At 38.4% G+C, this 144179-nt stretch overlaps 2 protein-coding genes across 7 annotated transcripts; one reads left to right on the forward strand and one right to left on the reverse strand.

Moving 5' to 3' along the window:
• Positions 1-29333: 29333 nt before the first annotated feature.
• Positions 29334-108190, reverse strand: PHTF2 (putative homeodomain transcription factor 2; the record flags this gene model as incomplete). 6 transcript variants are annotated; one of them, XM_084229585.1, is made up of 18 exons in its annotated part: positions 29334-29354; positions 29858-29983; positions 32064-32159; positions 32740-32895; positions 35628-35714; positions 36632-36763; positions 37256-37528; positions 38926-39054; positions 47383-47601; positions 52679-52834; positions 54271-54457; positions 64136-64300; positions 65193-65358; positions 72237-72395; positions 72958-73027; positions 78078-78089; positions 78378-78434; positions 108146-108190. In XM_084229585.1, the coding sequence occupies 18 exons, from the start codon at positions 108188-108190 to the stop codon at positions 29334-29336; spliced, it is 2256 nt and encodes a 751-aa protein (XP_084085711.1). The 6 variants fall into 6 exon arrangements, with proteins under 6 accessions (XP_084085711.1, XP_084085712.1, XP_084085713.1 ...); XM_084229586.1 differs by lacking the exon at positions 78078-78089; XM_084229587.1 differs by lacking the exon at positions 38926-39054.
• Positions 108191-132475: 24285 nt separating this feature from the next.
• TMEM60 (transmembrane protein 60) lies at positions 132476-132877 on the forward strand (the record flags this gene model as incomplete). The annotated part of the gene is made up of 1 exon (XM_084230063.1): positions 132476-132877. The coding sequence occupies one exon, from the start codon at positions 132476-132478 to the stop codon at positions 132875-132877; it is 402 nt and encodes a 133-aa protein (XP_084086189.1).
• Positions 132878-144179: the final 11302 nt, after the last annotated feature.

The following is a 144179-nucleotide window of genomic DNA, read 5'->3' on the forward strand; positions in this document are numbered from 1 at the left end:
GCAGCTAAGAAAAAGGGTCTCACACCGTGGGGCTGAAGATCTGACATCCCTTTGCTTTTTGTTCATGGACATAGAAAAAAAATTATCACAAAATATATTAGCCAATAAATTATATGTATCAGCATACTGTAAGTAAATAGCATGAAAAATTGTTTGTTTAAAAATTAGTTGTTGGGCTGTTTGGCTCACTTGACAATGGGAGACAAGTTATTGAACATGCCTGACAAGCATTACAATACAATAATCATAGTAGGTCCTTCTATTTTGTTTTCTCTTGAAGTTTCTTGGGAAAGTTTTTAATATGAAGCTATTTGAGTTAAGGAATTTCTAGGTAAAAAAAGTTCTGATAACTAAGCAACAGCTGGTCTCCGGCTAAAGGTCATGTAAATAAAATAATCCTTTAATGCTTAGGCTTTAGCTGATAGGAATGCACTAATGGTTATTCACTGTTTTAAATAATTGTCTAAATAAAAAAATAAGTAGCTTTAATGTTAGGTCTGGTTTATTATCTATTAACCTTAAAAGCTGCCGTCTAGCTGAGACCTGTAGGGGCCAGTAGTCTATGGAAAACATAATATACTAATTGTTTTTGCTTTACACATAATAATGTATTTCCTTATTATTATTACTAATAATAAATAAAAAAAAACCTGCTGAGTCTCTCGGCAAAAAATACTAGCACCTCACCAAGTGTCAGTGTCTCCTCATTCTACCTCATCCCCTTCCCCTCAGCCCTTAAGTTTCAGCCCTTTCGTTTTCGCCTAGGCCGTCTCATCCTTTCAGGAACCCCTGGCAAGACGTTTTGCCGGAGGCTGGTCCCCGACAGCCCTGTTTTATGTGAGTCCATCCCTGGGTTAGATGGCCCCAGTTTCTTTGTTTCTGTTGGGCATTGAAATCAATCAAATATGATGCCTTAATTAAAAACCAGGAACCGGGGATCTCCCTGATGGCACAAGGGGGTAAGCACCACACTATGAAGCAATTTGCAGCCTCTGCAGCACGAGTTCTATCCCCGGCCAGCCAGGGAGCAACCCACATGGCACAGCAGACCTCTCCTATCTCGTCCGCTGCTTCCCTTGGCAGTGTATTTCAGTAGATCTGCCTGTTCTGATCCCTGCACTGTCTCTGGTGAATCCTCTCATCTTCCCTGCATCTCTGGCCTCTACCCCAGCTCTTGTATGCAATAAGTAAATATTTTTAAATAAATAAAAATAAAAACCAGGAACCTCAGCTACCGGAACTATCAGAAACAAAATTACTGCATTGAAATGTTTAAAGGAAAGGATAGAATCAGAAAGAGATCAGGAATAGAAGCAGGAAGATTTGCAGATAACTCATGAAAATTTTACAAAGGAAAATTATTAAACCTGAGGTGAAGGATTGGGTTAAACGGATTAGATATACTGGAAAGAAAAAAAAAAAGCTAACTGTTTTAGGAAATCGGAAATAAGGAAATAAGGAGAGGAACAATCGAATGAACAGGTGTAGCCCATATCCAATTAAAAAGGAAATAGAGAAAATGTAAAAACACAGCAGCTGAGAGTTAAAAAAAAATTCGAGACAGACAAGGACATAAATAATAAAAAGAAATCCCCATCTAGACACACTTAAGTAATACTGCAAAGCAAGGAAGACAGAGCAGATCCCAAAAGAAGGCAGAGGAGGAAGACATCTTGGTTAAACAGTGACAATTAGACCCATAGCTGACTTGCCCACAGCTACTCTAGACGCCACAGAGTATCTGCTAAGAGGGAATGACCGTCAAGATGAATTAAGTCCCCAGCAAACTGTTTCAAGAAGACAGGTGAAACGTCCAAACAGAATTTCCACCCACCAGACCCCTGCTCCAAAGGAAGGAGATCCTTCAAAAGAAAGGACAGGTTCGAGAAAGAAACTGAGAGTAAAGAAGTTGGTAGATACATACCCTCACCCTAAAATAATAACAATTTTTTTTTTAATTTTTAGCGTTAAAAAGACATTAAAACACTCAGCAGTAACTTGAAAATAAAGATGGGGCTGAGTTACAGCGAAATAAGCCAGAAAGAAAAAGAAAAATACCGGATGGTCTCACTCATAGCAGGAATCTAGAAAACTTAAATAAGGGACCAGGAAAATGAATATAAGAAAGTGAAAATCAAAATCAACAAAAAACTATGAACCAGAGACACTTTTAGGGGGGCGGGGGCGGGAGGGGAGGGATTGGGGTCAGAATGGGGGGGCTGCAATTGTATGGGGAATATAGCAATAAAATTTATTTTTTAAAAAAAAAGATGGGGCTGAGTTAAAGCGGTGTGGAGGGTCAATGAAGTTGGTCAGGCTTTGACGTCATTGGCCTCCGTGGCTATCACCTGCCGCCTTGAGCTTGTTCACGCGGAGGGTGCGCGGGCGTGCCTGACCATGCACACCTGGAGCGTGGGTGTGTGCGCATGTGCAAGTGTGCACACCTGCGCTTGGAGGCGAGGGCTATAGGGGCGGCGTCACTCGGGGACTGCTCTGGGGCGCGTGCGCGGCCAGCACAGGACGAGGCCACGAGAAAACGCCAGAGAAACTCAGAAAAGAGCGCAGAGACTCTAGACACTCGCAGGAGGCTCAAGCTGCCGTCCCCCTGCTGGCTTGTTCCCTGCTTACCACTCAAACCTGTGAAAATGATGCCAAGGGCCCAAAATTCTCCTTCCAGTCGCTAGAACCCATGGAGAACGTACCCAGCCTGGAAGGGTTGTGCAACAAGGTGAAATGCTCTTACAACAGGACGGGAGGTAAGATTTCGATTAAATTGCACTGTGATGTATGTATGCACACTGAAGCTCCAAGGACGCGGGGATACATGCGTGCGTATGGACGGAGCATGGTGAAACAGAAATGAAGGGTAGAATAAGCGCCCAAGCAAGCAGAGAGTCAGTTCAGAATGTAAGAGACGATATACTGGAGCTGGGGGCCGACGCGGACGCCGCTACAGGTTTATTATTTTTTTTTTAATAATAAATTTTATTTTTATATTCCCCCATACAATTGCAAACGCCCCATTCTGACCCCAATCCTTCCCCTCCCGCCCCCCACCCCCCAAAAAGTGTCTCTGGTTCATAGTTTTTTGTTGATTTTGATTTTCACTTTCTTACAGTTATTCATTTTCCTGGTCCCTTATTTAAGTTTTCTAGATTCCTGCTATGAGTGAGACCATCCGGTATTTTTCTTTTTCTTTTTGGCTTATTTCGCTGAGCATGATCCCTTCCAGCGCCATCCATGTTGCTGCAAATTGCATGTGTTTAAATGGTGAAATGCGGGCTAGTTAGCGGGATACAGACTGGACTGGGACTGTCCGTTTTGGCGAATCCCAAAGAGGAACATTCCTTTCTTCCTCAACTCTTAGGCAGCTCCCTGCCCCTTTAAGCCAGAGTGTTCCCAAGGCCAGCGGCCTCCTGGCAGGCGGGTGGGCAGGTGGGCTGACAGGTGGGAGCAAAGGGTAGGCAGGCGCTGGGCCAAACCCACCCCCCTTCTTGGAGGAGAGCAGGCCCTCTTCCTTCCTTTCCAAATCCTTTGCCTGTAGGATCTGCTGAGCAATTTTGGCTCCAAGTCTCCCTCTGCCATCGCCTCCCCAAAGGCTTTGTTCAGTTGTGGAGCAAGTGAAAGCTGTTTACAGAGCAGGGCCCCGCAGTTCATGAAGTGTCACCCAGACAGCCGAGTGGCCACGTGTCATCCCTGCCCTACCCCATGGCTGTGTGAGCTCAGGACACGGGAGTCATTCTCTGCATTTGTTTTCCTCATCTGGGCAAATGAGGAGGTTGAACCAGCCAATCGGCCAGGTCCTTTATAACCCTCATATCCCTTGATTATGCTCTTCATTAAATATGCATCAGATACATTCAGTTATGAGCTTTATTTTCTGATATTAAACTCTGGTTTTTGTGCATAGCCCTTATAACTGGCTGCTTATATAACAGGCTCATTTGCTCAAAAAACACACTAGCAATGTTCCCTCTCATAGCCTTGTTTTCAATTATTATGTTTCCTAATATCATTTCTAAGATCTCAAGTGAGGAAATCTTTGAAAAATAACGTGAAGAACTCTCGGTACCGCGGCTGCATTTGGACATAACTCCCTTTGCCTTTCCTCCGTGGCCAGGTGTGTGGGTCCTTTCAAGTTAGCGCAGATCTTAAGTCCTCCACTCCAGGGACCTAACGGACCTTTAGCTGCCTGGATTTAGAAGTCAAGTCCTCCTGACAGTGCACTATTAAGAGTTCCAAATGACCTTTAAGTAGCTAAATTAAATGCTCGTTGTCCACCATGATCCTACTTGATTTAAGTGATGCTTTTGATGTGATTAATCACAGGGTATTGCCTCACTGAATGTCCTCATTAATCTTTTAAGATTCTGGGCTCCAGTCTCTGGTGTGTTTATTCCTGTCCACACCTTTTCTCAGACAGGTTTAGTGTCCATAATTCTCATGCAGAGGGCGCCCCAAAGTCTAATGCTCCCCGTTATTCTCCTTATTACCTCTCAGGCTCAAGCCCATGCCCCTGTTTCATTAGGATAACACCTGAGCAGTCACCCCATGACAGACGGCCCGCCCCACTCAGCACCTCACTCAGGCTCAGAGACCAAAACTCCTTCACCTTGGGTTTCTGCTCCAAATCTGTGAGAGCATCTTTCCTTGACGGTCTTGGGGTGTTCATGGGCACCTGACCTCAGTGTGACCCTGGCATCCCGTGTGAGCTCTGTCATGCCCCATATGCTCTCTGCAGCTAGGACTATCAGAAGAACCTGTTCCCCTGGCACTATGGGGCCAAGCGCACTTAATTCTTATACCCCTAGTGGGTTGATATTCAGCTGGTTATCACCTGTAACTCCTGAGGGGTTTCCAATCTCTAGCCCTTCTTGTGACTCCATGCCTGCATCTCACCAGTGGCAAATATAGTAACTATGACCTGGAAGTAGGTGCCATTCGGTTTATAAGTGAGGCCACAGGCCCTGGGCTTCCTGGGAGAGGGGTGGACACCGGGCATCCTGCTGCTACTACCAACCTTGGCAGAGGTGGGCTAGGTGGGGCCCAGAGGGTGCAGCTTCGCTGTCACAGTTGGTACAGCAGCTCTTTGGTGGCCCTGTGTAAGGTCAGGACTGGATACAGTGCAGGTTTTCTGATCCCATGCAGACCGGGTAAAGGAGGAGTCAGAGTCCTTAGTGGGTTTTTGCAGGTCTTTTATTGGGGTTCACCAGGCATATGGCAGGGAGGGGTGCTGGCTGGGAGGCTGGCAGGCCTCCCAGCCCCCAGCAAATCTTCACTCTATCTGGGCTCTCTGGCGTTCTGCTTCTGCTTCGGCTTCTCTTTCAGGTTCTGCTGCTGGTGCTGCTACTGCTGCTACTGGCGTCCCCCCGTGACGCCGCCCTTAAAAGCACAGTCTCAGCTCAGCTGAATCCCATCTACCTATGCCCACACCCTATTCCAGGTGCCCGCCATCAGGCATGCATTCAGGACAAGGATCCATCATCTCTCCTGATGGCTGAAGGGCAGAAAAGCCTGACATTCTCTTTACCCTACACCCTGTCCTGTAATGTGGTCTGAGGGATGCTTCTGGAAGACTGATACTCCATTTCTTCAAATCCTCCTAATTCTGTCAAATACGGCATGTATAAATTTGGTTTGCACATACACAGAGTAGTGATCGAGGATAGAAGGTACGTTAAAAAAATTTACAGCTTTCCATCCTGATTGGAGGGGATAATGGATAACTTTTTCTTGTTTATATAATTAGCTCAGGAAAAAATTAAATTCAAGAACTTGTGAATTTTCATAACATACAATAGAAATAGGACAAATGTCAGCTTTTCCCCTCACCTGCTGCCCTGCCTAGGTGCTTCTTTGCTAAAAAGTGGTAGGAAAGGGCCTCCCTGGTGGCGCAAGGATTAAGACACCGTCTATGAAGCTATCCGCAGCCACTGCAGCACGAGTTCAATCTCTGGCCAGGGAGCTACCCACATTGCGCAGCAGACCTCTCCTGACTCAGCCACTGCTCCCCTCAGCAATGTACTTCAATCAGTCTGCCTGTTCTGTTTCCCACTCTGTCTCTGGTGAATCCTTTCACCTCCCCCACCTACCCCCCCCCCACTCCGCACACACACCCCTCTGGCCTTTACCCCAGTTCTTATATGCATGCATAAATAAATCTTTAAAAAAAAAAAAGTGGTAGGAAAGACAACCTCCCAAGGTATAGCCACTCAGCAGACCTGTTTCAGGGAAGTTTCGCCCCCCACAACACAGAGTGCAAAGGGTACTTATTGCCCATAACTTTTTTCAATTTTATTTATATTTTACATCATTCTTGTACAATGTATGCTTTGTCCTCTCAGGTGTAGTCCCTGTGGAATTCCCACCACCAGTTCACGTGTGTCCCATCACTATAGTCCCTTGGGCTCTTCCCTCCCCTGTTTTGGTCCTTCTCCCTCCTTCCCTGCAGAATGTCTCTGGTTTATAGTTGCCTGTTGATTTTGATTTTTAATTTATAGTATTTCTCCCAATCCTTTATTTGTTTCTGCTATACTCCTCCTATAAGTGAAACCATCTGATATTTTTCTTTCCTTTCTGGCTTATTTCACTGAGTATAATCCTTCCAGCTTCATCCATGTTGTTGCAAATGGCATGAGTTTTATCTTTTTTGATTGCTGAGTAATATTCCATGGTGTATATTTACCACATCTTCTTGATCCAGTCATCTATTTGGGGGCATTTGGTTGTTTCCATAGCTTAATTGTTGTAAAAAGTGCTGCAATAAACATAGGGGTGCAGGTGTCCTTTTGAATTAATGTTTTTGTGTCCTTTGGATAGATACCTAGAAATAGAATTGCTGGATCATATGGCAGCTCCATTTTTAGCAGTTTGAGGAAGCTCCACATAGCTTTCCATAGTGGTTGGACCAGTTTGCATTCCCACCAGCAGTGTAATAGAGTTCCTTTTCTCCACATCCTTGCCAACATTCGTTGTTGCCAGTTTTTTTTTTTAAGATTTATTTATGCATACAAGAATTGGGGTACAGGCCAGAGGTGTGGGGGGTGAGAGGATTCACCAGAAACAGAGTGGGGAGCAGAATAGGCAGATTGACTGAAATACACTGCTGAGGGGAGTAGCGAGTGAGTCAGGAGAGGTCTGCTGCGCCATGTGGGTAGCTCCCTGGCTGGGGATCGAATTCGTGCTGCAGTGGCTGCTTATAGCTTTATAGGTTGCGTCTTAACCCCTTGCACCACCAGGGAGGCCCTGTTGCCAGTTTTTTAAATATGTGCCATTCTCACTGGTGTAAGGTGGTTTCTCATTGTGGTTTTGATTTGCATTTCCCTGATTACAGAAGATGTTGAACATTTTTTCATATGCCTGTTGGCCATTTGCATTTCCTCTTTGGAGGTATCTTTTTAGCTCTTCTACCCATTTTTTTTTTTACTCGATTGCTTACTTTTTGTTGAGTCGTCAGCTTTGCAGATCCTTATGATCAGTCCCTTATCAGTAGTATTGTGTGCAAAAATTTTCTCCCAATCAGTGGGGTGTCTCTTTGTTTTGGCTAGTGTCTCTTTTGTTGTACAGAAGCTCTTAATTTGATGTAGTCCCAGCTCTTCATCTTTTCCTTCACTATCTTTGCTTTAGGTGATGTGTATATCTTGTAGTGTTTTGCGTATACTTTCTTCTATATATTTTATGGTTTCAGGTCTTATGTCTAATTCTTTCATCCATTTTGAGTTGGTTTTGTACATGGTGTGAGGTAGTAGTCTAGCTTCATTGTTTTGCATGTAGCTGTCCAGTTTTCCCAGCACCGTTTATTGAACAAACTGTCCTTGTATTTCCCATACCTTTTCAGGGGAGAGAAAGAGTTAGGAGCAAACACAGAGTTCTTGACCAGACTCTGCCCTTTACCTGGAGGGGCCTGGAGTACATATGTAACCTTCCTTCCTGCAGTTTCCTTGTGTAAATGCACTGATTTTATAAGGGTATTTTGATGACAAAATGAGCCAATGCCTGCCAATGGGTTAGCATGGTGCCCATGGTGTAAGTTGGCTGGTGTCGCTGCTATTAGTGTTAATCTGCATGAGCTTGACAGCTTTCAAAGGGCAGCAAAAACCTCTGAATGTTAGAATACCTGTACCCAGAGAGAAAGTGCCAGAATTTAGAATTTTAACAATACCCTGCCTCTGACCTTACCCGATCTGCTAAAGACTAGCTGAGCCTTTCAAATGTCACTCCCTGGCTGTGTCTCCCTGACGTCCACATGCCTTTAATCATCTGCGGTAATTGGAGCCATGGTGATCAAAGGCCTGAGTGAAGCGTGAGAGCTAAAGCTGCTGGAGAATTACAGCCTCCAGGATCATTTGGGACTTTAAGCCATGCTATTTAAAAATTGCGCAAACTTTTAAAATTCAATCCAAAGAAACAACAACTGTGACTTTTAATACAGCAAGAGAGCTCAGAAAACCACAGCCTGTTGAGCTGTACACAGGTGCATGCCAAGTGAGATGGGGCTTCCCTCCAAAATGACAAACATAGGGTAGAAAAAGCTCGACAAGAAGGCATCTTGGGGATGAGCAAGTCCGACTCCCTCATTATAGGGAATTGGTGGCCTTGTCAGCAGCTGGGCCCACTTCTGCCTTTCTCCGGTGGGGAGCAGCTCTGGGGATGTGGTGTGGGCAGCTCTCCATGCTGGAAACCACCCTTCCTCCCCTTAGGGACTCCCTGGCTCCTGGGGCGGACCACAGCCTAAAGGTGGAGAGCTCCAGAATCAATCATCTGTAGTAGGAAGGGGTGAGGGGGAATTTAAAAAGAAGCCCTTCAGTTTCCATTAGCCACGCCCATCAACTGGAAAGCAGAAGAGCAATTCCTCCAGGGAGGTTCAAGGACAGATGAGGACTACCCAAAGCGTTCCCCAAATAAAATTGGCTCTAGTTGTGGGCCCCCACTGCGCAGCTCCAAACCACTCTTCTCCTCTCACTCCAAGGGATCCTCTGCCTGAGTGAAAATTACTGGAATCTCCCAGATATTTGTCTTTGCTCCCATCATCCACATTTTCTCCCTCCTGCCACCCAGGCACCTTTGCCCTCCTCACGTCCACCTTCAGAACCCTTCTCATCCTTGAAAACTCAGTTCAAATCACCACAGGCCAGCAATTCACCTGATCACCTCAACAGGAAGCAGTGGTTTGCCCTTAAAGTTGAAACAGACAAGCTGACTACACATTGTGATCATCAAATGAGGAATCCATATGACAAAAGGCTCCATGTTTTAAGTACCAAAGGTGATTCTGTGATTGTGGAACTGCCTCCCCCTTCAATGCAAAGCACAGAGCAGGGCTACATAATGAACAAATGAATGAATGAACAAAAGGAAAAAAAATCAGGCCTTGTTTAATCTCCTTTGCGCATGAGACCATCAACCCCTTAAAAAGTGGTAACTCTCCTGGGGGACCATTTAATGGAGGTGCAGCTCACACAATACACTGATGAGCCAGAGAGATTGTCCCAAATTTGAAGCACATTTGTCATCAGCACTAAGTACACATGACTTTATTCCCTGTTTTTCCCTATTCTTCAATTGTGAAATAAATCTCAGTAAATGGCAAATCCCTATTTTAAAAGTGTACTTGAATTTTACTAATTCACTTTGCTTATACATAATTCAAAAGGGGATTTATTTCAGTGCCTTTTTTGTACCTACTAGTTCTTATTCCTTCTGGAAACAGCCCTTCACAGATATCAGGTCTAAAATACTACTAAAGGTTTTTGCAATCTGTTTTTTTTTTTTTACTTTATTTTCTTAAGCCTACAAAATGGAAGAAAAAGGCTGGGTGATAGTATTCAGTTCCTAGGACAACGTGACCCTTAGTGGGGGGAGAGGACGAGGGGTGAAATGTTGAAATCCAGAACCTAGGCTTATGGTTTCTCAGAAAAGATGTTGTTTGAGCCAAAAATCTCTAATTGCAGAGGAAATGGCCTTATTCAGAGTGTAACAGGCACCTTCTTCTGATGCCAGCAAATATATACCTCCAGGGCCTGAATAAGGACAATTTTTTTAAAAAAGAATGAGAAAGATTCATCTTCCCCAGCACTGTCATGTCGGGCACTCTGTTCGGGGCAGGAGGAGGAACTGCAGTGACTTGAAGGATAAGTTGAAATTGGGGTGGGGGTGGCAGGGGGCAGGCATGAGGGGCTCTGCCCCCACCCATCTGAACTCCCCAGACTGCCTCCTATCAAGTTGGGTGTAATTATTGGGCTGTCAGTTTCCTGCACATCTGGCCACAGAGAGAACGCATAAGAAGCTTAGATAAAACTTGATTTTAAAAAATAGTATTTACTTGTCCAAGGCTGGGGAAGGGTTCATGGGGGGGGGCACGGGGGGGGAAGAGGCAGGTAGTCAGACTTCTGGAGCAGGAACTATCTGCCCGTAACTCGCTGCTCGTGCGGAACCTTGTAAGCCTCAGAGACCTGAGGGCGCCACTCTAGGGATGCCCCATCCCCATCCCCCCACCCACCGCACCTTCCCGAGACCTCTTGGCACTTCTCTCTGGCTCTCAGTACTGACCTGTCCTGACAGATGAGGGTCAGACTTCTCAGTGGCAAACAGTGGGAATTCGCAGAGACAGAAGAGTTTTAATGAGAACCTATGGGAAGACCCGGCAGGCACGACTCTGCTCCCAGAACCATCTGGCCCGCTGCGGCGTCTGCCGAGGAGGATGGCTTGCTCCAGGCTCTCCTCTTCTGCTGAAGTCTTGGAAGGCTGTTCTCTCCATGTCTTCATGTCTGTGCCTCTGCTTAGCCAAGCACGGGCATACGGCGTAGGCCCATTTCCTGGCTGCCCAGGAGCCTTTGAGACAAGTGGCTGGCCCTGGTGTATACCTAATTTGGGGTTGTTTCCTCACAAGAAGGGTGTTTGGACTCTGGGCAACCTAAACAACAATCCAGGAATGAATATGCAAGGTCCAGGAACCTACAACCTGCGGCCTCACGTGCCAACCTGAAGGCAGAAGTGCTTGGCACACGGCACATGTACCAGTCCTAACCTTCAAGAAAACGCTAACCTGGCCCTTGTCTCAGGGCTCAAGCATGACTTCTGGCCAGTCCAACAGCCTACAGGAGGAAACTGAGGCCTCTGGAGGGCAAGTCTCTAAGGCCCACCTTAAAAATCCTGAAGGCAAGAGTCTGAACTCACTGCATCTCAGAGGCACTGTGAGTTCTCTGGATTTTACTGGCCTGGCCACTGGCTGTGCATCAGCCTGAACTTGAATGCATTAAAATGTAATGGTTTTACTATCCTCAAAATAGAAAGCCAATTTCTCTCCTGACATTTTCCATCTACCATTCTCTTTGCTGAGTTTTTTCTTAGCCCTCTGCTAGGAAAGTCTCTTGCAAAACACTTCTGCCTGTTAGATTCCTGAAGAGTGTGCCATGACTGCCAACCAGTGAATTGGTTGCCATTAACCTAAATCCTGAGCGCTCCTCTGACTGCTTGAGAGACCCAAAAATATGGTTATCTCAAGGCTTTGTTGGGAACCAGAGCTCAGGAAGGCAAAACAACATTTTCATTTAAAAATCCTTTGGAGTTGTAAGACCTGACTGACCCTCTGGGTGACGTCTGTCTGGATGTGCTAATGACTGAGCCCTTAGTTTATGTTTCTTGAATTGATTAAATAAAATATCTTCGTTTCACTAGTGCTTAAAATGCCATTACGATTAGGGCATTCAGCGATGAATGGCTGTGTTTTGTTGTGTAAAAGGAAGCATCCATTTTATTGGTGATAAATGCTCTCGAACTAGTTGACTAATGTCTTTAAGTATTAATGGCAGTGGGGAGATACGAAAGATGTTCAAGTGAGCTCATCCAACATAGAAGGATAGACCATCTTTGATTGATTTCAAGACTTTTTCACATTTAACATGTCTCCATCAACTGTGCTTTTTCTTTCTTAGTAATATATGCAGATCATGATGTATTTTACTAGAGAGGGCATCTGAGATTCAATAAAACATTGCACAGCAAGCTCTTTGTTCATATCAAGTTCCTGGGTGATTTACAGTGGGGGCGCAGGGAGGTAGGTAGGCTGTAGCCATTTCCTTTTCTATCATTGGCGTGTACAAAATAATATCACCCATGGTGTCTGTGATGTACTGAACACTCCCAGGGTTATGCTTTCCTTTGCTTCAGGCCACGGCGGCCTACTTTACTTTTAGTTTCTGGTTAAGACTAGATGCAGGAAGGTTTCCATTATGTCTAACAGGTTTTACTCAATAGAGAAACAGGCTGATTCAGTGACCATGACTGTCAAAGATGATCTCACTAACCAGAGAAGATTAAAACATTTTTTTAAAGATTTATTTATTTATGCATACAAGAGCTGGGGTGTAGGCCAGAGGTCCAGGGGGTGAGAAGATTTGCCAGAGACAGAGTAGGTAGCAGAACAGGCAGGTTGACTGAAATACACTGCTGAGGGAAGCAGTGGGCAAGACAGGAGAGGTCTGCTGAGCCATGTGGGTCACCTCCCTGGCCGGGGATCGAACTCGTGCTGCAGTGGCTGCAGATTGCTTCGTAGTGCTGAGACATAACCCCTTGTGCCATCAGGGAGGCCCCCGAGCAAAATATTAAAGTTAACCTAGTTATATAGTAGAATATATGAAAAAATGAGAATGTATAGACTCACTAAATGACTCTGTAAAGTTGTTTCTTTTCCTTTCATTGTCCTTTTATTAAAAAAATTATATAATTGCAATAATTAAATTTAATTGCAATAGTGATGGTCATCTGCTCTGTCATGAGTACTACCTAGCTGTGGGGAGAAGATCAGGGTGAGGCCAGAGGCACAGGGGTGAAAGAATTCACCAGAGACAGAACAGAATAGGTGGACTTGTTGAAATACACTGCTGAGGGAAGCACCGGGTCAGGCAGAAGTCTGTACACTAAGGAGGATTTGAGGCTCTTTTATACTGTTTTCACAGGCTTTCTAAGTTGGGGCGCTGGTTTGTACCAGTTATCTACTGGGATGTCTGCTTTCTGGTACTGGCCTTTGGCACAGAAACATGTTCTGTCCTCTGCTTCTGCATTTCTGGAGCTTGGTTGATTCTTCTGGTTGTGGGTGGCTGGTTCTATGGCCTTGTCCCCGAGGCAGCCTTATCCATTCCCTTATCTAGTCCAGCCTCTCCAACCTGCCTGCTGGTCAGGAGTGGGGGCTTAGTTTTTAACCTTATTCAATTGTACCCTGACTCTAGTGAGTATAAGTCTCTCTAAGGGGCCTCTCTGGTGGCGCAGGAGTTAGAGTCTCAGCACTGTCAAGCTATCGCCAGCCACTGCAGCATGAGTTGTCAGTCCCTGGCCAGGGAGCTACCCACATGGCACAGCAGACCTCTCCTGTCTCCACCACTGCTCCCCTCAGCAGTGTATTTCAGTAGATCCACCTGTTGTGCTTCCCACCCTGCCTCTGGTGATTCCGCTTATCACCCCTAGTACCTCTGGCCCATACCCCAGTTCTTGCATGCAAAAATATATAAAAATAAATCTTTAAGTCTAAGTGATAAGAGTCACCCCTTGAATCCGGAAGATGGGTGCCAACTGGTTTTCAGCTTGTGTGCTGTAACTGAAGCATGAAGGCAATTTACAGCAGGTTCAGAAATAAGGAAAACATGCTGTTACTGGTTTTACTAACAGGTTTTGTTGGATGGGAAACTTAGCATGTTTTTTGAAGTGGCTGGAAAGAGATGGAATTTACTTTGTATAATATGGTTTAGCATTCAATTATAATAATAGTTGACATTGATTGAGCAACCTTATTACCAACATGTCTAATAAATTACCCGTTTCTCTACCAGGGGAAAATAAAGTCTCAGGGTGGAGAGTGGCATCCCCCAAGGTCACACCTCTGCTGGCTGAGAGTCAGAACTCACCTAGCTCTCCTGCCAAGGCCCACTCTTTTTATTTTTTAAAGATTCATTTATTTGTGCATACAAGAACTGGGGTGTAAGCCAGAGGTGTGGGGGGTTAGAAGATTCACCAGAGACAGGGTGGGGAGCAGAACAGGCAGATCTACTGAAACACACTTCTGAAGGGAGCAGCAGATGAGTCGGCGAGGTCTGCTGAGCCATGTGGGTAGCTCCCTGGCCTGGATGGAGCTCATGCTGCAGTGGCTGGCAATAGCTTAATAATGCTGAGACTTTAACCCTGCAGGAGGCCTGTGCGAGGCCTCCCACTCACACTCTTACTGGGGCCTGATATTACTGGTCAGAGGCAACAGTTCTTTGTAGGCTTCTAATCGGGATCCCAGGATTCCTCTTGAAATAGTGGACCATAAATCAGGCAGCGTCCCCACGGGCCAGGGCAGAGATGTGCCCTGTTTTCACGAGCCCTCTTTATCTACCGAGTGCTACGTGCTGGTGAAGTGGATGCAGACCTGGCGCCTGCGTTAGGAGGCGCTGAAAGAGATGGTCCTGCTGGTGATGTCGTTTGGAGTCGTTGGGCTGGGAGAGCCGGGTCCTTGGGTTCCCTCTGGGAAAGGTTTCAGAGCTCCCCTTCCACCAGCACCGGTGAGTCTCCCAAGCAAGTTTCTCCACGACGCAGAGACGTTAGTTATAGCCAAAAGGGCAGCTTTATTATAAAAGGGAGAGAAGAATAAAGGACACTTGCATAGACACAAACAGGCAGAGGGGGCTGCCCCAAAAGGGACAGGTTTGCTGAGAGAGGCCTGCATGGCCGCAGGCAGGAGGCCTTGAGGAGAGCAGCCTCCGCGGAGGGAGGTCAGTGAGGAGAAGCGCCGGCGTGGGCAGGTCACGGGCGGGCAGGAGGCTGCTGCCCTGCACAGGGACAAAGAGTTGGTGCAAAGCACCTGCCTAGTCACAGGCGGGCAGAGAGACCGCTGCCCCTGTCAGCGCAGAGACCGCAGCGGTGCAGTCTTCTGCTCTTGGGGAGGGGCTCTCTCCTTGGTGGAGTGGTTTGTTTGCTGTTGATTTGGGGTAACTATGTTGAATTTGTAAGGATCCTGACATTCTGCAGTGGCCCTTAAGCTCCGTATCTTTACCTCTGTTCTGCACCCTGTGACACTAACAGCATCTGGCATTTTGCTGGGGTCTGTGCCTTGGTGCCTAAGGGTTCTTAGCTCCTACTGCTGGCTTAACGACTATGTTAATCACTTCTACCCCCATCTCCAGCTCTTGGCGTTGTGTGAGCCAGGTTTCTGGTCTTGTAGCGCCTTCTTTCCAGCTTTTCTATGCTTATCCTCTGTCATTCCCTCCCAATATATCCGCCTCCCAAAATCTTTCGGGTTGTTGAAGGGAGGCGATCCATTTCCTGCAGCTGCTTCCTGCTGGAGCAGGAGGGAGCGCGGGCCCTACCTAACAGGCCTGGGATATGGTTTCCCTAATGCTAGTCCCTGAGTTAACTAATATGGCAGGTGCTGCAAGGAGGCATACAGAGCCCAAGGGGCAGGGCTGTCTGGACAAGCTGTTGTTCTTGCATGGGCCAGCTGTTTTTTCCTGGAGGAGAAGTTGGAACTTGAAGGGCTCCCCCTAGGTTAGAAGAAGCTTATTTGATTGTGGGATTGCATATGTGAGGTTTAACAAGGAGAATGAGAGGCAGAGCAGTGGCTAAGGGCCCTCGTTAACCTGCACAGTCGCTTGGAGTCAGCCATTGAATGCCAGGTTTACTAACAAGATGAATAGTAAACCACTTGGAAAGCTCTAGGGTTGTGACATGGGAACGAATTTTACCAGGGGAACAAACCATTTCCGGAGTGTTGTTGGACTAAAAAGAATGTTGATGGGATATTTGCTCCTAGAGGAGGAGCTGTTTTAAATCCCATGAGTCCCTTGGAAGGGCAACACCCGCCAAGGGAGCCCTGCAGTGCTGGAGTAAGGCCTAGAGCCGCGGACTCGGCGGGAGGTTTGGCTTGTTGTGTGTCGAGAGCCCAGCAAAAACCACTGGTTTTCAGCTTTGTTAGGGACATAGTGTCGTGAGCCTGATCACTGCTCAGACAGTCAGGATCCCTGCTGGGAAAGTTGGGTAGGCTTTAAAGTTCAGCTAGAATGAGGGACTGCAGTCCACTCTCTGAAGTGTTAAGGTTTTCCCAGACTATGATGAATTCAGGGCTTTATATCGTCCAGTTCTGAGGCAGAGTGGGTATTAAAAAAGACTGTATAGGACCCTTCTTGGGCTCCAGGATGATGAAGACAATTCCAAGTTTTCAGAAGCACCAGTCATACAAAAGAAGCCTGGGAGACTGTAGTCTGTTAGAAGCAAACTTATCTTAAAGCTAGATATAAAAAGTGTAGGTTGAAAGGACCAGAAATTAAGTTACTGAAACGATTTTTCTCCATGCTCACTTTAGCTTTACCAAATGGTTGTGGGAAAAAAAATTCAATCGACAGGTTAAGTATAGTTGTAGTAAACACGGCCAGTTGTTTTGCATAAATACAAGAGCAAAATTCTAATGATGCCTTTAAGATCGGTTTATTGGCACCTCCACAGCAGTGTCAGACTAGGCCTCTTGCCGGTCTCCTGAGCAGAGGAGCCTGCCACGGCCCCAGTAGATGTGCCTGTAAATAGCTGCGTCTTGGACAGGTTTCCTCTCCTCTAGGTCCGAAAATGTCTGGGGTCTCCCAAGGGAGTGACTTTCACTTCCTCTTCCTTTTAGATTGAGAGCCCTCAAAGCAGGGCATCAGGCTGTTTCTTTAAAGACTTTGAAATCTGAGGACTCCTTGAAAGCACTCTGGTTCCCAAAGCCTCAGTCACTGTACTATAGAGAAATGGGTCTTAATGGATTTATGCAAACTATGCCAGGAAGTGCCAATACTTCCAGATTTACATAATGAAGTGAGAGAGAAAAGTATATGTACCCGTTCATTCATTAAAAAAATATGTGATTTGCCATTACTGTAGATAACCTCTGAGAGTATCAGAAAAAAACAAAGTATTTTTTTTTTAAAGATTTATTTATTTAGTTTTTATACAAGCACTGGGTACAGTCAGAAGTGCGGGAGGGTGAGAGAATTCACCAGAGCCAGAGCAGATTGCAGAACAGACAGACCGACAGTACACTGCTGAGGGGAGCAGCGGGTGGCAGGAGAGGTCTGCGTGCCATGTGGGACACTCGCCCAGCAGCCGGGGATCAAACTGGCATTACAGAGGCTACGGGCAGCTTCGCAACCCAGCGCTCAACCGCTGCACCACGGGGGAGGCCCTAAAGTATTTTTTTTTAAATATGTATTCATGCATACAAGAACTGGGGTACAAGACAGAGGTGTGGAGGGTGAGAGGATTCACCAGAGTCGGAGTGGGGAACAGAACAGGCAGACCGACTGAAAATACACTGCTGAGGGGAGCAGCGGGCAAGACAGGAGAGGTCTGCTTGCCATGTGGGTACCTCCCTGGCCGGGGATTGAACTCGTGCTGCAGTGGCTGCAGACAGCTTCATGGGTTGCATCTTAACCCCTTGTGCCACCAGGGAGGCCCCAGAAAAACTTAAAGTATTTTAAACTCTGAGTATCATAGTAGGCAAGCATGTTTAATACTATGACATACATATTTTAGCATAGTCAGATTTGCTCAATAATACCAGAATATATTAGGCATTAGGAAGTGTCGTGCCCTGGAACATTCCTATCTGTTTACACTTATGTTGATGACAATGTCACGTATAAGGTATCAATATACTCAAATTGACCAAGTGGAAAACAACACTGATTGACTATCTTAGGAGTCCTTTTAAGACAAAGACATTAATATTTTAGAAGTTAAATCAGGGAAATTGTCATAGAATTAGCAAGGTTACAGATTTTTATAAATGAATTACCCAGCATGACAAAGATTTAAGAGTACATCTTTTTTTTTTTTTTAATAAGATTTATTTATTTATTTATACAAGCACTGGGTACAGTTAGAAGTGCGGGAGGGTGAGAGAATTCACCAGAGCCAGAGCAGGGAACAGAACAGGCAGACTGACAAGATACACTGCTGAGGGGAGCAGCGGGCGCTGCTCCCCTCGCCCACCATGTGGGACCCTCGCTGGTGGCTGGGGATCGAGCTGGCGCTGCAGAGGCTGCGGGCAGCTTCGCAGCCCAGCGCTCAACCACTGCGTCACCAGGGGAGGCTCAGAGTACATTTATTTTTTGACAAGACTTAACAGTGTTGACAGGATAAGATTTCTCAGTTAACTAAGCCTGAGAGTACAAGAGCAATAAGATTCTGAGATTACCCAAACAGTCTTTGTTATTAAAGTTAGTAAAGGCAGTTTTAGAATGCTGGGGAGTTTTTTTGCAGATGAAAACAAAATTAATGTTTGGCTTTTTACATGAGTATACTATGGATATTAAAGTAGGAACTCATTTTAGCACATGAAATTTCTTTTTCTAAGGTACCCTTTTCAGACCTTTAACACTTACTTTTGCCTTTCTATTTTTATAAAACTTTAGTTTCCTTACAGTAAGGAGCAAAAAGTTAGCTTGAACATTTAGTTTCCTTTCAAAAAGGTGCTAGCAGTTAACCTGGAATGTAAGTTTCCTTACAACAAGGAGTAAAAGTTAACCTGGGGTGGGAATTGTACAGGGTATATAACCAAAATGAAAATGCATACATTGTGCAAATATGAAAAATGATGTAAGAATTATAAAAAATATATATATAAAAAAGTTAACCTGAAAGTTCAGTAATTTTAGATAAAATGATTTTGGATATTTAACAAGTTATCATCATTAAACTTAGTAAATCTTAATTTCTTACAAGAGATTTTAGCAAATAATGATGGAAAAAAAAAAAGAACAGATTCAAGATTGAGTTACCAATTGTAATTTTAATTTTTCTTGGGACTGGAATTCCAAATTGCAGGGTTGTTCATGGAACAATTCCACACACCAAGGTTTTTCCAGGCAGGCAAATAATCGAACAAACATTAGACAGATTGGTAAGAGCAAGAAAAATCAGAGACTTAATGCCACATACATTTCCTGTATACCTGTGACTCAGTTTGACTGAGTAGCTTGTCCACCTGTCTTGAGATACCATCTTGATTTTTGCTAGGACCCGGGGGAAGAAAGTTAAAACATTTACAAAGAAAAACAGAAGCTCCTTTTAAAGAGATAAGCAGATTAGTGTTCCTGGAAAAGAATTTAAGAGAAGTCTGTGTATATACATTGAAAAGTAGAAAATTACTCTTGCTATGGGGACCAGATTTCCTCTCCCTGGTTTATACATGGGCCCAAGCCTTTAATTCGAAGTTTAAATCTAAACATTCTTGTTATGTTTGCCTTGATGTTAAGACCCACGAGAGACTAAGACAACTGGTCAGGTATCTTAGATCCTGAAGTGTCAGAGCTAGGCCTCTGATCCTGTGCTGTAGCTCATCTTCTTAAACGCCATAGGGCTTCCATGCTGACTGTAGCAAGATGAGCCCGTGTGGGCTGGATGTCAGCTAGCTTTCCTCAGGGAAATGCTACACTTTCTAAGGCTCCAACCAGGCCTATCTGCTCCCTCCAGCTCTCGTGCTGCCTCTGAGCTCTGTCACCCTTACAGTTCTCCTCAGGGCGGAATGGGGTGCCCCGAGAAGCTATGTGTACAAAGATGCTCTATCTTAATTTTGGTAGGAAACCAAAATTATAGGACTTTTTCCTGCTGCAGAAGCAGGTCCCAGGTTAACCACAACTCAGCAGCTGAAAGACTAGGTCAAGTTCTAGTCTCCAATCCTCCAATCCACATAGACACAAGCCACTTAAAAGATCCTAGAGTTTGAGACAGCTTTCCTTTCCACCCAGAAAAGAGACGACGGCAGGAGCAGATAGTAAGTTGAGGCCTGGGGATGCCCACTAATATAGGACCACTCCCCTTGGGAAGTATGTCCCTGGCTGCTCCCCACTCTCTGGGGGTACGCCCGTGGCTGTCCCACTTTAATCTGTCCTGGACAGATTCAGCCTCTCTTTCAGGCACTCATCCATGATGGGGTCTGCTCACGACATTCCCTCGGACTTTCCTCTCTGAGTGATCTCTTACAAAATTGAAAAACGAGGTCTCACCAATTTGGGAAAAGACCTCAATTCACTGTTATAATTCAGCTTGACAGCCTTACATCTGACCCCAACAGGCATAACCACCCTCAGCTATAATAGCATTCTCTAACCAAACCTCCTTTGCACTGACTGAGGCAAAAAGTAAGAATGCTGGAAAATAAAGTGGGGAACACCACCCTGGCTGGCACGTGGGGGACTCCCCATTGTTCTCAGTAAGCAGCTGCCTGGACCTTTGCTCCAATGCTGAGATCATTGGTATGTCTGCCACCACCCAGCTGTGGGGACTGGGTTTCTCCTTCTGTCCATCTTGATATACTCTTCTGGTCTATTCCATAGGTAGGAATTTCCATGTTTGCCGTGCCTTCCTAGTCTGAAAAGGCCATGTTTAAGGTCTGCTTGAGATAAAAACTATCCAATTACTTTGGTCTTACTTGTAGGCTATATAGGGTGCTTTATTGGTTGGTTTAAAAGGAAAACTTCCAACTTGTTGGGCTTTTAAGAAAATTTTAGCCACTTATTAAAATGAAATTGAGGGCCTCACTGGTGGTGCAACTGTTATAGGGCAGCCCTGATACAAAACGGGGTGCCTGACTGTGGGTCCTCACCCGTGCGCTTAAAAGGACGTATCAGTACTCTACTGCAGGCACACGCGAAAGGTTAATAAAAGGTTTATTTACAAGGGAAGGGCAAATGAGGAAATGTACAGCTCAGGGAGAAAAGTGGGAGACAAAGTTTTAAATGCGTCCTACCCGATCCGCCGATCAGGAATCCCAAATGGCACTCTGAGAGCTGGCCGCCAGCCAGGAGCCGTGAAGCCAGGAGGCAAGTGACAGAGCGAGCCCCCCAAGGCCCACGTGTCTGGTTTTTATATCCAACCTGGCTGCCCAACTCCACCCTCAGGTCCCAGCCACCTTCCCTTTGGTGGTGACGGGATTTGTCTTTCCCAATGTCCTGATGGCTTTGGTCTGGAGTGGGGGTGGGGTCCACAAAGCCTGCATGGGATGAGCGCAGGACATCCTTTCCCCCTAACACTCTGTCATTGTTGCGTTCGGAGAGCGGGGTCCTTGGGTTCACTCTGGGAAAGGTTTCGCCAGAGCTCCCCTTTCACCAGCGCCGGCGAGTTCCCAGGCGAGTTTCTCCACGACACAGAGACCAGAGACGGTAGTTACATTTAAAAGAGCAGGTTTATTAGAAAAAGGGACAGCAAAGTAAAGGACACTGGCACAGACACAAGCGGGCAGGAAGAGCTGCCAGAAAGGGGCAGGTGTGCTGAGAGAGGCCTCGAGGGAGCGGCTCTGCTGAGGAGACGCCCCACCATGGACAGGCCGCAGGCGGGCAGGAAGCTGCTGCCCTGCAGGCGAACAGAGTTGGTGAAAAGGAGCTCCTGCATGGGCACAGGTGGGCAGAGGGACTGCCGCCCCCTGCCAGAGCAGAGACTGCACTGATAAGACTCCTCTTCTCTGTGGGAGGGGCTCACGCCTTTGTGGAGGGGCCTGTTTGCTGCTGATTTTGGACAACTCTGCAGCATCCGAAAGGGACCGGAGAGTCCTCAGTTGGCTCAATCTCCATCTTTACCCTCAGGTCTGTGCCCCGACCCTCCCCACACAGTCTGATACCTGCTTGGGCCTTATGCCTTGTAATAAGGAGCTGGCACCTAGGGATTTTGATTTCTATAGCTGGGTTAATGGTCATGTTAATCCCCTCTACCCACCTCCTGGTGTGAGTCAGGATTTAGTCTTGTGATGCCTCCTTCAGGTTTTCTATTCTTTCCTCCTCATCCCTTGCAGGAAATTTGAACAGTAGAAAACAGCAGAGCAAAGAACATTAAGAGCAGGCATAGCTCTTTGGCTAGCTTTCTGGAGTGTTGCTGTTACGGGCAGGGAGAGGGGCACCCCAGAACCCCCAAACTTGCCCATTCTAAAGAGGTTCTGCCATACCCCTCAAGAGAAAACATATAAAGCCTTTAATGGAAAGGAATTTTAATACTATTTGTGTGCAATACAGAAAAGAATATAGTTTCTAAATCAAGCGCGCAGTTTCCCATCCCCTCGTGGGTAAATGTCCAGCCAGACAGGGTTGGCCCAAAGAAAGCTGCCTCACGTCTAAAGCACCTTCCAGTGAGGAGCCATAGAAAAGGGTCAGAAAAAGCTAGACAAGCCCCACGGGGCTCTCACCCACATCTCTCTCAACCAGTCTGGGACCAAGAAGCAAGTGCAGCGTCTTCACGTCTCTCTGCTCCATGTGCCTCCTCCAGGTCTCCTCTGTCTCTCCATCCTGCGTCCTTTCTTCCCAGTCTCTTCTCCAGCTGCTTCTCCTCCCTGCTCAGCTCCACCCCATTTGGGTAGAAGGGCATGGAACAAACAAACGCCAATTTCTTGGTCTTGTCTTTCAGTTGTGAGCCTTAGATGGATCTGTAGAAGGTCAAGGTCCTTACATTTAATTCCAAATGCAAATGTCTTTGCTTGAATATTTAGAATACCCTCCCAGCATATTGCTTTTTTTGTTTTGATAGTGCTAAATCCGGTTGTTGTTTTTTTTTGGTAAAGATTTATTTATTTATGCATACAAGAACCGGGGTACAGGCCAGAGGTGCGGGGTGGGGGACCGGGGGCAGTGAGAGGCTTCTCCAGAGACAGAGCGGGGAACAGAACAGCAGATCTACTGAAACACACTGCTGAGGGGAGCAGCGGGTGAGGCAGGAGAGGTCTGCTGTGCCATGTGGTAGCTCCTGGCCAGCTGGGGATCGAACTCATGCTGCGGAGGCTACCGATAGCTTCACAGTGCTGTGCTTAACCCCTTGCGCCACCAGGGAGGCCCCTGCAGTCGTTTTTCTGGAGATGTTGGGTTCAGAGTAGGGTCCTTTGGTTCCCCTTTCAGCGGCACGCAGTGAGTTTCCGAGGCATTTCTCCACGACACAGACATGAGTTATATTTAAAAGAGCAGGTTTATTAGAAAAAAGGCCCAGGAAAGTGAAGGACACTGGCACAGACACAGGCAGGCAGGAAGAGCTGCCCCGAAAGAAACAGGTTTGCTGAGAGAGCCCTGCCTGGTCACAGGTGGGCGGCCTTGAGGAGAGCGGCCTCTGCTGAGGGAGGTCAGTGAGGAGAAGCACCGCCATGGGCAGGTCACGGGCGGACAGGAGGCTGCTGCCCTGCAGAGGAGAGAGTTGGTGAAAAGAAGCACCTGCAGAGGCACAGGTAGGCAGGACTGCTGCCCCCTGCCAGTGCAGAGACTGCACTGATAGTCGTCTTCTCTTTGGGAGGGGCTCACTCCTTTGTGGAAGCCTGTTTGCTGTGGATTTGGGGTAACTATGTTGAGTTTGAAAGGGACCTGAGTATCTACAGTGGCCCTCAATCTCCGTCTCTTTACCTCTGGTCTGAGCCCTGTGACACTAACAGCATGTGATACTTTGCTAGGGTCTGTGCCTTGGTGCCTAAGGATTCTTAGCTCCTACAGCTGGTTAATCACCTTTACCCTCACCTCCAGCTCTTGGTATTGTGTGAGCCAGGTTTCTGGTCTTGTGGTACCTCCTTTCCAACTCTTCTATCCTTAGCCTCCATCAGGACCAATCTAAATTTAACATATAGGGGGGGGAGCAGCATTTTGAAACTATAATTAACACGATGCTGTAGATCTTATTTTTCTAAATAAGCACAGATTCAGACTATATTTTTGTCCAGTCCTTCTAGACAAAAGGGAAAAAACACAGAAAATAAGATTTAAAAGTGATTTAGTGATCATTTTACTAGAAGCTGCTGCTTCAGGGAAAGCAAAATATGTCTTGCACAATGAGCATTTCTGGGGCAGTGCATTAATCCTTCACCTGTGTGTTCACTACTTGTACTCCCAATAAGGCTGGACATGACTACATAGCAGCTAAAAATTAAATCTGATGAGGATTCTGTATCAAGAGATCGTCCTCTTTGCGCGTTATTTATGCATTCAAGAACTGGGGAGCAGACCCGAGATGCAGGGGGGTTGAGAGGATTCACCAGAGAGTGGAGAACAGAAAGGCAGATTGACCGAAATACACTGCTGAGGGGAGCATCAGTGCAAGACAGGCGAGGTCTGCCGTGCCAGGTGGGTAGCTCCCTGGCCGGGGAAGGAATAGGAGGGAAAAGAAAATAAAGTGAAGCCAAGATGACAGTTGGAACATCTGAATTCAATGACTTTGGAGCCACTACCAGCTCAGCTTGACTTCCGGTTAGTTGAGGAAGTAGTCTCTTGTGCTCAATTTGATATAGATTTCTGTCACTTGCAGACAAATACCTGGAAAGTCTTCTGACTCCCATTTTGTAAGGATGGAGAAACTAAGTCCCAAAGCAGTGAGGCCAAGATTTGACAGTGAGGTGAAGGAAGATCCAAACAATGTGCTAATGGACTAAGCAGCACATTGAAATTAATGATAGAACTAGAGATTCCTTTTCCACATCCCAGGCATGTGATCTGCTAGCTTCTGCTTGAGCAGTATGCCTATGCGATAGCTTTGTGATTTCTGGACTCCAGAAAGACAGACCCTGGACTCCAAAAATAGCTTCAAATCTATCACGGTGTCTTTTTCACTCTTCTTTCTATTTTCACTTTAAGAAAAAAAAAAGATGCAACTTTTCTTAGTGTTTTTGATACCGTAAATTCAGGTTTTCAGGCCTAGTCTCCTAGCCAGGAATGGATCCCAGGCTGCAGTGGCAGTGCTGAGTCCCAGCCACTAGCCCACCATGGGTTGGTGTCTCACGAAGCCACAGCAGGAACTGCGCTGATGCTCAGGCAAGCAAGCGAAGAGACAAAGTTGTTTAAAGAAAAATGTATAAGAAAAAGTTTAAGGAGAAAAGGAACAAACAAATTAGGACTTCCAGGCTGGTGGAAGCAGGCTAGGGAGGGGCAAGGAAGCCAAAGTGGAGTCATGCCTCAGGGAATAGATCTCTTCTTTCCCTTATTCTATTTGTTTATGCATACAAGAGCTGGGGTACAGACCAGAGGTGTGGGGGGTGCAGAACAGGCAGGCTGACTGAACTACACTGCTGAGGGGAGCAGTGGGTGAGGCAGGAGAGATCTGCTGCTCCATGTGGGCCGGCCGGGGATCGAACACTCGTGCTGCAGTGGCTGTGATTGCTTCATAGAGCGGTGCTTAACCCCTTGCGCCACCAGGGAGGCCCTCCCTAACTATTCTAAAGCCCCTTCAGTCTCTTTGTGATTGGTTAGTTCTTGGTGGTCTCACTCACTACCATAATGACTGTGGCAGAATTAAGTCTTGTGTCCCAGCCCTTAGCCTTTTTCTTGATTATCCTCTGGAATCTGTTGTCCCTAGTCCTGCGGTGTTTGATTTGTCCCCTGTGGAATCTGTTGCCCTTATCTTGGGAGTCTTTCTAATTCTTCCGAGGCTTTTCCTGTTCTATGCTGAGCGTAGGAGCTCTCTGCTTGCCCTAGGACTCATTATCTCAAAGATCCTAGAGCTGGAGTGACAACTGAGCCTCACAAATGTCTAGAAAGCATCTGGAAAATGAGTACTGTTAGCCTCTGTGTATTTGGGAGGGTAAGGAGGCATGTGATTAACTTTTGCTTTTATCTATTCTTTCAGCTTATGAATTTTCTCATTTTTGGTACCCATGTCCTCCTCAGCACCAGGATTACCCAATTTCTAGATTCAAGAGTTAACAGTAATCACTTCAGTTCATTTAGATCTATTGTTTTCAGAATTTCTGGTCTCAGAAACCCTTTTGCACTCTTAACATCTATTGAGGCACCTAAAGACCATTTGTTTACGTGTGCTATCTATTGAGTCACCATATTTAAAATTAAACTAGAAAAGTTGAATACTTCTTAAAGATAGTGATAAGCTAATTACATATTAAGTATTTTTAAGAAAGCTATTTTCCAAAACAAATTGCTAACACAGTAGAATTGTTTTAAATCTTTGCAAATCTCTTTAATAGTCAGGTTGGTAGAAGAAGACTGGGATTTCTGCATCCAAATAGGAGGGAAGAACAAGACCCCCCAGCTTGAAACCACTAAGAAAAATAACAATATATAAACATTTTATTATAAGACATTAGGTAAAAAGGTCAATATCTGAGAACTTATGAGATGAAAGCTATTTTGTAATCTCAGTTTTTTAATCTGGTAAAATGAGAATTTTAGACTAGCTTGTGGTTACGACCTGTTCAGTTACATTCATTCATTCAGTAAATGGAGCGAGATTCTTCTTTGTATCGGGCATTGTTTCATGTGCTGGGAATATAATGGTGAATGCAGTTAATTTGCATTCTGTAAAATTCCTTATCATAAATTCAGCAATTCTCAAGGTGGGGAGGAGGGCTGGGGGGATAAATTTCCAAATCCCTTTGAGGAATACTTTTGAAAATATACAGGTCCTGCCTCCTATGTTAAGATGTTAAACTCCCAACAGTTAGTACAGTCTGCTCCCCAGGAAGTAAGCATTGTGGTATCTGTCATATAGACTGGGCAGAAAACAGGTTGAGAATGAGGGTTCAAAGTGATAGAGCATTATGACTGGCACCTCTTTAATTGGCTCTATTTTGAATTCTGGAGAGTCGTCATAACTGTCCTTTCTATGTAAAATGTATTAATTTTCTGAATTACCTTTTAAAGTGATTGTGATTATATTGGGCTAAAACATTAAAATTTTTAAATAGTAAGCTTTCAATAAATTTGAAAATACATGGGAATTAACAGCCTCTGATTTATGTGACAAAAATATTTGATTAAAACACCACTCTCCTTCTGACAGTAAGTTTCAATAACCCAGGTCACAGTTGGTTTTCTGTACTTTAATATAAAAAATGATGTCACAGCACCTTGGTGAAAGGACTGTATATCTTTCATGTTCTGAGAATCTCAAATGTCATTTAAAATAATTATTTCCACTCCCCTCAAACCTAACAGTTATAACTAAAGCTCATGTACAGTAAACACAAAATTACCTTAGAAATGTGTATGTCTTGAAAATTAAAGGGAAAAAAAAAAACCCTCCAATTTAGCACTGCCAGTCATAGAATATTTTATTTTAAACTTGCTGTTCAAACTTTCAAAATACAATACATGTGGCAAAGGAACAACAGTTAACAGACAACTGCCACAATTCTTTGAGCTGCCTCTTCTGTATTATGAGACATGGTACAGTTGCTCTCAATCTCTTACACTCACGGTATTCTTAAAGGCAGCAATGTCATTTGTTCTGCTTTATAAGGTTCCATTAATGTTCTGAAATTGCTTAAAATGACAACTATTTAGTATTCTACTGCTCTCCACACTAGTGACATAATCCAACATTAAGTTGAGAGGTATACAGTCCTTAACAAATCAACTCCCAACTCACATTAAAATGAACTTCAATTCAAAACAAGTATTTTTCTAAATCAGTATATTTAGCTACTTTTCTCAAAAATATTTCCATTCTGAAAAATTTTTTTTTTTTGGTGCAATACAATAATTTCATCTTTTATTCCTAACAGAACTCATGCTGTACTTTTTTTTCCCCTCAAAATATATTTGATATATTCTGTGCAAAATGATAAGTTCTGTATAGGTATGTACCTTATTTTGAAAAAGTTTATAAAATATAGTTCCTAAAAACAACCTCAATAGAAGAAGAAACACATCAGACATAGCCTAATTTTTCACATGAGAAAATAAGTGTGTTCTTAAAGCTCCAGTAATACATTCCTTGAAAAAACTCAGAATGCACTTTGGTCATTATTAAACATTACGAACACAGGCAAATAAAATACTTGTTTTTGTTTTCTACAGAAAGAAAATGCACTACACAATGAGGCTGAATTGAGGCTGATCAAAAGGAATGGTAAGAGCAAAGTGATAGTATGACATGGCTCTATTCTCTATACATTCCTGATCTTAAGATTATAATTTGGGGATCAGAACTGCACCAATCAAATAAATCATTTACAATTATTTTTAAATTCCTTAAAACATGGTAAAAAATGTGAGGATATTCAACATGATGCACCTTACACCAAGAAAATTCTAGATTGTTTCAAATAAATTCTTTTAGAAACTAGAGGCCCAGTTTAAAAAAAAAAATTGCAAAACACTTCATGTTTCATCTAATTCCTAGAATATTCTTGATTGTACAAATATAACAACTTAAAATCAAGGCCCAATATTAAGGTACCATCATATTCGCCCTACTTGCTAACATGCCAACATGACAGGTTCTCGTTTGGACACCTGGCAAATTATTTGTGGGGCAAAAGGTTAACTTTTTCTGTTAAAAGCATCTAAAATAGCCCTTATATAATGGGAGTGAGGGAGGGAGCATCTATCAGTTTAGAGGGTAAAATTTGCAAGCTAAAGCCGTTTCTGAAAATTTGTCGAGTTCATAACTAGCAATCAGCGGAGTATTTTATTGGTTCTTAAACTTATTCTGAAGTTGTTCATTTGAGTGTAGTATGAATAGCATACACTATAGTGTACCATGGGGAGAAAATTATTTTACTTGAGTAAACAAAATGTATTTTAGTAATATCAATAGGCACTTCACTTGTGAGATGAGTATAGACCCCACTCAAAAGGATACCATATCATGCCCTAGTACACTATAACATATCCCATATAAAGATACGCATTAAAAGTAACAATTTTAAAAAGTGCACATTTTGAGCATGCACAGTTGGAGCTGTGCAAACAGCCCAGTGTTTTCAAATAAATACAATTATTACTAGTTAATTTTTATCAAAATATCTTACAGTATGGTAACCATTTACAATTATTGCTCTATTAAGAATTTTATCATCAAAGAGCACTTGTTGACCTGTTATATAATACCATATATATTAATACTGAAGGGTGCTTAAACTGCAGCTTAATCAGTTTAGATCCTGGCATTGTTTCAAAATAATTCAAGAGAAACCCTGACTGGATCTTGATTTACCGAAGAAAATGTTTTATGCGTTTAGCTGAGTTCAATACATTATTCAAAGTTAAAGAAGTTTTCTTCAAGTAAGGCAAGTTCACGGCATTGATGGAGAAACAGTGCTTAGCAATGGCTTCTATTCTCACAATTTGTTTTGTCAATTATTTATGAACAATTACCAGGATCTCAAGTATTTGGGTATCAGTTTTATCACCCTTTCAACACCTAAGAACATCAATGCTTAAAAATAAAATATAAAGACTAAAGTAAATGTAAAAAACAGTGAACAAGTGAAATAAATATAAGAATTGCACAAGACAGTCTGATGTAAATACTTCAATTTCCCAGCTGAGACTCCTGAAGCAAAGAGTCAGTGACTGCTTTCAGGCAGCTTAGTTGGTACTCTTTTTCTGGAAAAGAGGCTACATCTTCTTTTCTTTCAACTGTCATGATTTAATCTTCCACAACTAGTGAAAAAAAAAACAAACAATTGTGACCATTAGAGCTACTTTTAATATTGCAACTTATTAAATTATATCATACAGTACTACTATTATCTATATTTCATTCATAAACAAATGTAGGTTCTATTTGACTCCATTATCCATTCATTTGTAATAAGTATTAATCTTACAAAAATTAAAGTGAAAATAAGATTTCTCTAGTTTTAGTAGGAAGTGGCAACGTACTTGTACTGGTAGTTTAATAATCTGCATCTTATTCACTAACAGCTGTGTAAATGTTGAAGGAAGTATGCATTGCTATATATACACATAACTTTTGGCCTTAAATTTCCAAATTAGAAGTTCCAATAGTATATGATCAGAAATATATCATTCCTTGCAATTCAATGTGAGGTTATTTTCACTGAAAGTATTCCATTTACTGCTCAAGTAAGTTTGTAAAAAGGCTAGGGTAGAAAGTCACAAAAGTGTAATAGAGCCCTAAGAAAGTATCTGCAGGTTCTTACCTTTAAATTAAAACCAAGCAAGTCACTGATCACACCAGAAACAGCTGATAGGATGACTACCTGGGTGATATTATACAGCAGTGGATTCATTGTAAGCCCATATAATCTAAAGGGACTGTCCAATTCCTAGCAGAAGAGAAAAATAAACAGGAACCCAGATTCATTAAAAATTAGTAGTTAACTTATTTAAAGTTTAACCTAGGTTATTTTTAGGAGAGGCTTTTTTTGGAAGCACCTCTAACTCCCAACTTCTGTCCTGAATGAATGACTAGTATTGTTCTGGTAGCTGCAAGGTGGGTTTTAGAACATTTTTTATTATAAAGACAGAAACCAAAAGGGAATAGAATCTTTTCACAGAATTGGAATTTTTTTTTTTTAGAATTAGAAATTTAATTAACAAAACTTTTTAACAATATTTAATACATATGTAAAATTTCCTTCTGAGTCTGCTTTCAAATGCATGGATTAATTAATTGAATGCAGCAAACATTTAAAGTTCCATTATATGCTAGGCCCTGGGAAAGTTGAGTCAGTCCTTGAGCTGCAGGACCTTATAGTATAACAGACATAGAAATACTTCAAATATGAGAGTCTGATAAATGAGGTATGTATAGAAGCCAGTATGTTCCCCAGAGTAAGGTCGCTGAGACTCAGCGGGTGGGGAAGAGGAGGTGTTCCTTCAGACACACCAGGACATAGGCCATTGGGTTGCTACAAGGTTGTTCAGCAACGTTAGAGTCCAAGTGCAAGGGAATTTTTAAAGCTGGCTACCTGGTAAGGGTCATTCATTGAGAAGACCATGCCAACAGATGGGTACTAAAGGGACTTTAGTGTGCATGCAAAAAGATCACCAGGTCCATTATGTAGAAGATGGTCTAGAGAACAGTGAGACCAGAAGTAGGGCTATCTTGAGTTCAGCATACAAAAGCTAAAGTGAAAAGGTCTGACTCCAAGACACATAGCTAAGCAAAAGGGATGAATTGGAAGATAAATGAGAGGTTGAATCAGTGAGCTTTAGAATTTCTTGGATGTGAAAAGTGAGAGAGAAAGAGCAATCTATATTAAGTGCCAGTGGTCTAACTAGAAGGCTGTGATCTAAAAGATCACACTATTGTGCTTTGTATTTTAGTTTTATATTTTTCCTCTACATAGTGTCTACATTCTGAAGATAATATATATGTCAAACATATGTATTAACAAACTCACCCACATCCTCTAGACCCTTTGAATGCCTAGTGTACTCTGAAGCACAGTCTACTTAATTCTGTTTACTGAAGAATTAACCATAACATTGAGACACTAATTTCATAGCATTCTCTGAATACTTATAAATTCTAAGAATTATATTTTACTTGTTATAGAAATTGCGATTAAAGATATTTTACTCTTAAGAAAAACTATGTACAGATGTCAAATTATAGTTTTATACCTGAAACTTACACAACGTTAAAAACCAATGTTACCTCCATTAAAAAAACAAGCATTCCTAATGCTTGAGAGCAGTGATACAAATATTTTGTAAGAGTTACTATGAGATCATATATATTGAAATTGCATTCTTTCTTTCAAAAAATGATTATTATGATTATGCATTATTACTTTTAAAGCTAGCTTAAATCAGGGCCTCCCCTGGTGGTGCAGCTGTTGAGCGCTGGGCTGCGAAGCTGCCCGCAGCCTCTGCAGCACCGGTTCGATCCCCGGCTGCCGGCGAGGGTCCCACATCGTGCGCAGAGCAGACCTCTCCTGCCGCACCCGCTGCTCCCCTCAGCAGTGTACTTCGTCAGTCTGCCTGTTCTGCTCCCCGCTATGGCTCTGGTGAATTCTCTCACCCTCCCGTGCTTCTGACTGTACCCAGTGCTTGTATGTATAAATAAATCTTAAAAAAAAAAAAAAGCTAGCTTAAATCAGACTACTATGAGAAATATAAGTTTTAAAATTCCCAAATTATTACCAATTCTTTGCTTTGAAATCTGTTTTAAGTTCTAGGATATGTTAATTTTCAGAGAGCATACTATAATACTTTAAAGTTTATGAAGTGATTTAGGCGACTATTTTGTAATGAGAAGGAACATATAAATTGCATCAATGTGCTAAAACATAATTTGAACAATTTGGAAAATAATGAAAGCCAAATACAAGGTAGGTGCTATAAATAAGACTAAGATATAATGTTAGAACAGCACATTCCATCCATTTTTTTTTTTACCTTTAGCAGTTTAGTAGCCAGTTTTAAAACATTATTCACTAGTGTCAATTCTTCTTTTTTGTTAGGTTTCTTCTCCATTTTCAAGTAGAGGTTTATCTTTCAATAAAAAGAATAAACAATTAAAAACTGAAAAAACGAATTGGAAGATTCAATAAAATACTAACTGTTCTGGGCAATGATACTTATATTTTATTATACTTTCCAAATGTAATTAAAGATGAAATGAAAAGGGAAAATGGATGCTATTTAAAAGGTGAGAACCTTTTAGTCTAAGAACCAAATCAACTTGAATAAGAAAAAAATCAACTGACCTTATTTGCAAGGCTACTGTTTTTAAAATCAAACTACCCCTGACTAAAACAGTCAACAAATTCACTGACAGTAAGTCTCCTTGTTAAATTCTTAAGTGGTTAAGAAAATATTAAAGTCAATCATCAAAACTATATCCCACTAATAGTTTAAAACCCTTCATTTCTATAAATGGTATTGCCTTCTTATCAAATGTGAATGGGGCATAAGAAAAGTAGAGTTGAAATCTAAATCAAGGCAGGAACACTGAAAAAAGGTTTGCATTATATCAAATGGCCTTAATCTAATAATGTAAAATTAGAAAATATTTTAGATTAATTGAAGATTATAGACATTAATTTGTAACATAATAAACATGCACCCTCACCTGTTCGGTAAGTAAGATTGAGGTATTGCTATATTTTTTACTTGTTTCTGATCCAAGGGTAACAAATCTTAGGAGAAAAAGTGTTAACGAGATGCACCAGATTACCAGTTCCCAGTTGTAGTGACAATCAAGGAAGATCTCATGCACATGAAGCAACTAAGTGTATGAAAGAGGCAACAGGAAGCAGTGTGATCAGACAAGTTCTTTACATTTCAAAAACATCCCACATATATTATGAAATATTTCAGGCACATAAAATGAGTATAATGCAATCAAACCCATGGGAACTCTGTACAGTTTTGTCAAATCTTAGGTTTTTGCAACATTTCTTTCAGATGTTTGAAAAATATTCGGTTAAAGCCCCTTTAAACTTTTCCTTGATTATTACTCCCATGCTTCCCCACTTACCTGTGAGGGTAATGAATGAATTTTGTGTTAATTTTTTTCAATGAGGGTTTATAGTTATATAAATGTTATCAATGTCCACATCATTTTAAAGTTTGCTTTATTCCACTAAACTTTGTTTTCAAAATTTGTCCAAGTTAATACATTCAGCTCTAAATTCATTTTATTGTAATGTCTATTACAAGTAAAATAATCTAACATAAGGTATTGGCCCATTCTATCAACACTAATTTTGTCAGTTTTCCTGATTATAAATAATGCTGCAAAAACCCACCATATATGTTTTTCTTGTGCACATACAAGATTTTCTCAATGTCTAGGATTAAAATCGCAGGGCCTGTGATTGCAAATTTATGTCAAACAGTTATGGAACTTTTGTTCTCAGTAATCAGATTTCCCTTTGACCTTGTCTCTGTCCACATTTGCTATTATCAACTTCTTATCAATCTGACAGGTATAAACTTATTACTGTTTTACCTTTCCTGCTACTTAGGATGTTTCATACAGCTATCAGCATTGGGTTTCCTCTTCTGAAAGTTACATTTTAATTTATATCCACTTTTTCTTATTGATAACTAGAAGCTATTTGTTTTCCAAATAACTGCTATTTAAGTCATATTTTGCCAATATCTTTTCCCAGACAGTTTTGCCATTTATGGTGTCTTTTGCAGTACTTACAAATTTAAGGTAGGGAGAAGAATATATGAGAGAATGCATGTACCATGCAAAAGTTAAAATATTTACTACCTGGCTCTGTACAGAGGAAGTTTGATGATTTCTGGATTATAGGAACAAAAATTAATTTTAGTTCATCCTACTTTTCTAAAAGTGTATTTTAAACAATATAAAGTCACTTGGATGTTTTATATAGACAATTATATGGTCTATGACTGTTTTTCTTTCCAACCTTTATACCCATTTCTTTTTCCTGTCTTCACTTGTACCCTCAATCAAAATGCTGACTAGAAGTGATAAAGAAGGTAACTGTCTTATACCTAATATAAAGCATATACCTCTCATGTATAATGTTTGTTCCAAATTTTGAAAGATATACTTTATTAATGACCGTTCATTAATACAGTCCATAGTATTATGAATCTCCACTAAAATCCCCCAATTTGTTTCAATTATCTATTGTAATAAGGGCAGGCCTATATGCTTAGAAAAGACTCCCTCCTACCCCACCCCCGCCACTGCAAGAATCCAAACAGATAAGTTTTCTTATTGTCTTCTTGTATTGGTGGGAAAGCTGTTTTTCTTATTTCACCTGTTCACAGAAACTTTTAAGGGTTCTAGTTTCAAGCACATGTAAGGAGGTATGCAAATTGAGGCCTCATCTATTGTGTTCATGTGGGCATTAAAGCATATTAACTTAATTGATTGGTTTCTCAGTTTTATTTTCATTTTTTGCCTGTCATGGTCTTATATAATGAGATATAAGTAATATATATAAAGCTCACTTTATGTATTAAAAAGTTGAGGTCTCCCCTATCCTGAGCATGATTTGATATTTTAAAGTAGAAGAATTGTAGTCTAGTATGTTACCTTAATTGAATTGGAAGCTTAACCTTTGTACCATAAACTATTTTCTGACATACTCTTGTGCTTCCTGATTAAAAATTTTGCAGTGACCAGAAGATTTATTTATTTATGCATACAAGAACTGGGGGGTAGGCAAGAGGTGTGGGGTATGTGTGAGAGGATTCACCATAGGCAAAGTGGGGATCAGAACAGGCAGATGTACTGAAATACACTGCTGAGGGGAGCACCAGGCGAGACAAGAGAGGTCTGCTGTGCCATGTGGGTTAACTCTCTGGCCAGGGATTGAACTTGTGCTACAGAGGCCGCCAATACCTTGATAGCTCGAGACTTTAATGCCCTGTGCCACCAGAGAGGCCTGAAAATTATTTTTTTGAGAGCATATGGCTGTCAAGTCACAATGACAATTCATGTAAAAATAAAAGATTAAGGACCTCCCACATGGTACAACAGACCTCTCCTGTCTTGCCCACTGCTCCCCTCAGCAGTGTATTTCAGTACATCCGCCAGTTCTGCGCCGCACTGTCTCTAGTGAATCTTCTCACCCTCCCCTCATACCTCTGGCCTACACCCCAATTCTGGTATGCATAAATAAATTAGACTTTTTAAAAAAATGAAGATTAAAGCAATAAAGAATAGCCTGAAACAATTTTATAACTCCAGTCACTCATGTTTGTCTTGGGAAATAAAGATAACCAAAGGGATTATAAACAAAAACTAATTATATGTTCAACCAACAGACATCAGAGAATGAGAATATGCTAGCCTCAGTTATAACAGATAAGTAAGATTTATTCTATGGAAAAAAAAAACTTCAAAAAGTCAATTTCAAAACTTGTGCAAGAAGGCTTACTTGTATTGTTGCTTTATTATTACAAAGCCTTCTAACGCTGAATTGTTTATAGATCTGATTATTTAATTTCATACAGAATAAGTTAACTCACCTGGGCACAACAGATAAATACCACTGAGATAGTCAATAAGAAAGCAGATGAGACGATTACATCAACTGATCGCTGAGGACCTCGACGCTGGGGAGGGGGAAAAGGGAAACACTTTCAATATTACTAATTAACAGCCAATTTCATTTCTGTTTACTGAATAAAAAATGAATGTACAACAGAATGTGATACATACTTGGGGTTTCATGAGGGGTAATTTAGATGGATCTTCACTAAGCTAAACAATAGTTCTTAGTCTTCCTCCAGACACAGACTTGTCACAGTGGGGAAAAAAAATCTAATTCTCAGTGGAGACTAAGCTGAATTTACAAGTTAAATAATGAATTTTTTTAAATTTAACGACTGACAAATAGTGCAAACGTTTTCACTTGTTACTTCAAAATAAAAAGCACTAAAGATCTACATATATCAGAGGATAGTTGGGTTTTGAGTCAAATTTATTATGATTACTCTCCATACATTATAAAATTCATCGCTACTAACTGTAAAAATAAATACTTAGAAGTGTTTTCCTAAAACTAATTCAGATGTTTCCTATTTCCCTCTTCTACATTAGGAAATTTGAAAAAACAGAAAAAAAAACAGCATGAAAAGAATGATTTAGCATTGTAAGCTCATATCTTTTAATTAGAAGAAGTCACTCCAGAGAAGTGACTCATTGATTAGATTTTTTTTAATTCTTTGCCAAGCAGTGGGCTCCCTCTGCTGGCTTGTGATAACCATTCTATAGTAGGTAGAATAAAATCGTCAGTCTAGATTTTGAATGAGAAGTTGGTGGAATTTATAAAGGTAATTTTACAACATTTGATTTTGAATCTTCTACCTAAAATGCATATAAGCCTTTTGGATTTTCATTCACAGATCAAAAACAACACTAAGAGTCCATATAGTATATATATGCAATTATATATGTCATCAACTAATAAGAAATTAGAATTATCATAGAGATTCAAAATTTTAAGAGTATTTAATCACTACCATCCTACCTTAAGATAGGAACGGAGAGATAGCCACATTTTTATATTCTGTACTTTCTTCAACCGGAAATGAGGAACCTCGGATTTCCGTGCTCTCCTCGCTGATGTTAAATGTCCAAAGAGTTTTGCAAAAAGTAATCGCTAAAAATCATTGAAATAAGGCTTACTTGATTATCACAGGAAAACAAAAAAATCAACATAATATGGATTTTTTTATCCTATTTGGTTAAATACTACAGAAAACAAGAAAACAATTAGAAGATCAAATGATTTAAGGAGATACTAAGATACTTCAGGAATATTTTGAATATTATGACAAGGATAAAGTAGTATCTGTACAGGGGCCTCCCTGGTGGCACAAGGGTGTAAGTGTCAGCACTGTTAAGCTATTGGCAGCCACTGCAGCACAAGTTTGATCCCTGGCCAGGGAGCTGACCCACATGGCGCAGCAGACCTCTCCTGTCTCACCTGCTGCTCCCCTCAGCAGTGTATTTCAGTCAATCTGCCTGTTCTGCTCCCCACTCTGTCTCTGCTGAATCCTCTCACCCCCTGCACCTCTGCCATGTACCCCAGTTCTTGTATGCATAAATAAGTCTTAAAAAAAGTCTGTCCAAAATACTATATTATACCCACCTGTTTATAAGTTCTTTCTGCTACACAGAGCAAAAAAAAGAAAATCCACACAAGAGACACACGAACCACAAAACTTATTAAAACCATAGAAAGAACTGTAACATCTTCATTAGAACCAAATGCAATCACATAAAGCTCTGAAGCAGAATGTGCTGTGAGTTGTTCTAGGTCTGTAGCTTGGGAGAGTCGGAAAACAAATGGTGTTAAACCCAGGATTAGAGAAATTGCATTTCCAAAAATCTGGTATCCTATTCCTGGTATGTGGCTGTTTACCTTTATAGAGAGAATGGAAAAAAGAAAAAAAAAGTACAAAAACTTTATCAATAGTGAAATGGTTCCTCGTAAATATATTATTGATAGCAATATACCGGTTAAAATGTATTAGCTTTGATACATTAAAATTAAATGTGCACAAAGCTTGAGGGTCTACTATATGTAAAATAACCTTTTTTTTTTTTCAGTTTTTACCACAGTTCATTATATTACATCTTTAATTCACCAAGTTGATGCAAAAGGATTATCTTGATTTACCCAGATCTTGAAAAAAAATTTCTACATATTGCATTATTTCAAAAGTTACAAATATTCAAAAAGATTGCAGTATTTTAAAAAATCAGATCTCATATCCACTGTTCACTGAAGGAAAAAATCTAGAATTATACTTATTGGATAACTTTTTAATTCATGTTTTTCTTTAAAGAGCTCAAATGGATATCTCCTTAAACTCAAAATATTTTAGAAAAGAGGGTAAAATTAAATAAAAGGCAATAAAAGGCTGGGAGCCATTATTAAAAAGGGAACTGGGAATTAAATAATAGGAAAACTGTAAGATTGGTAGAACCAGGAGGGATCTTAAATACTCAGCTAACTTTAATCATCATATTGTAAATTACATACATGATCTACCAGTTCGCAGTTAAGGAGCACCAACTAGACCTACATCTCCAGAGATTCCTCAATAGCTCTGTGTGACTCACATGAGATATGTAATGTTGAACACATCACTTTCAAGGCACAGCTATTTTAAGTCCTCTCCTACAAAAAGTGTGCATAGCAGTTCTAGCATAAAAACACATAAGAAATTTAGAATTGCCAGTTAAATCATGTGTAATCATCCAGATAAATAAGGTAAAATTTAAGTCAGCAATGATTTGATAAAAGAAACAATTTAATAAAACCTAAAGTTAAAATCCACAGTATTTGTATTTTACTTCAAAACTTCTCACAAATTTCACCACTAGTTGTGACTTTTATACAAATTTAAGTAGGCAATCAAGTCTGAATATAAATTTTCTAGTTTGAATTTTTAAAAATGTTTTTGATACTAATAAATACATGAAACAGGAGGGGTGATACAGAAAAATAAATCTTCCTCAACATTTGCAATATCTAGCAGCTCCACTGTTTGAGCCATTGAAAATGAAAAAAGAATAACAAAGGAGGAAAATTTCTAGTTTACATTATCTATTCGGTCAGAAGAAGAATAAATTTTAAGATGAAAACACTTTGGTGGCAAATCACTGTTTCAATCACAAAATGAGTCAAATACACACAAATCATCTTTTTTCCAGGTTAAAGAAATGAGATTAGGTTATAAATATAATATTATAATAATTATTTTACGTTAACTGTCTTATCCTTGAACCAAAGAATAAAATTTAAAAACTCACTCTGTTCATTATCATTCCACTGATTTCAAGTACAGACATGTCTGCTTTCTTACAGTCATTGCCTTCCCATACTATAGCACTTATTTTTTCTAATCCTGGGTGGGAACTGTGGAGCCAAGGTAAATGACTCTATTGAAAAAACAAAAACAACCAGAAACTGGTGAATACATTTATCACATTTCATAAAACAACTGTGTGCATATAAAAGTCTGTATATATCTCTATACACACAATTTTAAGTAAACAGAAATTGGTGAATGCACTATAAATAGAACATACAGTTGCGCTTATATAAGGTACTATTTACATAGAACTATACATTCTATTTATAAAATACAGTTATATCTATATTCACTTCAATGACACTAAAATTCTGTCTTAATATTATAACTATGTACATTGAAGAGTTGACATTAAGAACAGTTTTTTATATATATAAAAAGCAGGTATTAGGCAATATTGGTCAAAAATACACTAAAATATATCAGTACCAACAACTTGTTTACATAGCTATTAAGTTCAAAGGCAAATAGTTACCAAATTGCTCAAATTACTGATTATCCAACTTAGGATCACTCAATACAAAAAATGTGACAGCTGAGATTTAAACCTCTTTGAAAGACTAGTGATATAATCTCATCATGAAAGAGACTCTTACTCTCCTATCCTTAATATTTGATAATTTTGACATTTTTAAAATAAAATTAATCAAATTAGTATTTGATGCTTTTCTCCAAAGGATCATTTTTTTTTCCCCAGCTAGAACAAATACTGCAAACTAAAGCACACAGAACTAGAAGTACTCTCCCAATTAGAAGTACTTCTCCGAAGAAGTACTCTCCCAAGTACTCAAAGTATTTATGACTCTTTCATTGAGCAAAACAAAAAACTTTTTTAAAGTTTTAGGACAAAAGATCAGATCCTTTAGACTTTTTGGGTTTTATGATTGTTTCAGATCTATAATTCAAAAAATAAAGCTTCAAAATAGGATAATTAGGGATTAAAGACAGAAATAAAATTAATGTAACAATCTTTATATTATCAGCTATTGAAAGAACACTACAGGCCCCAGGATAGGGTCACATTACAGTATTTCTAACAAAATTTTATAACATATTTCATTAAAATAACTTCTAACAGTGAACAGAAGAATCCATTGTAGTTATATTTATTCTTTACAGGACAAAATTGTAATTAAAATATGGTAAATACGTTTCTATAAACTTAAGGAATATAAAATTTTCCTCTAGAGGGATAAAGTTGCATTGGCTCATTTCAATTAAAGGTATAAAATGAACAATTCAAAATACGTAAGAAAACAGTTATGAGAAATTATTATTCTGATCTCTATTAATTTTCTTTATGTAAAGCTGTATGTGCCCTGTTTGTTATAGAAGATTAAACACTGATGAATAATTACAGGCAACCAGAAAGCCAATAGTCATGCTATTGGCAAATCTTTTTTTTTGTTTAGTTGTTTGCTAGGAATAAATTCCACTTAAAATTTTTACATTTTCCAAAGATACAGTATTTTAACATACATTAATCTTCATAGTATATATTCACTACTGAAATGTCTTAAGAGTTATGAAATACTAGTTATTAGTAATTATTCCTCAAGTGCAGTTTCATAATTTATCCTCTAACAGAATCCCTCTAGTTTGGGATATAAGTAATTTAAACCAAAATATGTATCAAACTTTCCCTGGAAATTTAGTAAGCATAATGGGTACTAAAAAGCTAAAACAAGTACAAAAAAGTGAACGGAAAGAGTGATAAGTCTGAAAGGTAACAGATTTCAACCACTGATTTTATAGACTATTTAATTCTCAGTCTCTTACAGTGAACTAAAGGTTTTTCTAGTAATATAAAGCAAGGCATATTGTACTGAGAGAATCACTTAGAGACAGAAATTAAAAAAAAAAAACCATCAAGTTCTTCACTGCCCTTCCTTTTTTTTTTTAATGGGAAGGAACTTTAATACAACTAGGAAACAATACAGGAAAGGCAGAGTCTAGTTTCTAAATGAAGCATCCAAAGTTACCCGTCCCCTCGTGGGTAAAACTCCATCCATATGGGACCGGCCCAGAACAAGGCCCCAGAGCCTGCCACAAGTCTAAAGCATCTTCCAGTGGGGACCCACAGAAAAGGGTCACAAACAACCAGACAAGCCTGGAAGGAACCACCACCAAAAGACAAGCGCAGTTTCTCCACGTGTCTCTAGGCTCCATGCGCCTCCTCCAGGTCTCCTGGCTCCATCCTGCTTCTTCCTTCCTTCCTGTGTCCTCTGTAGCTTCTCCTCTCCCTGCTCAGCTCCACCCTCCCTTGGGTGGGGGCAGGGAACCTCCCCCTTTCCTAGGGACCCCCCTGTTACACCAGGTCCTCCCTTGTCTCCCTCACTTCTCTCGTCTCCGCCTCCTCTCCCCGCAGGGGCTCCAGCATCTGAGTCTCCTTGACCCGCTCTGCGCTCTTCCGTCCCTCTCCATCTCTCCCTCCTCCGTCCATTCTCTTCTCTCTTCCTACCTGGCCACTCCTCTGCCTCAGACTTTCTCCTCACTTCTCTGGGCCCTCGCCATCCTCTCTCTTCTGTTACTTCCTTCCCGTATGTCAATCTCCCCCCTCATTTATTCCCCCCGGCCATGTTGGGCTGGAGCCTGGGGATCGAACCGGCGCTGCAGAGGCTGTGGGCGGCTTCACAGCGCCCCCCCCCCCATCCCCATGTTGTTCTGGAGCCTGGGGATCGAACCGGCGCTGCAGAAGCGCGGGCAGCTTAACAGCCCAGCGCTCAAACGCTGCGCCACAGGGGCGTCCCTCCTCCGTCTACTCAAAACTGAAGCTACAGAGGCTGCAGTGGAAGTTCATTTGATTCACTTGGTCCACCTGTGGCTTAGAAATCTTCCAGTGTTAACAGCCCAAAAGAAAAAAGCCAGTGCGGACAACCAGTAATAGCAGGAAAGTAAACAGGTGAGACATCCACCAAGTACTTTCTAAATAAGTGGAAGTAAATGAAGGGAGGGTTTTGGGGCTGAAGCGGGAGGGACCAGGTGGGAAGTGGGGGACATAAAAGGGATGGTGGAAAGGAAAAACACGGAAAAATATTTCCTTGCGACAACCTTAGTTTGCGTCGTCACTGACGAGCTAAACTTGGAAAACGATCATCCTTTCTCCCTCCTAACCAGGAAAAAAAAATCTGCTTTCCCACAGACTTTTCCTTCAGTTTTTCACGATGAACTCTTCCATGGTCATACGTGCATGCTCCTGACACGTCATCCCGAGCGTGCGGCCTGGGGTACTGGTTGGTAATTTGAAACAGATTTAGTATCAATGATTATCACATAACATACCCAAGTATTCATTGACTGCTGAAGAGATGTAAAGTTGGTGATTTTACAAAATATATGTGTGACATACTGTGACTGTAATCTTTTCGAATAGAAATTTAAAGCACTGTGGCAGCGGCAAGATAAGGACATGGATAAATCTCTGGAGAGACTTATTCACTCTGTTTGCAAGTTTTGTTGAGGCCTAGTTGACTCCTATTACACATTGATTTCATTAGCGTAAGAAACAATCACAGGAGGCTAAAGAATTAAGTTAAAGATGCTAGAGGGCCCACTTTCAAAGGCCTATAAATACACATACACACACACACTCTACGTGTCTTTTTTTTTTTCCCAGATATGATTTCGTTTTCAAAGTTTCCTGGGTGGAGAGAGGCACAGGAGTGAGACGATGAGGAAGTTCTGGTCTGCACTGTGCACAGTATTTGCATTTCCTTGCACATCAGGACAAGTTGCCCCATCCTTGCACACTCCCGTATGCACACCGTACAGCATATTTTCTCTTACTGAAGTGCCCGTGACAGGTCCTGGAAATCCTAGGCCAGGGTTTTCCTCGGCACCATGACGCATTTTGTTTTTCATTCTGAGATGCTGTTTTATGTGGTATGTCTTTGGAGTAATAAAATCTTTACAAACCTCTGACAGATTTATTTTATTCCCGATGTGGTACCCGAACAATTCGGTGCTAGCAACACAGCAGAGTGATCCAGGAAAGAGCAAGGGCGCGGTTCACTTTGCCACCACAGAGGCGCCCTCATTTAAATGAACTCCAGCCTCTTAAGGAGAAGCTACGCCGGCAGATCAGTCTAGACTCCAGGCAACGACAAGAAGCAGAGAAAGTGGTCACCGCCGAGAGTCCCCGAGGTCCACGTCACGAATTCCCTTTTCACCCAGTGACCCAAAGACGCCACACCGTGCTTCTGGATGACAGGGACAGTCACTGTACTACTCCTAAACTGCAGGCTCGGAGAGAAGTATTTCCAGGCAGCTAAGCCCAATCTTTGTCCTAATACTAAAGAGCGACACTTGGGTATGACAGGGCGAGACGACTGTGCTGGAAAGTCATGCAGACGTGTTCGAGGCCCTCCGTTTTCTCACAAGGTTGAAACTGAGACTTTACATATGCATCATGGAGTCTCATTAGTACCGGGCCTTTGCATTTGTCCTCAGCTCGTGAAGAGAGGCAAACCCAGTCCTGGCCCTCGGGAGCCACAGCAGACCCTGCCTGATCACATATTGCACACCATCATGGTCTTTCACAGGATAATTTATTGCATTAGTTCCATTTTCCGCAGGCTGGGGCAGGTGTACAGGGCAGCGAGCTTTCAGGAGGTGCTTTCCAATACGGCGGGACCTCTGTGAAGCAAGCTCTGGACCATCAGCAACACACAGTATCTGTGGCGGGCGCTTCCCGCGTTGCGTCAGTGCCCTTCCTTTTGTACAAATTTTGCCCAGTTATCTTCTGAGTTCCTCTAACTAAAATTTGATATAGTTTCCTATTTGTAGAAAATCAAAAGGCAAAGAGAAAAGATAACTAGAAACTGTTGAATTTAGCATGGCTTTTAAGACTTCTTTATGCATGTGTTGGTCTTGTTGAAACATATACTGCTACAGTATATGGAGAGCATCATTACATCACACACTTTTTTGTGAGGTAAACATCAAAGCAAATAATTCCATTTTGTAATTTTATCACATAGGTTCTTCTTAGGATGGTGTTCACATTGAAATTTGGAACTCTCAGTGATCATTATTTATCCTCAGTCAAAATCTTAACTGCTTTGCAACTTGTTCACTCAAAGTCACCTGAAAACTTTTAACACTTAAGTGGTAGTGTATTTTATTTCAAATAAATTCACCAGGACAATCATTTTACTAGAATTTTCCACTGTGGGAACTGTAGTCATTCAAATCTGACTTTAGGGAAAAATGAAGTTCACTTGAATATGGCTTTATATATTTTTATATACACAGCCATGACAGGAGGAAAAATTTCTCCCGTACAAATGTTACTATTTACAACAAAATTAAGCAAACAAAACTATAAATTTGGTAACATCATGAGTACAACACATTGATTCAAAAGCTCAGTGTGTCAACATGAGGAGGAATTTTTTCCAATCTTTACTGTGGGCAGGAAAAAGTCCTCCAACTCTAACCCAGACCTTAGTCAAACAAGAAAAAAAAAAAAAACTGGTAGTTTTACACTAAAGGGAGCTAATTTCCATTATAGGATTACTAGCATAACCGAAAACACAAGTTCATTTTTTACATGCATTGAGAATAAGAATAATCCATAAGCAAAATCAGTTTAGGATGCTATAATTAAATATACAGAAAAGAATTAGACTATTTTACAATAAAGGGAAACAAGTGATGTGACAGATTTAAGGCCAGTTTATTCTGCATAACAAAGTATGAAACAACTTCTAAAATCATCATTGAGAGGCCTAATTAGCATGCTTTGAAAATTTTTTTGTTTCATGCAATCATTCAACTAGTATTACACACCTGCTATGTACAAGTCACTATGTGCTATAACAAAGAGCTAAAGGAATCCATGGTCCCTGCTTCTATGCTGCTTACGTCACTGGGAAACTAGCCAACAGGCATTTTCCTAAACCTCAGTCCAGTTATGATTATGACATTCATTCAACACCCTGTTCACATGTATTATTTTTTTCGTTTCTCAAATTCTAAGGAACTTCAACAACTACTAGGGCCATACCCTGGATCTTGACACCACACAGAATTGCTATTTCTGAAGTTAGTGTTAAACTACAACCTTGTATCTTACAATACTATTTTCCTCAAACCAATTCTAAATCACTTTTTTTCCATCTTGAACATGCCTATCCTTCAATCTATCGATCCCTTCTTATTCATTTCTTTCTCAATCTAATATGTCTAGTTCACCAGATCATGATACTTCAATCAACCTATCTTCTCTTCTGTCCTTGGAATAGTAACTAATTATTGACTCACTCACACTATGACTATATGTGCATTAATTAACCATGAGCCTCAATTTTCTCATCTTTAAAAAAAACACTGTCATAGATTGCGAGGATTGCATGAGGTTCTGCATCTAGGTTACTTTTGCACAGTGCCGGGTATATAGTAAATACTTATTAAATGTTTAGTATCATTATGATCGTTACAACTATATTCCAGAGAATGTGACACACCTGTGTGGAATGGGAACTACAAATTCATGGTTTCGGAGCCTCAACAATGTGGCAGTATGACTCATTTAATGTGGCTATTGTCTTAAATACATGCACACCACCACCCATCATCTCCCTTTTTGTTAATACAGCCCTTGGACTACTGCACTTCACAGACCAGAGATCACCAGGCAGTATATTCTTTCTTAGTCTTACTTGCTTCATGCACTTTCTCCTCCTTTCTCAGCAGGTGGTGTGCTATTCTCCCTATTGAAAGCTAAGCTTCTTAATTATGCTTCCCTTCCAGAATCCTAAGATCTTTCTATTCTGCCCCACTGGTCCATCTATTTATATATGTTCAGACTGCTATAACAAAATACTATGATCTGGGTGGATTATAAATAACTGAAATTTCTTTCTCATAGGAGGCTGAGAAGTTCAAGGTACTGGCAGTTTTGGAATCTGGCGAGGAGGGCCTGCTTCCTGGTTCACAGATTGCCATCATTTTGCTGTTAACTTCACATGTTGGAAGAAGCAAGAGAGCTTCTTTTATAAGAGGGCCTCTTTTATGAGGGCATGAATCCTGTTCATGAGGGCTCCGTCCTCATGACCCAATCACCTCCCAAAAACCCCATCTCTAAATACTATCACAGTTGGGGATTAAATTTCAGCATAGGAATATGGGGAGAGGAGACACAAACAGTTAGTCTATTAGCATGCACCTACATCATACTATCTTAATTACTATGCCTTTAATATAAATTTTTATATCATGTAAAGTCCCCTTTGTTCTTCAAGGTTTATATTCCTTTATCTAGCAAGCTTGTCTTCAAAACTGTTTCTGCTACCTTTGACATTTTGCTCTTTAATGTGGATTTGAAATCAGTCTGAGTCTAACTGAAAACAAATAAATAGGCTGAGAGGATTCTGTTAGGAAAAGCAGTAATAATGGATATGCATGGGTCTCATTCCTGTCTATAAAGGAACACACAGCACATCTCATTGTTCATAAAATTTAAACATTAAAAATGACCAGTTTTCAAAAGGTTCTTTGATAGCTCCTTCATAAGCTAAGGAGGGTCTCTTCTATCTCTAGTTTTCTAATAGTTCACTTGTTGATTATTAGGCTTTGATGACAATTTGGGTAAGAGAAGTAAGAAAGATGAGAAAGAGTAAAGATTTTAAATGACCACCAGCTTTCTGGGCTGATGAGTAGATGTCATTCACCAAGATTTTTAGTGCCTTAAGAAAAACAGATCTATACGAGATGAAGAGGAATTTGGTTAACTTTGAGGTACTGATGGGACAAATGAAGATATCCTATAAGCTTGCACTACCCAATGTTTCATTGCTCAATAGCTCATGTGGTTATTGAGCACTGAAAATGTGGCTAGTTCAAATGAAATGTGTGCTGTGTGTTCACATTGAAATTTGAAAATTCTATTTTAAAAAAAAAGATTATTTTTAATGTTACATGTTAAGTGGTAATACTTTGAATATATACGTTAAAATTACATTGTTTAAAATTTTCGAATGAGACTACATTACTTATGTGAGTCTGTTGGACAGTATTACTATAGGCAGTTGGAAATACAACTCTGATATTTATGAAATGTAGACAGTTACGGTCACAAGTGTATATGAATTTGAGCATAAAGTAAGTTGAGAACAGACTAATGCATCTAAAAACACAATCTGATTCACAAAATGCCATTCACCAACAACTTTTCAGGAACTCAGTTTGCAAGGTAAGAGACACAACCATACCACAGATACTGAGATTCTGTGTTTCAGTGAAGCCAGGTCACAGCTCACATAAAAAGAAAAAAAATTTTTTTACAGTAATACTACTTTAATTGGATGTAAGCTTTTTCTTCACTTCTGTAAAATTTGTACATACATAAAGGAGTTGGACTGATACCCCACATAATCCAATATTGTAAACCAACCTGATGAAAAGGGTCGTCTCTATATTCTTTTTTCACACATGGATTAATCTGAGGATTTTCCACATCTGTCTCACTGGTACAAGATGAACGGCATTCTGCACAATGTAACAAGTCTTCCCATAATACATCTTCTGTTTCAGATTCTGGCCTTGTGCTCTCAGAATCCTGTCTGGAACTTGAACAGCGAGAGCTGCAACTAGTACCAGATTTAGGGGCATCCTGAAATCAAGATATTCTTTGACATTAAAACAATTTATGTACCCTTTGCAACTCAAAAGATTCTATCAGAACCATATATTGCCACATTTTGCTAAAACAACAAATACACTGTCAAAGGACAGTACAATAGATAACAAACCATTAAAAATACATACCATATTTAAGGAGTGACAAAACTTTCTCATATCAAAATTGATACGATTTCACACCTCAGTGCAAGCACTACTTTGCAAGCATAGCTTTTCCCCTCAACTTTATAGAAAGTTCAGAATTCAAGTAGGCACAGACTAGCCTAAATTCACACACACTGGGTAGTCAGTGAAAATTAACCCATTTTAATCGAGGTGTTCAATGGAGTTAAATTTCTTACTCTAGGTTTCTTTTTTTTTTTTTAAGCAACAACAGATTTGCCTTTCAAAAAGAAGTTCAAGTGGTCTCCCTGGTGGTGCAGGGGGTTAAGTATCAGCTCTATGAAGCTATTGGCAGCCACTGCAGCACCAGTTCGATCCCCGGCTAGGGCGCCAACCCACATGGCCCAGGAGACCTCTCCTGCCTCACCCACTGCTCCCCTCAGCAGTGTATTTCAGTAGACCCACCTCTTCTGCTCCCCACTCTGTCTCTGGTGAATCCTCTCACCCCCACACCTCTGGCCTATACCCCAGTTCTTGTATATATAAATAAATCTTTAAAAAACAAAGTTCAATAAATTGACATAAAACTAATAACCTAAACCAAGAAGATAATTGTTAATATATTTTTGAGACAATCTCTGGTATAAAAGTGACAAACTAAAAGGTACAAACTGAATAATTTCTAATAAATTTACTTTTTATCCTAGGAGTTTTTGGATGAACAAAGTACTTTGGAGTAAATTTTTACTTAAATTAATTCAAAAGAACTTTTGCTGAATAAAGAATGGTTATAGTCATCTTTATAGTCAAGTATACTCAAATTTTGGGGGTTAATTTTAACTATCCTCTGTCATTAAGGTTTGTCAAGTCTACCTTTAAAATGTTTTGTATTTTCCCATGCTATCACCACAGTGCAGACATATCATTCACACCTTGATTGTTATGAGACCCCCTAATTGACCCCTACCTGAAATGCCTGCCCCATCTGCCCAATTAATCTTTCTAAAGTACAACTGTTCTTTCACTTTTATTGCCAAATCTTTGTGTGGCTTCCACTGTTCTCCTGGATAAGGTCCAAATTCCTTCATCCAGCAAGCTTGTCTTCAAATGTTCTATTTTTGATATTGATCTTCACTTCTTCATACCCTACCTTTTCCTCCAGTGACACTGGATCTCTTAAGTCCCTAAACACATCTTGTTCTTTGCCACTCTAGCCTATCATTATGCCTGTATCTTATAGTAATCCTATTCTCCTTTAATGTCTACTCAACAAAGCGTCAGGAAAATATCACCTCTACCTCTATTTGGTGAATTCCTGAGCCTTAGTTTACTCATTACCAAAGAGAAAATAAAATCAGTTATTTAGAGAGATACTGAAAATTATTAAATGAGCACCTACAGCTTTTATACAAACCTACTTACAAAGCAGAGGCTCAACAAATGTTAAAGCCTTCTGCTTAGTATGATCACTGTGTCCCTGAAGTGAGTTACTATCATTTCTATCTGATAATAAATTTTGCATTGCTATTCAACATCTGTAATACTCTATTAATTAAATGTTCTGAATCAGTATTTCATATTCTCAAATAAATCCTAATGCTCAAATATACTGTAAGCCCACAAGACAAAAAACAAGTATTACTTTTTTTGCCATCCTTACCATAGATTAACAAAATATCTTGAAAAAGATGTAAGAATGATAATTTATTGACAGTAGAATCAGGCACCATGAACACACATTTAGCATGTTTATGGGAGGAAAAGTAAAAATTTATTCAAAGAGCTGAGCAGAAAAATGAATGAAAATTAGAGAACATGAACTATAGAAAGAAAAGGATAAAATCAGTCTGCTTTGCTTTATAAAAAGCATACTAAAATACTTTAGATTCACTAATATCAAACAGAATACTTAAAGCATATGCCATTTTCCTCATAACAGTTTTCATAAGCTAGCAAGGCACAGAAAGTATTAATATTCAGTAGCTGAAAATTTGAACATTTTGATAAAGCTAGTTTATTATCTATTATTAATTCTTGAGGTAAAATTGTTAATCAAGTAGAGAAATATGGAACAGAATTAAAGGGCTGATGACTGCTTCACTGAAACTAATGGGTGGTTTTGGAGATAAGGAAATGTAAGTGTATTTTGCTAAATCCTGATATATAAGTGAGTCATTTTTACAAATGCAAAATCTATAAAATCATTGCCAATAATGTCTTACATTTCCAAAAGAATTTTACCTACAATATTTAGTGATTAATGGCCACTTTAAATTTCACTACAAAATGCAAAACAAAGCCTAAAAAATAGGAAATTTTGGAATTTCCCATTAGCTCATGTTAATAGTTCATTTAATTTGATTTCATCGCTTGTTTCAAATCTTTTGATACTTGCTAAAACTGAACACAGTCAAGAAGAGAAAGATTATCTATTTGAAGAGGAATAAGCATTTCTAATGTAAATGCTTTGTGCCATGCAATTACACATAACCTCATTTAATACTAACATTCTGATGGGGCTGGTTTTCTCTCCACATTGTATAGATGCAGAAACAGATTTAGAGAACTTAAATAACTTTCCCAAACACATTTAGTGTGAGTACAAGCCCACAGTTTCTTCGTTATGTTACCCAACAAAAGGCTACCTTCATTAAATGAAAAGCTAATCTACAATAGGGCATAGCAATGAAAGATACTTAGAGTTAAAGCAGGATAGAGCAGAAAACAAGACAAATTCTTAAAGGAAGCTATAATTCTCCAGGACAACCCCTAAATCACAAATAATTAATTACAAGCACTACCTTCCCAGCAGGAACTAGAACAAATCAACCAAATGTACCAAATAGTAGAAAAAGTCATGAAACTAGGAGTCAGTAGTTTTGGGGTGGGAGAGGGATTCAATAAAAGTCTACACACTTAACAACAAGATCACATGTCATCCCCAAATCCCATGGTGCTATCACCCTGGCAGCTTGTCATAATGTATCTACCATTCCCATGCTACCAGAAGATTGGATGATTCTTGCTGAAAAACTAGATGTTCCCAAAAAGTACATTTAGACATTTGCAAAGTTTATAAACAAATGGCAGGGTGTGCCTTACCTCTAATCTTACAGTAAGGCCCACCAGTCCCATATTAGCTTCATCAAATGAAACTTTTTTTTTTTTTAAGATTTATGTTATTTATTTATACAAGCACTGGATACAGTCAGAAGCACAGGAGGGTGAGAGAATTCACCAGAGCCACAGCGGGGAGCAGAGCAGGCAGAAAGACCGAAGCACACTGCTGGGGGGAGCAGCGGGCGGCAGGAGAGGTCTGCGCGCCATGTGGGACCCTCCTCCGGTGGCCAGGGAGCAGCCGGGGATCGAACCGGTGCCGCGGAGGCTTCAGGCAGCTTCGCAACCCAGCGCTCAACCGCTGCGCCACTGGGGAGGCCCCAAATGAAACTTTTTAAAGAAAAATTGTTAGCAGTAATTTGAAGTGAGTATAGCAATATATAGTATCAAGATAAAAACATTACAAATAATGTATCAGTTTTACCTATTCAGAGGTTTTATTTTGCCTTTTTTAAAAATACCCTTTGAATATGATTTGACTTGAGAGCCAAAAACTTTTGGAACTGAAATATTTGAAATCCCAAATATCTTATGGCCCAAAGTTCCTCACTTTATAGAGGAAGAATCTGAAGACCAGATTTTATTTTTATGTAATCTTTCACATCACTAAAAAATATTTAAAACCACCAAAGCCTATTAATTAGCTAATTATGAGTAGTACTTAGCTTGAAATCTAAAATTTTAAGCAACATAATTATTTCATAATTAATAGTTAAGATTAGAATAATCGTCTGCCTTTTAAGAATCTCAATAGTTCAAAAATCTACCTACACACCAAAAAAAGAGATCACAGGGTAAGAAAAGTATACTTCTGAAGCCAAATAATTTATTCTATAGGGAAATTAAGATTTCTTTTTGTAAGAGGTCCTGAATCCCATTCCATGACCAAACTAACTTTTAATAGTATATACCATGAAGACTGAATTTTACAAGGATGACTAGTTTAAGAACAGGGCATGGTACATCAGATGATATGGGTAAAAAGGCAATTAGACACACTAGCATTAGTGTGTACCTAAAGGCAGTCACTGAGAAGCAGCAGAGACACAATGCAAAGATTAACCAGAAATACAACCATAGGGAGGGGTGTACAAAGAACAAGCAACTCTTCTAAGCTAATGCCAGCACAGAAAACTTGATTTTCAAAAGTTTAACCCTAAATCATCAATAAAAAACATTCTAACATGATTCAACAAAAAGCATATGATAGTGTTTATCAATAACTGACATAAGAAGAAATTCATTTGTCTGATATGAGATGATAAAATGTTCTGTCCTTAGAATGAAAAGTGAAAAAACAAATGAATGAAATTCCTTTTCCACTTAAACAGTTTCAAGAAATGTAATAGTTACCAACGGGCTTAGAGAAAAACAAAAATAAAGTAAAAAATATAATCAAAAGTGAGTTATATAGTATGGGCATCTTAACAGCTGGTGACAGCAACATGAAGTAAGTAATTTAGAATAACAACTTCCCTAAAATCAAAAAATTATAAAATCTTTCAAATTGTGGAAAAGATTAATATAGTTCACAGATTTCTCTCCAGGATGGTCTTTAAAAGTAAAAAAAAAAAAAAAAAAAAAAAAGTAAACAAAAAATGAATGTATGTATGAATCTTCAGAGATAATATATAAAATGAGTATGAATGTTTGGCTATTTATCAAGCACATAAACAAAAATCTGAAACTGCTACTCTTTAATCCAGATCATGTAAAAGATACTGATACGGGTGGGAAATATTGGTTATTTCAATAACAATACTACTCAATTATTGAGAAAGATATAAAATAGATATATCTATACATATATGTAAAGTCAAAGTGTATACCTCACTAGGATAATGTTTCTTATAATGATGTGACTTTCTATTCCGAAGAATGCTCTCAGAAGTCCTGTCCACATGACGGCGTAACGGGTATCCTGTTTCAGGACCTTCTTCACTGGAGACTTCATCAGAGACATTTGTTATTGTCCTTTGGGTATCCTACATTGGGAGTACACAAGAGGATTACTGGTAATTTCTAACTAACCTTGCAGTTTTTAGCCTACAAGGTTTTAAATTACACTTACGCATAGGCACACATACACACATTCAAACACCTCAAAGTAACTGAGGTACCTATTTTCTAAAAAACAAATCTTAAATCAGTGGTCATACTGTTATTTTAATTTTGAAAGTAATTCAACAGCCATTGGTCAAATATTGTCCTATACCTTTTCTTTTCACAAAAGTATTTGAAATATCTTATAAAATTAAAAAAAATACAATAAAAGCAGAATAGAACAGTTGAGAGACCTGAGATAACTAATTATACAAATTTTACAAACCAAAAATACCACCAATTGTAACTGGTTTAATGGTGATTTGTGAAGCAAGAGGAGGTGAATGGTAGCTGAATGTGTGCACACAGCAGATACACATTATGTATATACCAACTTGAATGAGATATCCTGATTTCCGAATTATGAAACTGAGAGATTCCAGGGCACAGTGTTACTGATACTTTAATGTTCCACTCACGTAACTTTAGTAGAAAACTTACTTGCTGAGTGAAAAACAGTGATAAGAGACTCACATTATAAGAGAGCTAAATGCTGGAAAAACCTTAAATCAGAGTAAGGGACTATAATTTATTGCAGCTCTGTGCTGTTAAATAGATATACATACCGGAACTGTAAAATCCATGTACTGTTAGGCAGTAACAGTAACCATGAACATTTAAAATTCACTTAAAATTAAAGAATACTTTTCTTTCTTTTCCTCAACATAAATGTTCATGGTTACATTCCTGGATGTAACAGAGATTTGTAATGTCTAATTTGACATTTTTTTTTTTTTTGCTGTAACAACTTTCAGCAAAACAAAGAGATAGAAGATAACACTTTAGGCTTTGTAATATTAAACCAAGGGTTTCTTATTATTTTGGAAAAGAAAGCAAACTATTGTTATCCTTAACAAATATGACATAGTAAGAATTATTTTCAGATTAAAAACAAATGTGCTGACATCAAAGGCAATGAAGGTAAGAAAAATAAAGTAGTATTTTCTTAGAGAACATGACTAGAAAACCAATTTCCTAGTTCAGTTTGTAGAATAATTTAGATGTTCCACTTAAATTCTTATATAAATGTGGAAATGGGGAAAGAAATGGAAAGGTTTAATAAACATCAATTGTAAGTTTTATGAAGTGCTTTAACATTTTAGAAAAATCAGAACATTCAATCAGTTCATAAGGTGCCCAGTTATACTGGCAATTAAATTTATTTTATTTGACTTTCAGCTTCATAAGTGAAATTTGTAAAGGTTCACAAAATTATGGAGAAATACATAATTCAAGGGCAACTACTATATCTAAATCACTTCCCGCTAGCTAATGTAGTAAAATCATACAAGCAAACTATTTTTAAAATCACACTTACTTTGCTGGAAATGTTTCTCAGTGTCCCTATGTTCCATGTTGATTCTTCTGGTCGAACAGTTTCACATGAAGGCTCATGGCTTTGTACTCCATCTACACTGCTTTTAACAGTTTTTTTCCCATCAAGGGATACATAACCATTGTCAGTTTCAGTTGACTTATCAATTGAATTCTTTGCTTTCTTTGCTCTAAAAAGAAAAGTATTGTGGAAACTTGTTATATGGGTTTTCCTTATTTTGGATGGGTTACAATAGAAATTACACTTTTAATAGTTAAGTCTGGTAGTTACTTCTCAGAATTTAAGGTCACCTTTATTTTCATAACAAATGAGTTACATAGTATCTAGCATATAAAATAAATACACAAATCAGTGTTACAGTTTATAGGCCTTGAGATATTACGAATAGCAATGCTAAGAGACATACCCTATCCTATCAAATTATTCCTAGTCAAAATCACCTGGTCTTTGAACAAAATCTAGCATCAAAATTTTGTTTGTTTTGTTAGGGTTACTGATGTATTTTCAAATTTTTATTTAAAAACATCTCTGTAATTATCAGGTAATTGTAATTAGTGGTTTAACGTTAATACTCTAGTTTACCCAAATACTTTTTTTTAAAAAAAATTATTTATTTATGCACACAAGAACTGGGGTGTAGGCCAGAGATATGGGGTGCTGAGAGGATTCACCAGTGACAGAGTGGGGAGCAGAACAGGCAGATCTACTGAAATACACTGCTGAGGGGAGCAGGGGGCAAGGCAGGAGAGGTTTCCTGTGCCATGTGGGTAGGGTAGCTCCCTGGCTGGCCTGGGACGGAACACGTGCTGCAGTGGCTGGGGATAGGTTGATAGCACTGTGTCTTTAACCTCGGAGCCACCAGGGAGGCCCCTACCCAAATACTTTACCATTAGCATATGTACATGAAGACCTCTGACAAATTCACTTTAATATCTATTAAGAGTCATAGAATCTTTTGCAAAGTAAAAATATATGCAAAAGGGGAAAACTTAATGTTCTAAATAATAGAAGTAGAAATGAAGGGCACAAACAAAAAACAAAGAACTGCTTTTACCTATTAAAATACTCTAGAGTGCCTCCCTGGTGGCACAGGGGTTAAAGACAGCACCATCAAGCTATCATCAGCCACAGTAACATGAGTTCCATCCCTGGCCAGGGAGATAGCCATATGGCACAGCAGACCTCTCCTGTCTCACCCGCTGCTGCCCTCAGCAGTGTATTTCATTAGATCCTCCTATTCTGCTCCCCAGTGATTCCTCTTTGGTGATTCCTCTCACTGCCCGCACCTCTGGACTACACCACAGTTCTTGTATACATAAAAATAAATCTTTAAAAATAAATTTAAAAAATAAAATAGGGCCTCCCTGGTTGCGCAAGGGGTTAGGACACAACCTAAGAAGCTGCCCACAGCCTCTGCAGCATGAGTTCAATCCTCCAGCTAGCCAGGGAACAACCCACATGGCGCAGCAGACCTCTCCTGACTCGCCTGCTGCTCCCCTCAGCAGTGTACTTCGGTCAATCTGCCTGTTGTTACCCACTCAGTCTCTGGTGAATCCTCTCACCCCTCACACCTCTGGCCTGTACCCCAGCTCTAATATGCATAAATAAATAAATCTTAAAAAAATACTCTAGAAAAGCACTAGTAATCATGCAATTAATAAATACCTAGACAACAACTGAGGTAATTTATAAGAAAGAAGTTATTCTCAATGAATAAAATATAATAGTCAAGTAATAAACAAGACAGTTTTGCATAATACATGTTTGAGGAACCCTAATCAAAGACTACGGTAGGTGAATGATTATCAAAAACAAATGGTCAGTAAAAATATAATGAAAGTTCCACAAGAAACTTGTATACTGCATTTGTGTAGGTAAAAATTTTTTTAATGCACAAAAATGTTATTTTTAATTCTATAATCACTGAGTTCTATGGAATCTTTTAGAACTGCACAGGACCTTTAAACTCACCTACTCTAAATGCTCAGTTTGGAAACAAGGAACAGAAATAAAGTGCTGTAAGTGCTCATAGCCAGTCAAAACTAGCACAATACAGACTTCTGACTATGAGGTTAATTATAGTCTCTACAGCACCTCCAACTGCCCACTCCAGAAAATTGCTTTTTAGGATTTCTTCTTATCATATTCAAAGTCCAGAGAGTTTCTTTCTTTTTTTTTTTTTTAAGATTTATTTTATTTATTTATGCATACAAGAGCTGGGGTGTAGACCAGAGACAGAGTGGGGAGCAGAACAGGTGGACTGAGTGAAATACACTGCTGAGGGGAGCAGTGGGCAAGACAGGAGAGGTCTGCTGAGCCATGTGGGTCAGTTCGCTGGCCAGGGATCGAACTCGTACTGCAGTGACTGCCAACAGCTTCATAGCGCTGAGACTTAACCTCTCCTGCCACCAGGGAGGCCTGAAAGTTTCTAATATAAGCAGACCCCTCTCCTTCCTCACATTCTCCTTTCAAGGATACTAAGGGGACAGACTGACCTTATTTCCTATATGCTCTATAGCTCTAGTGCTTCCCAGCCATTCAAAACGCACCTCCCCAGAGTTGCAAGACTTAGAAACCTAACCTTCTGGCCCCTTCCTTTCTATCAGGCCCTAGGAAGCTTGGAAAGGATAAGGTCATGAACCATTGAACAAACATCATTTAAAAAGTGGTTGGGGGCAGGGGAGTGAGAGGAAAATGGATTATAGTAGAGGGGAGAATGGGTACAAGTATAAAATAAAAGGTACAGAGAAAACTAGTAAACTTTTCTATCTGGGGAAGATAGTGATAGAAATACATGTTATTCCTTTTATTTCTTCCTTGAACATTAAGAAAGAGGTAAATGTGGAAAGGCAGATCATTGGAGTGAGATAGCAGGCGCAGCTCAGCAACAGGCAGTAAGAGTGGCTCACTGAAAGACCACTTTAGGACGAGGTGCCAGATACAACACAGCAGAGTTTGGAGACGGACTACATAGGATTAATAGAAGTAGTATATTAAGAGTAATAGGAATCAGGTTTTTCAGTACACTAGAGAAGAAAAATATAAAGAAAAGATAAAATTAATTTTGTGGTATTGTATTTGCATTGGAGCTATGAGTATAAATTCAAGGTTTTTAATATGTCTCAAGAGAAATAGAAAAATTATACAAAGGGAAACACATGCGCACGCACACACACATTTCTAGCTCTGCCCACCAAGAAAGCCTAGGAGAAACAACACCCCAAGAGCTAGGAGTACATTTAGCACTCAGATTTGGTTTCTATATACCATTCTCTTTGAAGAAATGGCTGATCCCAGGGTTGAGGCAAAGGAAGTACAAGTTGAACCTGAAATATTTGTGTTATGTCAGAAAATAAGGAAGCATTCAAATAATGATAGGGACATGCCATAAGACAACTGCTCTGAGGGGCTCCACTGGCCAAATGTAGGTCAACCTGATGATCAAAATAAATGACAATAACAAATTTAATGAAACAGAAATACATGAGTAAATAAGGGGAATTTTTTTCCTTAAAAGAGTAGAATACTAATAAATGTAAAAAGAATGGAGCTAGAAAAATGACTTCTTGATACCCATCATAATAATTCTAATGAAAGTCATCAATGGATGCTAAAACTACAAAGTAAAGATGGTATAAGTAATGGGTTATTTTCACAGTCTTAACATATCTCCACACAAGACATCTGTTGAGTATAAAGGGAAAGACATTTTTACAATAGAAAATTTGAAAAACCACTTTAATCAAGACTAACATAAATATCACTATAACAAATTTCATTATTTGCCACCTGATAGAATGCAATGAGAACTTACCATTTCTATTATATTCCAGCCAAAAATGAATAACTTGGGTTTAATCATGAAAAAAAAATTTCACATTAGCCCAGGAGTGAGCTGTTAAATATTGAACTGCCAGCTTTCCAGGGTAAAAAAAAAAAAAAGCCCTTGTTTGTAGTGTTCCCAACTACTATGGGGTAAATAATCATACTACAGTCAATTTCAAGTAGCAACTAATAACACTGAACACAGAATTGGGAAGAGATACAAATATTTGCTTCTCAGAAGTCAAACAGGGCCAGATCCAACATACCAATAGCACAAACCCAAAACAAGGGACATTCTGCAAAGTGATTTTCCTATGGTCTTCAAAAATGTGAAAAGCATGAAACTTGAAAACCCTATGTTTGTCCCAGATCAAGGAAACAAAAGAGACATGACCATGAGATGTTGCATGTGACCCCAGATTAGATTCTTTCATTATCAAGGATAGTAATAGAGAAGATTTGCAGAATTTGAACTGGTTCTGTAATTGAAAGATATATAGATTTTTCTCCCAACTTTTCTGTAAATCTGTTCAAAGATAAAATTAAATATTTTTAAAGGTGCAAACTGATTTGTACCTGAATTAGGGCCTTCTTTGGATTCAGACATAGATGAAATGCTTAAGAAGAAATGGTAGAAGAGCTAAATTCCAATTAATGCAGGTAAAGATGGTCAAAATTTGTGACTGCTCCAGGTGAGTTTGAGCTTTACCACTGATTACCACATTGCCAATTAACAGTTGAAAATAAGTACCTCATCATACTGATCAATATAATCATTGTGATTTCTCAAAAGGAGCCTAGGCAACCAAGACTCAGATGTTTAAGTAATTCTTTCCATACCCATATTTTAGGGAGTAAAAGTGTTAGGGAAATATGGTAGGAGTGAGGGATTTATGTAGAAAAATGCTGTAAAATTCTACTTTGAATATATTTTTTAAAGGGAAGTAGCTGCTATCTAAGTTAATTTTAAAATACTAAAGTGAAGTGAAGCAAGATAATTAAGAGGATTTTGATTTTAAAACAATCACAAATATCTAAATCATCATTTCTCACCAAAAGTAAAAAGTAGGGTAAAAAGAAGCTGGTATTATGAATACCTTGCTTTATTATGCTTCGCAAATACTGTGTTTTTAAAAATAAATTGAAGAGTCTTCCTGGTGGCGCTAGGGGATTAAGTCTCAGCATTATGAAGCTATGAGGAGTCACTGCAGCAAGAGTTCAATCCACAGCCAGGGAGCAACCCACATGGCGCAGCAGACATCTCCTGTCTTACCTGCTGCTCCTCTCAGCAGTGTATTTCAGTCAGTCACCTGTTCTGCTCCCCACTCTTGTCTTTGGTGAATCCTCTCACCCCGTGTACCTCTGACCTACACCCCAGCTCTTGTATGCATAAGTAAATAAATCTTTAAAAAAAATAAAATAAATTGAAGATTTGTGGCAACCCTCCATCGAGCAAGTCTACTGATGTCATTTTTCAAACAGGCTCAGATGATGGTTAGTATTTTTTAGCAATGAAACATTTTTAAATTTAGGTATGTACTTTTTTTAGACATAATGTTTCTGCACAGTTAATAGACTGTATGGTGCAAACCTAACTTTTATAAAATATGCACTGGAAAAACCAAAAAATTCATATGACTCATGTTACTATAATATTAGCTTTACTGAAGTGATGTAGAACTGAACCAGCACTATCTTCAAGGTGTGCCCTTATTATAGTATAGAAAGAAATGGTGCTTTTCAACATTACCCATAAAAATCCTACCATCTGATATTTATACACAATGTACATAATACATTCATTTCACAAAATCTGGGTTAAGAATATTTTCTTAAATCAGACTAAACACCATGAGTCACAAACATATAGGCAGTGGATTAACAGTATCTTGAAAACAATAGACATACAAATCTATACTGATTATTTATTCCATAATATTGAACAAAAAACTTTTCCTAAGAAATAATGTGCAATTTCATTGCTTTGGACAAGGTTTACACTTTTATCACTAGCCTACCACTTTAATCTTTTTTTTTTAAAGATTTATTCATTTATTTATACAAGCACTGGGTACAGTGAGAAGCGTGGGAGGGTGAGAGAATTCACCAGAGCCAGAGAGGAGAGCAGAGCAGGCAGACTAACGAAGTACACTGCTGAGGGGAGCAGCAGGTGGCAGGAGAGGTCTGCGCGCCATGTGGGACCCTTGCCTGGCTGCCGGGGATTGAACCGGCCCTGCAGAGGCTGTGGGCAGCTTCGCAACCCAGAGCTCAACCACTGGGCCACCAGGGAGGCCCACCACTTTAATCTTTTTATGTTATGACTTGTATAGAATTTTCTTTAAAGTATATTATACTTGACATTCAAGGAAGGCCCAATATCAAAGCTATTCTTGGGAGGAAATAGCCTATAGACATTATGTAGTATTTCTTCGTCAGATAAATGATGATTTTGGTGTTTTCTGGGAAAAAGCGAATAAATATACAGTCTATACCATGAATAAATTATAAAACTGGATATATTTTTCACATTAAAGGCTTAAAAAGTTACAACTATTAAAGAACTCACTGGCTTATAACATCCCATATCTATTTCAAACATGAAACTAGCATGATTCGATATTAAAAACCTATCAAAAAATAAAAAATACACATGGTACTCAGCAGTGCCATGGGGGAAAAAGGATGGATGTTTTGCTGTTGTACTCAAAAATATTCAGAGGTATATAAATAGATCCAACTGAGGATCATCCTTTCATTATTTAAGGACATTACAGAGAGTTGCTAGGGTGAAAGTTAACAGTAGCAGATAATTCTTCTAGAAAATAATGTAAATTTCTAGTCCTGCTCTCATTTCTATAAAATTAGAAAACTGAGGGTGAGGGAAGACAGAGATACAGAATGCCTGAAATCTCAGATTAACAAAATCACAAAAGAATCTACTTATTTCAATCATTGCTAACTGGAGCTATACATACATCTTGATTACTTACTACCAAGACCTTCAAAAACTTTTAGGCCCCTATGTTTCTCTTGGTGTCCTCTACATTGCAGAAGTTTGAGAGGTGTGGAATAAATTAGGTTTATTTATGGTATCTATAATTTTTCTAAGACCAGTATAATTCTATAATACAGTAACTCTAGCAAGTTTAATGAGTTATACAGCTGTAGCTTTAAAATATATTTTTTAATTGGGGATATACTAGCATTAAAATTATCTTCACCCCTGCCTGTGGAAAACACAAGAGTTTGATGAAGTTTATAGCTTAAATGATGAAATCATTTAAATTCAGTCACTAAAAACCAAATTTCAGTCCTTGTACCAAAAATCTGGTAGGACTGCATACCACTTGAATTTATATTATACAGTATACTTCACTATTTGAAGAAACTCAATTTATTAAATATTTAATTTTCACCTTAAAAACAATAAATACAAGGGCTAAATAGAAAATTTTAAGGTAGCTCAGATAGGCATATTAGTTAACATGTGATAAAATTTTATTCTGATTCCAATCACTAATTCACCAAGACAAATTTATATGTTACTTTTCTCAGAAAAGTAAATTAATCCTAATGACTGTTTTTCAGTGATATTCTGATTGTCAAATGAATCCTAAGGGACATGAAAGAAAACTCAAATTCTGAAATAAACATTATACTGAAAAGATACCTAATTTGCCTACTCAATATTGAGAAGGAACTATAATTATGCTAATTTAAGACAATAATTCACAGAAATTAAGATACTAAGTACTTAGGAAATATGGCTGATATATACTTCTTCATAGTTTTTTTTTTTGCTTTATTTTCTCAAGTTCATAGCATTCCTTTATAATAATTTCTAACTTTTAAAATAAGAAATACTTTGTTTTTAAAAGAATAGTTTTATCTGGAGAATGAAATACACTTAGAGATCATAAATAGGGCCTTTCCAACTTATACAGTATATAAAAACAGCAATTGTCATCCTAATATCCAGTAACCACCAAGACACTATAGGCAAAGCTTACTCATGTGATTATGCACTTATTTTCCCATCAGTTATGTTAATTCAGATACCTTAGTGGAAAATTTGAGCTTTTAAATTTATCACCACCAGAATATAATTTTCAGTTCAAAACCTTTATGACTTATCAAAGCCTGAAAGAACTAGACATCATCAAGATTTCAGATCTCAATTTAGAAGTTCTAAAATTACCATTTTTCTTAAGATCTCCTTGTACCTAATATTCAAGACAGTCATATTCATATGCTGGCAAACAGTCCCAAAATGAGAAAGCTGAAAATAGTGTATCTTTCAAAACATTTAAAGGTACAGTATCATGATTAAAGGCAATAAATCCACAGGGATTTAGCCACTGTATTATAATTGGTAGTTAAAGTCCTATTACACCCAAAAGGAAGAAAACTGAAATACAAATTTCATTTGACTAGAAATACAGAATTCCAAAGACATCAACTTGCTAATTTATGAATACATCATAAATTTCGAACACTCAAAACAATTAAATGATTACCCCTCTCAAAGCACATTATCCACTCTGCTGTTTATACAAATGTTAGAAATGTTTAGAAATATACAAATGTTTAGAAAACTGACTTTGCAGTGATAAAACCATCCTATTCTACTATTAGGAAGGAGAGTTATTAAAAGAAAAACACAAAGAATAACAAAGAGAGAGATACAAGACAGAATGCAAACCAAGTGAAAAACAGAACAGCACAAAACATTTATCTTCTGCAGAGGAAGAATAGGTGGTTGAAGTAGTGAAGGAATCAACTTAATCAATGTCATGTTACTAAAAATTATTAACATTTGGGAAAATTGCTCCTCTAAATTATAACCAATGAAAATATTCTCAGATATATAATTGCTTAATTGTATATTGCATGATAGACTTTGCCTGAAGAGCACAATCACAAATCAATGAAATAATGATATTAGTAGGAGAATTAACAGAAGTGACTAAAAATAGTTATTTTGCAGTATCCCCTTTTGTTGACTTACTAATTTAAGTCTGAGTTTTATCAGCATACTCAGTATTTTAATCATAGCCTTTTACAAATTGAGTGTAAATTTACACTACTTTCGTGTGTATATATAAAGTAGCAATAACCCCAAAACCCTTAAGTGTTTTGAATTAACTACTCATAATAATTATACAAGATTGAGTTAGGTTTAATTTCTTTTTAAAGTTTCCTAAAATTATATTTCTCTATGTTGAAAATCTTTATGGATGATACAAATGATATACAAAAAAACCCAATGTACAAAGCAAAACTACATCTACATTTTGGTCTATAATAATGCCTATTTGCTTTATTTCAGATAACTTTAGATAACTGAAGCAGAGATTAAGGAAGTCATACAGGGCATCCCTGGTGGTGCAAGGGGTAAAGACACAACCTAAGAATCTATCTGCAGCCACTGCAGCACGAGTTTGATGCCCAGCCAGGGAGCTAACCACATGGCCCAGCAGACCTCTCCTGACTTGCCCGCTGCTCCCTCAGCAGTATATTTCAATCAATCTGCCTGTTCTGTTCCCCACTCTGTCTCTGGTGAATCCTCTCACGGCCTCCACACTTCTGGCCTGTACCCCAGTTCTTGTATGCATAAATAAATATTTAAAAAAAAAAAGAAGCCATACAACTTACAATTTAACCTATAGTGCAGACAAAAATAGGCAGAAGTAAATTAGCACTTGAGAAATCACAAGTGTTTAACCCTATTATTAATCAATAAATAAATGTAAATACAAGCTAAAAAAGAAAAAAAAACGAAATTAAAAAATTCTAACTATAAATATAGTTTGATGGTATATACTCATTGTGACAGATACATACTTACACATATTTCAAAGTAATCTTTATGGTCTCTATCTTTCAATTATCCATAGCATAAGACCAAAACAAAACCTGTCAGGTTTGTCATATTTAAAGTCATTAATATTCATTACCTGAGACTGAAGTGCCAGTAAATAGTGCATCTCTATGCCATATAAAATCTTGAATAAATACAAACCCTGATAAAAAGAAAGCAGCATGCCAGAGGTCTCTGAAGACGGCGCCAACACTGTAAGAAGTGCTTGTACCATGGCTCTGAACTGCTCCCTCCTGTGTGTTATCTGTGGTACTAGAACCATCTCCTTCTCTATGTACTTCCAAATGGGCTGCTTTTCTTAATTTCCTTCATCAGAAAAGATTAAGAAAAGAAAGTAGCTTTAAAATTTTTACAAACAATTTCTCAGTAGTATGTTAAAAATTTCAGGAAATATAAACATAGAAACTTTAATTCATGATAAAATTCATATTTACTGAATTCAAATTAATCCAAATATTAAGGTACACACTCAAGACCAATTTCTATAAATGTTAAGGTATTGTTCCTTGCTTATACTGTCACGTCAATGGACATTAGTTTGTAAGGATCACACTGGGCAGATATTTACAAAAGCATTTCTTCCCTATCTGAATGCCACTTACCTGCAGATGAAGAAATAAGAAAATTTAGGTCAGAGAGAAAAACATTCTAACCAATAAACAAATTATGTAATGTAGGTTCCTTTCAAAATGAAAAGTTCTTAAATCTCAAGACTTCAAAGATATCTTAGCAATGATATTCAAAAGAGGAACTGCTCCAAAAGACCCTTCAAACAGTCTGTGGGCTGAATGGCCAGTGAGACTTCCTATGTTTACTTAATCAAGAGGCAATATTAAACAGCTTCAAAAACAGTATTTAATAGGTGAATTTAGCTGACACTTTTTCTTAGCTCTTATTTTTGCCAAAGCCTTTAACAAATAAAATATTTCCACTATTTTGAAAATAGTGGAAATTATCAGTAACTCCAGCTAACAAAAATTCACAACTGGTATTAGGTGTCTAGAAATAAGCTTTACAATAGGCATATAATCTCAAAATGGCCTTGAAGCAAATTTAGAAACTAAATCATTTAATAGCTAATTCTGAAGCCATTTTTAGCTTTATTTGAAAGAGCAACTTTATGATATTTTACTCAAGTAATTAACAATCTTGGTTCAAAATACAGAAATCTACAAGATCACTTTCAAACAGACAGTACCTTCTTCTTTTACCCCCTGTGCTTAGAGGAGGTTTGGGTGTTCTTGTTGAAACAATCTGGCAGTGCACAGTTCCCAAGAGCAGCATCAGCCATATTGGCCCGATCACTTCAGTCAGAGGTATGCTATGTGGGCTAGAAGCGGAACAGAATAATACTATTGCGGCAACTACAAAAATGGAAAGAAAATACATTTAATTATAGATCTGATATTTGTGTCTTCATAACTTCAAAAATTGTTCTAACGTTGCTTATTATTTTTCTAAATTAAGTTTAAAATGTTACTCCAGACAAGTTCTTTCCATCTATTTTATTGTTTATTGTGGCTAACCATACTACTGAGTTTAATACACTTTTAAAACAAGATAACACCCAACAGTTCCTAAAGCACAGACTTTATAACACACCGCTATGAAAATTAGATGCATATGAATCTATTGCATTTCTAGTAAGATCACTGACCAAAAAAAAAAAAACACACTGGCCTCAAGTATCCTTATTTTTTTGTTTTACAAACAAGGAAGTCTATGTGTGTAATAAGACTATAAAGAGTTTCTTTAAAATAGAAGTTTATCCACTTCAAATTAATAACAAATTTGTTTAGTGGAAACCACTCAGCACCCACCAGTGTATTTAGTTATAAGAAGAAATTTTATTTTTGTCTGCTCAGTATCCCTTAGATTTTCTAGATAAACTCTCCTTTTGAGAGTTTGCCACATTTATCTGTCTCAAATGATCTTACTTCTCTCACCTCAGGGATGAACATGTGATCTAGGCTAGACACAGTCTTAACTATAAGCACAGGAATTAATAAAAGATAAGCATTAACCTAAAGAGGGCTAATCAGAATCTTTTCCAGAGATTAACAAAGGTTCTTGATGAAGGCTTTACTCCTAGGTCACAAACACTAAGGACTATGAAAATATGAAATTGCCATGGGCCACTTTAGCTACCACTCAGAAAGAGCCTGCGTGAGGATAAGGAAAGCATAAAAAGTGAAGATATTATCTGAGCTTCACAATCCAGCAAAGCTTGAAGCCAGAGTGTAGGAGTACTTAATGATTTTGGAAATATTGGAGAATATGAATATTAGATTTTTGTTCATTTCACTAGGTGTGATAATTATAATGTGGTTACACAAAATATATATTTTGAAGAGATGCGTACTGATATATTCAGGGATAACGAACCATCATATATAATATATAAAGTATATATAAAAATACATATATATTATATACATAATATATAAATACACTTGAACAAAACACATTAAAAGACCAAAATGTTGAAAATTATTTAACCAAAGAGATGTGCCTATAGGTATTTAGGGTGGTCATGTATTTTGTCATCTAAACCAGGACTCTTGAGAACAAAAGGAGACTATTAATAACAGCATCAGGTTAACACTGGTGAAACTGAACTGTTGGACAGTCCCAGGCAAACTGGACAAATGGTCACCTAGTTATCGTACCAGTCTATCGAGCTCCCCAGTATTTTTTGAAAACTTTTGTCATAAGCAGTAAAAACAATTTTTACATAACTTAGTTTGCATTTGATTTCTGCCACTTATAAGGGAAAGAAGTCTAGTCTAATACACCAAGATTTAAGCTTGAAACACCACTTAATCTCCTAGTATGTTTAAGAAGTACCATAAAAAGAAATCTCAGTTTTCTATTTTGAATAATAAACTTTAAAAAAGAAAAAGCAGGGCCTCCCCAGTGGCGCAGCGGTTGAGCGCTGGGTTACGAAGCTGCCCGCAGCCTCTGCAGCGCCGGTTCAATCCCCGGCTGCTCCCCGGCCACCAGAGGAGGGTCCCACATGGCGCGAAGACCTCTCCTGCCGCCCTCTGCTCCCCTCAGCAGTGTGCTTTGGTCCTTCTGCCTACTCTGCTCCCCACTCTGGATCTGGTGAATTCTCTCACCCTCCCACACTTCTGACTGTACCCAGTGCTTGTATAAATAAATAAATCCTTAAAAAAAAAAAAGGCAGATAGATTTTTAAAACTGCCAATCACCTTTATGAATTTCCTCTGGAATTTAACTCAAATTCTTCAGTTGCTTTATGACAGTCTGGAATTTTGAATAGTAAGGTTTTTGCTTTTTTCATATGAATTCTAATGTGACCTTTCTCAAGTTCCCTGTTTTATACATCTGTATAATAAAACAATATATAGGGTACTATAGGTTTCAAGTGAAGTAATATATGTAAAATGCTTTGAAAGGTTCCTTATACATAGTAAATTTATAGTTAACACTGAGAAGTAGTAGTTTTTATTAGCTATTATTATCATCATCATTGTTAGCTATTTTACTAGTTATTCAATTTGCTATTATTTTTTTAAAAAGGCACAGGAAGCAAATGCACTTAAAAAGTTCAGTTTCAAGAACAAAGAACATCTTAAAGCACTTAAGACCTTATACAATCTTTTGCTGATTATTTTATCTATAAAATTCAGTCCTATGACCAAAGTTCTCTGAATACTAGGGCTGAGAGCCCTGTATTTTCTATGTTATCACAAAGCTGTTCTATTCTGCCCACTTCTCCCCCCAAAAAATGTATTAGAAAATGGGTGGGAAACCACTCATTCATCTCTTCTTCCTTATTCTTACTGGCTGTATCTCTCAAATTGGCCATGTCCTTTCCATAACCTCAGTTCCTATGGTTATCTGGTATCTATGGTCCTAGTATCATCACCTCCTTCCTTTAATTCCCCAACTAAAGGGTTAAGAAATGTTAGGAGAAAATACTCACTTCTCTTGTTTAAAGCTAAGTTATGCTTTTTGATCACTTAATGAAGTCCAATGACTAGGCAGACTGCTGGAAATTTCTGTTAGACAGTATTTCTAGAGATTTCTGCAGAGATCACCAAAGACAAATGTCCTTTATCAAGTACAAGCAGTATTAAGCAGGACTTTGTATACTGGCTATGCGGAACTCTAGGTACAATCATCAGGAATACATAATCTCTGAAGGTCAATTTTTAGGTTTATAAATCTTAAAAAGACTAGTCATAGATATTAGGCATTGGGAGTAAGACGACAAATAAGATACAGTCTCTGCTCTCTGCTCTGCATCAGTTTAGAAGAAAAGGGAGCTATATAAAGAAACAATACAGGGGCTCTCTGGTGGCATAAGTGGTTAAGACACAACCTATGAAGCCATCCGCAGCCACTGCAGCATGAGTTCGATCCTGGACCAGGGAGCTACCCACATGGTGCAGCCAGACCTCTCTTGACTTGCCCGCTGCTCCCCTCAGCAGTGTATTTCAGTCAATCCGCCTGTTTTGCTCCCCACTCTGTCTCTGGTGAATCTTCTCACCACCCCCACTCCTCTGGCTTGTACCCCAGTTCTTGTATGCATAAATATTTTAAAAAAAATTGTACCTCCTAACTCTAGATTCATTTGTTGACAATATTTACAGATAGGGCCTGTAGAGTAATAAAGGTTATATGAAAAGTTAAGTGGAGTCTTAATCCAACAGTACTGGCATCCTTATAAGAAGGGAGAGACACCACAGATCTCTCCTAAAGCACACAGAAGACAGGCCATGAGAGAACACAGTGAGAGAGGCAGTCAACAAGTCAGGGAGAAACGTCTCACCAGACACCAACTCTGAGGGTACCTTGAATTTGGACTTCCAGCCTCAGAAATGTGAGAAAATTAATTTTTGTTTTTTATGCCACCCAGTTTGTGGTATTTTGTTATTTTTGCTATAAGAGATTGAGCAGACTAATACAATATTTATAAGTAGATAATGTACACATAAAAGACATGTAAATAAATTGGGGGCTTATAAAAGGATTCTCAAAGATATTTGATACATAATTTAACTCTGAAGGAACAAGCAGGAGTTAAGTAGGAAAAAAAAGGGGGAAAGACCCTTGAACGCTTGGCTACTTTAAGGCAAATGGATTTGCATGCCCAAATGCATAAACATTAAAAAAGGGGGGGGGCAAGGAAATTTAAGAAACAACATAGAGCAAGTTTAGCCTGATTAATGTCAGGGAAGGATTCAGTTATTGACTGAAAAATTGAATCATGTTTTGAAGAACAATAACTAGAAAAAGATTTAGACCTTAAGTGGTGGTTGGAGTTGTAACTTCAGAGGTAAATGGACAGAAGGCAGAAGACATAGGGCTCCTGGCAATAATGTGGGAGAGGAAGGCAGCTATGCTCACCACTATACCATCAACGTGCACAAAAAAGATAAACTCATGCCATTCGCCGCAACGTGGATGGAACTAGAAGGCATTATGCTCAGTGAAATAAGCCAGAAGGAAAAAGAAAAATATCAGATGGAATTGATATTACAGCAGGAATACAGGGGAATATAGAGAAACCCAATTACAGCAGGAATATAGGGGAACCCAACAAGACGTCAGTGTGAAAAAATAATAACAGTACAAAACACAACAATGCAAAAACGGACAATTATATATCAGAAACATACTGTAGCGGAGGAGGAGGGAGAGGGATCAGAGGGAGGGAGGAAGGAGCACAGGGGACTGTGGTGATGGTGCACAGGTGCCTTGGGGAAGGAGATTCTATGGGGACTACACCTGAGGGGGTGGGGGGAAGCAAATATTGTCTAAAAATGAACAATGATGTAAAAAATTAAAAAAGGAAAAAAAATAAAGTCAAGCCAGAGGGGGGAAAAATGGGGGTGAGAGATGGATGATATAAGCAAGAAGTGGGGATGAAGCTGAAGATACAAAGTTGAGATATTTACAAAGCATGTAAACAAAGGAAGCAGTTATATGTAGTTATATCAAAACAAATCTGTACATATTCTTTCTACCTTTTAGGAAATGAGGGTAGGAAAAAGAATGAGAACATAACTCAGACCACTGTACCTATTTTTAGGTACCAGGAGAGACACAGGGGTTTCTAAAGGCACTAACAGACTGCTAAGATCACTAGGGTGATATCTTAACTTTGTTAATGACAGATTACTTCTACAAACTTTATTAGGAAAATATTAGTTTTTGTAACTTTCACAATTCTAAACTTTGGTTTTAACCTGAAATATATCTTTTTCAAGCCTAATCTAACCTATGTTGCCTATTTGACTTAGGCAAACTAGTAAGTGAATTTCAGACATAATATAATCATACACTGTCAGTAAATGACTAGCTACATTTGGAAGCTTATTTGCCTTCCAATGCTATATATCAACAATCCTAAAAAGACAACACACAGTGATTACAATCAGGGATACTGATTATAACTCTAATAAACAGCTGTAATTTCTAGCACTTTAAACTTCCTCTTTTATAAACTAGAAAGCATTAGAAGATAACTAGCTATATTCAGGTATATTCATATATATATATATATATATATATATTCTCTTAAGTCATTTTGGGAGCAAACAAGAAAATAACTCATCAAAAATTACAATGAGTATATCTAAAAAATAGTTGATAAAAATACACTTAGAAGAACTATCATGTAATGGCATTACTTAACAACAGAGATCATTATCTTGAAAGCAATTGTAAATTGTATACAAAATAACCATGGCAAAGTTATTATACTAAATTTTAGGCATTCTAGAAATTATGAATGTGAAATATGAAAATAATTTAAAATATGAGAGAAATTTCACAAGTAAATATGTTTATTTCTGCAGTAATCATCATAGCAAAAAGTTTGTGACCAATATTAATTTAGGATTTTTTCAGGAATTAAAAACTGTATTTATAGATTTTGATACTTGTTATGACATAAGGCAGTAAAATATACAATTGTTTATATAGAATAATCTCAACCATATGAGAAATGTCATAAGCACACTGAAAGGCAAGAATATGGGTAGAATTTTAATTTCCAAATTTTCTGCAATGAATATGTATCATTTCTTTAATCAGAAAAATACACAAAATCTTCAAAACTCATGCCGTTTTATAAGACTTAAAAGAAACTAAATAAAAATTTACAGTTCCTATTATATTTCATTAAAAAAGATACTCTTTTAGAGTAGTGATAAGAAAATTTAAATTATCATTTTAAGATTACAATTTTTTTAAAAAAGACATTAAAAACTGAAAGAGTACGACCAATATGTTGTGCTGTATTCTGCTACTACACAGGGCACTAGAATGTTACCATGGAGGAAGACTGTGTAGCACAGTCTTGTGCTACTGTGTAGTAGTTAAGCATGTGGCTTTGCAGTCATTCCGCTTAGATCTGAACTGGTGATCTATCACACTTTGTGATTAAATGACTTTGGACTCTAATGTCCTTCACTTCCCACATCTATGAGCAAATCATAGTAATACTACCTATACTGACTGGGTTGTTATAACAATTGAAACAAGAATCTATGAAAAGCAACTTAGAATGCATAGAGGGGCCTCCATGGTGGCACAGTGGTTGGGCACTGGGCTGTGAAGCTGCCCACAGCCTCAGCAGCACCAGATGGATTCCCAGCCGCCGGCAAGAGTCCCACATGGTGGGACAGACCTCTCCTGCCGTACTTGCTGCTCCCCTCATCAGTCTGCCTGTTCTGCTCCCCGCTCTGGCGAATTCTTTCACCCTCCCGCGCTCCTGACTATACCCAAGTGCTTGTATAAATTAAAAAAATAAACAAATAAATAAAAGAATAGATAGTGTATGGCATATACATAAATTTCAACACAGAATGAGGACAATGTTAGATCACAGTAGTTTAGAGTATAGAGAAAATAAACTATGCCTGAAAATGAATTTACATAGGTTATAAAAAAGCAAGAATGGAGTGTTATGGGGAAGGGAAGAGTGCATTTCGAAAAGATTTTTGTTTTTGTTTTTTTTTGTAATCCTCTCAATTTCTGCTTTCCCTAACCATTAACAGATTCAAATTTTCAGAACATTACATTGACAAACTTTGTTTTTACAAACATTTTTCATACCAAACCAGTTAAATCTAAGTGAAATATTACAATATTTATCTTCATACTCAGTTTTTCATGTTCGATATGTTTTAAAAAAGAAAAACCTTAGTAACCCTAAAAGTATAACATCTTGAAAATTAAAAGCAAAATGCATTTCTAACAATTATACCTTGAAGAAGATAAAGGACAAGAAGCCAAAAAAAAATGACTTTTGATGTTACTTGTAACCACCACCGGAAGAAAAATGGGAAAAATACAACTCGAACAATTCCCTTTCTAGTCAGTGAAGTCCACGGACTTTCAGGTTTTGCCTTAGCAAACGCAGACCCTAAAAAAAGTAAAATACGTGTACACTTATGATTCTTTCATTTCCTTAGACAAAAAATTTCAACTGAAGAGAAACAAAACATGTATAATTTCATTTTATAATATGCTGTGAGAAATACACACTTTTGGGGTAGCAGATTGTCTTAACATTTTTTAATGCTATCACATTAACTCAGTTACTTTGAAAAACTTTTTAATTGAAATAATAGCAGAATGTCTCACATATTTTATACATATTAGACAATGTTTAAATGTCAGTTTCAGTTAGGAACTGAAAATTACCAATATAATTTTTACAACCACATCTTACAGTTTGCTAAGCAAATGAACTGCTTTTCTTTCATACTTATTATTTCTTGGATGATTTTTTTTTTTTTTTTAGTGGAAGTAAAGACCAGTCAATGGTATGTAAGTGTTTTCATGCTCTGTTTTTAAATGTATTCTTACTTTCAGTTAGGCTCACATTGCATTTCTTATTATAAACATAGATTTAAAACCTATTTTGAATTCTGTTTCAAGTCAATTTCTAAAATATATTAGGCATTTATTTATTTAAGACTCACCTCTTACAAGATCAACATCTATGAGGTCTGGTTTCACATGTGCGGTTTTCTTTGGTTTATTCCTTAATCCCTGTAATATATTAAAAGTAATATTGGAATTCAATACATATATATTTTAAAATCCAAAATAACAGGGAAAAAAATCAACTTCTGAAGGTTTCAATTTTAAAAAAAGTTTTAATATACTAGACAAAAACGTAACCTATTGTTTATTTGTTACGATGAAACAACTTTAACATTTAAATTGTATCACTTTCCAAAAGGTTAAGTTTGGGAATATATGCAGCATGCCACACCCAGTTAAAAGTAGAATTCTAAAACAAAGACTACTGCTATCAATTTAGATATACACACTGCGATGGTGCAATAGACTGTGTTGGCCCCAGAATGCTAAGTAGAATGTTGAGTTTGGAGGCTTGGGAAGCAGTGATTCTCAAGGACCCTGAAGGTATAATGCTGGGACCATTGCTGCAGAAAGCTGTGAATTACAGAGCTGAGGACAGACCGGGATGTAGACTTCTCAGCAGATGCCAGCATGTATGGGCAGTATCAGTTGAGACCCAGAGAGAATGATGCACACCTCAAGGTTGTCGCTATATTCACATGCCAACAACTGACCAGACCACAATGCCACCTAATTACCTTAGAGCTTCAATGCCATGGCCAGGAGAAGAGAATAAAGTAGGAATCATGAATTGAATTAGTTTCAACTTGAAATATGGAATACTAAGATTAAGATTCTGAGAGGAGATAAAAATATGGGGAGAAAAAAACTATGTAAAATAAATTACACTTTATAAACTTAAGGCTAGTATGTTAAGAACTGAAAGAACCAAGACTAAACTCCTCGGGAGCCAAAAAAGCTGAGTAGATAAGCAGTGTTTAGATGATCTATTTATTATTCATTCAATTGGCTAAGAAACTGCCACAAATCCTCGGTCTTAATCCAAGTTTTAGTGACACCCTAAAGTAAACATTTGATTACTGTTTTGCATCTAAAACAATGAGGAAAATGGCATTTGAGCTCAGAATTAACTGAAATGTTTAAACAAAAATGTACCCTGAAATTGGGCCTTCCTGGTTGCACATGGGTTAGTCTCAACACTATCAAGCTATCGCCAGCTCCTGCGGCAGGAATTCCATCTGCTGCCAGATCTGCCACCAAAGAGCTAACTCACATGGTACAGCAGAGACCTCTCTTGTCTTGCCCACTGCTCCTCACAGCAGTATATTTCATAGATCCACCTGTTCTGCTCCCCACTCTGTCTCTAGTGAATCACTCTCCCTCCCTCCCCAGCACCTCTGGCCTGCACCCCAGTTTTTGTATGCATAAATAAATCTTTTTAAAAAATGCACCCTGAAATCAAGATGCAATTAACCTTTGAACTCCTTCAAATACTCTGTCCATCTGAAGTTGCAAACCACTCAGAGATACAAAAATAAAAAGTCAAGTGTAAAGATAAACCCATGATCATTGGATATACAGTCAATCTTAATATTCAGATTCCATATCCACAAATTCACCTACTCACTAAAATTCATTTGTACCTTCAAATCAATACTTTGGGTACATTTACAGTCATTTTGGACAGAACAAGAGCGGTTCAAAAATTTGAGTTCACCCAATGTGCATGTCCCCAGCTGAGTTCAAACAAGGTAATGCTCTTGTTTCAGCTTTCATACTGTAAACAAGTATCCTTTTCAGTTCATTTAGTGCCATGGTGTTTGCACTGTTTTTCTGCTTTTTGTTGGTAATTTTGTTATTTAAAATGGATTCCAACCACAGTGTTTAAGTACTTCCAGTGTTTTTAAGTACAAAAACGCTATGATGTACACTATTAAGAAAATGTGTTTAAGTTCCATATGAGCATGAGCTGTAATGGTGTTGGCCATGAATTCAATATTAATGAGTCAACAACATATATTAAAATATATTCTGTTTTTCAAAAGAAACACACATAAAACAAGGTCATGTACTAATCAGTTGATAAAACTGTTGTGACAGAGGCTCGCAGGAATTTACCATTGTATTTCCCCTGGCAGCAATGACTCAGTATTCACTAACTCAGTGTTCATGGTGACTTAATAGAAGTACTGTGAACGACAATTGACTGTTGCTGTACTTCATTTCCCATTTAGTATCATGATAGAGTGGCTGACAGACTATCATTCCAATTTGCAAAGTGGAAAGGCAATTCTAATAGTACACTCATTTAAATAAAATGTCAACAGAACAATATTTAATTTGATACAAATTATATAATTTTGCCTTATATAATGTATTTGAAAATAATCTTACTGCACTGTTTTATAAAAAATCTGAGGCTTAATCTTACTGTTGCATGCCTATAATTTTCATCAAGAATCCAAATATATTCTTGGGGCCTCCCTGGTGGCACAAGGGGTTAAGACGCAACCTATGAAGCTTTCCGCAGCCACTGCAGCATGATTTCAATCCTGGACCAGAGAGCTACCCACATGGCGCAGCAGGCCTCTCCTGACTCGCCCGCTGCTCTCCTCAGCAGTGTACTTCAATCAGTCTGCCTGTTTTGCTCTGGTGAATCCTCTCACTCCCCACATCTCTGACCTGTACCCCAGTTCTCGTATGCATAAATAAATCTTTAAAAGAAAAAAAAAAGATTCCATATATATTCTTTACTGATTATACATTTAAATTCTTATAGTACATTCCCAAAGTGCAATGACTTACATGGCATGAAGTTTTAAATTTCTTAAACCCCTAAGTACTCAGATAATGTTGAGTGAAAAAGCTAAAAACTATTTACTTTTAGAAAGAACTTCTGTTCAATGATCTACACTTTTCACACATGGAGCTATTTTAATATTTAAACTCCATCAAACCATTAGTTTTACTTTCTGGAAATCCTAATTAGTTCCCTCTCTTTCCTTTAAAATGACTCCAAATGGCATAGTTCATTGAAGCTTTAAAATTCTAGTAGATACTAAAACAGAGAAATTTAAAACTTTTAAATTCGAGTCAGTGTCAGAAAATGAAAGTTTTCAATTATAATTTCTAAAGTACAAAAATAATTGCAACTTAAAAAAAATTTTGTACCTTAGCAATATCAACAGTGGGCCTCAAATACACAGGATGAACTCAATCCATTTTTCTTAGCCACGGGTACAGTATTTTTCTTAAACTAAATTATTAGTAGCAATATACTAATTAAATATCTATTTACCTTCCTTAATAATGCAAAATTATTTTACACTATGAATAATGTGCCTCTATTAAAATGTCTATTAGCAAGAATGAAATGTGTTTTTAGGCTTACCAAGTTGATTTAATTCAAAATTGCAGGAATAGGTTTCAATACTGTTTTTAATTCTTCAATTTCTAAGTATTACCTTTAAATATATTATTTTAAGGGAGGCATTTCAGAAACAAGTTATAGTCTTAGGCTTCCCAAAGTTCATTACTGTACCAAGTAACACTAATATAATCCTCCTTACCCTAACTTCTATTTAGGCATAAAAATATTTATTTTATAAGTGAGGAAATCATATAAGTAATGAAATACTTTGTGATGAATTGCTCTCAATAACTTTATGTGTTTTGAGGCTTTCAAATTTCAAAAACATTCAAATGTGCCAACTGGAAATACAACTTCTCAAAGTATTTAATATCCCCTGTCCAACAAGTTAAATACTGTCAAAGAAAATATAAGATTCTAAGGCATCTCATTAAACCTGTCTGCTGCATTTTGCTTAACCATTCCATTTCTTTATCATACTCTATATTGTCTCATGTATCTCCTTCTCTTTCCTCCTTCATTTATATCTCTCTTATCTTGCCTGTCTGTTAAATGTTGATGGTTTCCAAGGTTCATTCTCAGTCTTAGTCTCACCATTCAATATAAATCCACTCACTCCTAGCTATATTTATATGTTGTATAGAATATATAATACACACACTTCTAATACACACACACACACACACACATACACCTGTTAATATAACGAGGACTTCAAAATCTCTCTCCCAAGTACTACCTCGATAGTTCTAAAACAGAATCCTCCTAGTATTTTCTATCATATGCAGGGCTGCTTATGTAAGTTGTTAAAATATAAGTTAATCAGAAAACTTTTTCTGCTTTTTGATCCTGCAACATCTTCCCCATTATTTTCCAGATTATGCCTAGACCCTTGGGTAAAACATTCAAGCCTCTTCATGATCTGACTTCTATTTTCTTTATACTTTTATTCCTAATCTCCTTCTTCCATCTAATCTCTTAGCAACAAGGTCCTTGAGGATTCCTAAATCAGTCAAGTTTCTTCTCTTTTATGTATATTCCCATCTTCTCTTCATCTGTCTGTAATGTTTTCCTCATTTCCCCCAATATCTGTTAAAACTCAGTTCATGAATCACTTCCTCTCTGAAGTTTTTCTGAACTTGCCCAGGGATGCCTCCCCTGCACTCTCTAAAGACAAACACACCTCTCTGAATTTATCCATGTGTACCTCCTCTACAAAATTATAATTTAACTCTTTCTCCAATGATTTAACCCTATATTTAGCACATAGTAAGTTTATTACAACTTTGTTAACTAAATTATTCATGTAAATAATTTACAAATTAAAAGAGAGAAATGGCAAAGAATCTTGCTCTTTATTATAGATGACTGTCTCAACACTGACAGATTTTTAAGTAACTACAGTCATTGATTTTCAGTCTAATATAAACATTTTTGTAGAAAACAGAAGATGTCAAGCAACTAAAGTAACCTTCTCTGGTCCCAGATTAAATTTAGCTCGTGCAGGAACACGCTGATTAGTATTACCTATGCAAATGAAAATATAAATCTTATTACCAAAAAAGAGTGATTGCTGAGAAACAAATTCAATGACAAAACCGTTTCATGCTAGCAAGGTAGCCTATGAAAATGTCTTATTAAATTTTAGAGAGGTGATTACATGTTCAAGGAAAAATCACCTACTACAAAAATAATAAATGCTTTACTTTCATTAAAATTTACTAACTTTCAACAAGTTTACTTGCGTCCAAGTCATTATGTTAGTAGCACCAAAAAGCGATCTCAATTAAGCAGAGCAGCATTTGCACAGGATCACTCAGGTGGGTAAAAACCTGAAATACTTACCAGTTTAATAAACTGTACAGAGCAATGACAGCATCAAAGGGGAGGAAAAGCAAACTAGAAGTATAAGGTGACAAGTAAAAGGGGAAAAGAGCTGACAAAAAATAATCATTAGAAATTGAATTTAAATAGAACAGAAGATGTTAAAAAAGCAAAAAATCATCAGAGGTAGACATGACTGAAGTTTTCATAGAATAATCATAATTCATACCTTAAAAGTATATGGAAAGATTAACTAAAATGTGGTCAAGTCAACTTATAGACCTGCATTTTAGAATCTATAACGTAAAATAAACTTGTTACCTTGATTTCTCTTTGTTCAACAGATTTTTCCCATATTTGTTGATCATATGCTCCAATCTATGAAAATAAATAAAAGATAATGCTGCATTAAATGATCATTGTTAATGCCCATTCAATAACACTGCTTGAATTATAATAACTCAGTGTTTATACATTCAGCACAGATTATTCAGTTCTATCTCAGACTACGGTCAATATTCAAGATTGTGATCAGTGTATTGCAGTGATTCTCAAACTATGATTTCTGGATTAGTGATATTAGCATCAACTGGAGATTTGTTAGAAATTGAGTCTCAGTTTTGACCCAGAGTTAAAGAATCAACAATACAGATGAGGTACTCAAATGATTTTTTTTTTAAATCCCTGTTTGAAACCACTTCCTAAGGAACCTTCTAAGTAAACAGCTAAAGCTCTGGCACATTTGAGAAAAAGCTCCCAAGGGATAAGTGTCTATTGGAACTACTAATAAAACAACAGGATTCAGTACAGTTAAAAATTACAAATATATATTGGGCCTCCCTGGTGGCACAGAGGTTAAAGACAGCATTATCAAGCTATCACCAACCACTGCAGCAGCCATGGAGCAACCCATATGGCCAGCCAGGAGTAACCCACACGGCGCAGCAGACCTCTCCTGTCTTGCCCCGCTGACCCCCTCAGCAGTGTATTTCAGTAGATCTCTCTGTTCTGCTCTCCACCCTCTCTGGTGAATCTTCTCACCCCCGCACCTCTGGGTCTGCATCCTAGTTCTTGTATGCATAAATAAGTCTTTAAAAAAATTACAAATACATAAACCACTATTACCACTTGGGCTAAGGTTTAAACTGAAAAATAAAGTCATGCAAAAGCAACTGAACTACGAAGGAAACATCAAGAACTAGAATTCCTTGTAGCTTTTATGTCTTATTATATTTATATGCTTGAAATTTCTCTGAACTATATAACTCCACCTGGGCAGGATGAATAAACCATTTTACTGTTCTTTCCCAAGCTGTTTTCACTTCTGTCATCTCCAGTTTCTACTAAATTTTCTATATCTCACAGGGCACTGAAATGGTCAACAGACTACAGTTATGACTGAGAATTTTCATTATTTGCATTAAGTGAATATTATAATCCCAAGAAATTTAAAATATTTTTGATAACTCAATAAAGAGGCCAGATGCAGATCAAAACAAGAGATAGGCAGAGATATTATGAGGAAATTTAGTAAAGAGTATTTTCTAACTGACAGTATCATTTTACCTGAAAGCTCTTTTATCTATACCTTATTTTTAAAATCTTACTTCAAGAAATGAGAATTGAGACTATAAGAATGGCTTAAAAATAGGAGACAAAGGGCCTCCCTGGTGGCGCAGTGGTTGAGCGCTGGGTTGCGAAGTTGCCCGTGGCCTCTGCAGTGTCGGTTCGATCCCCGGCTGCTTCCCGGCCACCGGAGGAGGGTCCCACATGGCATGCAGACCCCTCCTGCCGCCCGCTGCTCCCCTCAGCAGTGTACTTCGGTCCTTCTGCCTGCTCTGCTCCCTGCTCTGGCTCTGGTGAATTCTCTCACCCTCCCGCGCTTCTGACTGTACCCAGTGCATGTATAAACAAACAAAATAAACAAATAAATAAATAAAACATGCCTCCATAAAAAATAAATAAATAAATAAAAATAGGAGACAGAAAGAATGATTCCATAAGAGTTCTTCATTTCTATCACTCTCATATATTATCATATTTATAATAATTTCTCCAGTCCTTTAAATCCTGTTTTATTTTTCATCACTTTTCTGTGACTCCTTTTTATTTGGGAAGAAAAAAAAAAAATCACTCCATATTAAATGACCTGCAAATTAAAATCTCATACCTACACCAAATCTCATAGACTGAACAACTCACTTATATTTAATTAAAACTGCCTTGTTCAATCAGCCTTGATAAGAGTTAAGAAAGCCTTAAGTAAACAATAACCAATTGGTTAGTCCTAATGATAAACGACCACATGGCTAGCTGCCCCTTATCCTTCCCTTTTAAATTATGAATTAACCAACTTTCTTTAATCAGAAGACTGGTTAAGTATGGGAATGGGAGTAAATCTGCTCCAACTTGATAATTTAAATGGTTCCAGTTTAACTGAATAGAAATTTACTTTTTTAATGAATAGCAATTTTAGTGCACTGCATACTTCTTAGCAAAGCAATAACAAAAACTAATAAAGAGTAGGTACCAGGGCCTCCCCGGTGGCGCAGCGGTTGAGCGCTGGGTTGCAAAGCTGCCTGCAGCCTCTGCAGCGCTGGTTCGATCCCCGGCTGCTCCCCGGCCACCAGAGGAGGGTCCCACTTGGCGCGCAGACCTCTCCTGCCGCCCGCTGCTCCCCTCAGCAGTGTACTTCAGTCCTTCTGCCTGCTCTGCTCCCTGCTCTGGCTCTGGTGAATTCTCTCACCCTCCCGTGCTTCTGACTGTACCCAGTGCTTGTATAAATAAATAAATAAATCTTTAAAAAAAAAAAAAAAAAAAAGCATTGTTTTAGGAGGAAAAAAAAAAAAGAGTAGGTACCAAGGTCTTAATGCTTATTTTGATAGCATTTCGTTTCCATATACAAAAGAATGCACTAATTTATCTTTAAAAATAACTATTTCAAAATGACTCAAGAATATGGGCATAGAGATACATACCCCAATTCCTAACATTAGGAAAAATAAAAATAATATAAAAATGCAATAAGCCAAATCAGACCCTTATCAGTCCTTGTCATAATTAAATTCAATTTAACCCCAGCACAGTACTCAATAGCTCTGAGCTTAAACATGGAGCAGACAGTTTTATAAACAATTCACTGAGCCAGTAGCTAAAAGCAGAAAGCTTTCTGAAGAACGAGATACTTGTAAATAATAAAATACAAGTGTAAAACAGTAGGATGGGATATTTCTTTTAAAGGGATAAAGATGGTTTATTTTAATGGAGTGAATTTTAGCCAAAGATTTGTTGTGTGAGAGGAAGGACTAACTTCATCTTTTACCTTGTGGGCTCTTATTTGGTTTTTAAGTAGGTAAGTGTAATTGTAGAACATAAGCAATTAAATGTCTCTTTGGTGGTAGCCACAGTTCTCCTTTCCAACAGACTTTTTTTGTTTTGAAAACAGTACAATGGACCCTTTAAGCAAACAGATTACGTTCTTGAACAATGTGAATGTGCCACTATCCCAAATGTAGGTGACTTCAAATATAAGATTCTTCTTAATAATATATATGACATTACTAAATTACTCTTAAATATGAACTTGTACTAATTTGTCTTTCAAAATTGACTGTTTCTTGGGATATGTTTGTAGTACACCAGATTTATCAGAAACTCAAGGTGGTGGCAAGATCCTGGAAGAAACAAGGGATGAATTCTAAAGACCCCTTCTGGCCTAAAGCCTCACTTTATTCCACACTAAAATCTGGCACGATAGTAAATCAGAATACTTAAGACAAGATTTAGTTTTTCCCATGAAAGACCTTACTGTCTTTTATAACCATAGATCTTATAGAACCTTACTGTCAGTCATCATGATAAATGAAAAATAAGTAAACTCTAGACTGTGAAAGAAAAGAATCATCATCTCAAGACTTAAATGGATTAAGAACACTTTACAGAGCGGTGCTAATAAAATCAAAGAACAAAAAATTCAACAAAATTTCCAAAGCCTCTATTTCATCTCACACACAAATACTTGGCAGACTCGACTAGGTTACTAACACTTGATAACTGTTTCATATTTCTTCCATGTAAAATTAAATAACAAGGCCAATTTCAATTTGTATTCTCTGGGAAAAATAAGAAAATACCTACTTTATGTTTTAAATGCCATAAGAAAGATTATAGGAAGCTCAGTATATTTGTCTAATAAGTAGAAAAAAATAAGATTAAAAAAGGAAAAAATGAGAAGAATCTGAGATACAGATTATCAGTATAATAAAACTGACTAAATATTCTTTAGGTATTTATTTAGGAAGACTGTCTTAAAAGAAAAATGTCCACATTAATTTACATTAATATAGCTAATACGCACATTTAATACATATGTAAATATACAGAGTAGACATTAAGGACACGTGAAAACTGATAAATTATCTGGGAGGTATGGAAGAGAATAGCACTTTTACTATCTGCTTTATATTCACTGATACTGTATTCCTTTTTTCCCCTCTCAAAGGTAATACATTACTTTTATAAACTGGAATTCTAACCAAGGTCTCGTGGACTCAAAAGTAATTTAAACCAGTCATCTAAGAAAGCAAGTGTGTTTCTGTCACTGAATAGTAGGATCTTTACAGGAAATCACCTTCCTCATCCTATCAGGGTTCTAATTTTTATCTTTCTATACAATGAAACAAAATGCAACAGAAAAACAAAAGGGGAGGATAGAGGAGGAAGGAGGACTAAGCTAAGTCTGGAAGGGTGACGAATGAAGGAAGAGTCAGAACTGGAAAGTAGAGAAAAAATACTATCTTTTTCTAGGTAACTACCAGAGTCAGCTGACTTCTCACAAAAAATATCTTATTATGAATATGATGGTATCAAAAGTACAAACGCTAAAGCAGATAATTAGATGGTGAAATGAGGAACATGTATCACATAGGAGTTCTAGAAAAGAATTATTTTTGAAAAACATTTGAAAAGTTACTCGTTAGATATCTGATTACTTCTTAGGTCATCACATTTAGAACCACAGAAGCTCAGATATCAAGATGCTGAAGAGAAGCTGTTTTGCTTCCAAAAGGTAGTTACTAAGTTTAATTAGATTAAGTGCTTACATAAAAGATTTAGAGTTCACAAACAAATACAAGCAAGGCAAAGAGGTTCAGATTTGCACTTAATTTTCTTAATGAGCAGACATACCATATTATGTCAAAGTTCTAATTTTTCTTACTTTTAACATGTCTAGTGTACATTTTTAAGACTCATTTCAGAAACTTTGAAAAACAAGTTACTGATTCTCACAAACACCAAATTTAATTCAAAAAAGATAACACAGAGCCCAAATCCCTTAACTTGGCCCTCTCAATAAACATCAGGACAAATGAAGTCTACTTTTGTTAGTAAATCTGCTAAAAGCCTAACAAAAAAACTCTAAAGGGAAGAAGGTAAAGTCTCTCTTGGGATAATTTCTCCTTTAAGAATAATAAAAGAAAAAGTAAAACAAAGATATGTCTGTGGCCTTGCTGACTCTTTCCATCTCTAAATTGATAGAAAATATATTTCTTCTGTGACTATCTTTTGATTACAACTCAACTGTAAGAAACTAGTGGGCAAATGTCATGTTGCTTTTATTCCTATGATTAGCCCCATATTTTAATAATGATTTAGGGCCTCCCCTGGTGGCGCAGAGGTTGAGCGCTGGGCTGCGAGGCTGCCCGCAGCCTCTGCAGCGCCGGTTTGTTCCCCGGCTGCACGCGAGGGTCCCACAAAAACAAAACAAAACAAAACAAAAAAACAGAATAAATGGGTTTGGAAAAAAAAAATGATTCAACAGCAATAAAACTAATGTTGATTAATTTTTTATCTTTGATTCTTCATAAAAATAAAAGTTGTTGATCACAAAATACCCTTAGTAATATGTGGAGTGTTGGGGTTTTTTGTTTTTGTTTTTAAAGATTTATTTATCTATGCATACAAGAGCTGGGGTACAGGCCAGAGATGCAGGGGGGTGAGAGGATTCACCAGAGACAGAGTGGGAAACAGAACGGGCAGATCGATGAAAATACACTGCTGAGGGGAGCAGTGGGCGAGATAGGAGAGGTCTGCTTCACCATGTGGGTTTCTCTCTGGCTGGCTGGGGATGGGGATCGAACTCGTGCTGCAGAGGCTGTGGACTGCTTCACAGTGCCGTGCTTAAGACCTTGTGCCACCATGGAGGCCCCTGGAGTGCTGGTTTTTAATCCTTTGTTTTCCCTACTACCTTTGTTGAGATTGGTGCTTAATGTCTGCTGACAGGAGCAGAAGAGCCTGGACTGAAAGAATTGGATTGTCATCCTGCCTCCACCATAGCTAGTAATATGGTTTTGGACAAGTTACATGACCTCTGCAAAATGGGAAAAGCAAGTATACTTCACATTAGTAAAGTGTAAAATGACTATGGTTGGTGCTACATAAATATTAGTTATTTCCTTTTTTGGCAAATCCTATTCTCTCTAGGCCTCACTATCATATTTTTAAATTGACAAAACTGAACTATATTTTAAATTAATTTGACAGTTTATTTATACTCACTATGTGGACTGGCCATAGACAGCTTTTTATGTACAAGGTATGGGGAGAAAATAACCGATGTTACTATGAATAAAAGGTAGAACCAGTTAAGGTTAGCTTAGAAATGTCTGGGCAGAAGGTACAAAGAAGAAAGCAAAATTAAGGGTGTGGAGGGAGAAATATGTCCTATTCTCAATAACAAATCTAATAGACTTTTTAAAACCGTTCAGTTTAGAAACGAAAACAGACCTATCAAATTAAATCTCATTTGCCCAGATACAGATACTGTATGGCTTTTACTTCTACAATCATCTATCTACAAGTTTGATTTGAAAAAAAGAGATTGAGGGCTAGAGCTGAAGACACTGAATAAAAATAGTGGATCTCATTATACACTAGTAATCTAATGAGAGAAAGTATATCTATAATCCCAAAAATGTTATCATGGTGGGCTTTTTTTTTTTTTTAAAGAATTATTTATTTATGAATACAAGAGCTGGGGTACAGGCCAGAGGTGTGGAGGGTACGAGGATTCACCAGAGACAGAGTGTCCTGGGAACAGAACAGGAGACTGACTGAAACACACTGCTGCGGGAAACAGGTGAGACAGGAGAGGTCTGCTGCGTCATGTGAGGGTCACCTCCCGGGCTGGGGATCAAACTCATGCTGCAGTGGCTGCGGATAGCTTCACAGTGCTGCGTCTTAACCCCCTGCACCACCAAGGAAGCCCCATGGTGGACATTTCTAACTTGTACCTACTTCTGTTCATATAGTTAGAGCATACTGAAAACGCCAGTCAGGTAAAACCATTAATATTGGTTAACCTTCAGACATTTCTACTCACAATTTAGAGAAACTATTTTTTTTTTTTTACTTTTTTATAGCTTTTAATTCCAAAGTAAAGGTCTCAACATTCTTGTATCTTGTTGACACAAGAGTTCACTGATTTTGTGCTCATAACTACTGTTTCTCAAAGAAGCCGGTCTTGAACGCCTAGGAATATCTCTGGGTCCTTATGACTGCTTCTAAAAATTCTTGTTTCAAATTTACACTTGAATGGCAACTCATTATTTCTTCATTTGTACTCTATCCTATTTCAATTTTTTTGCTTTTTCACATTATTCTCATCAACATTTGTCTAATATTTTTGATTGCCCTTTATAGTTACACAAACTCACACCTATAGATGAGCCATCAAATGAGGAAGTTGAATCATTTAATTATACAACATAAAATATGAATGATGATGTCAGATAGCTTGTAACTCTTTTGAATATGTACCTACCAAATTATCCTACCAAACTCTTCTGAATCATCTTTTATTACAATGCTAAAAGACATATTAGAAGTCAAACCATGAGGTTTTAATCCAATTATTGAAATACCTTTTATATTAAAAAAAATTAATTCCAATGGTATTTGAGGGGAAAATGGTTAAGTATTCAAAGTTACAGGGCCTCCCTGGTGGCGCTAGGGGTTAAGCACAGCACTATGAAGCTATTTACAGCCTCTACAGCATGAGTTCAATCCCTGGCCAGGGAGTTACCCACATGGCGCGGCAGACTTCTCCTGCCTCGTCTGCTGCTCCCCTCAGCAGTATATTTCAGTACATCTGCCTGTTCTGCTCCCCACTCTCTCTGGTGAATCCTCTCACCTCCTACACCTCTGGCCTACAGCCCAGTTCTTGTATGCATAAATAAATAAATCTTTTAAAAAATAAATAAATCTTGGGCCTCCCCAGTGGTGCAGCGGTTGAGTGCTGGGTTGGGAAGCTGCCCGCAGCCTCTGAGGCGCCGGTTCATTCCCCGGCTGCTCCCTGGCCATGGGAGGAGAGTCCCACATGGTGTGCAGACTTCTCCTGCCGCCCGCTGCTCCCCTCAGCAGTGTACTTTGGTCCTTCTGCCTGCTCTGCTCCCCGCTCTGGCTCTGGTGAATTCTCTCACTCTCCTGTGATTCTGACTGTACCCAGTGCTTGTATAAATAAATAAATCTTAAAAAAAAAAAAAAGCATGTACATTTAAAAAAAAATGAATCTTAAAAAAGGGTATTTAAAGTTAAGATATCTTAATTGGAAAAAGAACTCTTTGGTCATGGGATAAATATGGCTATTTATAAGCAAAGAGGGTTTTTTGTATCCTTTTACTTCAACTATCATTAGTTTATTTTGCTATCAATTATTAGCAAAATTATATCATAATCAAAAATTTTAGAACTGCAAAGTAACAGTGCCTGAGTAGAAGGTAAATGAAACTTTTAAAAAAGATGAAAAAACTTTATTCCCCTAAATCTATTTATTTTCTTACATCACTGTTCATTTCTGTACGTAGTTACTTCCCTCAGGTATAGTTTCTGTAGTTCCACCACCATAGCACCCATGAACCATAATTATAGACCCTTGTCTCTTTTCTCCCATTCTGACCTTCTCCCCACCCCTTTGCTGTATGCTTCAGAAAAAGATTAAAATCATTTTGGGGGGAGAGAATGTTATCTTTAAGGAAGAAAACATTTCTAGAATTCAATCAATTTTTTCTTTTTAAAGATTTATTTATTTATGCAAACAAGAACTGGGTGTAGGCCAGAGGTGCAAGGGATGAGAGGATTTACCAGAGACAGAGTGGGAAGAACAGGCATATTTACTGAAATGCACTGCTGAAGGGATCAGCAGGCAAGACAGGAGAAGTCAGCTGTGCCATATGTGGGTTAGCTCCCTGGCCAGGGATCCAACTCGTGTTGCAATAGCTGCTGACAGCTTGATAGTACTGAGACTTAACCCCTTGCACCACCAGGGAGGCCCAAAATCAATTAATTTTAAAATACATATCTAGCCAGACTGACATATGGCTCAAAACACAGTGTTTGAAAACACATTCTCATACTAAATCCTAGCTAATTAGCAAAGATTACATTAATTACACTAATAAATCTAAAGCCACTTAAAATCTTTCCACATATTTTGTCAGGTTATGCATCATCTAAGACCACACCCTTCCCAGTATTAACCCTAAGAGTAGTGTTACAAGCCACAAACATATAAGCAAATCATGAATCATGACCAAGTTCCTATTGCCTAGGGAAAGCCAGTTAATAATACAGTAAAACACTGACTCAAGTTTAGAAAAAAGTATTTAATAGTATTCTTTAACTCAACATAGAGAGAATTATGATAGAATCTGCCTCGAAGAAGAAACCTAAAGGAAAAAATATTCAGAGCGTTAGAAATTTAGGCCCAAGTGGTGGTGGGGGAGGAGGGGAAAGTGGAACTTTAGAGTAAGGGGAATCAGAGCCCAAACAGGGTGAGGAAATATCCACTTGAAGGATATCCTTATATGGTGTGTTGGAGCCGTATAAAGATGAAGAAAGTCTAGGATAAAGAGCTTGAACAGGATGAAAGGGTATACATATACAGGGTGGAATGGCAGCTGAAATGGGAGACAGGTTACAAATGAGAGGACTGATATCTTAAAAGGCTGAAAATGTTCCTCTCTGCTTCCTCAGAAATCTCTACCCATAAAAGTTATGGAAGAAATAAGAGTTTAGTTGAATGCTTTAGGAATGCTATTTGTAAATATGGGAAGGGTGTGCTAAATAAATTATGGCATAAAACAAAATAGTGTAGTCATTAAAATTATGTTTTAAAATAATATTTGTTAACGTGAGAATGTACTTTTGTATATGTTATATGAATACAGGACAATGAAAAAAAACTAAGTGATACTAATTTTATTGGGGAAAACCCACAGAGTAACTGTGTGATTTTATTTTATTACACTTACCTGTATTTTCCACTTTTACCGTGACGTTACTTTTATAATTTTGCATAAAACATCATTTAAAATACTCAAGTGTAAACTAAAGCTAATATTTTCTGAACAGCAACAAGTATTAGGCCCTCAGTTATTTTCTTTATGTTTTCTCATGGAAAAGTAACATGTGTAGAAGGTAAGCAATTAAAAAGCAACTAGTACTGCTCAAAATCAATTTAAGTATCATTATGAAAATAAATAAGGCTTTTCTTATGAGATGTATAAAAAAATTTCAGCTAAAAATTATCAAAAATTCTAGTACTTTAAAAGGCCAGATAAATATATACTAAATACATAGATACCTACATCCTAATGTATCAAAGGAAAAATTGAGCTGGAGAACAAAAATGCTAAAATACCTCAATTGCCCAAGTAAACAACAATCCAAATGGGATTCTTATGGCAGAAGGGTAACAAATTGCATTAGGTGGTGATGGAAGGAATTCAATTGGTTCACACAGGAAAGGGAGGGAAGGGAAAGGAATGGAGCCTGGCAAACAGTTTTGTGGTACAACTGGGAGAACTCCAAGTTCCCAATGAAGCCAGGGAGAGAAGGCCATCATCAGCTCTTTTGGCCTCTGTATCAACCACAGGGGCTGGCCATGTAAGAGAAAGCAGCAGCCAAGGATGTCTACCTTGACTCCCCTTCAGTTCTCAAGAGATTAGAAAGATTATATTAATATTAATCTAGTGTCACTAGCTTTGATCATTATCTCAGGGTTCCTTCAATATTCCCCCAATAAGAAACCATTGATTTTAGTAAGTTATCTACATCTTTAAAGAGCAAAAAGTCAATTTTCAGTTGATTCAATACCAGCCTCTCACATACTTAAGTAAAAACAGCATAGATTGAAGCCAGCTATACTCTGGGGGGACTCCTAAGGACCATGTCTGTGCTATCTGATGTTGAGTATGCCCGCCCCTCCCATTCTCCCCCCACCCCCGCCACAGTAAGACAAACTAGACAGCTGACACAAGTTGAGCTGATCAGATTCTCCATTTGAAATGTCAGATGAACAGGAGAAAAAGATGGATGGCTAAAGGAGTGGTATAAAATTAACAGAGTCCTACTGAGAAGTTTCTGGAAATTCTGCTGCTCAAAGGCCAAACATAGTCCTGGTATGCCTTTCCTTCCCAGGTCTTGGCTGTGTGCTGTTGGCAAACTTTACAAGTGTAGTGAAAAGTAGAAGCAGAACACAGTGGTGTTCTTTCCTGGCCCAACTTTAACGAGAACATTGCCGTTACTGCAAACCAACACCATTCTGCATAATTTACGAAGACTGTTTATTTCCCAACTTGCTAGTACATGGCAGTATGTTCTAAGTGGGTTTATTAATCAAGGTCCGATTAATAACCTTTCCCAACTAATCCATCTTGGCAGAGATAATTTAACTTCTGCTTTTCTACTCAACACTGAATCGTGAAAAAAAAAAAAAAAAAAACCCAGAACACTGTATCATGAATTTTGAAAACTCTTCTAGTGAAGAAAAAAATCATTAGTTGCTTCTATTAAATGAAAATTCAAGTATGCCTTACTTTATCAAAAAATGCTCAAAAATACATTATCCAAGGTAAATACTAAAGTTCTAGTTAACAAACTTTACAACATTAATTCCTAAGTGTTAAAGCTTTTAAAATAAGCCCAGGGGCCTCCCTGGTGGCACAAGGGGTTAAGCCCAGCACTATGAAGCTATCTGCTGTCACTGCAGCACGAGTCTGATCAGCCAGCCAGGGAGTTACTCACATGGCACAGCAGACCTCTCCGGTCTCACCCGCCACTCCCCTCAGCAGTGTACTTCAGTAGATCTGCCTCATCTGCTCCCCAGTCTGTCTCTGGTGAATCCTCTTACCCCCCACACCTCTGTACTGTACCCCAGCTCTTGTATGCATGAATAAATCTTTAAAAATAAAATAAACCCCTAAAATTGTACAGTATTAATAATTATATGGATTTAAAAATCAATGCCATTTCAAGAATTATAAAGTTATTAAAACATAGCTAAAATAAAGCACTGGACTTTAAAATAGGTTTTTTAAAAAAACTGCTTGGTTTTCACAAAGTATAGAGAAGAAAACATAGGCAACACATCCAGGAATTACATCTCAAAAACATTTTTAAAGGGCCTCCCCGGTGGCGCAGCGGTTGAGCGTTGGGTTGCGAAGCTGCCCGTGGCCTCTGCAGCACCGGTTCGATCCCCGGCTGCTCCCCAGCCACCGGAGGAGGGTCATGCAAGGTGCGCAGACCCCTCCTGCCGCCCGCTGCTCCCCTCAGCAGTGTACTTCAGTCCTTCTGCCTGCTCTGCTCCCCGCTCTGGCTCTGGTGAATTCTCTCACCCTCCCGTGCTTCTGACTGTACCCAGTGCTTGTATAAATAAATAAATAAATAAATAAATAGATAGATAGATAGATAAATAAATAAATCTTAAAAAAAAAAAAAAGATTTTTTAAAGACTCATTCCCCCAAAGCAAAGAAAGTGGGATTACCTCAAACTAAAAAAGCTTCTCTAGAGCAAAAGAAACAATAATCAGGGCCTCCCCGGTGGCGCAGCGGTTGAGCGCTGGGTTGCGAAACTGCGCACGGCCTCTGTGGCGCCGGTTCGATCCCCGGCTGCTCCCCGGCCACCAGAGGAGGGTCCCACATGGCGTGCAGACCTCTCCTGCCGCCCGCTGCTCCCCTCAGCAGTGTACTTCGGTCCTTCTGCCTGCTCTGCTCCCCGCTCTGGCTCTGGTGAATTCTCTCACCCTCCCGTGCTTCTGACTGTACCCAGTGCATGTATAAACAAAACAAACAAACAAACCAGCAAACAAATAAATAAAGCATGCCTCTATAAAAAAAAAAAAAAAAAATTTATAAAAAAAAAAAAAAAAAAGAAACAATAATCAAAACAAAGAGACACGTACTGATTGGGAGAAAATATTTGCATTCCACACAACTGATTAAGGGACTGACTTCAAGTATCTACAGAGCTCCCAGGACAACAAAGCAAACAATACAGTCAAAAAATGGGCAGAAGAGCTAAGCAGATACTTCTCCAAAAAGGAAATGCAAATGGCCAACAGGTATATGAAAAAATTCTCAACACCACTTATAATCAGGGAAATGCAAATCATAACCACAGTGAGATACCACCTAACACCAGTAAGAATGGCGCACATTAAAACCTGTAACAACAAATGCTGGTGAGAATGTGGAGAAAAAGGAACTCTCTTACACTGCTGGTGGGAATGCAAACTATTCCAATCTATGGAAAGCTGTGTGGAGGTTCCTCAAACTACTAAAATGGAGCTACCATATAACCTAGCAATTCCACTCCTACTATTTACAATAGTGCTGCATATCTTAGCCAGCTATTTACAATAGCTAAGATATGGAAACAATCTAAATGGCCAGAAATAGATAAGGAATAAGATGTGGTGTATATGCACAATGGAAATATTATTCAGCAATCAAAAAAGAGAAACTCGGGCCTCCCCTGGTGGCACAGGCAGCTGAGCGCAGCACTGTGACGCTATCCACAGCCTCCATAATGCCGGTTCGATCCCAGCTGGTTGGCGGGCGAGGGTCCCATATGGCGAAGCACACCTTTCCTGTCTCCCGCTGTCACTCCCTTCAGCAGTGTATTTCGTCAGTCTGCCTGTTCTGTTCCCAGTTCTGTCTCTGGTGAATCCTATCACCAGAGCATCTGGCCTGTACCCCTGAGCATCTGGCCTGTACCCCCGTTCTTGTATAAACAAATAAATAAATCTTTAAAAAAAAAAAAAAGAGAAACTCATGCCATTTGCAGCATTATGGGTGGAGCTGGAAGGGATTATGCTCTGTGAAATAAGTCTGAAGGAAAAAGAAAAATATCGGACGGTTTCACTTATAGGAGGAATACAGGAGAACCAAATAAAGGAACAGGGCAAAAAAAAAAAAAAAAAAAAAAAAAAGACAAAACTAGCAGGCAACTATAAATTGGAGACATTCAGCAGGGGCAGAAGAGGCATTAAAACAGGATGGGAAGAGCACAAGAGATCATGGTAATGGTTCATGGATAACTTGGTGGTAGGAATTTTATGGGTACTACACCTGAAAGGAGAAAGCAAACTGTACAAAAATAAATAATGATGGAAATATATATATATATATAAATTTCAAAAATTGTTTGGTTTAAAAAAAAAAAAAAAAGGTTTCATTTCCTAAACTTCAAGAATGTAAAACTCAAGAAAAGACCAAATATAAACTTTTCTTGGTGTTCATTTTACCACTAACAGTGATGTTCATATTTCACATATCAAACTCAAGGGAAAAAAAACTCCCAAAAAAAACATGAACTGGTCCAAGAAAAAGCATTCACTGACAACTCAGAGGATATTTTCTTAGCCAAACATGCATTTATGAAAATTAATTTGTTCAGGGCCTCCCTGGTGGTGCAAGGGGTTAAGCACAGCACTACGAAGCAATCTGCAGCCCCTGCAGGACAAGTTAGATCCCCAGCCAGCCAGCCAGGGAGCAACCCACATGGCACAGCAGACCTCTCCTGTCTCACCCACTGTTCCCCTTAGCAGTGTATTTCAGTAGCTCTGTCTGTTATGTTCCCCACACTGTCTCTGGTGAATCCTCTCACCCACCCCCCTGGCCTGTACCCCAGTTTTTGTATGCATAAATAATCTAAAAAAAATAATTTCCTCAAATAACAGTGACCAAAACCAAGCTAATCAGCATATGCTCAAGACTTCCAATAAACTAAGAAATGAATTTAAGCTAAAAGAGCAGTTACATGAATAAGCAATAACTGCTACTCCATTTATTGCTGTTCCTTGGCAGACAGTTCAGTGAGAAAGTAAAATACATAGAGCACATTTAATGCCACTGCCCACAATCACCTGAGCGCCCACAGTTAAGAGGAGGAAAAAGCTGGAGAAGAAATGGGCCAGGTTTAGATACAAAATTGGGAATGAAATCACTATTAAAGGAGTGGAAACTCAGAACAACAGAGTTTAAATTTTGGTTCTATCATTCTCTTTGTGACCATTAGAAATTACTAGACCTATCTGAATTTTAGTTTTCTCAGTCATAAAATCAAAATGACAGTAATACTTATTTCATAAGGTTGCTGTGAAGATTATGCATGTAAAGTACTTAGGACAGTGTATAGCACATTTTAAGTCTTCAATAAATGTCACTAGTTGTTGGTCCAACCACTATGGAAAGCTGTCTGGAGGCTCCTCAGTCTACTAAAAAAATGGAGCTACCATATGATCCGGCTATTCCACTCCTAGGAATCTACCCAAAGGACACAAAAATATGGATTCAAAAGACCACCTGTAGCCTATTTTTACTGCGGCACTATTTACAATCGGTAAAACCTGGAAACAACCCAAATGCCCAAAAATAGATGACTGGATCAAGAAGATGTGGTACATATACACAATGGAATATTATTCAGCAATCAAAAAAGATAAACTCATGCCATTTGCAGCAATGTGGATGGAACTAGAAGGAATTATTCTCAGTGAAATAAGCCAGAAGGAAAAAGAAAAATATCAGATGGTTTCAAGTACAGCAGGAATATAGGGGAACCAAATAAGACATCAGTGTAAAAAAAAATAGTACAAAACACAACAAAGCAAAAACAATTATAAATCAGACACATACTGCAGGGGAGGAGGAGGGAGAGGGATCAGAGGGAGGGAGGGAGGAGCACAGGGGACTGAGGTGATGGTGCATGGGTGCATTGGTGAAGGAAACTCTATGGGGACTACACCTGAGGGGATGGGGGAAGCAAATATTGTCTAAAAATGAATAATGATGTAAAAAAATAAAAAAATTAATTAAAAACTGTCACTAGTTGTTGTTAAAGGCAACATGAAGCTCTGGAGCAACTATTTTACTTATACAATGCATTAAGTTCTCACATCAATCATTAAAGCAGATATCATCTCAATTTTTAAGAAAATTGAACAAAATTCAGGAACTTGAGCCATACAGAGTGTTCAATAGAAGTCACAGGACAGCAAACAACAGAACTACATTCAAACACAGTATGTTGATTCCAAGGGGCTTTATTGTGGAGGTTTTTTTCCCTGATTGACTTTTAATTATTAAGACTCAAAGTGTGTGTAGTACAAATTCAAGATTTCATGCCAAATGAAAGGGAATATTTAACAAACTCTCAGAGACTGTGCTAAAACTTTTCCAAAAACCATCTAATGGCCACCATTATTGTCCCCATTTTAAAGAAGAGAAATCTTAGTAACAGAGATGTTGAAATAACTTCCCCAAGGTCAGATAACTTTTCAGACCCAGAATTGGGATCCCACCTAGACGGAAAGATGCCCATTGGTTAGCATTTCATCACATAGTGCTACCTTACTAAGATTAATCTTACTTGTCTTTTCTCCAAATAGCAACTTGGAGAAACTGCTACCATTTCAAATGATTTGCTTAGGTAAGAATTAAATAAACACACCACCTAGTTCAGACATACTCATTCGTTGTCTTTCTAAGATTTGGTTTTAATTAATCATAGCCCTGAAATTAGCTATCACTTTTTATTCATATGCATGATTATAGTTAAACATCAACTTCCTTTGCATATAAGGGGTTATATATGATTCTGAAGAGTGGGAAAAGTTTCTACCAAAACACCTCATGTAGGGTGAAGGGGGGGGGGGAGGAAACATTTTAATATTATGGATGTGTCTATGATACCCTTTTAACTATTAACCACTATGTAAGAGGTAATTGGCATAATTTACCCCCAAACACAACTTGTTTTAAAGTTCTGTCAATTTTGTAAAATCTTTTTTTTTTTAATTTAAAGATTTTTATTTATTTATTTACACAAGAACCAGGGTACAGGCCAGATTCGTGGAAAGGTGAGAGGATTCACCAGAGACAGAGTGGGGAACAAAACAGGCAGACTGACGAAATACACTGCTGAGGGGAGCAGCGGGCAAGACAGGAGAGGTCTGCCTTGCCATGTGGGATTCTCGCTGGCTGGCCGGGATCGAACCGGTGCTGCAGAGGCTGCGGACAGCTTCACAGCACTGCGCTCAACTGCCTGAGCTACCAGGGGAAGCCCAATTTTGTAAAATCTTTGAACAGGGTTTTATTGATCTAGTAAAATGAAAAGTGTATGCAAAAGGACTATTACAGATAATTTACTGCCTCGAGCTATAGATTAAGTATTTTATTATAAATTTTATTGCTTAATCTTAGATGATAACAGGATTACAAAAATAGCTCTCATGTACTCTTGCCAAATGACATCTATTACTTGATAACATTTTTCCTTGGATATACCAGAAAAGGATAAAAATAATCACAAGATAACTTCATCAATTATCATAAGGCTTTCAGGAAAGTAAATTATTTATAATAAGTGTGATCAAAACAAAAAAATACAACTCAACTAATCAATGGCAAAGCTAGAGTAAAAAATGATCAGTAATATGCCAATCAACTAGAACAGACTATTTTGTTTTTGGAACAAGAAAATAATCTCTTTTCCTTTTAATTTTACCTGAAAAGACCTACATTTTATTTTGTTTTCATTTATACAATAGCTGTGGTACAGGCCAGAGGCACGGGAGGGTGAGAGGATTCACCAGAGACAGAGCAGGGAGCAGAACAGGCAGACGGACGAAAGCACTGCTGAGGGGAGCAGCGGGCGCGACAGGAGAGGTCTGCTGTGCCATGTGGGAATCTCCCCAGCTGGCCGGGACTTGGACCCCCGCTGCAGAGGCTGCAGACGCCTTCACAGCGCTGCGCTCAATCTGCTGCGCCACCGGGGAGGCCCAAGATCTACATTTTAAATAAAAATTCCAAGACTTTATTTCTCACACTTATAAGATGAAGCCAGAATCTCTGGAAAACCAACACTTAGCATGGCAAAGAAGAGCATGCCAGTTTAAAAGAATGTAAGGCTATAATAATTTCAAACTAAAATTATAGTACTGCAAAATAATCAATTAAAAGGAATAACTATACAAATAAAACCACAAAATGGTATCATTTTACACCCATTAAAATTGACTATAATCAAAGAGACAGAAAATAACAGGTGTTGGCAAGGATGCAAAGAAACTGAAATCCTAATGCATTGCTCATGGGAATGTAAAATGAAGCCTCATTGCGGAAAAGTTTGGCAGTTATGATCTTAGTTATCTACATTCGATATCTCTCTTGTTTTCTATACGAGAAATGAAAAACATGTATATACAAAAATTTCTACATGAATATTTATATCTAGATTATTCATAATAGTCAAAAAGTAGAAACAACCCAAATATCCATCATTTGTGAATAAACCAAAGTGGTACATCTATACAATGGCATTTGACTCAGCAATAAAAATGAAGTACTCACACATGATTGAAACTCAAAAACATTATGCTAGGTAAAGTAACAAAGGACCATATAATATATCATTCCATTTGTATGTACAGAACAGGCAAATCTCTTAGAGACAAAGAATGAATTAGTGGCTGCCTGTGGCAGAGTGTTGATGAGTGATTACAAATGAGCAAGAGTTCTTTTGGAGATCATACAAATATTCTGAAATTCAGTCTGTTGCATAACTATAAATTTAGTATTACTGAATATACACTTAAAACAAGTGAATTTTACGGCTTATAAAATATTATACAACAATGACACTATTTTGTAAAAAAAGAAAAAAAAAGAAACAGCTATATCAGTGTAAGATTTCATTAACTGAAATAACATGGCAAGCATTTAAAGAATTTTTTTTCAAAATGTTCAACATCCCTTATAATCAGGGAAATGCAAGTCAAAACCACCAGTAAGAATAGCACATATCAAAAAAAAAAAAAAAAAAAAAAAAAACAGCAACAACAAATGTTGGAGAGGATGTGGTAAAAAAGGAACTCTCCTACATTGCTGGTGGGAGTGCAAACTGGTCCAACCACTATGGAAAGCTGTCTGGAGGTTTCTCAGTCTACTGAAAATGGAGCTGCCATACCACCAAGCACTTCCACTACTAGGGATCTACCCAAAGGACACAAAAACACTGATTCAAAAGAACACCTGTACCCCCTAGGTTTATTGCACTACAATAGGTAAAACCTGGAATCAACCCAAATGCCCAAAAATAGATGACTGGATCAAGAAGATATTGTGTATATATACACAACGGAATACTATTCAGCAATCAAAAAAGATAACCGCATGCCATTCACAGCAACATGGATGGAGTTAGAAGGAATTGTGCTCAGTGAAATAAGTCAGAAGGAAAAAGAAAAATATCAGATGATTTAACTTACAGGAAGAATATAGGAGAACCAAATAAGACATCAGGGGAAAAAATAACAACGCAAAACAACAAAACAAAAACAGACAATTATAAACCAGAGACATCCAGCAGGGGAGGAGGAGGAAGAGGGATCAGAGGGAGGAGCACAGGGGACTGTGGTGATGGTGCATGGGTGAAAGAAAGTCTATGGAGACTACACGGGAGGGCGGGGAGCAAACATTGCTTAAAAATGACCAATGAGGGCCTCCCCTGGTGGTGCAGGGGGTTGAGCTCAGCGCTGTGAAGCTGTCCACAGCCTCTGCAGCACCGGTTCAATCTCGGCTGGCCGGTGAGGGTCCCACATGGCTCGGCAGTCCTCTCCTGTCTCAACCCACTGCTCCCCTAAGCAATGTATTTCATCAATCTGCCTGTTCTGTTCCCCACTCTGCCTCTGGTGAATCCTCTTACCCTCCCACACATCTGGCCTGTACCCCGGTTCTTGTATAAAATAAATAAATAAATCTTAAAAATAAATAAAGCTGTCTGCAGCCTCTGCAGCACGAGTTCGATTCCCAGCCTGAGAGGGAGAAACCCACATGGCGCTGCAGACCTCTCCTGTCTCGCCTGCTGCTCCCCTCAGCAGTGTACTTTGTCAAACTGCCTGTTCTGTTCCCCGCTCTGTCTCTGGTGAATCCTCTCACCCTCCCATGCATCTGGCCTGTACCCCGGTTCTTGTATAAAATAAATAAATCTTAAAAAAAAAAATGACCAATGATGTGAATATATAAAGAAAATATAAATAAAAATAAAAAGGAATTTTTCTCCAGTAGGTCTTCAATTCTAGAGAAATTTGGATTTAAAAAAATTTTCCATCAAGTTTTGACAACTTAGTAAGCTTTCTATCTCTACATCTAGAATGCTGCTTCTGCTCATTAGGTCTGTATACTAGAGTATGATTAATTAGTTTTAATACTGGACACACATTAACTTGTATATTTACAGGATCTGCTTTTCAAAGGACTTGAGCTATTTAAATGCAGCAAAGGGTACAATTTGCTCACTTCAACAGAAAAGATAAATGTTAAGAATTGGCTATGTTATATAAATAGTTGCTAAATTTGCATTATTTGGAATTTTAGGATTTATTTGAATATATGTGAAACTTGAACTTCTTAAATAATCTTTGCTTCGATGACCAAATAATTGCTATAATAGTAAATGGTGATAAGATTTTTTTAAAAAGATTTATTCATTTATTTATGCATAGAAGAACTGGGGTGTAGGTCAGAGGTGCAGGGAGGGGGTATGGGAACAGATTCACCAGAGACAGAGTGGGGAGCAGAATAGGCAAATCTACTAAAACACACTACTAAGGGGAGCAGTGGGTAAGACAGGAGAGGTCTGCTCTGCCATGTAGATTAGATCCCTGGCTGGGAATGGAACTCAGGTTGTCAAGGTGATAGTGCTGAGACTTAACCCCTATGCCACCAGGGAGACCAGATTTTTTTTCCTTAAGGACAGCAGATCTGGGCAGGCCAGGGTTCTGTCATTTGCCAGTGACTAGAGCACTTTAAACAAAACAAATGAAAAATCCCCTAATCCTGTTTGCTCATTGACGCTTTGGAAATTATATAGCGATTACAAATTATTTAGCTCAGCATTTAAGTTTTGTTTTTAATTTCAGCTATGTCAAGCATTACATATTACATACAAACAGAAAAAAATCTGTGTAACTGGACTTCATCAAAATAATCTCTTTAATTTTTAGGTAACAATGAAATAAAAGTATATTCTTGCATCTATGACCTAATATTTCAAATACAATGGAAAGTTGAGTCAATTCCTGATTTTTTAATAAATTGAGCTATAGTATAAACTTTTTAATAGAGATAATATTCACATTCAGAACAATTTAAGCTATGGAGAAATTTGTATTAGATTACATAGACAACAAGCAGCTCTTAAGTTGAAGTATCAACTAGGAAGCCTAGCTTGCTTAGCCTTCAAATTTTGATTTAGTCATCATAACATCAGAACATTTTGCTAAGCATCACAGAAACAAAAACAATTTCAGTTAAGGAAACTTCCCAAAGAACAAGAATTAGGAGCTGGGCTCAAGACAATGTGGGACGTTACCTTAAATCTGAATAACTAAACTGAATATTCTTTCATGTACACTAAGAAATTCCTCAACTTATTTCTCAGTGGTTTACACTCCTGTGCAATCATATTTGCAGGAGGGTAGATGAGTATTTTCTTCAACAGAAACCTCAAAGAAATTCCCAAATGAAAGAAAAAGGAGCCATATACTAATTTGTATCATATATAGACATTAACTTAGACAACATCAGACAAAAATGTAACTATTTTGATTTGATATAATTTTTAAAATCTAATAATATTAGGCAAGCCTACTAACAACATAGTATTTGCTTCACTGTCTCCAATTTGCTTTTAGGGAAATAATCCTTCTATATTTAGAAGTGAAAGCAATTTTTAAGAAAATGAAACCAAGCCCTACTATGTGACCAACCAAAGACATTACCTTGTTCACAAAGAGAATTTAAATTTTAACAAACTATTATTCACTACAAAATAATTTGCAATAGTTATTGTTTATTCTTTCAAAGAAGAGAAACTAAGTAGCAAGGACAGAGAACTTCCTGGATTTTCAATTCCAGTCCTATGACTTAATTAATTCTATAACTTCAGTTAAATTACTTTTCCCTCTCTAGGTTTTCTCATTATTGTAACAGATTTCTAAGAAATTTCCCATTTTTTAGAAACTCCCCTAATCCTTCCTCTCGGAAAACTACTTAATAACAACATCTGTATCAGGGGTTTTGTTTGATAAATAATGTATAAAATTTTGTGTTATTTAAAACAACATAAACACTACATATGAGTTGATTGAGACCCCAACATGGATAGATACTGGGGTCTGGGTTTCTACTCCCTTGTCAGCTGTGGCAATTATTGATAATTATAAAAATAACAATAAAATAGTTAGCATTTATTATTGCTCAAGCACCAGATACACTTTGTATGTATTAACTAATTTAATCTTCACAACTTTATGTAGTAGATTATTACTACTATTCCTATTATATAACTACAAAAACTTACGTCATACAGAGTTAAATGTAAGTAGCAAATTACAGGATTACAAATCCAAAAGGATTGGCTGTCACAGTTGAATCCTTCCCCACCAGTTCATTCACATCCTTATGCAAAACCACCCTATGCTCTCCCTCCTTAGTTCTGACCACTAAGAGGTATCTGAGAAGGGTGATATTTAACTCCTAATCATTGTGAGACACTTCTCCCTCTATTGACTCTCTCCAGGCTGCCTTGCAGGAAGTTATCAGGCCCTATTTAGAAAGCAAATGTAAATATACAAAGGTCTTCATGAGGTCCAAAATAGCCCTAAAAATATGTAAAAGAGTTATTATTAGTAGTAACTACAGGGTAACTATAAGGATTAAATGTGCTAATACAGTGTAAGCTAACAACAGTAACAGAAAACTAACAGCTCAATACATGTTAGTGATGATGCTACTTCAATGAGTTACCTAATGCTTCCTTCTACTTCACATTACAGCATGAGACAAGGAAGAAAAATGTATAAGCCTTATTTGCATTATTTTAGTATTTATCATAGGCTGTACTCTGGTTTACTATTCAAAAACATAGCCCTGACTAAACTATGTATATATAATGAGTCAAGAAGACAGCACCTTCCTTGTTTACATATTTTCAATAGTTTACTATAAATAGCATGAAAAATGGTTTCATATTTTTAAAGCAATTTAAATGCCAAAAGTATTAATATATCATGGTTATTTAAGTGTCTTTGTACTTTATAAAATACTTAACATATTTTTTCTGTTCTTTCAATTATTTGAAATTTAAAAATGAGACCATAAAACATATCTAAATTATTTAAAAGCAAATACATTAACTTGTTTGGTCTCCTTCATTGACCTATAGAGTAAAATTAAAATGGAGAAAATGTTAAATGGAGAAATTTAAAATTAAAATGGAGAAACTGTTAAAAGCTCCTAAGCATAAATTGCTCCTGCTTAGTCCAGATCCCCCAGAATTAGAATCTAAGGAACCGACCACTGTCATCACTGGTCTAGAAAAGGTGGTTGTAGCTGCAAGAATCCAAGTGACTCCAAAATTTCTGCTAAGAATGACTGCAGGGGTATGCCTACATAATTATACTTTTTCATGTAATACTATGAAAAACTATGCAAAGGAAGAAATAAAATATTCATTTATAGTATTTGTTATATTTGTGATGACCCAGTCATAGTATTTGTTATATTTGTGATGTGCTAAAGCACTAATCTTTGTCATGTGTATATAAAAGATTTGCAATCTTATACTGTACAGATCAGTATTAATTTCTTGTACTATTAAAACAAGTGAGGCTTTAAGAGATGTCATAAGGTTCTATATCTAGTATTTGGAGGCAGAACGCCAAGTTCTGACTTGCAACTCCACACTCTTTCCACTGCACCACACTTTTTATGTAACTTGGCCAGAATTTTCTAAGTATGTTCCATGAATACTCAGAGAAAAAATTTAATTAAAATATGTTAAAAATTGGTATTTTCTCTACCTACCCGTGAGTTGGTCATATGGCATATTTTTCACACTGTGAAATCCAGGAATCATAAAACCTGCTTACTTTTGTCTCATTCAATACTTTTCCAAACTCATTTGATCCCAAAACCCCTATATTCTACTAACACCTATTATCATCATACAGAGCACACTTAGGGAAATGTTACTACAGGCTAAAGTATTATATTTAATATCTAATGTAATAGCATTTAGCACGTAGATATATTTCACATATTACTACTAAATAAAGACACTTTAAATATGTGCTTAATTTAGTGCATGACACATCACTAGCATTCAATTTAAGAATGAAGAACTACAATACATAAACTAAGAGCTTAAGTAACTGTTTGTCAGAAGAGCCCTGACAGAGCTATTCTCAAAGCAGCAAACATTTACCAAGGACCACCTATAAAGTAAGGCACTGAAATAAACACAGACACAAAGATAAATATTCCTACTTTATGGCTTAGCAAGGAAATAAAATGGTAACATGATGGTAGAAGAGGAAATGATATTATAAGCCATTCCCCCTTAATAGCTATTAAGTAAAACAAAATAAATTTAGTTTGCAACTATACCATAAGCACTGCCAGAGGTTTTAAGCTAGAAAGGTAATAAAGGATCAAGACCTCTTTGAAGCGGTCCCTGTCCCTATGCAGAAAGGACTGATTCTATCTCAAACTTGTTTCCTCAAAGGAAATAGCCAAATACTGCTACAGTTATGTCAAAGAGATCCAGAAGCCAACCTCAATAAACTTCTATGGGCAAGATACAACAAGCTGGGCTGCAGTAACTGCGACAAATTCAACTACATCATAGATCTTTAATATCAAGAGTTCACAATGATAATCAAAAAAAAAAGAAACACAACAGTAAACACTACTGACCTTTAGAGGATGCTAGGTAACTACCACAATTGGTAAACTTGTTAAAAAAAAAAAGAGAGAGAGAACACTACTACTGTCATGAAAAGAGCACACACAACTTTTCTTTAGGAACATTATCAGGGGACACCTAATCCAATCTACATGGGATTATGAACAATGTTCTTGAAAGACACATTAAGTTTTAAGGATCAGCTTGCAGTAAAAAAGAGAAGTGGGCATTCTAAGCACTATGGTAAAAAAACACACACACACAAAAAAACACAGGTTAAAGCAACTCAAATAGTTGAACTTGTTAAGAGGAATGGAATTAGAATAAGAAAAGTTAAAGGGTGGAAGGGGTAAGCAATGAGGCTAGAAAGCTAAATAGAATTATATTGGAAAAATCCTTAAGAGCCTTGTGAAGAAACTTGGAGTTTATACCATATGTGAGAGGAAAAATCTGAAGAGTATTTTTGAATAAATAGGTAACAAGGCAAAGTTTTATTTAAGATAAATCATTTTGGTGGTTTTAGGTAAAAAATATTTAATTGGAGGGCCTCCCTGGTAACACAAGGGGTTAAGATGCAACCTATGAAGCTATCCACAGCCACTCCAGCAAAAGCTCAATCCCCAGGCAGGGGGCAACCCACATGGCGCAGCAGACCTCTCCTGACTCACCCGCTGCTCCCCTCAGCAGTGTATTTCAGTCCATCTGCCTGTTCTGTTCCCCGCTCTGTCTCTGGTGAATCCTCTCACCACCCCGCACCTCTGGCCTGTATCCCAGATATTGTATGCATAAATAAATAAATCTTAAAAAAATATTTAATTGGAACAAGAATGAAGAAATAATGAAAGAAGAAATATCACAGTGGATTTGAGAAATACTTAGGAGATAAAAGTAGTAACAGAATAGTGACTGAAAGAACAAAAAGAGCAGGAATTTCATGTGAGTTTCTCTAGAGGATTAACAATAATTGCTTTGGTACTTTCCATAAAGCATAATGACTATTTTCTGCATTTTGGTTTCCCATGATGCAGAGTTGCCTCAAGTACTCACTGGCTGATAACACAGTAGCACCAACATAAGTAGATGAGTACAAATTATACCAGGACATAACATTTTTTTCCCACTTCTTTTTCTTACATTGTTGTACTCCCCATAGTTCTCCCACTACCTCACCCGTGAACCCTCGCCAGATTCCCGTGTTCTTCCCTTTCTTGTCTGACCCCCTCCCTGCCCTTCCTTTGCTCTATGCCCCAGATCTATGGTCAGTTGCTGATTTTGACATTTTCTTGACCTTTTGTTTGGTTTCTCTATATTCCACATATAAGTGAGACCATCCGGTATTTATCTTTTTCCTTCTGACTAATTTCCACTACCATAATTCCTTCCACCTCCATCCATGTTGCCAGGAATGGCATGAGTTTGTCTTTTTTTGATCACTAAGTAATATTCCATTGCATAAATAAACTACAACTTTTCAACACATTTGTCAATTTTGGACCATTTGGCTTTTTTCCATATCTTGACTATATTGTAAACCTAGAAGTGCAGGACATAACTTTTTGTAGAGAAAGAGAAAGTCTTTAATGCTAAAAGTCAAGCTGTATTAGTAAAACAAAATTTACTTGAATTTTCCTCTGAAATCAAATGTAATGAGCATTCACCTATTTCCCCATTTTATAAAACTAAACTGCGTAAGAGTTTTAGTGGTCATAAAGCAGTTTAAAATATATCCTACTGTCTAACATTTTAAAATTGAAAAGAAAGACTATCATATGAATTCCCAAAGCACTAAAGAATTAAATTTTAGAAGGTCACCTTACTTTCTCTTTATATACTGTGTTTTATCTGTTTAGAGTTATACACCAACCCACTTCTCCAAACACCAGGTAAACAGAATTCTTTAGCTATACTTCTAACCCCTTTATAGAGGGTAGGGCAAAAGACACCGAAAAAACCCAGAAAACAAATTAAAGCAAGATTACACTTTAAAAGATCATGGGGAAGAATATCTTAAGGGCATTTTGGGGGCAAAAATTCAAATAGGAAATTTTTAAGTTATACACATTTTCCAGCATTTTATTCTGGTGAATCAATCCTTGGTACTGAATTAACAGCTCATTTGGGGAAAAATAAATGCTAAGGGTCATTTGGCAAAGACAATTTAGCTTCCAAGTTATCCTGTTAAACAGTGTTTATAAATGACCTTCTTTGTGGAACTATAAATATACAGCAGGAAAACATCGGTGTTTTAAACACTGAGGTCTTTTCAAAGCTGGTATATCTGCCTAATTTTAGCCTGCCAAAGGCAACCAACCAACTTATTTCATCACAATATTGGTTACTATGAAAAGATAAATTGACTAAGGTATCTGGAATATAACTGACAAATATTATCTTTTTTTAAAAAGATTTATTTATACAAGAACCGGAGTACAGGCCAGATGTACAGGAGGGTGAGAGGATTATTGCTGAAAGGAGCAGCGGGTGAGACAGGAGAGGTCTACCGTGTCATGTGGGTTGCTCCACAGTCGGCAGGGACAGCTTCACAGAGCTGTGCTCAACCGCCTGTGCTACCAGGGAGGCCTGACAGATATTATATCTTTGGCTAACATACCTATTTTAAATCTATTCATCAGAAAACGGAAAAGGTTAAAGACTAGTTTTCCAGTATGTCACAAACTATTTTTCTTCCCAAATGCCGTGCCCGACAGATATTCGAAGCTTAATTCTATTTAACCCTATTCAAATAATATCATTTCTTGGATATCCTCAGACCTGTGTGAATTAGGCAATGTATCTGGCAAATGCTGTAGATAAATGAAGGTTTCCTCTTAGTGGAACAGCTAACCCATTTATGAAAAAAAAAAAAGGAAAGAAAGAAAGAAAGAAAGAAAAAGTTCCGACTTCTCAAAGTATGTAAAAAACAAGACACAAAAAGCTTCAATTACTTGTATTCTAAAGACAAGTATAAATATTAAGCATTTCAGTGTTTATAGATTCAGTATAAACGTAATACAAAGATAACTCAAAAGAAAAGTCTCAAAAATGTTTATTAGATGAAGAATTTTCTAATATGGTTTTTGTGAACCCAATACTTTTATACTCAGGAACAGTGAATATGGATCACCTTGGAGCCTGTAAACATTACTATATAGCATCCCAAACGGATACTGTTTGGGAACAGTGCAAGGTGTTCTTTTCTAATTTCCCATCTTCTTTTCCCATGGGAGTTGAATCTGCTATCTCAGTTATGTACAGGTACTGCTTGTTCAGAAATGAAATTCTGTAACTCATATTGCAGTTGACAAAAATCTGTAACTCTTTAAAAAAAGAAAAAGCAATCCCTGCGGAATTCTCTTCTTCATGCCTCACTTTACTCACAGAATGGCTAATTTCTAAAGTACCTTTTCTCTCTACATTTCTGATTTCTAGCATAAGGGAAGTTAGATTCTAGCACAAGGGAACCTCAAATAATGATCACTTCACGCAAACAAAACAAAACAGAAAAAAAAAAAAAAAAACTAGGGTTTCTAAAATCATTCAATGAACTGATTTTGCTGACAGTTCTTTCAAGTACCTGAATTTCTGCCCAAGAAGAAATCCCCTTGAGGCTTACATCAGGTTTTGTTTCAGAGCAATATACCTACATACAATTCTACTGATTGAACAACAAAAGGACATAAAGCCACAGAAGTGAAAATTCAGAGCAATTGAGAGAGAAATCACAATGTAATATAGACAAAAGATATAATTGACAGCACAAGTCAGGAAAATATTAGAAAAATGGTCATTTCTATTTTATTTGCAATAAAGAATTTTAGTCAAAGTTAAAAGAAAATTTTGTTATTTAAAAGAGCCAGAGTGCGTCCCTGGTGGTGCAGGGGTTAAAGACAGCACTATCAAGCCATGGCCAGTCATGCAGCAAGAGTTCCATCCCTGACCTGCCAAGGAGCTAACCCGCATGGTGCAGCAGACCTTTCTTGGCTCGCCCTCTGCTCCCCTCAGCAGTGTTTTCGGTTGTCTCCCTGCTCTGCTCCCTGCTCTGTCTCGGGTGAATTCTCTCACCCTCCCACACCTCTGGCCTGTACCCCAGTTCTTGTATAAATAAATAAATCTTAAAAAAAAAAAAAAAGAAATTTACTGTGTTTGGAAAAGTTTTAAGTTTTCTTTTAGACTTTATGAAGAAAAGGGAGGACCCCAGCAGCAGGCCTCCCTGGTGGCACAAGAGGTTAAGCACAGCACTATGAAGCTATCTGGAGCCTCTGCAGCATGAGTTCGATCCCTGGCCGGCCAGGGAGCTACCCACATGGCACAGCAGACCTCTCCTGTCTCCCGCTGTCACTCCCCTCAGCAGTGTATTTCAGTCAGTCTGCCTGTTCTGTTCCCACTCTGTCCCACCCCCGACACCTCTTTTGCATGTCTTTCAGTCAGTCTGCCTGTTCTGTTCCCACTCTGTTCTGTCCCACCCCCGACACCTCTGGTCTATACCCCAATTCTTGTATGCATACATAAATAAATCTTAAAAAAAAAAAAAAACAACCCAGCAAAGCTTCTTTTGAATGTATAGAATGATGCAGCTAATTAAGCAGTTATAAATAATCATAAAACATCAAAATAAACAGTATTTGTTTAGAAAATACAATCCCAAGGTTTATTTTACAGAAAAGATTCAGCTTTCTTTTCAAACCAATTAAAGAAAAATGTTGATGATTTTATAAAATGCTAATTACATTCCCAATCCTTGAAATTTGGTTTATAACTGAAAATAATATAGCTGCTTTGGTAATGCTGAGAAAAAATATTTTTAAGCATCATCTTTCTAATTCACTTAAAAGTAAAATTAACACAAAGAAAACAAAAATACTCTTTCCACTCAAAAGATCATGAAATCTACTTTTCATTACTTTAGGTAATAGCTGACATAAACCAACAGCATCCAAAAAAGCATGCAGTTTTAGAATAGAAACATTTAAAAAGTTTAAAGTTTTGACTATCAGCTTACCTTTTTTTGGTACCAAACTATAGCATCTGTGACTTTGGACGCCATTTATTCCACTGAAGTCACACATTCGTCATTTTAGGCTGTGCAAGAGAGAAAAACACACAAACGACTTTATTTCTATCTTCCAAAAGGAGACAGATCAACATGGATACGTAGCACTCTGGTTACTTGCACAGCAAGGGGTGTATGAGTATACTTATATTACACCTTTCCTCATTACTATTTTAGCAACAGGTTCTCTGAAGTAAACAAATCAGTTGCCATAATAAAAGGTTCTTTCTACATGAATAAAAATTTGACTTTTCTTATAAAACAGATGAACTTAAAAATAAGTCTTTTAAATGTATTTCAGAATTTCCCAGTTTAGATTGCAAATTTTTCACTTATAAATGTACGAGACAGGAATCACATGTGCATTCACTCAATCACAGATCAGTTTAGCTGTACTTTCTAAGTAGGAATTAGTGTCAATTATTGTTGTTAAAGGATTGCTTGAAAGAGACGTCAAAATGTATAACTTTTTTTTAAAGTATATTACAATTTTATTTGTCAACTGCAAAAAGCATTTACTTACTGAATTGCTAGTACAAGACACTGAAAACAGAAATTTTAAAATTCTGAAACTTATCCTTAAAGAGATTTTTTTTAAGACAGTCAATAAATTATAATCCCATATTGAATATAACACACAACAAAAATACAATAATAAAGTATTATAATGATTCAGAGGGGACAAATATAACTTTGCTGGTGTTAACAGGGAAAATTTTGTTGAAAGAATGACATTTAAATTGTATTTTTTTTTCAAAATGTGTAACATATTTAATCTTCCCTTATTCAGTAAACACAAAGTTGGATTAAAATCAAGTAACTGAAGATAATTACTGTTAAATACTAAGTCAATATTAATTACACAGTAACAATATAAAGAACTTCCTAGATATCACAGCTTGCTAATATTTAGAAATTTACCACAGAGCATTTAATAAGCATTCCATTCTTTTGTATGTCTAAAATAGTTCTGAATACCAAACTTAATAGTTCCATAGCCCTAGAGAGAATTAATTCCAGGCTGATTCTAGTCATTCTGAAATACTTTTCTAGTCCTAAAAACCACAGTGGCATGGAAAAAGGTTCAAATGCAGATAACTAGTCTGAGAACTCATAATAAATCAGGATCATATAAGGATCTCAGGGAAATAGGGGGAGTAGAGCACACTGCTCAGCAGATGCACATGCAGATCCACAACTACAGAGATGCTACCACTAGCGTGTCTGCCCAAAATTAACAAAATAGGGCCTCCCTGATGGCTCAAGAGGTTAAGACGCAACCTATGAGGCTGTCTGTAGCCTCTGCAGCAAGAGTTCGATTCCCAGCCAGCCAGGGAGCAACCCACATGGCACAGCAGACCTCTCCGGACTCGCCCGCTGCTCCCCTCAGCAGTCAGTCTGCCTGTTTTTTTCCCCACTCTATCTCTGGTGAATCCTCTCACCCCCTGCATCTCTGGCCTGTACCCCAGCTCTTGTATGCATAAATAAATAAATCTTTAAAAACAAATAAAAAATTAACAAAACACCAGAGGTTTTATATACCATTCCTGGGAGCATATTATGAATCAAATATAATGAAAGCTATTAGGAATCAAATATAACTAAAACTATTATCAACACATTCAAATGTTCAGATGATCAACCTCTAAACTTTAAGGCAGAACTTAGCCCATACTTTTTTTTAAATAAATGGATATTTTATTTTTTTAAGATTCATTTATACAAGAACTGGGGTATAGGCCAGATGTGCGGGAGGGTGAGAGGACTCACTGGAGACAGAGCAGGCAGACTGATGAAATACACTGCTGAGGGGAGCAGCGGGCGAGACAGGAGAGGTCTGCTGTGCCATGTGGGTAGCTCCCTCGTGGGCTGGGGATCAAACTTGTGCTGCAGTGGCTGCGGCAAGCTTCACATATTGCGTCTTAACCCCTTGCACCACCAGGGAGGCCCTGATCCCATCTTGAACTGAGCCAACAAAAGCACATTATGTTTTGGAATTCCTGACAAATACCTGGTATCATGAAAAGGGGAGGAGAATAGAATCAAAAGACCTGGATTCAAATACTGGCTACAACATCTAAGACTGAAGAAGTCAATCTCTGAATTTCACTTATAAAATATAAGTAATTAGGGCCTCCCCGGTGGCGCAGCAGTTGAGCGCTGGGTTGCGAAGCTGCCCACAGCCTCTGTGGCGCCGGTTCGATCCCCGGCTGCTCCCTGGCCACCAGAGGAGGGTCCCACATGGCGCGCAGACCTCTCCTGCCGCCCGCTGCTCCTCTCAGCAGTGTACTTCGGTCCTTCTGCCTGCTCTGCTCCCCGCTCTGGCTCTGGTGAATTCTCTCACCCTCCCGCGCTTCTGACTGTACCCAGTGCTTGTATAAATAAATAAATCTTTAAAAAAAAAAAAAATAAAATATTAAAAAAATAAAAAAATAAAATATAAGTAAATCTATCCATCTCTTAGAGTGTTTTTGTTACTAAAAAAATAAGATAGTAAACACACAATGCCTGCCATAGTCCAGTACATATAGATTTTATTAATTTTCATATTAAAAAATTTCCTAATCCAGGAACTACAAGGTATATTTTCATTTTCTAAATCTTGGCAGTTTACAGAACCACAATCTGTTCTTGCTGATATTTAAAGTAAAATAGCTACCTGATTATTGTGAGGTCACAATGTCAATTCTCAACTACATACACATAGATTATTTGGAGCTTTCAAAAGTCCCCTCCATCAAAGTATCTCAGTCAAGTGGGACTAAATTCATTTCTCTCACTAGCCATTACTGACTTAAGATCTCCTGTTTTGGTTTTGCTGTCCTGGAAGCATCTGGGGAGTGATTCATGCCACATTTCATCCAAGAGGTTTCCCCCGCTGATTCTGCTAGAGGACAATACTTACATTATACTTTCATTGTATTTGTTTGGCAAGACAACTATGTATGTTTTGCAAACAAATTAAAATTCCCTCTCTTTCCTCTCCTGCTTTTTCCTACCCCCACAAAATGTAAACTACAAGAAATGATGGGGAAAAAACAACTTTTCACTTTACCCTCCTTTTAGTTCTTACAAATGATTGAAGATAAAATTTCCGATTATCTGCCAAGATAAAGTTCCTCTCTCCTAAGCCCCCAAGGAGCATAAACAATATGTATTCCATAAACAAAATATCAAAGAATTTTTATTCAACCTCTCTCTCAACTGTGTGAGATATTAAACACTTTTTAAGGAATATTTAAATGGTTACTTACAATAGTGATCTTTTTAAAACCTCATAAATGAAAGTGAGGAAAATATCTGCCTCAAATAAAGTTATCAAAAAGAGCATTTATTTTATACTTGCCTTAAATCAAGCTATATTTAGAAATAAATTTCAAAAATCAGCTATAACAGTACATTTGATATGTACATACTCTAAATACTTTATTTGCATCTACCAAAAAATGCAATCAATTTTCTGTTTTTAAGAAAACACACCTTTTTTCAGTAATGGTACAGTTTGTTCTGCAAACTCATTTAATAGTTTTTCCATTGTGTCAACAAACTTTCAGTGACAGAGTGGCTCGGACCTATTTTTAAAACAGGCTTTACAGCATGCTGAGATAGATTTCTGGATCATACATCTGACATAGCACATTCAAAGACACCCAAATTTCACGTAAGTATAAACTTCCTGTTGGAATAAATAAACCAAGAAACAATTTCATGAATAAGGATTATTTCCAAAGCCTTTCTAACTTGATTCTTATAGTCATGTATATAAGTTTATACTCTCCATTATTACGACAGTTCATCTTAAATAATATTTTAATGCTAAGTTATGATCTTAATGCTAACTTACAGGGGAAAAGCATACAAAGCTTATTGGGTACCTAGAACAGAGGATCTTAATATTTTTTGATCAAGTGATCTTATAGAAGGATGGGTATTAGGATATGGAATAATCCAATTGTGAGATCACAGAGCTAACTGTTGGCATAACGTTAAATCTTGGTATATACAGTTACTTTAAGCCAATTCACTGCTTTAATCATCATACCTTGTTAAAACATGTGAAGCTGTAATTTACTATGTCAAGGTTCACACAAAATGTATATCTGGTGCCAAAAATCAGGGAGGAGGGAAAAGACAATTAGAAAGGGGCAGTATGTTAGATGTGCCTCTATGAAATCTCACTATCAAATATAGCAATGCCTGGGAGTATTCCTTATACAGGTAAAGCCATAGAAATGGTCAACTTTTAAATTACTTCCCGAAGTTAGAAGAAAATCAGTCTATCAAATACCTTGTCCATCTGTAAATTCTTTAGAACAACCCAATATTTTTATTATCTCGGAATTCCCCTATAACTTTTTGTATATATTAAACAAATGTTTACAAACCAAATTTAAAAGTTGCCAAACAAAGCACCATCACAGGTGAATGAATTTAAGGGCTATAACTGAAAATTATCTGTCCAACTCCAGTGCTACTCCAACAAGTCCATAACACAAACTTACTCTTTCCTGAAACTAAAAAGTACAAAATTATCATGAATTATAGTAAATATGGCTGATCTGCTTAATGACAAGTCACTCAATCAACCAATACATATCTATTTGCAGACCTAGAAAGTACAATGGAAAGGAGGTAGTCACACCTGCCAAGCCTAGTCTAATGTCATTCTTAAATGGTAGCATTAACCATAACTCAGTTGCTTCTTCCAAGGCTAAAATAAGCGTTTCTCAAACTTTCATAATTAAAAACAAAGCTCTTCTGTCTATAAAAAATTACACAAGATAATTTTGTGCTGTGTGTACCATAAAGGAAATAAACAGTGAGATAAGAGTAGGACAAGGTGGGGTACTTGCAGAAAGGATGCTAAAGCCCCCTCCCCACCCATAAAGTGAGATCTGAAGGATGAGAACAGCCAGCTAAGAACTGAGGGAGGACATGTGAGGCAGAGGAACAGTAAACATAAAGACCTTGCAGTGGTGATGAACTACTTTTAAGGAATAGAGAAGAAACCAATTTGACACAAGTATGATGGACACAGGTGACAGTGTTTGAAGATGAAGTCAGAAAGGGAGGTAAGGGCCACATGATCATAGTAAGTGGTTTTATTATAAGACAAGAAGTCAGTGCAGTGATCTTAGAGCAGTGATGATCTAACTTCCAAAGACCATTGTGACAGCTGTGTAAAAAAATAAACCAAGTTGAAGAGCTCACAGTGGAAGCAATGAAGCTAGTTTAGGATGTATTGTCAACAATCAACACCTGAAATTTATTTAAGGCCATTAAGCAAACTATTTCAATAAAATTTCAGTAAAATATTTAAACTATTTTTCTTTTAGGAACACAGTAGTCCCGTGCAGAAAATGATAGTATGCTGGGCTCAATCACAAGTAGTAGGTAAGGCACTAAGTTTAAGGTAAGGCAGTTTAGAGTTATAAAAACCTATAAGACATGGAAATGCCCTGGGGGCTGGGGCAAATTGGGGAGAGGGATTAAGAAGAGAGGAATTCAGGTTGTTGGCTTGAGCCAGGAATCTAGGTTTTGAATTTGAACCTTTTTCTGAGATGGACATACACACAAAAAAGGTTTGCAAGAGTAAATACAAAAATTTAGCTTTAGACCTGATTTTTTATGGAAGCAAGCTACCATTATTTTTTAATGTTTTATTTTATATAATTCTTACATCATTTTTCATTTTTGCACAATGTATACATTATCATTTTGGTTACATTCGCCACACAATTGCACCCCCCCTTATTTTGACCCTAGTCCTTCCTCTCCCCTCCCCCGCAGTGTGTCTCTGGTTTATAGTTGCTTGTTGATTTTGATTTTTACTTTGTATTAATTAGTCTTTTCCTGTTAGCTTTAGACCTGTTAAAACGAAATACCCACTAGACATAAAAATAAATTAGTCAAATAGAACTTGAATTTGAGGGATGGACACAACAGTTTGGGAGCTATAAACACACAGTCAACATTTAAAATCAGAAGAGGGTTACACAGGTATATGCAATTGTCAAAATCAAACAATATACACTTAAGATCTGTGCCTTTCACAGCTCACTTCAATAAAATCATGGAGCTGGCTTCTATCACTTAAGTGGAGTGTAGGGGGAAAAAAATGGCTAAGTCCCAAGTATATTTCTGCTCAGAGGAAGTAGAGTAAGAGAACAAAAACAGAAAATGAGTATAAAGAAACCAGAATCTAATAGAGGAGAGCGTTTCACAAAGCATTGAGTAGGCTATGAGTAAGCTGAATGCAACAAAACAGAGGTTAGAAAAGAATTTTTGAGGAACACTTTTAATGGAAGAGGAGACAGAAGTCGGAATAGAATGAAAAGAATAGTTGATAAAAGAAGTGAACAATTGTTAAAAAAAAAAAAAAAACCTTAGCAGCAGTTACTAATTCTATTATCGCACTGTCCTCTACCTTTTGCAAATGTGTTGCACACATTGTTTCCCAAGATAGACCTTTCCTAACCTTTCTTGCATCCAGGTGTGGCTGGTTCAAACACAAACCCAAGTGTTAGTTGGAACTTGCAGCTATACCCCATAAAAGTGTCTGAATCAGTTCAAGAAATTCCTTTCGATCTTTTACCACCTCCTATTGTTTTAATGGCTAAAGCTAATGCAGAAACCCTGGACAGTGACCCTGAGACCAGAAGACAGATGTAGTCAGTGACAGGGAAGAAACTGGATTGACTTTGGTCATTCCACTTCTGAACTACCTACCTCCATCTTTCTCATATCAAAGATTATAAATTCTTATAGTTTCAGCCACTGTTATTAGCAGCTAAACCAAAACTATGTGACACTACCAATATAACACTTGGTTTACACTGTCTTTTCACAAAAACTTTATAAGCTGTTCTACTGTCTTCTGTAATTGATCATAACAGAGAAGTGTGTAGTCAGTTTGAATTTTTCTTTTTGGTCCCTAGTATAGTTCATATTCTCTTTTTGGACATGCCAAAATAATCCTCTCATTTTTGAAGTTAGCAATACTAGGGTACAGTTAATTTTAATCACTTTGATTCTGGCTTGGAATTCGGGAGTCCAGCCCTAAGGGGCTCTCAGTCCTTGTCCTGGCGAGAAAGAATTAAACATCAAGACTAGTTAGGTAGAAAAGAAAGAAATTTATTGTTAGGTAAGGATGACAGAAAAGCTTTCTAAGCAGAGAGGTGTCCCAAGAAGATAGCCGCTGAGGGGTAAGAAGCAGGAGTTTATATAAGCGAGGGGAAAGGGCCTGAGTTTAGGTATCTCAGTGCTGTGTCCTCTGATGATTGGGTCCCCTTTTTTGGTTATTTCTGTTTTCCTGGAATGAGCTTTTAGCCATCACTCCAGGATTTTGTTGGTTTTCTGAACACCCAGTTTCTCAATGATTTGGAGTACTCTAATCCCAAAATGACAGTAAGTTCCTATGCCAGAATCCATTTCCCCAGTTAGATGGATTTGACCCTTCCCTGTACATGAAATATAATTCAAAATGGCAATGCTTCCTAATTCTGTGAGGGTCAGTATTGGTATGGAGAGTCTTCTAGAGGATTTTTCCTTCACTATTTGCTTCCTACTCACTTCTTAGGTCTGTTTCACTAAATAAGAATTAGTGAAAATTCTGAATGCTTGTAGCTCTCACCCTTCCAAATTCTGGTTTCTGGGATCCAGTGCTGAAATTACAAGCCTTGTCATATACACCCAATATGTTGTCATTCTTCCTTTGACCTCCACTTTTTAAAGTATTTGCTACAAGGATGCACATATCCTTTTTATGTATGCTTCTACTTGACATTTTGCCTGACCCTCCACTCACACACTTTCATCTGGCTTTAATAAAGGAAAACTCTGTGATTCTACTTCATTTTTACCCAGAAATCCCTACATGTAGTTAGTTTACACTTATTTTTTTAAGTATGCAATTGTTTAAGTTACTGACTCATCAGAAAAAATTTAGCTCTCCTGCCCGCCTCTGTCTATTCAGGTGTTTCTTTTCACAAACCTTTGCAAAGCAACAGTCAGGTGCCTCTTTCTTTCCCCTTTTCCTAATAAACCTGTTCTTTTAAAATGTTTTTTAAAAATTTAAATATGCTAAGAAGGTTCTAACTAACAGCTACACTTTAACTTCTGCTATTTCACACAGAAGGAAGTAAAGGGAAGACACCCAGTTTCAGTTCTTTTTATAAACTCAAAGATACTAAGCAGAAAATACAGGGCCATAGACGAAGCTCTTCTGTAAGTTGTTACAGCTACCTCAGAGAAAAGAAAAACTAAGATTCACTTTTCTCTCCTCAAATTTACTCTTATTATCCACTTAATTTGTTACTGAAACAAGGAACCCTAGAATCTTTCTTGTCCCCCTTTTTCCCCCCACCACCAATTCTATACCTGGCACATAAAAACCTCAATAAATGACAGAATAAATAAATATAGTCTACTCATAGCAGCAAAACATCTTCCATGCGGCCCCACTACCACAGAACTGATGCAAAGCCATATCACCTATTATCAGTCTCTGAACTGTTTATTCACTATCATTCATCTTTTTAAAAAACTGACTTGTGCAACTATCCTAGTTTCAACGTCAGCTTAAGAGAATTTTGGAGCCTTCGGCATCATCTTTACAGGCTTTTAATAGTGAACAAGGGAAACCAGACGGCAGGGAGACAGCAACTTGACCCCCAGCTACACCACCCAGCCAAGATTTTACAGGACTTTAGTGCTAAACCAGGTACACAGGCAGATGAGGCAGGCAGCAGGCCAGGAGGCCCAGGAGGCAAGTGAGGCTGGGACACAAGAGGGCCCCCCCATCCCGCCCTGTGTCTCTCACCTGTCTGCCTTTGTCTCTGGCTTTCTCTCTGGCATTCTTCCTCGCAGCCTGCCTCCAAGTCTCCCTGCAGTCATAGTCTCGCAGTCATGCCACTGCTCTTATCCCTTCCTCTAGGCCCAGGTGTGCACGTTTATACACATACGCAGCCCACTCTCTCTGGGCCCAGGTGTCCATAATCATGGCAGGCGCGCAAGACTGCAGGTGGCAGTCCTAGAGGCTAATGGGGGGAAACCTGATAACTTCATTTACCCTACACAGACCTTATCACTAATCTCCTCTCTTTCTCTTAAATGTCTTCCCATTGCCTAAGAGTGTAATCAGCACAAGATACAAAAGACCCTCTTTTACACTTGATCATAGACTTAGTAGCATCCATCATCTTTACCTTCTTCCACACAGCACTTTTTTTTTTAAAGATTTATTTATTTTTGCATACAAGAACTGGGGTACAGGCCAGAGGTGTGGGGGGTGAGAAGATTCACCAGAGACAGAGTAGGGGCAGAACAGGCAGATCTACTGAAATACACTGCTGAGGGGAGCAGCGGGGCAAGACAGGAGAAGTTTGCGGCGCCATGTGGGTAGCTTCCTGGCAGACCAGGGATTGAAGTCAGAGGCTGCAGATAGCTTCACAGTGCTGTGCTTAACTCCTTGCACCACCAGGGAGGCCTCAGGACTTTTTTGCCTACCCTCTTCAATCTCCCATCACATACATATCCTACAATCAGGGGTTCCCATATATACCATACAACTTTCATACTTAACTTCTAGACCTGATGGTATTTCCTCTATCTAAAATAACTTTCTCCCTTTTCTAACCTATTTGACAAGTTACTTTGACTTCTAGGCCTAGATCACAGGAAATTAAATTGTAAGAACATATAAACATGATGTTCAAATGACTTAATTCCTTAAAGAGTAACTTACAATTAAATATTTCAAACATCCTAGAGAAAAAAATACACTAAACACAAGCCTCTAACTTTATACTATATTACTGAAACTACAGCGAAGGCATAAACACACATGACAGGGTGAATAGAGAGGGAAAAAAAAAAAGAAATCTGAAAGAAGATAAATGACTAGTAACTGACCTAGCAAATCTGAGAAAGCAGAAAACAAATGGAGAAAGAAGGATTATCAACACAATTTACACCATAAAATCAACAAATGTTTCAAGGACTGTGGCTCAAGCACCACTGGAAGCAGAAGTAAAGTTGGGATTAATTGAAAGCAACTAAAATAGTAAATAGACATTCTCACTCCACAGCACTGTGAGAATATTTCTCCCACCCCCTGTAGATACTGGGAGTTACAAATGTACCTCTATGCATGGAAGTAAGTAGGGTATGAAGAAAAAGACCCTTTGCCTCCGAAAAAGGAAAAAGTGGGGAAGGGACTCTGGGGCTATTTTTCCAAACCATTGTAGAATTATTTCCCTGTGACATTTTGATTTATAGTAAGTACACATTTGGTCTTCAACCTATTCCAGGCACAGAGCTCCTAAAACCCTAGGAATCTCCTGTGAAGAGAGCAATAAAGGAATCTTTTGTTATGTTAATGAGGTAACCTAACCAAAGGGGCTAGTTGCCAGAGGAGCTAAGCCATGTGATTAGAGAGTTGGAACTTTTAGTCTTAGCCCCACCCCAATATCCTAGAGGGGAAAGGAACCAGAGGTTGAGTTAAATCACCAATGGCCAATGTTGTAATGAATCATGCCTCCAAAAACCAAAAAAGTGAAGCCTCCAAAAACCCCAAAAGGACAGAGTTTGGAGAGCTCTCAAAGTGAACACATGGATAATGGGAAGACAGTGGCATATTCAGAGAGCATGGACACTCCACCTGTCTTCCCACATACTTTTGCTCTATGCATCTCTTCCAGCCGGCTGTCCCTGAAGTAACTCATAAGTAAAACATCTCTGGGTTCTATGAGCTGCTCTGGTAAATTAATTCAAACCAAGCAGGAGGTTGCTGAAATCTCCAACATATAGCTGATTGGTCAGAAGCACAGGTGATAGGTATCTGAAAGAGAGAAGGGATGGGCAGTCCTGTGTAACTGAGTCCTAAACTTGCGGGATCTGATGCTACATCCTAGCAAATAATGTCAGAATTGAGTTGGAAAGTACGGGGTAATTTCCTCAGTCTCGGAGAACAATTCAAATGTCTTAGTTTAAATAACACGTGTATGTAGAAGACAATTGTATAGATAAATTACATTTGCAGCCTAATCTGGCCCCTAAATCCACTAAATATAAAAAGTCAAACAAGTTTACTTAACCGAGAACTCCTCACTGCCTTTAATATGTTACTGTGCATTTAAAATATCTGAGACCATGTACACATTAGTTCTTACACATATTTAGAACAAAGTCCTTTCCTCGTGATGCATCTTGTGAGACATACAATTGACTAAGCACTAAATATAGAATACTTAGACATCTTTGAAGTAGTTCCAAATTCTCACAGCACTAATTAGTTGTATAAAAATGGACAAATTTTTCCTGACTGGAGAGAGGTCTGAGGTTTGAGGTTTTCAAAGAAGCTCAATGCAATTTGAAGAGCATTTGCCTCAAATTTTTCCTTATACAAGGAGTATTTATATCCATTTAAGTTCTATTCACCTGTATTACTTATACACTCTAATGAGTATATATGTATATATACTTACATATACTTATAAGTATATATTATACTTACCTATACTTATAAGTATATATACTTATATACTCTAAGTGAGCACAGGATACCAGACTTCTGCCTTCAAATGACTTAATAAATATATGCTGTCAATAATTTTTCTTTTTCCAGACAAAAATGTTCTTAGCTCTCTCTGCTATTTGTATAGCACGATATCTAGGCATCTCACCATTCAGGTCATCTTCCTCAAGAGGTAAAATTGACATAATCCTATAATCTAGTTGATCAAAAAATAATCTATTTGAAGAATGCAAAACAGTGGAGATAATAATAAAAACATGATACCTGGTCCTTCAGTTTAGGTTAATTAAAAAAAATTTTTTTAAAAGACAAGTTTTTTTTTTTTTTTAAAAGATTTATTTATGTATTTATTTATACAAGAACCAGGGTACAGGCCGGGTGAGAGGATTCACCAGAGACAGCAGGGAACAGAACAGGCAGGCCAATGAAATACACTGCTGAGGGGAGCAGGGGGGTGGGGGTGGGGGGGACAGGAGAGGTCTGCCTCGCCATGCGGGACCCTCGCTGGCCCGCCAGGATTGAACCAGTGCTGCAGAGGCTGCGGGCAGCTTCACAGCACTGCGCTCTATGGCCTGCGCCACCGGGGAGGCCCAATTTTTAAAATTTTTATCAACCACAACACTATTATCCCAATAATCCTTTCTTAAAGGTGTGCTATACATATACACACTCAAATATACAATTTGCTTAACAATATCCGCTAAGAGGACCTAGAATTTTTCTAAATTTGATGAAAATGATAAATCAATTATTAGAGTTATACACATAGATGGCAATAGTTTACAGTCATAGTGGAGAAATCACATAACAATGGGCAACAGCTAGAATACTCAGCAGGCTATTGCCTCAGTTGAAGGGTTAAATCAGCCTTTACTAAAAGATGCTCAGATCAAAGCATAAAAAGCAAGCTTTGGAGAACTGAGTGCTTCCAAGTAACCCGTGTCCTAGAGCAAACCTCAAAACTAAAAGAAACAAAGATCATCTCCAAACAACAAAATTCATATTATGTGGACTCCAAACAAAAATTAGCAGGTATGCAAATAAAGAGAAAAACATGCCCTCCAATAAAAAAAAAATCAGTTACTAGAAATGGACCCAGAAATGACAAATGTTATAGGATTACTAAGCAAGGACATTAAAATAGCCATTATATATGTAACAGTGTTGAAAAAAATGAGGACAAAAATAAATGGAAAGAAATCCTGTGTTCATGAATTAATATTATTATACCACCCAAAGTGATCTACAGATTAAATGCAATATCTATCAAAATTCCAATGGAATGTTTGTAGAAACAGAAAAATCAGGGGACTTTCCTGGTGACCTATAGGTTAAGTCTCAGCACTGTCTACCACTACAGGCTGAGTTCAATCCCGGGCCAGGGAGCTAACCCACATATGGTGCAGTAGACATCTCCTATTTCACCCTTAAAGTGTCTTTCAGTAAATCCACCTGTTCTGCTCCTCACTGTCTCTGTTGAATTCTCTCACCCCCACACCTCTGGCCTACACCCCAGTTCTTCTATGCAAAAAATAAATATTTTTTTTTAAAAAAGAAAAATCTTCGGGCCTCCCCTGGTGGCACAGGCAGTTGAGCACTGCACTGTGAAGCTGTCCCAAGCCTCTGCAGCGCGGGTTCGACCCTGGCAGGCCCACGAGGGTCCCACATGGCGAAGCAGACGTCTCCTGTCATGCCACTGGTCCCCTCAGAAGTGTGTTTCGTCAGTCTGCCTGTTCTGTCTCCCGCTTTGTCTCTGGTTAATCCTCTCACCCTCCCGTGAATCTTGCCTGTACCCCGGTTCTTGTATAAATGTATAAATAAATAAATAGATCTTTAAAAAAAAAGAAAGAAAAAATCTTCCCTGAAATTCATATGAAACCTGAGAAACCACAAATGCCAAAATAGTTTCAAAAAAAGAACACACAATTCCTGATTCCAATGCATATTATAAAGCTAGTAACTGAAACCATGTAGTACCGGCATAAAGACAGAATAAAGAGTCCAAAAACAAACCTTCACATACATGGTCAAATATACTTTGACAAAAGTGTCAAAACCACTCAATAGGGAAAGGACAGTCTCTTCAACAAATGGTGGGAAAACTGGATATTCCCATTCCAAAAAAGAATGGACTCTCATTTAACTGGTATCAATTTAAAAATGGGCAAAAAACTTAGAAACATTTCTTCAAAGAAAATATACAAATGGCCAACAAGCATATGAAATGATGCTCAACATTACCAGTGGTCAGAGAAATTCAAACTAAAACCACAATGAGGTATCATTTTTACATTTATAGGATGATTATCATCAATAAAATGGGAAAAAGTGTTGACTAAGATGTAGAAAAACTGGAAACCTTGTGCACTGCTGGTAAAATAGAGAACTGGTTCAACCATTATGGAAAATACTAAGGTGTTTCCTGAAAAAAAATTAATGAACTACCTATAATTCAGGAATCTCACTTCTCAATTTTTAGCTTAAAGAACTAAAACCAAAGTCTCAAAAACTGTGACCAAAATCACAGTAACACAAGTCACAATGACAATGGCCAAGAGGTGGAAACAACCTAAATGTCCACCAATGGAAGACTGGATAAAGAAAATTCGGTATGTACATATATACATATATAATACAATAGGATATTAGTTAGTCTTAAATCTTACTGCAGGCTACATATGGGTGAATCTTAAGGATATTGTACTAAACGAAATAAACCAGTCACAAAAAGAAAAATAAATGTTAGTTTTCAACATATGTTACACTCATACATTCAATGCCCAATATATGTAACAGGCTATGAGATACATGGAACCAACACTTAGGGAATCTGTGTAGTTAAATTTACCTGCTATGCCTCCTAGGATTGCTTTCACAAAAGCCTTCTTCATAACTATATAATTAATGGATTTTCTCCACTATAAGAATTTCACGGATAAGTAAGGCAGTTAAGAAATGGTGACCCACATGGCGCAGCAGACCTCTTCTGTATTGCTTGCTGCTCCCTCAGCAGTGTTTTTCAGTCAGTCCACTTGTTCTGTTCCCCACACTGTCCCTGGTGAATCCTCTCACACACATCGCTCCCCCACATCTCTGGCCTACACCCCAGTTCTTGAATGCATAAATAAATAAATCTTTAAAAAAAGAAATCTAAGAAAACAAGGCCTCCCTGGTGATGCAAGGGATTAAGTCTCAGCAACAGGAAACAAACAGCAGCCACTGCAGCAGGAGTTCGGTCCCTTGCCCAGGAGGTGACCCATAGGGCACAGCAGACCTCTCCAGTCTCACCTGCTGCTCCCCTCAGCAGTGTATTTCAGTCAATCCGCCTGTTCTGCTCCCCACTTTGTCTCTGGTGAATCCTCCCAAACCCTGCACCTCTGGCCTACACCCTAGCTCTTGTATGCATAAAAATAAGATAAATCTCTTAAAAAAGAAAAAAGAAATCTGAGAAAACAAGTCTCTTTCCCTATATATTCAATCATATTACAAGAGACCCTATTTCAATTATCCTTTTATTATCATTTAGAATAATAAATCTTTATTAACTCTATCTGCCTTAATAAATCTGATCTACTTTTGACAAAATAAAAAAATGTAGAATGTGAAGTTCTCTCCCTAATCTTTTGCCTTCTTTTCTATATAGTTGCAATGGTTCTAAACTCAAGTGTTTCCTACTTAACATTCTACTGCTTCTTTTTAAGGTCACTTTTTTTTTTTTTTGGCCATTTCCCGGCTTTCCTTACTCTATTTGAAAACTGCATTTTAAAAAAAATGCACCTGTTCAACTTAATCAAGTAAGTGCAGCAAACTTTTTTTTAGCGTCTTATAAGCCAAACAAATGTACCAATTACTTTACATACACTAGCTCATTTAATTCTCAAAATCTTGCAAAGTGGATATTTGCATTTTATGAATAAAACTGAGCCTCATTAGATTACATAATGAGCCCAAAGCCACACAATTGGAGGACTGCAGAATTGAGACCTGAACCTAAATCTACAGAGCACAAAAATTTGTGCCCTATAACTTGCATATTTTTTTTTTGCTATTTGTAACAGAACTTTTACTGAATGTTTTACTAAGAAGCTTTCATTCATGCAACAAATATGAGTATCTGCTACATGTCTTCAAATCTTCTGCAGATAACACTATTAACAGCCCCTTTCCCTTATTATTTCTGAAACTGGAAAGCTGCTTACAGTGCACTTTTTTTCCTTTACTTCCTTTCATTAAATGTCAAATTTAATCATGGTATGATTATTATCAGGTAGTGGTTCAGCCACAACCATTTCCTGCCTTACTTCCTGTTCACTACTCAGAATAAAATCCAGTATACTTTTTTCCCTAGTGCTCTAAAACTATCTATTCTAGGAAACAATCACATTTTCTCATTTGAAAACTCATCTTCCTATTTTGTATCATTTTAGCAATTTAGTACGAGGAATATAAGCTTTAAAAAAAAAGATGCCGCTTTGCTAAATGTCATTTCATATTTTCATCTTGGTCATATGATTATGGATATCAAATGATGTTCCTCATTTACAATAAATCCAATATGAGTATTTATGGTTCTGTAAAAATCTGAAAGGAATATATAAATGTGGAACTTTTTCACAGATTTCAAGGACAGTACCAACTGTCCCACTGTCACATCTCAAGTTTGGGTCAGAAAAGAAAGTTGACATATACGCAAAGGGTAATTTGCAATATTGACTTTATGTGGCTATACACTAGGTAAAGGGTTAAGGGAAAGTAACAGTCATTTTAAGAGTATTCTTTTTAAATTAATCCCAAAATATAGTCCACAAATTAAGTGCAAATGCTCCTAGTGGTATTAGTCTTTTTTTATAGCTTAAAATGGGATAACTAAAAAAAAAAAAAAAAAGATGTAATTGCTTAGTTGGACATGTTTGGAAATGAAATTTTAATTTGCACCAGGGAAATGAGTATTGAAAGTTAATATATAAATAAAAATTAAAAATAAATAAAAATGTAAGAATGCACAGAGTGGAGGTTTCCTTGCAAGTATTTAAACATGGAATTTCCAACCACCAAAATTGTGTAGTACTCACTTTACCAAGCCACATATATACAATTACCATTTAAATTCGGCCTTCACAAATGCTTTTTATACAATTACTTATCATTCCATCAAAAATCCATATTCCTGTTCTGAGATCCTTACTCCTGTTCTGTGCAGAATGTACTCCTTCCCCAAATATGAAAATTATCACTCTTCTTTTAAGGCTCCAATGGCACCTCCCTGTTAAACCCTCAACAAACTCTTCTCCACTGTCTTTCTTTCCTTTTAGATTTTATTTATTTATGTGTAAAAGAACTGGGGTGTAGGCCAGAGGTACAGGGGGTGAGAGGATTTACCAGAGACAGAGTTGGTAGCAGGCAGCAGGCAGATTTACTGAAATAAGGGGAGCAGGGGGTGAAACAGGAGAGGTCTGCTGCACCATGTGGGTAGCTCCCTGGCTGGGGATTGAACTCAGGCCATGGAGGTGACAGTGCTGAGACTTAACCCCTAGGCCACTGGTGAAGCCCTTCACAGATTTCTTAAAATTATTCTGGCATTCTTCTTCATTCAGGGCTTATCAATGTGTCCATACTATACATACTTTGTTTAATATTTATTACTCCCATTTGAAATATTACCCCCTCCACTTAACAAGATAAGGTAACTAAAGCTGAAAAAAAAATTGATATCACATTCAAGCTCTCAATTCGCAGTAGGAATTCATAATCTGGTTTATCTAAACTTTAAATGAGTTGTTTCCATGAAACTGTAGACTCTATAGCACTGTCTTAGAGTTTATACTGTATTATCATTAGTTGTTCAAATTATCTCTCTCCTCCACTAAACAAGATGGTCCTCAAAGACAAGGAAGAGGAATCCATCCTTATATCCCCAGCAACACTCAACAGTGGCTATTATACAATGGTCTCAAAGTGTTACTGAATATGTACAATACCCTTATCTAGTTTATGGTTTTCAGCATTATTTTACACGAATAAGTCTCCTCTACCAAGTCTCTCAGAAGTTATTTTTACTGTGTGATAAAGTATAATGGCTTGGAGTAGAGGCTTTGGAATCATATTGCCTGGATGTGAATCCCACATTCACCAAGTTATTAGCTGAGAAATCTTGAACAAATAATTTCCAAGCTTTGGTTAACTCATCTATAAAACAGAGAAAACAACAATCACAAAACTTACTTCCAGGGATTACAATTAAATGAGATATGTAAGCAGTCCAACTACTTTTGAATCCTCATTTTTTTCCTAGATGCCAGCCTAATTTTCTTTGGCTCAGTTTGGTAGTCTTTCCATTACATACTCCTTGCAATTTTGCTTTCAGTGGACTGACCAAAAGGTTCAAGGTTTAAAAATTGCTTAGACCACCTTCTTGACTTTTAGGGCCAGTTTGGGTTAAAAAAAAAAAAAGAAGCTTACTCTTGAAGACTATTACACTGTGGCTAATTCACTCAGTGCATTTTCATGCCCTACCAGAAAGCGGTGATAATTAGAACACATATACTTCCGACCTGACAAATACCTAGCTTAATACTATCTGATGCATGCAGACAACTAACCTGTGTAGGAGGCAGAGAGTAAGTACTTCCCCAGCAAGTAATCTTCCTGGAATCATTTTATGTGTAGTCTCAGGCATGCTCTTTCTCTCCAGATCTCTAGATTCCTTTCTACTGGTATCTGGAGGCTGTCACTACTACTTACAAGGGATACCCTTTGCTATTCCTTAAATTTAACAGCCCTTACTCCAGTCAGCATAATAAATTGTTATGCTATTACATGACTCTCTGGGTTACACATTCCCAGAATGCCCCTTTCCAACTTTAAATATGTTATGAAAACGTCGAGTTTGGGATAAGACTTTTTTTTTTTTTAAAGTATATAATCTCGAAAAACAAGAGCAAGTACTAAGGCTTAAACTACAGCCTCTGAAGGGGGCAAAAACTCTTCAAACGTGTATATGGCTAAAGCTAACCAAAATCTATAAAATCAAAGTACTAAGGCCAACAAAATGCTCTCGAAGTAAGCAGAATTACCATAGCGAGCACGTGTAAATTACAAAACATTGACTTCATCCACCACGCATTCAAAAATCACTTTGCATTTAAAAGCAGATGCTGAGATTAATAAATCGTTCCAGATTCTGCCACTTCCCTAGTCAGAATATGTTGATATAAAGCAGTTCCTTGTTTGTGCCAGGCTAAAAATAAATGGAGTGACAGATTAAAGACAGGATGATTCCCCAAGTTATTCAAGGAGGGACTGAATCAGAAGCCAGAACGCGAAGGCACAACACTAGAACACTGGCTGTCAACATCATACCGTTCAAAAAAATGCGCAGAAAAGGTGAAGCAGGCTTCCAGACCACACAGCATTGTTTCCAGACGGGAACTCTCCCGGGGCCGGCGCGCGGCATTTCAGCACCCGCTCCGCAGTCACTGCTGGCATCGCACCACTCATCTGTTGCCCGCTCGGCGGGTGCAGGGCAGCGACCCCCTTCCAGCCTGCGCCCCGCGCGGAGACCCCAGCTGACCCCCCCCCGCCACTCCCCGCGGCCCCGCGCGACCCCCGCGCGCCTCGCAGGACCCGCCGCGCCCCCAGCTCCGCGCCAGGGGAAGGAAGCGGAGAGGGGCCGCGGGAGGGGGCGGAGGGGCGGGCGCAGGCGCGGGGCTCCGGCCCGTCATCACCAACGCTCGAGCGCGGCGCGGGCTCGGGAGGAAAGGCTGAGCCGCTGCCCCCAGCCAAGTGATGGGAGGGGACCGCGGGGGACCCCGTCCGCAGGTGCCGGCGGCGGACGGGGGAGTCACCGGCGGCGGAGGGCGCCGCGCTGGCCCCGATGCCCCCCGCCGTCCTCACGCCCGCCGCTCTCTGCCCCGGTCCTGCTCCATCCTCGGGATTCTGTCAGAACCCAACGCCCGCCACACCGGCCGCCCCGGCGCGGAGGCGATGGCGCTCTTACCGGAGGAGTGAGCGCCGCGCCGCTAGGAGGCGGCTGGAGTGCGCGCGGGAGACACCGAGGCGAGCGTCGCCACCGCCGAGGGAGCCGGAGGACTCACAACGAGGCTGCCGGCCGCGCGCTGCCTCTAGCGCCTCGCCCCACCCCCCTCTCCCGCAGGATTTTGCGCCGGAGCCTGCAGTCTCCGCGCGCTGGCCGGGAGGGCGAGGGGGCGGGACGCCGCCGGGGGCGGGGCTGAGCGCAGGCTGATCTGATTGGCACTTGTGGGCCCAATGGGACCACAGAAACTCCACGCTGTGGTGAGACTGACTGTCCTCCTGACCCGTAGCAGAAGAGGGGCGGATCCAGTGGGTTCTCCGAGCGTCCCCTTTCCGTCAAATCCGAACGTAAGAAGAGGTCGGTTGGTTTACGCCGGCAGCCAAATGGTCCAATTACCGCAGGGAAAGGGGCCCCTGAACCCAGATTGGCGTCCTCTCTACCTATAGGGGAGGCTCAGAGGCGGTGAGACCCCGCCCCGGATGTGGGCGCGGCCCTAAGGTAAACTGAGACGGCCTCTGCCGCGGTACTTACGAGAGGCGGAACTGAGACCGCTTCGTGGTTATCATGTGACGGGTTCTGGGTTTAATGGGGGAAAAAGTGTGGAAGAGGTCAAGAACCCAAGCTGGCAAATCTCCGGGTCTTCGTGGCCCTCTTCGCTCTCCGACCCGCGGCACTGCCTGGTGAGTCTGAGGCCCCGAGGGGCTGGCGTTCGTCCGCTGTGCTTTCGTCCCCACGGTGCCCCGGCGCTGACGCCTGAGGCCTGCCTGGGGTTTGGGGGGCAGCCGTACCGCCGCTCCCCAAAACGTCTGTACGCCTGCTTGGCTTCGGGGCTTCTGTGCGCATTGTGCAAGGAGCGCGCGAAACTGCCAGAGGTCCTGGGGCCCGCGGCGCAGAAGGGTGGTGGAGGGGCGGGCACCCAGATCCGGAGCCTTGGGCGGAGGTGGGGCCGGAGTAGTTTGGGAATGTCCTGAATTCTAGGAACAGGTAGTCTGAAAATCAGATAAGTTGTCAGCAGAACGCGCTTCCGTTAAGGGATGGTTTATGTTGGCCTGGGCTGTTGCAGCATGGGCCTGCGGAAGGCGACTCGTGTAGAGGATGCTTTGTTAGAGGTTCATCTCGCACAGCTACCCCTGGAACGAGGCGAGCTCACTTGTTAGAGTACTGGCCGCGAGGACAGGGAAATGGGAAGCGTTTGGGAAGCACCAAGGACAAATTAATGAGTCCATACAACTGACATCGAGACTGGTGCTGTGGACAGGTGCTTTTGATTTCCATTTGGGGGCAACTCAGAAGATTTTGATAATGGGTAAGAACCTTCACAAATGGGAAATGAAATACTTTAGTTGAGCAAATTTTCGTTTTTTAAAAAATGCAATCACATTCTCTGAGGACAAAGAATAGCAGTAGGAAGCAAATATGATTGCTTAAATTAATGAAGATTTGTTAATAAGTTAATAAAACTGGGTTCATGTTATTGTAAGCCACCGTCTACAACCCTTCGAGCATAATTTAAATTCCAGGTTGAGGGCTTTTTAAAAGTATAAATGCATACAGAACTTGGGTGTGTCCCACACTATGAAACTTGTAGCCACGTGACTATTCTGTGTCTCCTTTCACATTCAGTTGGAAATTACCTGTGTTGAGTGCAGTTGCTGCTCAGTGTGTGATTAAAAAAATGTAGCTTGAGTTATCCAATGGCTAATAGAAAAATTACATTTAAACAAGTTTATCAATGAACTTTTTAAAGGTTCACAAAAAAATGGCCATAAAGATTGGAGATGGGGGGGGGCCCTCCCTGGTGGCACTGTCAAGCTGTTGCTAGACACTGTGGCATCTGTGGCATGGGTTCCATCCCCAGGCAGGAGCTAACCCACATGGTGCAGCAGACCTCTCCTGTCTTGCCCGCTGCTCCCCTCAGCAGTGTTTTTCAGTAGGTCTGCCTGTTCTGCTCCCACTCTCTCTGGTGAATCCTCTCACCCTCCACACCTCTGGCCTAGACCCCAGTTCTTGTATGCATTTATAAGTAAAAATAAATGTTTAAAAATATATATAAAAAGATTGAGATCAGAATTGAGTAAACTTAGTGTATACTGTATAGTGTGAAATCCATCTTTAGTTATTAATCAGCACATACCCTACCATCTCATCTTCCAAATTCAGTCCCATTTTCCACAATGGCAGCCTCTGGCCAGGAAAGGAGACCAGCACAGAAAATGCCTTCCTGGGAGCAAAAGCATGTTTTTCATACTGCTGCATGAAGCATCTGCCAGCTAAATAAACAAGTTGAGTGTCAGCAGGTGGGGATCAGGGGCAAGAGAGTGTTAAGAGGCCCTCAAATCACTAGTAATACAAAACACACACACACTGAGATAATCACTGACTGTTTAAAAGTCAGGGAGATGTAGCAGAGAACTTCAAAGTTAAACAAGCCAGTCTGATTTCCCATCCACTTCCCCTTTTTCCTGCATTTTTAGTCTTACCACCCAGCCTTTTGTTACCATTCCTACCAATTTCTGATCTTCCCTTTTTCCATCAAGTGACCACTCTAATCTTCAATCACCACTCCCCAGTAGCTTATTTCACTCAGCTTATAATAATAGATTCCTTTTTTAGTGAAAACATATTCTCAGTATCATTGTCTTATATATAATACTTCTCCAACTGTTTCAAAGGAATAAAATGTCGACCATTTGCATTTTGTATTTCTGTTAATTCCTCACCTAATTACATGTAGTCTAGCTTCTGACTTCCCATTCTGCTTAACCTTATTCCAAATGTCCACAAATTAATATAAAAAACTTAAGTATAGAACATACTATAAAACTATATGTAGGGCCTCCCTGGTGGCGCAGCAGATTGGGCGCAGTGCTGTGAGGTTGTCCGCAGCCTCTGCAGCACGGGTTCGATGCCCGTCGGCTGGTGAGAATCCCACATGGCTTGGCAGACCTCTCCTGTCTCCCCCAGCTGCTCCCCTCAGCAGTGTATTTCAGTCAGTCTGCGTGTTCTGCTCCCCACTCTGTCTCTGGTGAATCCTCTCACCTTCCCATGCCTCTGGCCTATACCCTAGCTCTTGCATAAAAATAAATAATAAATATTAAAAAAAAACTATATGTAAAAATTAAGTAATGCTGATACCCAAGTTAAGGATTAATGCATTCCCAATCATATCCAAGCTTATAGGAATTAGTAATTTTAGCATTGAAAAGAATGAAAGAATAAAGTTATTGATAGTAGCAGAAAATACTCTGGGAAAGGCCTTCCAGATATCAACAATATCTAGAACATACCCAGTAACAGTCACATTGTATTGGTAGAAAAGAGAAATCTAGATTAGTACTATGGATATAAGAATTAGCCCCAATTATAGACTAGTTTAGCATCTAATAATTATTAAATATCAAGTTTATTAAGTGATCTTGACTAGTGGACAGCAAATAGTGAAAAATCTATACCACAAACCAAAAAATATGGCTATTAAGAGGAAAAAAGTTTTAAGACTAGTAGGTATTTGTAAGAATTTTAGTGGTGGCGCAAGGGGTTAAACCTTAGCCCTATCAAGCTGTCCCCAGCCACTGAAGCGTGAGTTCGAACCCCGGCCAGGGAACTAATCCACATGGCCATGGTCCAGCAGACCTCTCCTGTCTAACTTGCTGTGCTCCTCAGCAGTGTATTTCAGTAGTCCATCTATTCTGCTCCCCACTGTGTCTCTGGTGAATCCTCTCACCACTCCTATACCTCTGGCTTATACCCCAGTTCTTCTATGCATAAATTAAAAAAAAAAAGTTTTTTTAAAAAAAGAATTTTAATGAGAATATTTACAAATATAAAACTCAAACTGTAAAAACCCATTCTGATCAATGCCTTCTATATTACTTAGCCCAAAGACCGCTTAACATCCTAATTCTACTTGATGTCTTTTTAATTTCCATTAGTAATTTCTTCACCAAAACCCTCCTCTCTTGGCTTAATGCCATCTCTTCCTTTTTTACTACCTTGATTTTTATTTTTTTTTAAAGATTTATTTATTTATGTAAGCACTGGATACAGTCAGAAGCGTGGGAGGGTGAGAGAATTCACCAGAGCGGGGAACAGAACAGGCAGAATGACAAAATACACTGATGAGGGGCGTGGCAGGAGAAGTCTGTCGCGCCATTTGGGACCCTCGCCAAGCGGCCGGGGATCGAACTGGCGCTGCAGAGGCTGTGGACAGCTTCGCAGCCCAGCGCGCAACCGCTGCGCCACCAGGGGAGGCCCTAATGTGGTTTTTTTTTGTTTTTTTTAAAATAGAAATGCAAGGTGCAAAAAGGTTAAGACATCCTTGAGCTACAGGGATAAAGTTAGGCATGTCTGAGCTTGAGTGACACAGATTTAAAGGACACACTGTTCCTGAGCCAGTTGAATAGAGTTTATATCGAGTGAATTTTCCAAAAATAAAAAAATACTGTATTTTGTCATGAGTTATAAGGAATAATGGATATAAAACGATCAAAAATAGTTGCAAATTTTACAGGTTTTGAAAGGAAGAATGTTAGAATATTTTCAAAATTAGGAAATCTCTGAGTAGGAAAGAGTCAGCTTTGTTCAATAGGATTGGAAGTGATTTTTTTTTTTTCCTGTCCACTACTCAAAACAATCTTAACTTTTTTTTTTCCTTTTCTTAGGGTTTGTTTCCCCTTTTTCAGCTCCACAACAGCCTCTTTAAACTGTTTAAATGAGAATGTCCTTGGCTCAGAGAGTACTACTCACCTGGCTTTTCACATTACTCTTCTTGATCATGTTGGTGTTGAAACTGGACGAGAAGGCACCTTGGAACTGGTTCCTTATATTTATTCCTGTCTGGATATTTGATACTATCCTTCTTGTCATGCTGATTGTGAAAATGGCTGGGAGATGTAAGTCTGGCTTTGACCCTCGACATGGATCACACAATATTAAAAAAAAAGCCTGGTACCTCATTGCAATGTTACTTAAATTAGCCTTCTGCCTTGCACTTTGTGCAAAACTGGAACAGTTTACTACCATGAATCTGTCCTATGTCTTCATTCCTTTATGGGCCTTACTGGCTGGGGCTTTGATAGAGCTTGGATATAACGTATTTTTTGTGAGAGACTGACTTCTCAGGGCATCATCCCACCTTATTACTATATCACAAACTGTCATTAAAGTGTTCTGAATCTTTGCAATTTTGAAGACTACCAGAGGATTGAGAAAAATACCAAATGTAGTTTTATACTGCTTCCATAAAATAGTTTTGGTGAATCATGGACTTCCAGTCAACCAAAAGCTTGTTCAATATTTGAGTTCTTAATATTCTTGTTAGCCCTATGTAAATAAAGTTTGTTTTGGACCTTATTTTCTCCTTTACTCTTGAATCTGTTGTAAACCTGTGGTTCATAATTAAGTAAATCTGAAATCTTTTTTTTTTTTTTTAAAGATTTATTTATTTATTTATATAAGCACTGGGTACAGTCAGAAGCGCGGGAGGGTGAGAGAATCCACCAGAGCCAGAGCAGGGAGCAGAGCAGGCAGAAGGACCGAGGTACACTGCTGAGGGGAGCAGCGGGTGGCAGGAGAGGTCTGCGTGCCATGCGGGACCATCCTCCGGTGGCCGGGGAGCAGCCGGGGATTGAACCGGTGCTGCAGAGGCTGCAGGCAGCTTCGCAACCCAGCGCTCAACCGCTGCGCCACTGGGGAGGCCCTAAATCTGAAATCTTTAATCAACATATTTAGGTAGAATTTTACCATTATAACCAAAGTAAATGATTATTTGCACTTTGAAAATATGAAGGTAAAGACCTAGTCAGTAAAAGAGTTAGGGTGGCCAGTTCATGTTTACATTCAGAAAGAATTTGAGAGTTTGACACATTTTTATCTAGGTTAAATTCATTTTCACCTCTTCCGTCTGTTTGAGACAGACTAGAGGTGACATACTAAAACAGAGAAAGAGTTTAGGGTGAGGTTTTACTTCATCCCAAAGTTAAAGGACCCATACATTCTGGTTGGGTTAGATAAGCCCAATGTATGCCTATTGTCCTGGGGTCTCAGCAAGTTATTGCCCCTTTAACTTTAAGGAATATCCTGGTTTGAGAAATTATAGATCACCCTAACAAGGCACTTAACCAATTTCAGTGAAGCAGAGGAGGCAGTACTTAAAAGAATTTACAAGAGTCCAGTACCTTACTACATCTTAATCATAAGATGATTTATTATACTGTCATCTTAAATAACTTGAAGCAATAAAATAAGTTACGATACCTCTCCAATTCTGATATAATTTATCAATAGATGAATGTTTTCCTCCATACCACCAAGCAATTAACTCAGTTCTCACACTACCTGGAGATAGCATCAGATCCCACAAGTTAAGGGTTCAGTCCCAGAAGACAAGCCTCCCCTTCTTCAGATGCCAGTCACAAATCCAGGTTGTTACCTGTGCTGCTGACTGACAAGCTATATATTGGTTGACCCCTTCCTTGGGTTTAACTTGCTAGAACTGCTCATAGAACTGAAAATAAACATTTTACTAGGTTACCATTTTATTACAAATGTAACTCAGAAATGGATGGAATAAAAGCAAAACACTAAGTATGGGAGAGGAGCACCAGAGCTTCCTTGCTTTGTGCATGACACTCTCGTGTTCATAACTTAGGAGCTCTCCAAATCCTGCCCTTTGGGGATTTTATGGAGGACTGACTACATAGGCGAAATTGATTAAAATCATTGGCCACTATGATTGAACTCAATCTCCAATCTGGGGGTTGGGCAAGGATTGAAAGTTAAAACCTTTAGTCACAAGGTGGGTTCCCACGGCAACCAGCTCCCATCATCCTTGGGTTACCTAGGAGTTTTCCAAAAGTCATCTGATTAGCATAAGCTCAATGGACAAATTTATCATACTTATCACTTAGGAAATTCCAGGGGAGTTAAATTCCTGTGCCAGCAATGAGCACCATTCATTTATTTCTTACTGTAAGTCATAGTAATATGATTCAGTATCACAGCCTCATAAAATATCATAGCCTCACTCAAGAGTTGGAATTCATTTAAAACATTAGGTAATCAAAGACATAAAAGAGATTATGCTAATAGAAAAAGCACAACTAATGGAATAAACAATTAGTATTACAGAAAAATACCAACCCAGGTTTTTAGTTATAGGATACTTCTTTTATATTATGCAGATGTGCTTACTAAATGGTGTATATAAAAAGAACACACTCTGTCTTAAGAAACTTAAACATGAATGGTTTTTAGTGGAGCCATTATTTTCTAAGTTATCATGGACAAGTAATTCAATCTGGCATGAGCAAAAAAGATTTACTGAAAATTCTAAGTACTGAAAAGCTGCACAGTGAAAAAAGCCATCATTAAAACATAAAGGCTGGGCAACTTATGAAGCTGTCCACAGCTGTAGAGACAGCACAGGTTCGATCCCCCGGCCAGCCAGGGAGCAACCCACATGGCACCGCAGACCTCTTCTGACTCGCCCCACTGCTCCCATCAGCAGTGTACTTTGGTCAATCTGCCTGTTCTGTTCCCCACTCTGTCTCTGGTGAATCCTCTCACCCTCGACACCTCGGGCCTGTACCCCAGCTCTTGTATGCATAAATAAATCTTTAAGAACTTACATTTAAAAAAAAAAAAAAAACAAAGTCTGCCTACAGGGAGAAGATATTTGCAAACCATGTATCAGACGAGGGGTTAATATCCAAAAGATACATAAATGTTGGTGAGGTTGCAGTGAAAAAGGAACACTCATCCACTGTTAGAATGCAAACTATGGATTTCTCAAGAAAATTAGGTGGAAATTCCATTTGACCCAGAAATACTATTAGGTATTTATCCAAATAACATGGAAAATCTAATATAAAAAGAACTATCTACACCTCTGTATATAGCAGCACTATTTACAATTGCCAAATCATGGAATCAACCCCAATACCCTTCAACAGATAGAGAAACTGTGGAGCACATATTCTTTTTTTTCAAGATTCATTTATGCATACAAGAGTTGGGGTACAGGCCACCCCCCACAACTCTGGCTTACACCCCAGTTCTTTTATGCATAAATAAATCTTCACAAAAAATTATTATGCACACAGGAACTATGATACAGGCCAGAGGTGCAGGGGGGTGAGTGGATTCACCCGACAGCAGGGAACAGAATAGGCAGACTGACTGAAATACACTGCTGAAGGGAGCAGTGGGTGAGGCAGGAGAGGTCTGCTGCCCCATGTGGGTTGCTCCCTGGCAGGCCAGTGATCAAACTCTTCTGCAAAGGCTGCAGATTGCTTCATAATGTGGTGCTTAACCTCTTGCAACACCAGGGAGGCCCCTGTGGAGCACATTATTCAGTGGAATATTACACTGTGATATCAGTGAAGAAAGAGGAAATGGTGGCATTTGCAACAAACTGGATGGATCTTGAGGTGATAATGCTAAGATCAGTAAGAGTGAGACAGATTTCAGACATTCTGACTCATCTGCATAATTACCCAAAAAACAAGTAGATATAAATAATAGGAAAAAAAAATGTAGTTTGGCAAAAAGAAGATAATGGTTACCAGAGGGGATATGGAGAAAAAGTTGGAGGGATGGTGAGGACTGATGGGGTATGGGCACAGGTGGTTTGGTGGAGGGAATAAAAAAAATATTAAGAGGCCAGTGTTAAAAACAAATCATTTCTGGGAGTCAGTTATGTAGATGTTCAAGGATGCAAGCATGTGATAATGACTCTGATAATCATGCATTTCCTCCTAAAATGAGTTTTGGAGAAATGCACTCTTAAAAAAAACATACAAACTGACAGAAATGGGCAGAGTCTGAATAGACAGCCACTGTAGAAAACATTATGGTGCTTCCTCAAAAATTTAAAAATTGAACTGTCCTATGATCCAGTAGTACCACTTCTGGGCATTTACCCAAAGAATATGAAAAACAAAAAGACATATGCTTTCCTATGTATGTTGCAGCACTATTGGCAGTAGCCAAGATATGGACAATGCAAGTGCCCAACAAACAAGTGAATGAAGATGTAGTATACACAAACACACACATATGCACACATAACAGAAGACTATTCTGCAAAAAAAAAAAAAACAAAAAAAACCAACTTGCCATTTGCAACATGAATGAATGTTAGGGGGATATGCTAATTGAAACAGAAGGAAAAGAGAAATAGCATATAATTTCACACCTTTGTGGAATATAAAGAAACGAAACTAAACTCCTTGACTGACAACAGAATAGTGACTACAAAAGGAGGTGGGTAGGGAATGTGTAGAAGGGACCAAGAATATGGTGGTAGAACATGGTGGACCCAGAACACAGGGTGGTGGGCATGTCTAGGAAATAAAATCTTGGAACCTATACACTATCATAAACTAATGTTATCTTGATTTAAAAAAATTTTAAGTAAAAGGAACTTGTAAGCAAAATTGCTTTTTTATGAGACTTGAAAATATGAAAACTAGATAATAGAAATCAAAGGAGCCACAACTTATTAAGTAACATTTCATGAACATAGAAGCTGGATATGTAGTGCAACTCATACTATTTCAAACACGGATACAAATCTATCAACAGAGACCTTTAAAATACTAAGAAAAATAGTCATACAAAGTAGAGATCCATTCCTAAACTAAAGCTTACTGTAACTTTAAAAATCATTACCCTTACAGATATGGTGACTGGTTTCCACTTTTTCACAGTGCAGTATATAAGAACTGATGTCTGCAAATGAACAGAAGTGATGGCCAAAAAAGGAAATCAGTAAAATCATTTTCATATAAAGATATATATTGCTATATACCTGTATTATATTGCTATATACCTGTATTATAAAGAATAGCATAGTTACTTCTTTTGAGAGGAAAAGTGTCAGAAACCTCTCAGCATCATTTTAAGAAACAAGCCACAAACTACCAAAGCAGCTTCTTTTAATCTTGATTGGTCACAGTTGCACAGTAAACAGCACTCTGTTGAAAGTATCGGTGTCCTTACATTTCTTGACATAGACAGACATTGAACATACACAGAAATTACAAAATGTTAGAACCAGAAAAAACTAAACAAAACTTTTATGATAGAGAATATATTCAGATCAATAAAATCAAATTAGCCAAGTCATTAACAAACGGAGTTTAACTCCAAGTGTTATTTCCACAGACTTTGTAATGAAAATAAGAAGTATCAATAGAAGATCCTAGTTATCAAAGGCTAGGCAAAGATAACAGTGTGTTGAAAGCTTATTCTCATAAGAATTTCAATGTTTGTGGAATATAAAGAAACAAACTATATTCAAGTAAGCCAATGTAAACTGTAATTATTATACTAATAATCTTACACCACAAAGCAAATTTACTAGCCTTGACCTTTCCATGAACCTTTTTCCTATTCCCAGATGCCTATCCTCTGTGCAAAATTAGAGGAATACATAGAAGAATACATTAGTAAGGAAGATGTGATATGATTAGGGTGACCCAGCACACAGTTCCTCTCTTCTTTTTACTGTTAATTGCAGGTTCAAAAGCTAACATCTGTAGTTTACAACATGTCAAGCAATGTGCTAAATAAGCATCAGACATGCATGTTCTGTCACTTAATTTTCACCAATAAATGTAATAGATATTACCCTCTACTTTGCATGAGAAACAGACTTAGTAATTTCTCAGTTATACAAGTTTATTATTGATCCACAGCTTCACTGCTACAAATGTCCTAGCATAATATCCCAGTGAAGAGGTTTTTATAGGATGTCCACAAAAATGTGCCACTTTTATATCCTCATTTCACTCCTACAACAGAAATGAGACTATCACATATTAAAAAAAAAAAAGTATGGTATCATCTAACTTCAAAATTTTCCAAGTTTGATACATGTTTATAGTATCAATGCTTAATCAAATTGCCTCTCTGATCAGATAACCAGACTTTATCTTAAATAGGATAAATAACCAGACTTTATCTTAAATAAGAAATACCTAAATTCTGCCTCAGAGTATGCTATATAAAGGTGCTCCTTGCATATATTCCATTTTAATCATTTTAGGTATAGTTAAAATTTATCCTTAACTTGTAATAATTTTCTGTGTATCTCTAGTTGAAGGGGAAAAGCTGAGTAACTTTTACAGATTCAACTGGAATCATAAAATAGAAGAAAACAGCAAAAGACTCCTCATCACAGGCATGAATGATAACTTTGTGGATTTGTCTCCAAAGGCAAGAGAAAGAAAATATAAACAACTGGGACTACATCAAACTAAAAAGCTTATGTACAGCAAAACAAACTATCACTAACACAAAAAGATACCCTACCAAATGGGAGAGGATATTTGCACACCATACATTTGACATGGGGCTGGTATCCAATATCTACAATATAACTCATATAACTCTATAAAAGAAAACAATCAAATTAAAAAATGGGAAGAGGTGCTAAATAGGTACTTCTCCAAAGAAGACATGCAGCTGGCCAGTAGGCACATGGAAAAAATGCTCATCATCACTTACCCTCAAGGAATTGCAAATCAAAAACCACCTGTGAGAATGGTAATATTTAAAAAGAAACAAACAAACAACAAATGACAGTGAGCATGAGGAACAAAAGGAACCCTTAGGCACTGTTGGTGCTAATGTAGACTGGTTCAGCCCCTATGGAAAACAGTATGGAGACTGCAAAATATTAAATATATACTACCATATTACCCAGTAATTATACTCCTAAATATCTATCCAAAGAATGCAAAAAACACTAATTCAAAGGGGTATATGCACTCTCATATTCATTGAAACATAATTTACAATAGCAAAACTATGGCAACAACCTAACTGCCCAAAGACAGATGAGTGGATTAAGATGTGGTATATATACACAATGGAATACCACTCAGTTATTCAAAAAAAAACAAAAAACAAAAAAAAAAAAAACCTCTTGCTATTTGCAACAACATGGATGGATGAGGAGCTATTGATAAGTAAAATAAGTCAGATGGAGAAAGACAAGATAACAGATGGTATTACTCAAATGTGGAATATAGGAAACAAAGGGTCAGATAAAACCAAACCAATAACAAATCCTAGAAATCTGACTGCAGAATTGAGGCTACCAGAGGGATAGGGTAAAATAAAATATGGAAGGGGGCACAATAGACTATGGAGGAGGACTATGGGTGCCTTGGTGGTAGGTGGGTTGTAGGAACATACATCTAAATGGTGTAATTCTATACCTATAAAGCATACAGTGTTGTAAAACAATATTCTCTCAATAAAAAAAAAAAGGTTGACTTTTAAATACAAAAAGAGGTTTTACAGCTTTGATTATCTTTACACTATCTATTGATGGTCCTACATGCCTAATTAGTAGCTTCTTAAACTTTATAAGGCAATAGTAATTGCAAAACAGAAACTTGATCTTTTTATGGTGCCTGCTGATACAGAAACATAATTTGTCTCCCCAACCCCAATAAAAGTTTCAACTTTTATTGCTTTAAATATTTGACTATCTCCACACAACAGTCCATAGTGGTTGGACCAGTATGCACTCCCACCAACAGTGCAGGAGAGTTCCTTTTTCTCCACAACCTCGCCAACATTTGTTGATGCTAGTTTTTTTAATGTGCCATTCTCACTGGTGTAAGATGGTATCTCATTGTAGTTTTGATTTGCATTTCCCTGATTACAAGTGATGTTGAACATTTTTTCATATGCCTGTTGGCCATTTGCTTTTCTTGACCTACTAAACATAGAGCTTCCATATGACCCAGCAATTCCACTCCTAGGTATTTACCCAAAGGACACAGAAACATCAACTCCAAAGAGCACCTGCACCCCTATGTTTATAGCAGCACTGTTTACAATAGCTAAGCTTTGGAATCAACCCAAATGCCCAAAAATAGATGACTGGATCAAGAAGATGTGGTACATATACACCATGGAATATTACTCAGCATTCAAAAAAGATAAACACATGCAATTTGTAGCAACATGGATGGAGCTGGAAGGGATTATGCTCAGCGAAATAAGCCAGAAAAAAAAAGAAAAATACCGGATGGTCTCACTCATAGCAGGAATCCAGAAAACTTAAATAAGGGACCAGGAAAAAGAATAACTATAAGAAAGAAAATATCAAAATCAACAAATAACTATGAACCAGAGACACTCTATGGGGGTGGGGGCAGGGAAAGGAGGTATTGGGGTCAAAATAAGGGGGTTGTAATTGTATGGGGAATATAAAAATAAAATTTAAATTAAAAAATAAAAAAATAAAAGTAACCAATGCAAGCAGCAATAAATAAATAAATAAATAAATATTTGACTATCAAGTTTACTATATATTGGGTGTTGGTAATACAAAGGGATAAAGAAAATCCCTAGAATCCAACATGTATTAAATATGCATGTTAAATGATGTGAACAAAGAAAGGGACACAAGCAGCAGAGGCAAGAATTGTCTTTATACCAGCTGCAGAGTGAGGGGAGCATATAAGGTAAGATATACATGTTGTATTTAGGGCAAAGATTTCCCTAGCAAAGACAAAGAAGTTCAAAAGGACACAGAAGAAATGGCAAGTACTACCATCTGGTAAAGTTGAAAATTGGGCACATCAAATGACAGATTGTAGATGAGGCTAGAGAGGGTCATATCCTGAAAGCTCTTGAGTGCTATGCTAAGCATTTGACCTTTATTTGTTAGGAATGGAACTATAGGATATATCTAAGCAGAAAAGAAACAATCATACCAGTCTTAGATAAGAATAATGGTGGGAAGAGGACTGCAGACAATCTATAACATTTTAGGCTATTGTAAGGATCCAGTGAGATGAACATTTACTATGACTATGGAAGATTACTGAGAGTAGACAAACATGTCTACTGAGAGTATACAAACATGCCTATAATGAACTTAAGAAAATCTCATGATACACTGTACAAAGTTAAAGGAAAAGCTAAAGAAGTCAGATTACGATGAGAGGACTGTGTAGAAATAGTGATTGCAATAATGATATTTGGAGGAAAGGGAATAGGTAATACTTGGGGGCAAAGGAGAAGAACTTAGAGCTCAAATAAGCAACCAAGGCTGACTGAAGCCATGGAGTCATTTATATAAATTTTTTTTTAAAGATTTATTTAGGCCCTCCCTGGTGGCGCAGGGGTTGAGGACAGCACTATCAAGCTATCGCCAGCCATTGCAGCACGAGTTCAATCCCCAGCCCACCAGAGCAACCCACATGGCACAGCAGACCTCTCCTGCCTCTCCCACTGCTCCCCTCAGCAGTGTCTTTCGGTAGATCTGCATGTTCTGCTCCCCACGCTGTGTCTGGTGAATCCTCTCACCACCCCCCCCACAGCTTTGGCTTCACCCCAGTTCTTTTATGCATAAATAAATAAATCTTTAAAAAATTTTATTTATGCACACAGGAACTGTGGTACAGGCCAGAGGTGCGGGGATGAGAGGATTCAGAGAGAGCAGAGAACAGAACAGGCAAACTGACTGAAATACACTGCTGAGGGGAGCAGCAGGGGAGACAGGAGAGGTCTGCTGCCCCATGTGCGTTGCTCCCTGGCAGGCCAGGGATCCAACTCCGCTGCAGAGGATGAGGATAGCTTTATAGTGCTGTGTTTAATCCCTTACGCCACCAGGGAGGCCCTGAAGCCATGCAGTCATGAAGATAGTTTAGGGATGAAGTGTAGAAGCATTAAGGAAGGAACCAAGAAGATTGCATTTAACAGGAAGTGGCAAAAGAAGCCATTCAAAGAAACTGAAAATGGTTGATACACATGCTACACAGATTTTAAAAAAACATATTAAGACAGGCAACCAGCACCTAAGATGACCTCTGAGAGAACAACTTCAGGTAAGTGATTAAATTTGAGGATTAAAGTGAGATGACAAATGAATGCAAGAAGAGGAAGTGCAGGAAGAAGTATCCAAGAACTTAGGAAGAGATGGCATAAGAACATATGTAAAAATCAGATTTTCTTTAAGAAAAATTTTTCACGTAAAAATCTGATTCAATTAAAAACAAAAACAAGTCCTCCCCTCTCCCCCCCGGTGTCACAGGGGTTAAAGTCTCAGCGCTATCAAGCTATCACCCCAGCCAGGGAGCAGGGAGCTGACCCACATGGTGCAGCAGACCTCTCCTGGCTTGCCACTGCTCCCCTTAGCAGTGTATTTTAGTAGACCTGCCTGCTCTGCTCCCTACTTTGTCTCTGGTGACTCCTCTCAACCCCACACCTCTGACCTATACCCCAGTTCTTGTATACATAGATAAATAAGAAAATAAAAACAAAAAAAATTTCAAGCAAAGAGGAAACTTGGTAGGGAGAAGCCAAACTGTCCGATATTTGTATTACACAAGATATTTGCAACTATAAACTTAATAGTCTTCAGTAGTATAACAGCAATGGATTTTATAGTAAAAATTGTAAAGCTTTAACATTTTAAAAACAATACATAAATTCAAATTTCAAAATATGGCAGCTCTCTGCCTGCCTGTGTCTGCACAGGCATCTCTTTCCTTTTTTAATCTTTCCTATATAAACTTGCCTTGTGTTGGCATAAAAATAAATTTCAAAATACATAGGATCTAGCGTGTTCATATCTTAGTGCAGGTTATAATAATAAAATGAGTAGTAAATTTTACTTTTCTCATTAACATAAATTCTTACATGCCCACATTTTTTTAAAAGATTTATTTATTTATGCATACAAGATCTGGGGTACAGGCTGGAGGGGTGTGTGTATGTGAGGATTCACCAGAGACAGAGCGGAGAACAAAACAGGTGGACTGATTAAAATACACTGCTGAGGGGAGCAGTGGGTGAGACAGGAGTGATCTGCTGTGCCATGTGGGTAGCTCCATGGCCAGGGATCAAACTCATGCTGCAGTGGCTGTGGACAGCTTCATAGTGCTGACACTTAACCCCTTGTGCCACCAGGGAGGCCCCTGCCCACATTTTGTTCTCAGTTCATATTTACACTCCCTGGTTGGGTTTAAAGTTCTGGAAGATGAGATAACTTGAACGCAGGATTACCTCCTTCCCATCTCTGCTCTCCCAGCAGAAATGATATAGAGTAACTATAAACTTTAAAAGGAAAGACATCTCTGATTTTAGGCTCCTTGTGCTTGACAATCTAAAAAGCTATCATTTCCTCCAGCAATATGCAGTGGGTTACAAAAAAATCGAACAGAAAGGTCAGATACGAAAAGATTTATACCTCTGAGTTGCACTCTTAATTATCTTATTTGAATTATACTGTTAGTACCAACCATATCAAACATAACACCTTCATGAGGTAGACAACATATTCTAAAACCAGTAAATTTTGTTTACATATTAAAGTAGTTATGTTCGGTGGGGGAAAGATCAAATAAAAGCTAGTTTACCACTCTGAAGAGCTAAAACACATTTTA

Source organism: Talpa europaea (assembly GCF_964194135.1).
Source record: "Talpa europaea genome assembly, chromosome: 3".
Taxonomy (NCBI): Eukaryota; Metazoa; Chordata; class Mammalia; order Eulipotyphla; family Talpidae; genus Talpa; species Talpa europaea.